The sequence below is a fragment of the Morchella importuna genome, assembly GCF_003444635.1.
Source record: "Morchella importuna strain M04M26 chromosome Unknown Morimp01GS006, whole genome shotgun sequence".
Taxonomy (NCBI): domain Eukaryota; kingdom Fungi; phylum Ascomycota; class Pezizomycetes; order Pezizales; family Morchellaceae; genus Morchella; species Morchella importuna.
Window position 1 is genome coordinate 751,981 of NW_025763403.1, and position 121,896 is coordinate 873,876.

General features: G+C 46.1%; 20 protein-coding genes across 20 annotated transcripts; 8 read left to right on the forward strand and 12 right to left on the reverse strand.

The window, feature by feature from the left end:
* Nucleotides 1–15,526: 15,526 nt before the first annotated feature.
* Nucleotides 15,527–15,935, reverse strand: LAJ45_03026 (uncharacterized protein; the record flags this gene model as incomplete). Its single annotated transcript, XM_046112616.1, has 2 exons — nt 15,527–15,589; nt 15,645–15,935. 2 exons carry the CDS (start codon nt 15,933–15,935, stop codon nt 15,527–15,529), a joined length of 354 nt encoding a protein of 117 aa, XP_045974105.1.
* Nucleotides 15,936–21,971: 6,036 nt separating this feature from the next.
* Nucleotides 21,972–22,391, forward strand: LAJ45_03027 (uncharacterized protein; the record flags this gene model as incomplete). The annotated part of the gene is made up of 1 exon (XM_046112617.1): nt 21,972–22,391. The coding sequence occupies one exon, from the start codon at nt 21,972–21,974 to the stop codon at nt 22,389–22,391; it is 420 nt and encodes a 139-aa protein (XP_045974106.1).
* A 7,665-nt stretch (nt 22,392–30,056) lies between these two features.
* Nucleotides 30,057–33,416, forward strand: LAJ45_03028 (uncharacterized protein; the record flags this gene model as incomplete). Its single annotated transcript, XM_046112618.1, has 6 exons — nt 30,057–30,138; nt 30,206–30,283; nt 30,355–31,427; nt 31,549–31,974; nt 32,048–33,200; nt 33,283–33,416. The coding sequence occupies 6 exons, from the start codon at nt 30,057–30,059 to the stop codon at nt 33,414–33,416; spliced, it is 2,946 nt and encodes a 981-aa protein (XP_045974107.1).
* Nucleotides 33,417–42,269: 8,853 nt separating this feature from the next.
* Nucleotides 42,270–45,711, forward strand: LAJ45_03029 (uncharacterized protein; the record flags this gene model as incomplete). The annotated part of the gene is made up of 3 exons (XM_046112619.1): nt 42,270–42,331; nt 42,407–44,046; nt 44,117–45,711. 3 exons carry the CDS (start codon nt 42,270–42,272, stop codon nt 45,709–45,711), a joined length of 3,297 nt encoding a protein of 1,098 aa, XP_045974108.1.
* A 6,236-nt stretch (nt 45,712–51,947) lies between these two features.
* LAJ45_03030 (uncharacterized protein) lies at nt 51,948–54,645 on the reverse strand (the record flags this gene model as incomplete). Its single annotated transcript, XM_046112620.1, has 5 exons — nt 51,948–52,109; nt 52,177–52,218; nt 52,274–54,147; nt 54,223–54,426; nt 54,480–54,645. The coding sequence occupies 5 exons, from the start codon at nt 54,643–54,645 to the stop codon at nt 51,948–51,950; spliced, it is 2,448 nt and encodes an 815-aa protein (XP_045974109.1).
* A 4,331-nt stretch (nt 54,646–58,976) lies between these two features.
* On the reverse strand, nt 58,977–59,651 carry LAJ45_03032 (uncharacterized protein; the record flags this gene model as incomplete). Its single annotated transcript, XM_046112621.1, has 1 exon — nt 58,977–59,651. One exon carries the CDS (start codon nt 59,649–59,651, stop codon nt 58,977–58,979), a length of 675 nt encoding a protein of 224 aa, XP_045974110.1.
* Nucleotides 59,652–63,508: 3,857 nt separating this feature from the next.
* LAJ45_03033 (uncharacterized protein) lies at nt 63,509–64,258 on the reverse strand (the record flags this gene model as incomplete). The annotated part of the gene is made up of 1 exon (XM_046112622.1): nt 63,509–64,258. One exon carries the CDS (start codon nt 64,256–64,258, stop codon nt 63,509–63,511), a length of 750 nt encoding a protein of 249 aa, XP_045974111.1.
* A 1,614-nt stretch (nt 64,259–65,872) lies between these two features.
* On the reverse strand, nt 65,873–66,529 carry LAJ45_03034 (uncharacterized protein; the record flags this gene model as incomplete). Its single annotated transcript, XM_046112623.1, has 1 exon — nt 65,873–66,529. The coding sequence occupies one exon, from the start codon at nt 66,527–66,529 to the stop codon at nt 65,873–65,875; it is 657 nt and encodes a 218-aa protein (XP_045974112.1).
* Nucleotides 66,530–72,413: 5,884 nt separating this feature from the next.
* On the reverse strand, nt 72,414–73,046 carry LAJ45_03035 (uncharacterized protein; the record flags this gene model as incomplete). Its single annotated transcript, XM_046112624.1, has 1 exon — nt 72,414–73,046. The coding sequence occupies one exon, from the start codon at nt 73,044–73,046 to the stop codon at nt 72,414–72,416; it is 633 nt and encodes a 210-aa protein (XP_045974113.1).
* Nucleotides 73,047–77,074: 4,028 nt separating this feature from the next.
* Nucleotides 77,075–77,353, forward strand: LAJ45_03036 (uncharacterized protein; the record flags this gene model as incomplete). The annotated part of the gene is made up of 1 exon (XM_046112625.1): nt 77,075–77,353. The coding sequence occupies one exon, from the start codon at nt 77,075–77,077 to the stop codon at nt 77,351–77,353; it is 279 nt and encodes a 92-aa protein (XP_045974114.1).
* A 5,772-nt stretch (nt 77,354–83,125) lies between these two features.
* On the reverse strand, nt 83,126–83,470 carry LAJ45_03037 (uncharacterized protein; the record flags this gene model as incomplete). Its single annotated transcript, XM_046112626.1, has 2 exons — nt 83,126–83,259; nt 83,332–83,470. The coding sequence occupies 2 exons, from the start codon at nt 83,468–83,470 to the stop codon at nt 83,126–83,128; spliced, it is 273 nt and encodes a 90-aa protein (XP_045974115.1).
* A 6,704-nt stretch (nt 83,471–90,174) lies between these two features.
* On the reverse strand, nt 90,175–90,933 carry LAJ45_03038 (uncharacterized protein; the record flags this gene model as incomplete). Its single annotated transcript, XM_046112627.1, has 2 exons — nt 90,175–90,434; nt 90,504–90,933. The coding sequence occupies 2 exons, from the start codon at nt 90,931–90,933 to the stop codon at nt 90,175–90,177; spliced, it is 690 nt and encodes a 229-aa protein (XP_045974116.1).
* A 4,474-nt stretch (nt 90,934–95,407) lies between these two features.
* On the reverse strand, nt 95,408–96,270 carry LAJ45_03039 (uncharacterized protein; the record flags this gene model as incomplete). The annotated part of the gene is made up of 3 exons (XM_046112628.1): nt 95,408–95,562; nt 95,629–96,048; nt 96,108–96,270. The coding sequence occupies 3 exons, from the start codon at nt 96,268–96,270 to the stop codon at nt 95,408–95,410; spliced, it is 738 nt and encodes a 245-aa protein (XP_045974117.1).
* A 297-nt stretch (nt 96,271–96,567) lies between these two features.
* On the reverse strand, nt 96,568–97,075 carry LAJ45_03040 (uncharacterized protein; the record flags this gene model as incomplete). Its single annotated transcript, XM_046112629.1, has 3 exons — nt 96,568–96,641; nt 96,816–96,840; nt 96,920–97,075. 3 exons carry the CDS (start codon nt 97,073–97,075, stop codon nt 96,568–96,570), a joined length of 255 nt encoding a protein of 84 aa, XP_045974118.1.
* Nucleotides 97,076–100,418: 3,343 nt separating this feature from the next.
* LAJ45_03041 (uncharacterized protein) lies at nt 100,419–100,784 on the forward strand (the record flags this gene model as incomplete). Its single annotated transcript, XM_046112630.1, has 1 exon — nt 100,419–100,784. The coding sequence occupies one exon, from the start codon at nt 100,419–100,421 to the stop codon at nt 100,782–100,784; it is 366 nt and encodes a 121-aa protein (XP_045974119.1).
* Nucleotides 100,785–105,195: 4,411 nt separating this feature from the next.
* On the forward strand, nt 105,196–107,670 carry LAJ45_03042 (uncharacterized protein; the record flags this gene model as incomplete). The annotated part of the gene is made up of 8 exons (XM_046112631.1): nt 105,196–105,460; nt 105,512–106,289; nt 106,342–106,408; nt 106,467–106,625; nt 106,682–106,783; nt 106,849–107,244; nt 107,301–107,573; nt 107,650–107,670. 8 exons carry the CDS (start codon nt 105,196–105,198, stop codon nt 107,668–107,670), a joined length of 2,061 nt encoding a protein of 686 aa, XP_045974120.1.
* Nucleotides 107,671–108,709: 1,039 nt separating this feature from the next.
* LAJ45_03043 (uncharacterized protein) lies at nt 108,710–111,583 on the reverse strand (the record flags this gene model as incomplete). Its single annotated transcript, XM_046112632.1, has 14 exons — nt 108,710–108,866; nt 108,933–109,093; nt 109,150–109,260; nt 109,321–109,652; nt 109,717–109,868; nt 109,932–110,295; nt 110,355–110,409; nt 110,466–110,663; nt 110,724–110,773; nt 110,848–110,849; nt 111,135–111,168; nt 111,247–111,294; nt 111,369–111,412; nt 111,579–111,583. The coding sequence occupies 14 exons, from the start codon at nt 111,581–111,583 to the stop codon at nt 108,710–108,712; spliced, it is 1,713 nt and encodes a 570-aa protein (XP_045974121.1).
* Nucleotides 111,584–115,635: 4,052 nt separating this feature from the next.
* Nucleotides 115,636–117,724, forward strand: LAJ45_03044 (uncharacterized protein; the record flags this gene model as incomplete). Its single annotated transcript, XM_046112633.1, has 6 exons — nt 115,636–115,815; nt 115,871–115,931; nt 116,005–116,324; nt 116,385–116,894; nt 117,001–117,468; nt 117,554–117,724. The coding sequence occupies 6 exons, from the start codon at nt 115,636–115,638 to the stop codon at nt 117,722–117,724; spliced, it is 1,710 nt and encodes a 569-aa protein (XP_045974122.1).
* A 279-nt stretch (nt 117,725–118,003) lies between these two features.
* On the reverse strand, nt 118,004–119,363 carry LAJ45_03045 (uncharacterized protein; the record flags this gene model as incomplete). The annotated part of the gene is made up of 2 exons (XM_046112634.1): nt 118,004–118,822; nt 118,917–119,363. The coding sequence occupies 2 exons, from the start codon at nt 119,361–119,363 to the stop codon at nt 118,004–118,006; spliced, it is 1,266 nt and encodes a 421-aa protein (XP_045974123.1).
* Nucleotides 119,364–120,371: 1,008 nt separating this feature from the next.
* On the forward strand, nt 120,372–121,141 carry LAJ45_03046 (uncharacterized protein; the record flags this gene model as incomplete). Its single annotated transcript, XM_046112635.1, has 3 exons — nt 120,372–120,730; nt 120,776–120,814; nt 120,880–121,141. 3 exons carry the CDS (start codon nt 120,372–120,374, stop codon nt 121,139–121,141), a joined length of 660 nt encoding a protein of 219 aa, XP_045974124.1.
* Nucleotides 121,142–121,896: the final 755 nt, after the last annotated feature.

The window sequence follows — 121,896 nt, forward strand, 5'->3', positions numbered from 1 at the left end:
TACCTCCACTACACAGGTTTCTTCGCAGAAGCAGGAACTACCATTACCTTCGAGGAACACGACCCCGAAATCCTCAACTACCCAGAACTCTTCCCAATCAAGATCACTCTCTCCCAACGGTCTGTCGGACTTGCTCATCCCGCCCCCTGGTTCATTGCTCAACCTTGGTGCAGAAGGCAACCACAGCTCAAACTCGAGCAACTTAGCAATGTCAAGGGCTCATCAGCAATGATCGGAGGAAGACTACAACATGGAGAGCTCAATCGCCTTGAGAGATCGAGGTATATTGGAAACCCAGGCGAAGAGACGCCACAGGAAAGATAGAGATGTGCCGATAGGCTCCCTCTTTGCATCGACGAGGCAGGAAGAATCATATGGGCAGGCGAGGAGGCGGCAGGCAGACCCCAGGGAGTACTCTCCATACGTCACCCCCATCAGAGAGAGATCCTCTACTCAGAGGCCCTCGGTGCCTCGGGTGATGGACGAAGACGAGGATACCAACATGGACGTGGAGGAGCAACGAATGGGGAACCTTTTCGGCGACCTCATTGGGCAAGAGGTCCAGCGACAAGGGGCTCCAGTAGTGCAGCAGCTCAGCCGAGGAATCGAGGAACTCAGCATGCACGTGCGAGATATCCCCATACTCCGGGAACTCACCCGCCAGCAGCAGGAGTACACCAACAAGATTGTCGAGGACCTCCATGCCAAGTTCGCTGGAGACAGGGCCGAGCGCGACAGCCAGCTCAACCAGGTCATGGCTCAGCTACGGGCAGAATCCACCGCCGCTACCAGCAATCTCGGACAAGTCCTTGGGCAGATCGTCGAAGCAACTAGGGCGCATCAGGAAAGGCAGGAACGACAGGATCAGCACATAAACGCGCTGACCAACTTTGTCCAGCAGCTCCCAAAAGATGGCCCAGTCCAACTACCCGCGGAAGTTACGGCTGCCCTGGAGAGGATGGAGCGGGATAGGCAAGCCGCAATGGAAGATCAGTTCGCAGGCACGAAAAAGAACCTGGAGGAAATTATTGAGCAAATGCGGGTAGCAGCTAATAGAACGGCAGCAGCCCCCGAAGGCTCAGGAGGCGGGGGCGTAGTACCCCCCCAACCTCCACAGAACCCCCCTAGCAATTCTGGAGAAAGACCGGAAGGATCAGGGGCCAACCCCCCGTACCCCCTCGCTCGGAGGCGAGAAGCCAGCGAAGCGAACAAGGCGGCAACGGAGGCAATGGCAATAATGGCAATGGCGGAAACCGCGGAAGGCCCCGAGACCCATCCCCCTCAGACTCATCCAGCTCCTCCGATTCAGAAGACGATCGTCGAGCACGGGAACGAAGGCAAAGAAGAGGGGAGGAGCGAAGGCGCCGTAACAGGCAGCAAGAGGTAGACCCCATGCACCCCCCTCGCGCCACCCTAGGAGACACACCAAAACAGGCAAAGATCCCCTTCTCCGGAAAAGCCGACGAAGACGTGCGACACTGGATCGACCAAATGGAAGTCTTAATTGAACTTCAGAGGAAAGTCCGGTGGGACGACCAGACCAAAATCTTGTGGGCATCCCTGGAACTTACGGGAAGTGCGGCAAAATTCTGGCGAAACTTCGTGGAACGACTATCGGTGGACCCCAGCATCGGGACATGGGAGAATTTCAAAAACGAATTACAGATTCAATATGGCAATCGAACGAGTCAAGAGCAAGCCAAGCAGAAGATGGATAGGCTCCGTCAAACTGGCATGATCGATGACTATATCAATGAGATGCAGAATCTGGAATGGGACGCAAGGGTCGGGCCCATCGTAATGAAATCCATGATCCTAACAGGAATAAACTCCTCGCTGGAACAACGACTCTCGAATGCGATCGAGGAACCAGAAGAGTTCGCGGAATGGCTAGCATGGGTAAGAAAGGTTGGAAGCAAGGATCACGAGGTGAAAGCGCGGAAGGAAATTTTACGTGCCAAGGATGTCGTGAAACCTCGGGAAGAAAAGTCGGAACGGCGAAAATCACGCAACCCCGCACCTCGGAAAACGTTCCCCGCGCCAGCGCACAACTCCAAGCCCTCGGATGACTTAGGTGTCACCAAGGACGAAAAGGAAAAGTGGCAAAAGGAAGGAAAATGTTTCCGCTGTGGTAGAGATTGTAACGGGGGCAGCCTAGCTATGTATCGCTAGAATCCAATAGAATAGATGCGGCCGTGCAAGATAGAAATCAGGTGCAGATTTATTCAAAGATACTATCGCTAGAACTCAATAATCTTTAAGGGCTCTGCTACCGATAATGGTCTGCTCGAAGATGAGGATCAGGTCAGTTGGGCGGGAATGATCCTGAGTAATTATACTCCAAAGGATTCTATTCTCTGCTCCTACTTCCTTACTAAGTTCCAGTGCTGCCTCCTAGTGGAAGGGAAGCAATACCATCGCTACCCCGCTTCTCTCTAAGCGTCAGCGAGTGCTTCCGATTCCGAAGGCAACCACCCTTAGTCAAAGCCTTTGTAACACCTGCAGCCTTTGTTGCCAAACAACTAGGGGCCTGCATGAATGAGCTGCCGCTCAGGTGTAAGCTTAATCATTGCTGTAGAGCTTCCGCTTATTGTAGACTTCCCAGGCATAGTCTCTTCCACTGGCGGACTTCCAATGCTCAGAGGATGTGGAGGATCGCTGAGCACTCAGAGCTTCACTCTGGCTAGCCTTCTAATCATTGGCGAGGCACAGACTCGTCAGTCATTGCTCCCATGAGTAGATCCTCTTCCTAGCGCTCAGAATGTAGTTACTCTGACAGTTGGTAGCTAACCACACTGCCGGTACTTGCATGTCACTGTGCAACTGGCTTCTAACAATAACTCTCAGCATGTAACCGGGCCCTGTGTGTACTCTGTTACGGGAACTACGGAGCACTGTTCTAAGAGGCTTAGGACAATGAGGAATACGAGTGACGGGTTGTGATGCAAGGACGGTCGGGTAACGAAAGGACAAGCATAGAAAGGTATCGGGTAGTGTGGGAGCACGCGGTGTTACCACACTAGTGTTATACTATTATGACGGCACGCTTACTATTGGGTGCCTCACCCGGAATAGAATAGGAAGCGGGGCTTACGGCTGTAGGCTGTTCTACTTAGGGAAGTAGGTCTAGGATAATAGTATGGTACAGCCCGATGACTGGCAATTGCAAGGTTCATGGTTACGTGTCGGAATTAGAATGGAGGACGGAACTATGCGGGGGCGCTTTTCTATCTGGGTTATCTTCGGGAGCATTATCTTATTCTATTATCGTTGTGTCAGTTAGTATTAGAAAGCGGGCCTTGGTATAGGTTCCAACATGTATAAATAGGGCTTGATTCTCCGAAGACTTGAGGGTATCATCAACCATCAAGTCAGGAATCCGAAAGGAATAGGGGACTACAGAACAGCGACTCGCTAAGACCTGTAGAGACCGCCGATTTCTGAGTAACATCCGTTTGATGAGTTGCAAGTTGGACCTGGCGGGTTTCTTAGCGAGGTATTTACTACCTACTCTACGCTATTGGAAACACTAGAGATCCTTGAAATACTTGAAGAGCAAAGCCAGATTTTATTTCTTAAGTACGCTTTACATAGTTACTGTTGTAATCGGCGGTAATTTTTTCAAATGTATGGCTTATAGGAATGAAACACTATATTGTACCTTATCCCTAACTGTACTCTTTACCTATCGCATACCCTACCAAAGTCTCGATAAGACAACTACTCGCTTAAACCAATACTCTGAGTATTTTGCTTAGTGGCGGATAGTCACCGTGCTCTCAGTAGAAGAATAAGCGCTTAGTCTATTAGAAAAGACCAAGGTACTATATGCACCCCCGAGTGGCAACAGCAGCCATCAACAACTACCTTTGTGCTACATCCTTCATCGTTCGAAGGGGAAGCGCCGAACATCTATACTGCGGATATCTCCACTACACAGGTTTCTTCGCAGAAGCAGGAACCACCGCTACCTTCGAGGAACACGACCCCGAAATCCTCAACTACCCGGAACTCTTCCCAATCAAAATCACTCTCGCGCAACGGTCGTTCGGACTTGCTCATCCAGCCCCCTGGTTCATTGCTCAACCCTGGTGCAGAAGGCATCCACAGCTCAAACTCGAGCAACTTAGCCATGTCAAGGGCTCATCAGCAACGGTCGGAGGAAGACTACAACATGGAGGTTTCAATCGCCTTGAGAGATCGAGGTATATTAGAGACCCAAGCGAAGAGGCGCCACAGGAAAGAGAGAGATGTGCCGATAGGCTCCCTCTTCACATCGACGAGGCAGGAAGAATCCTATGGGCAGGCGAGGAGGCGGCAGGTAGACCACCGGGAGTTCTCCCCATACGTCACCCCAATCAGAGAGAGATCCTCTACTCAGAGGCCCTCGGTGCCTCGGGTAATGGACGACGACGAGGATACCAACATGGACGTAGAGGAACGGCGGGTGGAGAACCCTTTCGGCGACCTTATTGGGCAAGAAGTCCAGCGACAAGGGGCCCCCGTGGTCCAGCAGCTCAGCCGCGGAATCGAAGAACTCAGCATGCACGTGCGGGATATTCCCATCCTCAGGGAACTCACCCGTCAGCAGCAGGAGTACACCAACAAGATCGTCGAGGACCTCCACGCCAAGTTCGCTGGGGACAGAGCCGAGCGGGATAACCAGCTCAACCAGGTCATGGCCCAGCTACGAGCGGAATCCACCGCCGCTACCAGCAACCTCGGTCAAGTCCTCGGGCAGATCGTCGAAGCAACTAGGGCGCATCAAGAAAGGCAGGAACGACAGGATCAGCACATAAACGCGCTGACCAACTTTGTCCAGCAGCTCCCAAAAGATGGCCCAGTCCAACTACCCGCGGAAGTTACGGCTGCCCTCGAGAGGATGGAACGGGACAGACAAGCTGCGATGGAAGACCAGTTCGCAGGTACGAAGAAGAACCTGGAGGAGATAATTGAGCAGATGCGGGTAGCAGCCAATAGAACGGCAGCAGCCCCCGAAGGCTCAGGAGGCGGAGGCGTAGTACCCCCCCAACCCCCTCAGAACCCCCCTAGCCAATCCGGAGAGAGACCGGAAGGATCAGGGAGCCAACCCCCCGTACCCCCTCGCTCCGAGGCAAGAAGCCAGGAAAGTGAACAAGGAGGCAGGGGAGGCAATGGCAATAACGGCAACGGTGGAAACCGCGCAAGACCACGAGGCCCATCCCCCTCAGACTCATCCAGCTCCTCCGATTCAGTGGACGATCGTCGAGCACGCGAACGAAGGCAGAGAAGACGGGAGGAGCGAAGACGCCGTAACAGGCAGCAAGAGGTAGACCTCATGCACCCCCCTCGCGCCACCCTGGGTGATACGCCAAAACAGGCAAAAATCCCCTTCTCCGGAAAAGCCGACGAAGACGTACGACACTGGATCGACCAAATGGAAGTCTTAATTGAACTTCAGAGGAAAGTCCGGTGGGACGACCAGACCAAGATCCTGTGGGCATCCCTGGAACTTACCGGGAGTGCGGCAAAATTCTGGCGAAACTTCGTGGAACGATTATCGGTTGATCCCAGCATCGGGACATGGGAAAATTTCAAAAACGAATTACGGATTCAATATGGCAATCGAACTAGTCAAGAGCAAGCCAAGCAGAAGATGGATAAGCTCCGTCAAACTGGCATGATCGATGACTACATCAATGAAATGCAGAATCTGGAATGGGACGCGAAGGTCGGACCCATCGTAATGAAATCCATGATCCTAACAGGAATAAACTCCTCGCTGGAACAACGTCTCTCGAACGCGATCGAGGAACCAGAGGACTTCGCGGAATGGCTAGCCTGGGTTAGGAAGGTCGGACGTAAGGATCACGAGGTGAAGGCCCGGAAAGAAATCTTACGTGGCAAGGATGTCGTGAAACCTCGTGAGGAAAAGTCGGAACGGCGAAAATCGCGCAACCCCGCATCTCGGAAAACTTTCCCCGCGCCAGCACACCACTCCAAGGCCTCGGATGACTTAGGTGTCACCAAGGACGAAAAGGAGAAGTGGCAAAAGGAAGGAAAGTGTTTCCGTTGTGGTAGAGATAACCACTTCGCGAAAGATTGCATGGCGACGAGTAAGGTCAGGTTAACCGACCTGAAGAGGAAACGGTATCCTTCCGGAGGAAAGGACCACGGAAGGGAGGGTGAAAAGAAGCGGAAATTGGGCCCCCAGAATGAGGCGTTTAGGGCAAGGATTACAACTCTGGAGGATCAAAATTGATTGGGTATTTCTATTTTTCGGTATCTCATGTTACGTTACGGGTTTCTTTCTACTTTGGGTTATGGAAACAAGGGTTTTATGTATTACGGTTATTTTATGGGTTGGCCACGAGATTTTCTATATTTGTTTTGTTATAAGCGCGGAATTTCAATTCTCTTTACACACACTCTGAGGATGGGGTTACACCCCGAAACGCCTGGTGCGTAAGTGTTGTACCATGATCTTCATCAAACACTCGAACTCTCTATATAAACCCCCTCACCCCGCGCTCAACGAAGAAAAAACCATCAAAAAACCCACACCTAGAACCAATACAAACCCTTTATCAGACCAACAAAATATGTCTTCCAACACACAAGAAACCCGCCTCGAGATCGAGATCTCTTGGGATCACCCCGCAACTAGTACCAAACATGTCGCAACAGTCAACGCACTCTTGGACAGTGGCACGGAGGACTGGATCATGTCCTGGGACTGCATCCACCGTGCGAAAATACCTACTCAACCTCGACCAAAGCCTCTCATCATCAGACAGGCCGACGGTACCCCTATGCCCAATTCCGGCACCCACATCACTCAACCCCTTACCCTCCGCATCGGCAACCATCTAGACAGGGCTATCACCTGTGAGGTTGGCTCGTTTGCAGGAGAAGACCTCGTTATACCACATCGATGGCTCAAGGAGCATCAACCAACCATCCAGTGGGGACGCAACAGTGTTAGCTTCCATAGCAACAACTGTATAGTCAATGGATGCTTCGTAGCAGTCGAGGACATATACGATCAAGACCCAGAAGAGCTGGTCATCAGACTGTTGAGGGCGTCACCCAAGAAGCAGATGACGATCGAGCAACACCCCTTTTGGGCAAGAGCATCGGTAAACGAGGCTCTCGTTAGTGCTATACCGGTGGAGTTTCAGGAATACGCCGACGTGTTCTCCAAGGAAGGAGCCGCTCGACTACCTGACCACTCTGAATGGGATCATACCATTCCTCTTATGGAAGGAAAGCAGCCGCCGTGGGGACCGATCTATTCGCTCTCCCCACCTGAAGACAAGGCACTCCGGGAATATTTGGACGAAAATCTGCCCTCCGGCAAAGTAGTCCCCTCCACCAGCCCAGCAGCGGCACCCGTCCTGTTCGTTCCGAAAGCTAATGGTAAGCTTCGGTTATGTGTCGACTTTCGTGGCTTGAATGGAATCACAATCAAGAACCGTTATCCACTGCCGCTCATGAACGAGCTGGCTGACGCAACGAAAGGAGCACTCTACTTCACGAAGATAGACCTGAAAAATGGCTATAATCTGATTAGGATTGCTAAGGGCGAAGAATGGAAAACCGCTTTCCGAACGAAATACGGCCTTTTCGAATATAGGGTAATGCCTTTCGGCTTGACCAATGCTCCTGCGTCGTTTCAGGTCATGGTCAATACCATATTCAAGGATCCTCTAGATCAAGGCGTAGTAGTCTACCTGGATGACATCTTAATGTATTCAAAGACTGGAGAAGAGCATACGACTCTTGTACGAGAGGTTTTGGAGCGACTGCGACGACACCATCTATACGGAAACCTCGAGAAAACGGAATGGGATCAACAGGAGGTAGAATTCCTGGGATTCATGCTATCGGGAAAAGGGAACCGAGTATCACCCAAGAAGGTTCAGGCGATCGAAGGCTGGTTAGCCCCAACCAAAGTCAAGGAACTTCAGTGCTTCCTCGGATTCGCCAATTTCCTAAGACGGTTCATCCACCGATACTCTGAGGTTTGCAGACCCATGACCGATCTCCTGAAGAAAGGTTCCGTATGGAAATGGGGCAGGGAACAGCAAGATGCGTTCGACGAGCTCAAGAGGAGATTTACGTCTGCTCCAATACTCCGACACTATGACGAGCACCGCGAAGCAATCGTGGAAACTGATGCGAGTGACTGGGCTGAGGCCGCAGTACTCTCTCAGATGTTCGAGGACGGTATCCTACATCCGGTAGCTTACCACTCTCGCAAGTTCAACGAGGCAGAGGTTAACTATGAGATCTACGACAAGGAGATGCTCGCAATAGTTTCTGCTCTCTTGACTTGGAGACATTGGCTGGAAGGGACGGACATCCCTATCCAGATACATTCGGATCACCAAAACCTGCAGTATTTCACAACGACCAAGAAGTTGTCGAGAAGACAAGCCAGATGGGCCGAGAAGATAGCACCTTTTCGCTTCAAGATCCATTACCGACCAGGCGAAAAGAACGGCAAGCCAGATGCACTTACAAGGCGTCCGGAGTTCGCAATGGAAGGGGGAGTAATGCGTGAGCAACCCGTAAAACAGCTACTCAGCGCAGAACAGTTTGTCAGAAAATCACGGACCAGCGTAGAAACTGGGTCCGAAGTGATTGGCAACCCCGAGGAAGAATGGAATCAGTTGGATCAGTGGTACAACATACCGAGCGTAGAGCTGCCTCAGCCACTACAGGGTTGGTATGAACAGGAAAGACGATGGGTTCGGAGGATGGTTCCGGATGAACACCTCCCTGACTCAAACCTTGAGATCTTCGGACCACCGGAGGCCGCTATCGTAAAGGTAGAGCCTGCCGCTGAATGGAGTCCCGATTCGAATGACCCCACCCACGATGGTCGATGGGTAGTACCGGGCTATGCAGTCAAGCAGGTCATTGAGGAACATCATGATCGACCCGTAGCGGGGCATCTAGGAAGGGATAAAACCCTCGAGTTGATTGATAGGAACTACTGGTGGCCAGGAATGTCCACGGATGTAGCCAACTTCGTCAAGACTTGCGATGTATGCCAGAGAGCCAAGCAACGTCAGAGACACTTGTCACTCCCTCAACCCCTAGAGTTAGCCACCACACCTTGGACTGATATCTCGATGGATTTCGTAGTAGAAATGCCTAAGGAGAAATCAGGATTCCGCAACGTATTGGTAGTCGTGGACCGTTTTACGAAGATGGCTCACTTCATTCCAATGACGGGAATCAACGCGGAACAAACCGCCAACGCATTCGTCAAAGACATCTGGCGTTTCCACGGACTTCCTAGGAGCATCGTCTCAGACAGAGGAACGCAGTTCGTGTCAGCATTTTGGGCGGCAATTACGGACAGACTGGGGATTCGTAGAAGACTCTCCACCTCCTTCCACCCCCAAACCGACGGCCAAACAGAGCGGACCAACCAACACATGGAAGGTTATATTCGGGCATATACGGCAGGAACAGGCAAGAAATGGAAGGACCTGTTACCTATCTGTGAATACGCCTACAACAATTCGAAGCATACGTCGACGGGACAATCGCCGTTCTACTGCAATTATGGCTTCCACCCTCGAACGGATTGGCCTACGGATGCAGAGATCGAACGATTAGACGCCAACGGGAACAACTACTTGGATGAGATCATCACGGCTCATGAGTTAGCGAGAGATACGCTACAGAAGACCTTCGACAGGATGGCGTCAAAGCCGGGACCGGCAGTACAGCGGTTCACTATCAATCAGAAAGTCTTGCTGGACACTCGGAACCTAGGAGGATACTCCAAGTGGTCGGAGAAGTTCACAGGGCCATTTACAGTTTCAGCAGTGGTGGGCAATCGGGCTTACCGTCTCGAACTTCCGGTAGAATGGAAGGTTCACGACGTCTTTCACGAGATGCTGCTGCGACCCTATCGTGAGGACCCGGATCCCACCAGAAAACAAAATACACGAAAGCGACTGGTAACACCCGAGCCACAGGAGGCATTGGCAGACGAGAATTTCCAGCCAACCTCGAACATACGACCCCATACGCGAAGTCGAGGTCCAGCGATCGATCATGACCGGGCTCATAAACGACAACGGAACAGGCGAGACTAAGCTCGATACCTTTCCCTACTCTATGACTTTTTACCATAGGGTTTTTATCATAGAAGGGTTTTAACGGTCGAGGGCGACGTCTAGGAAGGGGGAGTAGTGTTACGGGAACTACGGAGCACTGTTCTAAGAGGCTTAGGACAATGAGGAATACGAGTGACGGGTTGTGATGCAAGGACGGTCGGGTAACGAAAGGACAAGCATAGAAAGGTATCGGGTAGTGTGGGAGCACGCGGTGTTACCACACTAGTGTTATACTATTATGACGGCACGCTTACTATTGGGTGCCTCACCCGGAATAGAATAGGAAGCGGGGCTTACGGCTGTAGGCTGTTCTACTTAGGGAAGTAGGTCTAGGATAATAGTATGGTACAGCCCGATGACTGGCAATTGCAAGGTTCATGGTTACGTGTCGGAATTAGAATGGAGGACGGAACTATGCGGGGGCGCTTTTCTATCTGGGTTATCTTCGGGAGCATTATCTTATTCTATTATCGTTGTGTCAGTTAGTATTAGAAAGCGGGCCTTGGTATAGGTTCCAACATGTATAAATAGGGCTTGATTCTCCGAAGACTTGAGGGTATCATCAACCATCAAGTCAAGGGAATCCGGTTTACAATATCATCAGTTTAAACGCTACAGAATTATCGCTTAGCACTAGCCACTTCCCTAAACATACTCATACACCAGACAGTTGAAATGGCTCCGTTACAGAGATAACCATTTTGCGAAAGATTGCGTGGCGACGAGTAAGGTCAGGTTAACCGACTTAAAGAGGAAACGAAATCCTTCCGGAGGAAAGGACCACGGAAGGGAGGGTGAAAAGAAGCGGAAATTGGGCCCCCAGAATGAGGCATTTAGGGCACGTATTACAACTTTGGAGGATCAAAATTGATTGGGTATTTCTATTTTTCGGTATCTCATGTTGCGATTTTTCTTTCTATGTTGGGTCACAAAGAAAAAAAAACAAAAAAAAACAAGGATTTATGTATTACGGTTATTTTTTATCGGTTGGTTATGGGCTTCTCTATATTTGTTTCGTTACACGCGCGGAATTCAATTCTCTTTACACACACTCTGAGGATGGGGTTACACCCCGAAACGCCTGGTGCGTAAGTGTTGTACCATGATCTTCATCAAACACTCGAACTCTCTATATAAACCCCCTCACCCCGCGCTCAACAAAGAAATCATCGAACCAACCCACATCCAAAACCAATACAAAAACCAACACACCCACATGTCTCCCAACACACAAGAAACTCGCCTTGAGATCGAAATCTCTTGGGACCACCCCGCAACTAGTACCAAACATGTCGCAACAGTCAATGCACTCCTAGACAGTGGCACTGAGGACTGGATCATGTCCTGGGACTGTATCCACCGTGCGAAAATACCCACCCAACCTCGACCAAAACCTCTTATCATCAGACAGGCCGATGGTACCCCTATGCCCAATTCCGGCACTCACCTCACCCAACCTCTCACCCTCCGCATCGGCAACCATCTAGACAGGGCTATCACCTGTGAGGTTGGCTCGTTTGCAGGAGAAGACCTCGTTATACCACATCGATGGCTCAAGGAGCATCAACCAACCATCCAGTGGGGACGCAACAGTGTTAGCTTCCATAGCAACAACTGTATAGTCAATGGATGCTTCGTAGCAGTCGAGGACATATACGATCAAGACCCAGAAGAGCTGGTCATCAGGCTGTTGAGGGCGTCACCCAAGAAGCAGATGACGATCGAGCAACACCCCTTTTGGGCAAGAGAATCGGTAAACGAGGCTCTCGTTAGTGCTATACCGATGGAGTTTCAGGAATATGCCAACGTGTTCTCCAAGGAAGGAGCCGCTCGACTACCTGACCACTCTGAATGGGATCATACCATTCCTCTTATGGAAGGAAAGCAGCCTCCGTGGGGACCGATCTATTCGCTCTCCCCACCCGAAGATAAGTCACTCCGGGAGTATTTGGACGAAAATCTGCCCTCTGGCAAAGTAGTCCCCTCCACTAGCCCAGCAGCGGCACCCGTCCTGTTCGTTCCGAAAGCTAATGGTAAGCTTCGGTTATGTGTCGACTTTCGCGGCTTGAATGGAATCACGATCAAGAACCGCTATCCACTACCACTCATGAATGAGCTGGCCGACGCAACGAAAGGAGCACTCTACTTCACGAAGATAGACCTGAAAAATGGCTATAACCTGATTAGGATTGCTAAGGGCGAGGAATGGAAAACCGCTTTCCGAACAAAATACGGCCTCTTCGAATATAGGGTAATGTCTTTCGGCTTGACCAATGCCCCTGCGTCGTTTCAGGTTATGGTCAATACCATATTCAAGGATCTTCTAGATCAAGGGGTAGTAGTCTACCTGGATGACATCTTAATGTATTCAACGAGTAGAGAAGAGCATACGACGCTGGTACGAGAAGTTTTGGAGCGACTGCGACGACACCATCTATACGGAAACCTCGAGAAAACGGAATGGTATCAACAGGAAGTAGAATTCCTGGGATTCATACTATCAGGAAAAGGGAATCGTGTATCACCAAAGAAAGTCCAAGCGATCGAGGGATGGTTAGCTCCAACCAAGGTCAAGGAACTTCAGTGCTTCCTCGGTTTCGCTAATTTCCTAAGACGGTTTATCCACAGATACTCTGAGGTCTGCAGACCTATGACCGATCTCCTGAAGAAAGGTGCCGTATGGAAATGGGGCAGGGAACAGCACGGCGCGTTCGACGAGCTCAAAAGGAGATTTACGTCCGCTCCAATACTCCGACACTATGACGAACACCGCGAAGCAATCGTGGAGACTGATGCGAGTGACTGGGCCGAGGCCGCAGTACTCTCTCAGGTGTTCGAGGACGGTATTCTACATCCGATAGCTTACCACTCTCGCAAGTTCAACGAGGCAGAGGTCAACTATGAGATCTATGACAAGGAGATGCTCGCAATAGTTTCTGCTCTCTTGACTTGGAGACATTGGCTGGAAGGGACGGACATCCCTATCCAGATACATTCGGATCACCAAAACCTGCAGTATTTCACAACGACCAAGAAGTTGTCGAGAAGACAAGCCAGATGGGCCGAGAAGATAGCACCTTTTCGCTTCAAGATCCATTACCGACCAGGCGAAAAGAACGGCAAGCCAGATGCACTCACAAGGCGTCCGGAGTTCGCGATGGAAGGGGGAGTAATGCCTGAGCAGCCCGTAAAACAGCTACTCAACGCAGAACAGTTCGTCAGAAAATCACGGACCAGCGTAGAAACTGGGTCTGAGGTGATTGGCAATCCCGAAGAGGAATGGAATCAGTTGGATCAGTGGTACGACATACCAAGCGTAGAGCTGCCTCAGTTACTACAGGGTTGGTATGAACAGGAAAGACGATGGGTTCGGAGGATGGTTCCGGATGAACACCTCCCTGACTCAAACCTTGAGATCTTCGGACCACCGGAGGCTGCTATCGGAAAGGTAGAGCCTGCCGCTGAATGGAGTCCAGATTCGAATGACCCCACCCACGATGGTCGATGGGTAGTACCGGGCTACGCGGTCAAGCAGGTCATTGAGGAACATCATGATCGACCCGTAGCGGGGCATCTAGGAAGGGATAAAACCCTTGAGTTGATCGATAGGAACTACTGGTGGCCAGGAATGTCCACGGATGTAGCCAACTTCGTCAAGACTTGCGATGTATGCCAGAGAGCCAAGCAACGTCGGAGACACTTGTCACTCCCTCAACCCCTAGAGTTAGCCACCACACCTTGGACTGATATCTCAATGGATTTCGTAGTAGAAATGCGAAAGGAGAAGTCAGGATTCCGTAACGTATTGGTAGTTGTGGACCGTTTTACGAAAATGGCTCACTTCATTCCAATGACGGGAATCAACGCGGCGCAGACCGCTAACGCATTTGTCAAAAACATCTGGCGTTTCCACGGACTTCCTAGGAGCATCGTCTCTGATAGAGAAACACAGTTCGTATCAGCATTCTGGACGGCCATCACGGAAAGCTTGGGAATTCGTAGAAGGCTCTCAACATCATTCCACCCGCAGACCGATGGCCAGACAGAACGGACCAAACAGCACATGGAAGGTTATATCCGGGCATATACAGCAGGAACAGGCAAGAAATGGAAGGACCTGTTACCTATCTGCGAATACGCATACAACAATGCGAAGCATACGTCGACGGGACAATCACCGTTCTATTGCAATTATGGCTTCCACCCTCGAACGGACTGGCCTACGGATGCAGAGATCGAACGACTAGATGCTACGGGGAACAACTACTTGTATGAGATCATCACGGCTCACGAGTTAGCGAGAGATACGCTACAGAAGACTTCCGACAGGATGGCGTCAAAGCCAGGACCAGCAGTACAGCGGTTCACCATCGGTCAGAAGGTATTACTGGATACTCGGAACCTAGGAGGATACTCCAAGTGGTCAGATAAATTTACAGGACCCTTCACGATCTCAGCGGTGATAGGCAATCGGGCTTACCGCCTCGAACTTCCGGTAGAATGGAAGATTCACGACGTCTTTCACGAGATTCTGCTGCGACCCTATCGCGAGGACCCAGATCCCACCAGACAACAGAATACACGAAAGCGACTGGCAACACCCGAGCCACAGGAGGCATTGGCAGATGAGAATTTCCAGCCAACCTCGAACATACGACCCCATACGCGAAGTCGAGGCCCAGCGATTGATAATGACCGGGCTCACAAACGACAACGGAATAGGCGGGACTAAGCTCGATACCTTTCCCTACTCTATGACTTTTCCCACAGGGTTTTTATCATAGAAGGGTTTTAACGGTCGAGGGCGACGTCTAGGAAGGGGGAGTAGTGTTACAGGAATTACGGAACACTGTTCTAAAGGCTTAGGACAGTGAGGAATACGAGTGACGGGTTGTGATGCGAGGACGGTCGGGTAACGGAAGGACAAGCATAGAAAGGTATCGGGTAGTGTGGGGGCACGCGGTGTTACCACACTAGCATTATACTATTGTGACGGCACGCTTACTATTGGGTGTCTCACCCGAAATAGAATAGGAGGCGGGGCTTACGGCTGCAGGCTGTTCTACTTAGGGAAGTAGGTCTAGGACAATAGTACGATACAACCCGATGACTGGCAATTGCAAGGTTCATGGTTACGTGTCAGATTTAGAATGGAGGACGGAACTATGCGGGGGCGCTTTTCTATCTGGGTTATCTTCGGAGGCGTTATCATATTCTATTATCGTTGTATCAGTTAGTATTAGAAAGCGGGCCTTGGCATAGGTTCCAACATGTATAAATAGGGCAGGATTTTCCGAAGACTTGAGGGTATCAACCATCAAGTTAAGGGAATCCGGTTTACAATATCATCAGTTTAAACGCTACAGAATTATCGCTTAGGACTGGCCATTTCCCCAAACACTTGATCCTCATCTGTTGCTTGAATAGGTGTAGTCTTTCTCGATCGCGATCTCCCCTAAACACTTCAGGGTCTGGGAGTTTTTCCGACCGTTGGGTAACTACTGGAACAGGTGGAACTGGAGGTACCGGTGGGGCATTATCTTCTCCGATTGGTTCTTCATCAGGGGCAACCACTTCAACAGCAACTCGGTGGGCCCTGGCAGCGGCTAGATCTCGTTCAAACATTTCCCTTGCATTTCCAGCCTCCCTCTCCACCTCCTGTAAGTCCGTTGCATACTGAGCAAGGCCATGTTGTGTCCGTTGAAGAAGTGCATAGGCTTCTATTCCAACACTGCCATCCACCTCTGGATGTTCTTGAAAAAAGGTCTGAAGGTCATTGCTTAGCTGCTGATAATCAATAGGGAGATGTGCCGCCATGGTAGACTATGGTGTTGTATTGGTTGACAATAGAAGACGGAACCTAGTGTAACGGGTGTCTATGGACGTAGGGACTAGGGTGCCAAGGAATACAACCGAGGCGAGAACGTGGCAATAGGTATTCAAGGCTATGGGCTATGGAGCGGCTCTACCTAGTATGACAACTAGTTGAACCCTATGATGAGACGTAGAACAAAAGTAATATTCGTGGAGTAGACACAAGAGGTTCCGTGAGAAGAAGAGGAAAGGAAGGAAAACATCAAAAGGCACGAGACAACGCCCCCTTATATATCCAACTCCTAGTCCATTAATGACTAATGCCCCGCATAATGGAAACCGAAAGAACATAACAGAAACCCCATTACAAATCATAGTTCAACCGCGCAATACCTCCTCTTCCCAATCCAATCTATCACCTTAGCCGAAATGCAATATTGCCGTTACAATAAATAAAAATAATTTGAGATTTAATATTTTGTGTACGAACCCCTTGCCTTTATAACAGCCTCAATTCTCCTATGCATACTTTCAACCAACATACCAAATAACTCATCAGGTAACAGTTCCCAACAATGAATAAAAACTTCCTCCATGAGGGGCTTAATTACTTGAGGTGATCTAGTATCATATACTAAATGGGGCTAGTACTGATGGTAGAGTCTCTTGAAGTGTACCCAAACATGGTCAATGGGGTTTAAATCAGGTGAATAGGCAGGCCAGTCCTCAAGAACTTCAACCCCATGCTGCTCCAACCATTGAGTTGTAAGGCTGGCGGTATGTACGCTAGCATTATCATGTATGAAGATTGGTCTGATACCCTTCTCCTGTAGCTCTGCCAAAAAATCCAGGAGACAGAACTCAAGAGTACTGACATATGCCTCTGCATCTGTCCTCTCCCCTTCTCCCACCATAACTCCATTACAGGTCCCCTTCAATTCCCCGGCATATCATGCACACATCATTTTAGATACCCTTCCTGACTTTCTAGCACCATTAATACACTCAGGAAGCCATTTTTCCTTTGCAGTTCTGAATGCCCAAGAGATATATGGATTTGCATATTTCTCAACACTGCACTCATCACTCCACACCACTCTCCTGCATCTTCTTATATCCCAATTCCTGTGTCTAATACACCACCGCAGTATCCTTTTTGCATCATATGGGGTCAATTTGGGTCTCTCAGCCATAATGTGCTTGTGGACCCCAAATGTATCTAGCCTCCTCCTGATTGTTCTGGCCGAGAGTTTGACTGCGAATTCCTGTCGGAGTTGTTGATATGAGATTTCTCTCTCATGTTTACTGGAGATGAGAAGCTGTCTATCATCTCTAACAGTAGTTATTTTGTGTCCCTCATGCCTGGTTGTGGATTTAACCTGACCAGTCTTCTTATACCTTGCCATTGCATTGGCAAGGGTTGACTTGCGCAGTTTGAGGATTTTGGCAATTGTGGAATAGGGAGCCCCAATACGCTTCATTCCAATTCCCTGCTATAGTGCCCCCTCTGGCCACTCCCCTCTAGCTGATTTGCGAGGTTTGCTCAGCACTGGCTGTTGCGCAATATCGTCGTCATGATGGAATTTGGTTGCGCGCACGCGTTGCATTGCAAACCTGACGATCACGACTGACGACACGCTGTATATATATAGTACTCGGACAAAAGTTTTGGTAAGTGGTGAAGATTTGGGGATGGCAACCAACATCGACACCTCAACTCACCTATATGATCCCAACCAAAAGTGATAACAAAGACTTCAAATATGAGTTGGAGGTACTTTAGATAGAAAATATAAATTATGTTGAATTACATCTTCGTTCATATGCATGATTGCCATCTAATATTTGGTATACCACTCTTCTACCTCAATTACAGCCTGTACTCTATCTACCATTGAGTATGAAAGCCGTTGAAGGAAATCAAGCTCTATTTCCTCCCAAACTAAAGGAAGGACTTCTGATAGTCTCACCCTCACTGCCTCAGGCCTGCATATTGTATTTGGAATATCTGGGTATAGGGAATGCAGTTTACTCGTATTTTTCAGCCTTTTCCATAAATGTTCGATAGGATTCATGTCAGGTGAATATAATGGCCATTCCTCATATTCAATGTTCTTGACCTCCAACCAAATCATACATCAGCAAGCTCAACAAACTCTGTAAAGTGTCTCTTGTGTCTCCAGAGAATTAAAATCCGTTTTGAGGTCTTAGGGGAACCCCAGAAGACCCAAGAGACTGTTGGGAGACATATGAAAATGTACAATCTTGCTGATGTAGGGGTGTATGCTTTATGTACTGGGGAATTATTTTGGACAAAAACTGTGTCTCCAATGATTTGCTGTACCCGTCTATACTAGACAGGTCCAAAGAATGTCTCCAACAGGTGAGTGTACACAAATTGATTGCTAATTTTGATGCCGATAGGAACAAATGTGCCACGGTTTCTCCCCCAAAAACAACCCCACACCATCAATTTCACCTCACTACTTTTCGAGTCGGGGCTAATACAATCTTTTGTCCATCTTTACCATCAAGAACGAAACATCCATATAACCCTAGGATCTTTGCTCTTTTCTACTGAACATTCATCACTCCCTACTATGATGGCACTCCAGTCTTCAGCAGTCCAATATCTGTACTCGATAGCCCAGGCCAGTCATCTGGCTGCTCTCCACTTCCTAACTCCTCGGGAGTGTAGATGACGCTTTACCATACGAATTGACACCTCAGGTGCCAGATCATCCATTAACTCTCGAAAAGACTTGGATCTATTTTCTGTTGCAGTGGTAAAAAGTCTGTTGCAGTTCCGGCCATTCATTTTCTTAGGTCTGCCGGTAACTGGAGCATTTTTGGTTGAATTACGAAGGAAATATCGATGGATGAAATTATGGACAGTTGTGTATGTGTGGGGGTGTCTGAGGCGAGGAAGAATTTTTCCGACACTTTTGAACTCATCCCAAAGGGCAGTTATCTGACCCTTTTCAAAATCAGATAACCTACCCTCTCCGTCAACCTTTTCTGTTCTGGCCCTGGCATCGTTGAGTGGTAACATGTTGGAGCGGGGTAGAGAATCCTCAAAATCATGAGGCGATGCCGTTGCCGAGTGATATTACCAAAACTTCTGTACCCCGACTGTACATATATCTCGAGAACTCAATTATATTATACATATGGGTTCGAACACTATGATTCCAGTAGGGACCCAATGTCTTCGCGAGCTAGGCATCTGCAGGATGATTATCGGCGTAGGCACATCTAATAAGCCTCCCTTGGAGCAGACCGACCCCTATCCCTTGGGCGGTCAGCCCCAATCGAAATAGTGACCGAACCAGATATAGTAGCCATTCTCTGCCTAACGCAGTTCTCGTTTGTTCTATACTCGAGGTTAATTTCTTATAAAACGCTAGAGAGCTCCGCCCTCCCAGGGAGAGAATGGACAGTAACTGCTTTCAGCTGAGCATACATAACCATATCTAGTTCTGTCACTATTTCTATTGGGACTGACCACTTAGGGATAAGCTAATTAACTGCTATCGTTCACTATCCAGGACCGGCTCACCCTATTGCGAGTTGCCAAAATTAACCGGACGCTCTGCGCAGCTGTTACAACCACCCAATCGAATAGGCCACAATGACTAAGCGCTCAAATACCTGCGATTGAGTCCATATTAAAACCTGAGATAGTACAAGCATAGAGAATCATAGATATAACACCTCTTGACTTTTTCATCTGTGGTTGTGTTGCAAGGCGATTAACCCGCGGTGTAGGCGACATTGGTCGTTGAAGGAAGGGGACTTTTGGCCAATGATAGAAGACAAACTAGGCTTAGATATCATCCGGTGAATTACAGTACATTTTTTTCGCATTTGGAATCACCCATTTATGATCTGTGATTCTCCGCGTTTTATAGGTTCCAAGGCTTGCTCAAGGTAGTTTTCTCTGAAACTGGCCTTACTAACAATAGATATTAATTTGTAACTAGGCTTCGCTGCGGGGTAAAACCTAGTCATAGACGACGAAATCAGTAGGCTGTAATCGTAGACAGGAGTGCAGAATACATGCACGCAACTTCCCCGCCTTTCCCGACATGTTCATCAAGCGATATATAAGTGATCGATCGCAAATCAGTGAGTGTCCGCTTGGGAAGAGTCCCCTGTTATAAATCTATCTCATGGGAGCCGCTTTTACCTATTTTAGTCTCTTAAGTAGATAGGGCCAGGCACAAGTTGAGATGGTCGAGTAATCTTATAGGTAAAATAATTGGTATATCATAAAGTAGACTTTTTTGCTAAGTTGGAAGCGTTATTATTAACTGAGTCATCAGTTATAAATAGAATAACTAGTAGGTTGGTAGAGATTGAAAGCCTAGGGCACAAACGGGAAGCAAGGTAATTTTTAAGTTGATACAGGTATTATACGTCTATGCCTATATGTTTGCATTCGCTCAGCGCGCAGTTGATAATTCCGATGATGAAAGAGATGCCGGTTTAGGTGCCGAATTACTTCGAGTGGCTCGATAGATGAGGGGAAAGCTTTCAATTGAGTCCATCGTGAGTTTTCGATCCATTCGAAAGAGATCGATCCATCTCATGAAGTGGGTGTGAGGGAGAAGGATCTCAAGGTGTCACTCAGCCTAAGTTCTATATATATATGCGCATGTGGCTATGTGTTAATATCCTTTTGGTTGTATCTTACAGTACAAACGCACCCAGGGCGGCGCCTTCCTGCTAAAAATCTAAACTTGACAACTGCAGTTGAAATTGACGGTTGGGAAATACTCTCTAATACATACATGTACTTGTAATCTGAGCCCAATATTCTACTTGGCGCCATGGCGCTAGTGTCTTCGGAACTACATACACATATGTCCGTGTATTTATCACATCCTGCTTGTCTCAAGGTGCTAGCTGGCTCGTTATATACCAATATATACAGTGATTATTATTGTTATACTATAGGTATTGCATATCATTAATTCTAATTTACAATGACTGGTAACCATTTTAAAAAGACTCACCCACAGAAATATATAAGTCATGTATGCCGGCTGCTTGATACTTGTAACCTTATAACCGTAGGCTATGATGAGAGGATTTAAGAAGCTATATTTCATTTGTGCAGTACAGATACTCTCTGAATACTAAAAAATTATTCTTGAGATCAAACCATTCAACTATCACCTCCACTACATGCAGCAAAGCACTACAAAACTCCAAAATACAAACCACTCACTAGCTGTCTAGGCCAAGCTAGTAGTAGCCCCGCCTCAAATGGAAGCCGTATGCCCCGTTTTGTTCAGTCTGGCGGTATTTAAGAAACCCTTCGTTGAAGAAACGTTAGCCTTCCACACATATATGCATGAAGCAGCGAAGAACTTACCCGTTATAGCCAAGTTCTAGTAACAAGTCTCCATTGTTGTTAAATATGGCATTCTTGAAAAGGAAATTATCTGCGCCCAGCAAGATGAATTTGGCGGTTCCCCCAAGTGCGCTCTGTAGTTGTTTCTTCATATCCTCCAAGTCCATCTTCCAAACATGCGCTTTCAGCGATTCACATAATTACTTGCCTCATTCTTATGACCACTCCAAGGCATACTAGCCTGATATTCATTGAAGGTAAACATTTCGCTCTTGCCAGGCGGTAGTCTGAGATCTATCTCCAAGCCACCCTTATTGACGGAGACAAGGATCATATGTATTTCCCATGATACAGTGGCGACCGCTCTGTTACAGAATTCATAAGAAGGTGCCCATATCTTATTATGTAAAAATAAAAGGGGGGTGGGGCGAGCGGGGTGGAGTGATAAAATACGTACTCATAACCCTGGCCCGCACCAATGACATGGGTGTTTACCTTCTCCTTAACACTGGTATAACCAGATATTTTCACCACCTCGGTGCCTGGAGTGACACTTATCGTATTGTTTGTATCACCTAATAAATAATTGTAGGTATAGTTACCTTTCGTCAGATTATCCATTGCTCCCAATTATTCAGCATTGGAAACATCAGATAATATATGCACTTACACCACACCTCATGGGTAACGTCAGAGAAAAATTTCACGCCGGTTACCTCACTCTTATTGTTTTTCTTCGACCAAGTCCACCGCAACGTCCCATCATTGGAATCCTGTTTGACCCAGGCGATCTCAAACTTGATCAAGGCTACAAAGCGTTTGCTTTCGACGTTGCACAGGATGTTGATTCCACACTCTACATCATCTTAGCTACACAAACTCCAGGGTCTGGATCCGATCTACTTGTTCTTAAACCCTTTAAGCCGGTGGAGTACGATATGGCGAAGAATACAACAGATATGAGCCATCTCAAGATGAAGAAGAACGGGAAACCGACAATGCCAATTGTCAAGTCCATACACATGGTATGTGTTACAAGAACTTCGGAACACTGTTCTAGAGAGTTTAGGATAGTGAGGAATAAGAGTGACGGGTTGTGATGCGAGGATTGTCGGGTAACGGAAGGACAAGCATAGAAAGGTATCGGGTAGTGTGGGGCCAGCGTGTTACCATACCAGTATTATACTATTGTGCCGGCACGCTTACTATTGGGTGTCTCATCCGAAATAGAATTGGAAGCGGGGCTTACGGCTGCAGGCGGTTCTTGTAACGGCAGCTATGTAGTTCGGTTAGGTAATATATTGGAATAGGAACAGGAGGTATTGCGTAGCGGGATTAGGATTTGTAATGGGGATTTCTATTATGTTCTTTTAGTTTCTATTACGCGAAAGTATGAGTCATCATCAAACAGGGGTATTGGATATATAAAGAGGTTTTGTCTCGTGCCATTTCTTGTTTCCTTTCCGTTCTTCTTCTTCTCACGCAACCTCTTGTATTTTACCCTCGCAACACCAAAACTTTCGATCAAACAATACTTTTGGCCTGCACTCTCGTTAAAACTTTTACTCGAACACGATCCTGTATGTCAATAGACCGCGTAATCTATTGGTATCTTATCGCATATCTGTTCGTACGCGAAGTTATTCACGCTCTAGTTCCTAAGTTGTGAACTCCTCACCCCTCACCAAAAATACCTGCTACGCGAGAACAAACAAACTTGCGACAACAACAACAAACTGGCATCGCCAACAAACTCTCAACCAACTACCCCCCCAAACCTTGCCGGCAGAAAGAGAATCCTCTCAGAGGTCTCCCCCGTCCCAAACCGCTCCGGGACATCAGTAATGTCCCAACAAGCTTCACTCAGCTCATGGTTCGTGGGGGCACCCCCCCTGGGCACCCCAGCACCTCCCCACTTCGCTGACACCCAGACCCAACCCACCCAACACCCGCAACAAACCCAATCCACCACCATTGAACAAACCCAGATCATGAACAATGAGCCCTTCTCTATTTTTGCAGAACACGCGCAATATACGGAACCGTACGCCCCCAGATTTGACTACATCCACCCAATCATTGTCCCAGAAGAAACCCACGCCAGAATGGACCTGAAATATATCCTTTGGGTTGTCAGAAATGCACTAACCGTCGCAATCGAACCACTCAAACACTCAATCGACCAAACCAATAACAAAATCAACAGCAGCCACGAACTCTTAATCCAACAAAACGAGGCTCTGAAACATACTGTCGATATCTTGGGAAAACAGCTATTCAAAATGACAAAGAACTAAGACAAACAATCCGAAAAGCTACACAGGATGCAACACCAAACCTCCCTCCTCCTCAAACGCCCCGGCCCCGCACAAGTAACCATACGCGTTCCGCCACCCGCTCTCCCCCAAACCCGCCAAGTTCCCCCCCCAGAGAATAGGACACCAGCCAGAGCCAACCCGGTCAACCCGCCCAACCTACCCAACCCAGTCAACCTATCAGCACAGAAATCCTACGCTGCTGCCGCTACAAATTCCTCGAACTCGGAATTCACTATGGTCACCAAGAAAAGGAACACCAAACCCAAAGCAGACCTCCTGTTCAAACCTGAAATCACTAAACTCAACTGGGAGATCGTAGTTGAGACAAACAAGGAACTGACAGTCACCCCATCGGATATTAGAGCCAAGATTAATGCAAAAATCTAGGACCCTGACTGCCAACTAATTGCCGCCCAGAAAACAACCAAAAACAACATCATACTGGAAACAAAATTTGCAACCCCAGCCACGAAGGTTCTGGAATACAAAAAAGAAATTGAAACCACACTCAACGAACTGAAAATACCCTTCGTCGACATCCGGATAAACTCTAGGTGGTCAAAGTTCATCCTCCATGTCATCCCCACCTCCATAGGTGAAGCCTTCGACGCAGGACAACTACTAGCCTCGGAAATCAGAAATAACTACGGAAACACCGTCGAATTGGCAGATATCCCTAGATGGCTATCCAAACCAGAAGCCAGGATCGGAGAGTCCCACTCCTCAATGATCATTGCCCTCCCCGGACAATTCACCAAAGATAACCTCGGACTCCGATACCTCACCCTCTTTGATAGGAACTGCAAAATCGACAACTATCTCCCAGCAAACTCAGAAACCCAATGCTCCAAGTGCCTCGAGTATGGCCACAGACAAGAACGATGCTCCCACCCCAACGGAAGATGCGGACACTGTGCCGAAGAACACCAAACCAAAGACCACCCATGCACAGAATACACCGGAGGCCTCAGATGCTAACACACACCCATTTGATGTTATCACTGCAAGGCCCCCCACAAAGCAACAGATAACAACTGCCCAGAACGAACCAAAGTCCGAATCACAAACAAACTTGCACCAAACACAAACCCGAACCCACTACCAGTACCAATAGTAATCTCAGGAGAAGCCCACCCACATAAAGATGCAGCCATGGATAACTCCCAATGAGTTACAACAAAAGAACCACGGCTATCGCACAGCAACTGAACTGCGCGAAAAATGAGCTAACAACAAAGTCAGTAGTGGAGGAAGCAGAACAGGACCACAATATACTCTTTCTTTTGTTACAAGAACCATGGAACAACAAAGACGGCCACCCACCGGAATCCCCCCTTTTCTACCTATTCACAGCCAGCAACAAAGGCACCAAAGCCGCTACATACATCAGGAAACAAGCCAACCTGAAACCAAAACATCACTACACCCACAACAACTTCATCATCTCCGTCACGGTGGAAATCCAAAGCCAAAAAACACAAATCCTCAACATATACTCAACAGGGCGAAGCGAACCCTTCGCAGAAATCTCCCGACAAATAACTACCATCCAAAATTGCCTTGACATGGGAGACTTCAACTGCCACCACCAACTCTGGTACGGACACAGATCCTACGACTACACCAACACGATTAGAGCAGATTAATCTGGATCCAAAAAGCTGACAAGATGGATCGACCGACAAAGGTTATCCATACTCAACCAAGCAGGCGAATTCACACACTTCACCAGGAACAACAACAGACCGACCATTATTGACCTCCCAGAACGAACTAAGGTGCGCATCACAAACAAACTTGGACCAGACACAAATCCGAACCCACTACCAGTACCCATAGTCATCTCAGCAGAAAACCCCCCACAAGAAGATACAGCCATGGATAACTCCCAATGAGTTACAACAAAAGAACCACAGCTATCGCACAGCAACTAAACTGCGCGAAAAATGAGCTCACAACAAAGTCAGTAGTGGAGGAAGCAGAACAGGACCATAACATACTCTTTCTTTTGTTACAAGAACCATGGACAACAAAGACGGCCAACCACCGGAATCCCCCATCTTCTACCTATTCACAGCCAGGAACAAGGGCACCAAAGCTGCCACATACATCAGGAAACATGCCAACCTAAAACATAAACACCATTACACCCACATCAATTTCATCCTCTCCGTCACGGTGGAAATCCAGAGCCAAAAAACACAAATGCTCAACATATATTCACCGGGATGAAGCGGACCCTTCACGGAAATCTCCCGACAAATAACTACCATCCAAAACTGCCTCGTCATGGGAGACTTCAACAGCCACCACCAACTCTGGTATGGACACAGATCCCACGATTACACCAGTACGATCAGAGCTGACAAATCTGTTTCCAAGAAATTAAACGGATGGATCGACCGACAGAAGCTATCCCTACTCAACGAACCAGGCGAATTCACCCCCTTTCCCAGAAACAACAGACGGACCATCATCGACCTGACAATAGTCAAAGGACCAATCCTTGACTACGACGTCTGCTGGAACATCGACCGCCATGTGGCAGGCTCCGACCACAGAAAAACCATAATACAACTACGAATAAAAAATCCCCCCATACCCGCAGAAGGCTATGGCACCGAACAAACTGAGAGAAACTGGAAGAAAACATCTCAGGCCTCCACCTCCACGCCGAAGCATGGGAATCCCAAAACCATACAAAGCAATCAGTCGACTTTATATTTGAACATATAGACAAGTTAATAGATCAAGTCACTCCATGGAGCCAAGGACATATCAAATCGAAGAAATGGTGGACCCCGGAGCTAAAAAGGCTCAAAACAATCCTCAATATAATGAAAAGGAAAGCCAGAAACACCTAAAAAAACGAGGACAGAGAAGCCTTCAGGAAAACAAGCAGGAAATGGACCTCGACGATCCGCAAAGACAAAGCAGAACAGAGGGAGAAAGAACTCATGGAGGCCAAAGGAAGTGCCATCTGGAAACTAGTCAATGCAGGAAGGAGAAGGGACATGTAACGGGGGTCTATGGGCGTAGGGACTATAGTGCCAAGGAATACAACCGAGGCGAAGAAGTAGCAATAGGTATTCTTGACTATGGACTATGGGGTGGTTCTACCTGGTATGACAAACCAGTTGAACCCTATGATGAGACGTAGGACAAACGTAGTATTCGTGGAGTAAATACAAAGGTTCCGTGAAGAGAAAAGGAAAGGAAAGGAAACATGAAAAGGCACGAGGCAACGCCCTCTTATATACCCAACTCCTAGTCCGTTGATGACTAATACCCCGTGTAACGGAAACCGAAAGAACATAACAGAACCCTCATTACAAATCCTACTTCAACTACGCAATACCTTCTCTTCACGATCCAATCTATCGCCTTAGCCGGAATATGGTATTGCCATTACAGGACATCACGATCCCAACCATACAAGGTGAAGAAACGTTTGCGGGGAAGTACCAAGCTCTAAAAGCCCAACTCTTCCCCACAAATTGGACGTCCCCAACAACCCCCCGCTCCAAATCAGGCTCCCCTCCTTTGACCTTAGTGACACCTTTCAGGAAGTAACACCAGAAGTAATCACGTCCGCAATCAAATCATTCCCGATACACTCACCCACTAGCCCCGAAAGCATCCCATAGCCATTCATACAAGCGACAATAAAAGCAAACACCCAACTCTTCCAAGACATGTTTTCAGCCATGCTCCGCTATAGAGTCCAACCAGACCGATGGAAAGTGGCAAAATGTGTCCCAATCCCAAAACCAGGAAAACCCGACTACTCATCGGCGAAAGCCTACCGACCAATCTCCCTACTGCAATACTTCAGCAAAGTATTGGAAAAAATAGTGGCAACAAGACTATGTACGGCCGGATCCATCTTGGAGACACTCACCAAAGACCAATTCGGAGGAAGACCAACTATCTCAGTGATCGATGCCCTACTACGTACCCTAACACCTATACAACAAAACCTCCTACTCAAACGAATCACAGGAACCACCCCAGACAGATCAGCCCTCCTCACAAACGACATACAAGGAGCCTTCAACTACGTCGACCACCTCCTACTCGTGGAAATCATGACCCAACAAAAATTCCCGACTTACCTAACCAATTGGTGGAAAGAAATCAACTCCAACCAAACACTCCAATTCCAGTTCAATCACGGACTAGAAACCCCACAACCATACAACTCAGGACTGCCCCAAGGATCTCCCCTATCCCCAGTCCTATTTATGATATATGCAGGAGTCATAACAGACCCCAGCAACCCCAGCAAAGAACTCAACACCACTTACATAGACGATGACGCACTCGTCCAAATTGTGAAAACACCCCTCTTCGCTACTAAAAGACTCAACGAAAGGATGGCCGAAAGAGTCAAAAAGGCAACACCCCTCAACATCAAATACGAACCACAGAAGTCCGAACTTATCTCCTTCAAACCCACAACATCAAAAATCCACACACCAAGACACCCAGTCACAATCGCAAACGAGGAAATCTACCCCAAAGATAGACTCAAATACGTTGGAGTCTGGCTGGACTCAAACCTCTCCTTCCGACCACACATCGAAGAAACCATCGCCAAAGGCCTCCGTGTACTAGGGCAAATTAGAAACATAGCATACCTCCCTGGAGCAACAGTAAAATCCACACACCATTTTGTTGTATAAGGTCTTCTCCCCAGAATCCTATGGGGATCGGAAGCATGGTGGACAGGAGCAAACCACACTCTCAGATCACTTTCCCCACTCTATAACGAAGCAGCCAGGGTTATAACTGGGCTGCCCCGTTGGACAAAAACCGAGAAGCTACTAAAAGAGGCAGCACTCCCCCCACTAGAACACCTCCTCACCCATAAAATACAAAAATATGGTACACGGATCCTTTGCTATCTGGCCGACCACCCCCTCAACGAAGAACTCATCCAACTCCTTCCCACCAAAACAAAGAACACCAAAGGCACGGGACTGCACCGAGTCGCAACACTCATGCTTCCCTTCCAGGAACCAGGGAACCGTAGAGAACGGTGGATACAAAACGATCTCATCACCAAACGCATGCTGGAAGAATGGAACTCCACCCCGATCATCAACTACCATGAACCCGGAACCCTCAAAATTAACCCCAAACGAGCAAAACTCCCAATCTCGAAGGCAAAACTGATACACCGCTTACGATGTCAGGTCACCAGACTAGACAGACACGCAGTATATACGCACCTGATCCCTGTCAATGCGGCTCTGCACAATCCTCCAAACACACCATGATCGAATGCCCCCGATGGACACAAATCCGAAGGCCAGTGATGGATAACATCACAGGACCACCCACCTGGGAAGATTGGCTCTTCACGAACCTCAACGTAAATCTTATATTACAATTTGCTGCCAAAACAAATCTACTTGACTGGTATGAGATGGACGAGGAGGACCCGGAGGACTAAAAGCTTTTCCTACCTTCTTCTGTACTCGTTTTTTCGTATCTCCTTGCTCGATTCTTCTTTCCTTCGTCTTTTTCTCTTTCTTTCCTTTCCTTTGTTTACTGACGGAGTGTGATGGCGTACGATAAGTCTTGTACTTCAAAGCAATATAAATTATCTATCTATCTGTACCTTATACTACGAATATAACTTTGTCCTATGCTACCTCATAGGGTTTACCTTGATCCTCGATCAGGTCAAACCATTCCATAGTCCACAGCTCTGAATACTTATACACCTCGTCCTTGTCTTGGTTGTATTCCTTGGCACCATAGTCCATCTTCCCATAGCCCCGTGATAGTTCTACTCAGGGAAGAAGGTCTAGGACAATAGTATGACACAACCCGATGACTGGCAATTACAAGGTTCATAGTTACGTATCGGAATTAGAATGAAGGGTGGGAACTATGCCGGGGCACTTTTCTATCTGGGTTACCTTCGGGAGTATTATCTTATTCTATTATCGTGTATCAGTTAGTATTAGGAAGTGGGCCTTGGCATAGGTTCCAACATGTATAAATAGGGCTGGATTCTGCGACGATTTGAGGGAATCATCAACCATCAAGTCAAGGGAATCCGGTTTACAATATCATCAGTTTAAACGCTACAGAATTATCGCTTAGCACTGGCCATTTCCCCAAACAGTATGTCTTCAGTAATTAGTTTTCCATCTCTGTTTTCTTAAGTCTACTCGGTTTAAAGTCTATTTATAATTTATAAAATACGCCGCATATTTTCTTAATATTGGCGTTACACTGCTAACATAATTTATTGCAAATTAAAAGACAAATTGCACCAGAGATCCTGGGCAGCTGTATCCGCCAGTCATAGTTTCATTCCAGCCGCTTGACCGTGTCTCTAAAGCCGAGGACGTAGCCCGACTTGTTACTCATGAGTCGACCAATACTTGGGATATCGAACACGATCTTAGTCTACCGGAGAATGCCTTCGAGATGCTTGCGCTCCAGCCCGTCAATTTACGTCTGAAATTCGAGGGCTCTTTACCAGGATTCGTAGCAATTTACAAAATTCAAGGTCAGTGATAGCGATAAAAAGTGCTGGTATTTCACGGAATTTAACTTTGCTTTCATGTTCATCTCAGGTGACCTGCAGTTGGTCTTTGTAGCAACAAGAAAGATGAACGGTGTTTATACTAAAGCTGCTCTGAAATGTCCTCCTGGTATGTATGGGTCTTGGGAATCTCCTATCCGCTTATATTCCGAGGAGATTCATCTGCTAATCCTCGAACAGAAGCGAAAACATTGTCTTCATTCGTGAACCACGATGGGTACACTGATCTTCTTGTTGGAGGGAAAGGGCTTTACCACTTCACATCTACGGAGATCAAGAAAAAGGATGCCGGTGGGCGCTTGGTCAGCAGCAGCGGAGTGTTCTCATCAGTCCAACAACTCCATATCACTCAAACCACTAATGGTGTCTCGGTATGGGCCGCTAACTCAGAGAACGGCATCGGCTATCTCACCGCTCAATCCACGATGGACGCTCCATCAACACCTATTCAGGTCATTCCTGACACACAGGGTGGTAGATTCTCGCCATTCCGCTCAAGCAACAACCACCCGGAACAGTTCATCGTCTCAGACAAGGATGGAACGCTCACTCTACTCCAGTACGGCAGTGTCCAGCACCTCTGGGATAATACCCCTTTCTTTACCCCCGCGCTCTCCACTACTATCGAGTTCCAATCATATACCACACTCATCACTCTGACGGGTGTCGACAAACGCCCATTAAGAAACACTGTGGTTCTCCTAAAGAGCTCCGGTTTGACAAGGATTATTGCTAATGGTTCTTCGGTCATCACCGGACCTGATCATACTGTACCAGTCTCCACAGATATGTCAGGACATATCACCCTCATTAGCCCGGCTAATGGAGTATCCTCATATATATACAATATTATTGGGGTGACCAAGGGACCTTTGGAGGGAAAGTCTTGGGTAGTCGATCCGACAGAGAAAGCCAATAAGATTCTGGATGGCATTCATAGTGGCAGTGACCTAATGAATGCCACCTTAAATTCTGGGGAAAAATTGATGGATGGTACAAAGCTTACCCAGGACCAGATTTGCCAGGCTGCCAAAGCCATCGAGGCCATAAAAACCTCCCGAAAGGATATTTTAAACAAGAGTCGGTCTAACGGATCCTTACACTTTGAGAGTTTGGTGCAATACTCCGCCTGTGATCTATCTTCCAGATCTCTAGACCCAGTTGCAGATCCTATCTCCAGTTCGGACAACAAGGAGAATGCTGTTGAGCAACCACAATTTTCCGGTAAAGGCGGCTTCGTGGACATGCTTTGGGTACGTAGATTGATAAGTCACACCCTATATTCTTTTAAGACACATACACATTTTCCCGCGCTGACACTCTCAGGACGGCTGGTACTGGTTCCAAAGCATGGCATCAAAAGTAGTATTCTAGACAATCCACAAGTTGGAGGAAGGTGCTGCATTTATCGTAGAGATCGGCAATAAATTCTACCGATGGGTACTAGACGGCGTGACTCAAGTCGGTAAGGTCTTATCCTGGGTATTGGAGAAGGTTCTAGGACTCGCCGAGAAATTGAGGGAATGGCTTGGCTTCCTATTCGACTGGGAATCTATTAAGACCACCAAGAACTCCATCGTTCATCTCACAAACAGTGCAATCGACTGCGGAGTCGGTTATATAGGCACACTTCAAGACAAGGTGGACAACTTCTTCACTGAAATCGTAGCCAACTTGAAAGATATTTCTGGAAAAGAACATCCGGAGGGAATCACAAATATCACCACAAAGGATGGCCCAGAAACCGAGAAGTCAGATGAGATTACTGCCAGTGCAAAAGCCAATTGGTCGCAGTATCAGGTAAGCTTCATCTATCGTCGGGGATTTTCTGAGAAACATATGATCTGACTTGAAACCTCGCGTGAATGGCCAGTTGGTGCATGGGGGCGGTCTAACCGCATCTGTTATTCATGACGAAAAACCTAGAGAGAAGGCTACATCCCTCGAAATACTATGGTCAGACGTTATTATTCCTGCCGGAGAAACCCTTCAAAGCCTGGTCTTAGATCTTGCGTCTCTTATCTGCCAGATATTTTCGGAGAATAGCGAGTCGATATCAGTCGAGCAGATCCTGAAGCAGTTAACAGGCGATGTCCTTGCGAATTTTGTTGAAGGGATCCGCAAAGTAGTCGTCGGGATTGTGGGGGTTATAAAGACCCTTGTCGAGGAATTTAAAGATCTTATCAATGCTAAGATCACGATCCCAGTCTTTTCTGGCATTTATAAGACATTCCTCAGCGGAAAGGATCTCTCAGTACTTGACGCTATCGCGTTGATTCTCGCTATTCCCATCACAGTATTACACAAACTCATAACCGGACAAGCGCCTCCGGATATGAAAGATTTACAATACGCTAAGATTGTCGACTCCTCTCTCAAGGATGAACAACAACTTCTTAACTTCAATCACTTCTGTAATACTTCTGGCCTTGTGAGCGGGGGGATCATCGCCCTTCTGAACAGATCTTCAATATTTGTTGACTCCGACGCTATCGATGCAGTAAATATTCCTTCAGCTGCTGGCCCCGGAGGTCTCGATGCACTATCCGTCTCTAGTATTAGTGCAGTAGATGCCTCCTTGAGCAGTTCAGTTTCAGGCCTTAGTGGATTGGGCGACCCCTTCAATAGTTCAATGTCAGCCTCGGGTGTTGCAAGCACGGGTAGCTCTAGTAAGTCAGGTGGGGGCGAATTTGGGGGAAGGTTTATGGAAATTGCGGGGCTCCTCTATGGCGTTTTGAGCATTCCCGATTCTAGACTCCCGGCTTACACGCTCCGCTGGATATCCTGGGCGCTATCTATCGTGAACACGCTCATAAAGATGGTGGTTAAGCGTATTACATCAGCAGCCAAGTTCTTTTTAAAGAAGGTTCTGGCAGTTATTGAAGCTGTTCTATCCAGCATCAACTTTGGTCTTCTTCTCGCTATCAAGATAATAGAGTTTAATACTGATAGCTTCCCCGGAAAAAACAACGTACACCAAGGTTTCAAGCTCCTTAGTAGTGCATGCGATCTAGGGGCCACCCTGGGTAATAATTTTGGTATTTTGGCAGTAGGCATGTTCTCCCTCCTATCACACTTTAAAAATTATCGATATTAACTCTCGCGCAGATCCCGCACTAAAGACCAAAGCCCTAGCCGCATCCACATTCGCAACGGCGCTGTGGTATAGTATTGAGGGTGGTTTGGTGGTCAGTAAACTGGCTCACGGGGAGTATAACGAGATAATTGCGAAAATCCAATGAAAATGGACCTAAAGGTTGTTGCAAGTAGATGGATGGTTATTTGGTTTGAGGCACACGGTATTGCTTGGGAAGGACAACTAAGCACTTTTCATATTATTTCACTAGGGATGGAAGACAACTGGTAGAATGAATTGAAATGATAAACGAATTTATTACGATATTGAATATTATGTATCTCCTTTCAAATCATTCAAATCTTAGAATACAGCTTATGCTCAACGACATGTTCAAGGTACTGGCCAACCGGGAAGGGTGTTTTTCGGGGTTTACGCCATCCGTATGACTAGCAAAAAAAGACAACTGACTATATGGAGCGTGAGTTGAGTTATAAAACACATGTTGGTGCGCCCACTCTTAAAGATAACCCAAAGTGACGGAAAGTCAATCGCTTATAACTTCACCACCAAAAATGATATCAAAAAAGTGGAAAAATAGAAGTATAGTAATAGTAATGAATTTTCGTTCTATTTTTCCAGAATTTTAATATATGTCTGGGTTGTAAAGCCTTAAGAAGTTGAAATTGCGTATTTTTGTATGTAAAATACGCCAAGACTAAACAAAGTGGAACAGTATTATACCCATTTATACCCCCAGAAAAGCAAACCTGACTGATCCGTGGCAGTAATGCAGCAGAATGGCTAGAAATGGGCCCTCTTATTGGCCTATGAGGCCCTATTGTAGCCACAATTGTTCCACTTCCGTATGCCGCTATATCACCTTTAAGAGTGTGCGCACCATAGCTATCAAATAACTCCTGCCCACAATTGCCATAGCTTTAAGGCCGCATGAAACTAATGAATTAAAGCAGGGGGAAGGGGAAAAAAAAAAAAAACCTGCCCACAAGCTGCTGGCGTGGATCACTGAATTAAACAAAAAAAAAAAAAGCTGCTTGGCGTTTCTTAACATCGAGTGATCAATCATGAACGAGTCATCTCATGTGATCGAGTGGTAGATGTTCGAGTGATCGTCTATGATTGGCGGCTCATTTATTGATGGAATGATTGATTAATTCATTCGTATATGCGACCCGGAGGTTACGACCCTTACTAGTCTCCGCCTCCAGCCTAAACCAATACAAAAAAAATTTCTCCCCATATTAACGCCCCTCCATCCACCGGCATCTCAACAGTAGGAAAATTATTTGTAACATGCAAACTTAGCTCTTTCCCTTGTCCCGTTCTCCTTCCTCCCTTCATAAATGAACCCTTTGTAACGATAGATTCGTCTAGATCCTCAAATACGTCCTTTGGGATCTCAATGGCGCCTGTCCTATCTCTGATTGTTATTCCTGTACGTCCGGCCTCACTCGTACCGGGCCTATCGAGGAATACAATCACAAATGCCATATTTTCACTATACTTGAGCCAAGCCTACCTCGTCATCGTGTACTGTTCCCTGTATGATTAGCGGCGCACGCCAGAGAGTATGGGGCGGTAAATGTCTCAAAAGTAATTTTAGCAACGGTAGTAAATTGTTTACCACTGGTGGTATAATTACTTTTGACACATTTAATTACCGCCCCATATTAAGAGAGACAAATGCAAAATAGCATCAGTTTTGGAATTTAGGACCATGCATCGATGACCTGCGGGTTGGTGGTCCGAGACCGCGTAGGGGAGTGTATGAAAATCTGGTCTCTTGGGGAGCTTGACTTATGATATTATAGGGTATTATTTGAGGTAGGCTACTCTAGGGGCCGTGGAAATGTGTACCTAGAAAATTCAGTAAAGTCGTCGGGAAAGTCGTTTCTCGGGTTTTAGTTTTCGCTGGGAAATGTCGATATTTTGGTGAGGGGAAAGTAGATTTAAGGGAAATTGGGCGACTTTACAGATGACTTTACTGACGACTTTACTGACGACTTTACTGACACCTTTACCTGTCACGCTTCTGTCACTCATGTTGGATGTATTACCAAGGGGGATATATAAGATTTGGCCACCGGTGATGCTTCACATGATTGATCAAAGCCATCGCCAATGAAACGAATCACCAAAGAGCATCCTACCATTATACCTGAAGCATCAAGTCAGAATACCCTACATGTATATGCCAAACAATGGATCCACCAAAATAAAATTGTATTCCCCAACTGTTACAGGCTCATTGATGCTAGATACCATTTGATGACCCCACCGAAATATTCTATTTGGGGACTCAACTATCTCGAGATCTAGAGGAGAGGCTTCATTGGAAAACATTGATTTTCCGGCGGAAAACAGGAAACCCTGGAAACAGTCAGTAAAGTCGTATTTTATTGCTCTTAACATGCCTTAAACATGCCTTTAACGGGCAATGTCGTCAGTAAAGTCGTATCTGATTGCGTTTAACATGCCTTTATGCATCAGTAAAGGTGTCGGTAAGGCGTCGGTAATGGGACAGGATTGCCTTTAACACAAAATAATGCGGTTATTGCATCAAATAATGTGTATCTCGCAAATTTCTGTATGGGAAACGTCAATATTGATGCATTTCCACGGCTACTAGAGCTACGGATCTTGATCGAGTGGAGTTCCTCTTTAATTTCGTTATTGTAAGGTATTTATATTTAGAGTGCACATGTGTTCTCATCCATACTCCGGTCCAACCCTTTATGTACAGCGACAGGTAATAAGTGATGGAACGCCCTGAGAGTACAAACACCAAATGTTGGTGGCGTTTTACCAAAACAGGTATCGCTGTGTTTCATCACTTATTACATATATACCGCTGTACAGTGGTAGGTATTAAATGATGGAACGCCCTGAGATACAGTTATACCTGCAAACACCTAGTCTCGTGCCCAGCCCGTTACTTGCAGCAAGCTGCCCACAGAAGTAGTTAGGGACGAGCCTAGCAAACACCGTATGTTGGTGGCATTTTACACAAAAAAGGTATCACTGTGAATCACGCCGTTCCATCACTTATTACCTACCGCTGTACAGCGAGAGGTAGAATTATTGCAGAAACCAGGGTCTAAAAACAGGGTTTAAGTGGCTGACCCGGCCAATAGGACTCTTCCCATACTTCTGCGGTAGTTTTACCACACGCTGTAATAAACCATCGGGCATATCTGGGCTCTTTCCTAACTCCTTAGAAAGCGTAATTCTGGGCTCTCTTCACGGATCTAGCTCGCTAAATCTTCTGCTCCCGTATACCTGAAAATTGAAACACGCATTCCATTTAAACATCAACTGAAGGTCACCTTGTCAGAAATTGAAACTACAAGTGGTTTCACCGGCCACATATCTGGGGGTATTGCTATCGAATAAAGAATTTTGCGGCGACTACATACTCCATGAAATTAATACCAAATCACTAAACCATCGATAGCTAGGCTCTGGTGAATAGTTTTCAATCACTTCTGACTGATCCGTTCGGGCTCTCTATATATGCCACCCCCACCAATACATGTCCCATCATATTTGTCCTTTTGCACATCGCACCGAGGATTCCGGCCCCATAAAAGCATCTTCTAAATGATGGGCACTTTGAGAAATAAATGCCATGCGAAGCTCGTGCGGCCGCCAGCCGTAGCTCTGACGCGGACCTTAGACGCTGTAGTAGGCTCGGTAATATAATAACGCGAAGGTTCCGGTAGTTAGTTATATAAGAGTTGAGGAACAGAAGGTTTATTGAGACACGTTAATGAGGTTTATTTAATAAGTCTATTTCCATTTCAGCCTTCTTACTAATACTTTATTGAAGACCTGGTACTGAATGTAAAATATAGAGGGCAACAGCTAGATGAGGGGAGTTACATGTATACTGACATTTTCTTCCTTTTACAATAGATGAGAGGGAAGCAACCCTTAAGAACGAGTGAATCTTACATTTCAAAATTGATCGCGTCTACTCTGGTACATACCTACAACCAGGAATGTCGGTTCAGGGCTTAGGGGAAGAGGTATATATGAGTATACTTCTGGCGCTGTTGGAAACGGAGATAGCGAGAGAGAGCAAGGTACTTGTGAGGAAAACTGTACAGGGATTATTAAGTTTGATAATACTTTACATACAGGATATAGCATATCAATATATCACAGTGCCAGATATCATCAGGAACCGTAGAGGAAGATCATGAATGGATCGAGGAGAGGACAAGAACAAAGAAACTGGTGGGTTTGATTGGAAATCATTCGAAGTAGGCCTAAGTGTTAGGCCGCCACAAGCTGATAGCCAATGTACAATTAACTAGGGCCCTAGAAGAAACCCCCACAATGACCTCCCGGTATAGATTAGAACGCCGGACAAAGAATCTGCGATATATAACCGTTCCCTATGAAGGAGCTACATAAATCTTGTTAGAAGTAAACACCAAGTATAAAAGTCCGGATCCGTTTAAAAGCAACGTACTGAGAGGTCCTTCACCTTCATTTCTCGTGCACTGAAGCAAGCTCTTCAGGATTTGAATTTGACCTAGCCGTCATAGGGAACCTAATTCCGAAGGGTGTAAACTTCAACCAGTTCTACTATGGAGAAGATGGTTAGATGTCACTCAAATAAGTAACAAAGATGGGGGCGAATTGATGATTAAGCTGCTGTTTGATGGTAGGGCTGATCCCAACTTTGGGAGCAAAGTGGTGCCGATGATCACCTCCCTGCAGTGGCGAGGCATTTGATTAAAGGAGATCTGAATAAGCGCCATACCGGGTGGACTCACTACAAAGAGATGTGGAAATACCGCCAAAACTCGAAAAATTGGCTATCTCCGTCCAGGGATTACCACTTGAGTGATTGGTTGAATGGCATCGATCTGCTTTAGAAATTTCCCATACAAGAAATTTTGGCCTAGCCAATTTTTCCGAGTTATGGCGGTAGGGTTTGGATCGATGGTGCAGATGCTCATTGCATTGATATAGTAGCCGTAAGTTACTCGAATCTAGATATTACAAAGCTACTAATTGAGAATAGGACAGATCTAAATAAGCTCTGCAAAGATATATGGACGCCTCTACAGGGAAGCTCATATTTGATTGGAAGCAATGGTAGAGATGCTAATTGAGGGGAGCTAGCGAGCCTGGACCTTGAAGGTTCGAGTGACCGGATGTCGTTATCGAGGGTGGTCATGTCAATTCCCGCTATGTTTCAATATCGAAGCTATTAATTGAAATAGGAGCCAATAACGATCTACACCATACAAACAAATGGGCACACCGCCGCATGCAGGGTATGCAGTATCAGATGCAATCGTTATAATATGCTCCTCGAGAGGGGGGCCGATCCAGACTATGAAAGCTCAATGCATTAATGGATACCACTCCTACGTGCGATATTTCCAACTTACGTCCTTCAGGCCTAAACGTTTATACATTCGTCATGCCTAAATTATAAAGCGAAGCTTCATCATATCCCCGTCAAAGCACAGACACGGAGCGCGTACAATATAGCGCCGCCTGCATAGTCCATGGTTGATGCATGTTCATTAAGATATGTCGCGAAACACAACCCCGAGTCGACAAATGCCATACAATCTCACGCAAAAAGCCTACTTCAGTCTCTAAACGTTAGATATTTCATGCATCTTGCTGTTTCCATACACGCCTAGAGGAATTATATTTCAGAGATGGGGGGATTTGGATTAGAACGTCGAGGATGACGTGGGGGCATATGGGCAGCCCATTTCATTAAAGCATTGTACCTACATTTTTTGTCTGCTGGCAGCGTAAGATAGATATATATATATGTGGAAGGACATCCCTTCGGAGCTGCTGCGTGCCCAGTCTTCTTCTGATTGGTAGGATCAGGGATGTAGAGTATATGTAGGTAGAGTAAATCTCTCAAACATATGTATTCTACAGTACTCGGAGGGAGGTCTGCACCTAGTCGCCAAGTACTTTCCATGGCGATTATATATTACTCATGATTTGCCCCACATATCTAAATCTTCAGACCCACTGGTCGAATCCGGAACTCAGAGACTCTGAAACTGATACCTCAAGCCACAGCTCCCCGGTGTGCCCCTGTAGTGATACGTCCTATGTAGAGTATCTCAAAGGTTTTGACCGTGTAGAATGTTGTAACGCAGGGGCGCAGCGGGGAAGACATATCAAAACCATAGTGTTCAAGATGGCTGGACGTAACCCCTAACCCTGCTCACGCGATAGACCAACAACTTCTAACCACGACGTCTTATATTCGAAGCTTGCCCAGCCCTCTAAAGGATGTGGTTTGGCCGGGCTGAGATACAACTGCCTACATGCATATGCGTACGTTCTTGGAGTGAGTTGTGGCTAGGGATTACATCTCCGACATGTTTCCCAATGTAAATGTCGATCGCATGGTTTAAATCTCGATTATGTATACCTATATATACCCATTATCATTTTCTGCTACAGTAACAAAATTAGCTACTACAGCTTTAGATACTAAAATAAGCATACGGCCATGCATGCGATCTGCACCACACAGAAACCCCGACGTATGGAACATTCCGATAGCGATATGTATCTATCAAGGGGCTGGAGCCGGATCACTCATAATCTAATGAGTATATACGGCCTTGCATAGATGCTGTCATCGCGATGATCTCTGTGTGTTGTGTACGCGTCTCCCGGTCACGTGTTCCTCACTGCGCTACTTTTGATTGATTGTTTTCCGAGTGATATTCCCTGATGCCGAGACAGCTGTAGGTAATACAAATTTCTTCCTGATAAGTAAGCAGGAATATAGAATATTATAAATCCTCATCTAATTTCTCTATTGAGGTAAACTGGCCCTCTCATAGGGTGAGCAAACGCCTAGTCAAGCTAGGTGGGAGCGAGGAACTAGCTAGCTGCGCGCGGAAGATCGAAATTAAACATCTCTACCGCGTAAAAAGGTAAGTGAGGCTACGAACCTATTGTACTCTACGTACAGGGCCTACAATTTTGAAGGTTCTCTAGGTTCCTTAATTCGGTTCTGACGTTGGCCTAGGTATCCTTGTTCGTCCGCCGGTGGTATCGGCGTCGAGCGACGGTAAGCAACTGTATATATACACATGTATGTATGTACCTACTACATGCCTCCACTAATGTTTGCTGGAGTTTTTTACTCTAGAACTGAGATTAGTGTTTCGTGAGAGTTGACACTCACTTCTTGCGCCTCGTCTAATACATGAATTAATTCAACTTCTAGCGCTTAAAATTCAAAGTTATCATCGTAAGGTTCTGGATTAGTATTGACATGTACACTGTATTATTTACCTTCCTTGTGGATCATCTGTCATGTCTGTTGCGAGTTGTACTGTTGATAACTTAATTAATCCTAAAGTCGAGGTTATGATTGCGATCAGCTTTCAAGTTCTAGGTAGAGGTCTGCTGAACGAATTCTTTGCACTCCTGGGCATGCATTAACAAAGCACAATTGTAGGTACAAATGAGCCAGACTATAAAGTGCTCTACTCATGATACTTAATTCAATTACGAGAAGGAAAGGCTACTTCACATGTAACCGCAGCGTTTGCACACTCCATTTTACTGCACTTCTTGTGGCACCTTTCTTTCGAAATTTCGTGCTCTGATCATGATATATGAGCATGAGCTGAGGGTTAGTGTTACAATGTGACTGTAGGATAGTTCTCATTATATATTGTGCATATCAGACGATCCAGTCGCTGATCAGGGCATTTCAGATTGATATCGGTCTTTATGAATGCCTGCATTTATAATTTTCTATCTAGCCCTGAACTTAAAATATCTAGAGATAATTCACTGCATATCTACAAAATACCATGTAAGTATGCAAATTAATGGGGTTCAGTCATCCTGAAACAGGTGGCTTTGAGGCTGAGCTCGAGCCAGTCGCACAATTCAACGATGCAGAATGGTATGTCACATTAGCCCTATTCGAAATCCTTGGCAAGGCAGCGCAGCATAGCCTGATTATTTGTCCCGAGATTAGTTCAGAGTAACGTTTAACGCAGTCCTTGCGACCGACATAATAGCAACCGGTGGATCGCCGGATTCGGTTCTTGTTGTGAGATTGATACTTGCAAACTTGGAGTGAACGGAATTAAATGCACTTAGGCTACTTGGCTTTTGAGTCAGTTTAAAAGAAACTACATGTATACATGTACGTATGGATTAGGTCTAACAGTCATGATGATATCTGTGGAATGTAACAAGCCTCGATCACTGCCAGGTCTGTGTGCCCCTGTAGTTGTTCTAGGGAACAAAGATTACTGGCTCAAACCCATGCTCCCACATCCCTCCCCACATAATTATCCGTCAGTGGCACCAGTGGGCGCAACTACATATGCGGCGTGATTCTTATCCAAGTGGTGTCTGGCATGGCAATAACTACTCATGTCAGCCCTATCTGCGGCTCAAGAGAACACCATCTTAACGAGTGTAGTGTACCTACTTCTCTATTCTTTGCCCTCTTCCTATTCCTTGAAACTCACAGTCTTACTTCTACTATCCTCCCCAGTTTGTTGATCCCCCTCCCCTCGGGGAACTCTCTACCAGTGCGGTCATCGTATCACTCATGATGAAGAGATCTATTAACCCAAAAAGCTTATATTACCGCTACTTCCCCATCCCATCAACCCCCGCCTCAGCTATCGGTCTAGAGACACCACCCGCTACCTTCAAATATTCCACCTGGCGTCCCGCCCCGATCCGCACCCCGTTTTTAATATTCTTCATTGGACTCTGTGGCCTTCTTATCATACTTCTCTCACTGATAACCCGATCTTGTGTTCCACATGGTTGTTACATCTTCGGCCCCCATAGCGACACGGCTATCCCCTCCGCTACATCCTTCGTTTACAACCAACTACCAACCATAGTCTCTTTATGTCTTTCCCTCGTTTGGGCGTTACCACACCATGACATTCTCCGTTTGGAGCCCTATTTTCAACTCAGTAAACCTGGAGGCGTCACTGCTAGGGAGAGCATGGCTATCGAGTATCCGTACACCTTTGCACTGCTAGTTCCTCTGGACGCGTGGCGACGGCGGTGAGTGTCAAACCATGAAATTGTTGTGAACTCATGTCTTGACCTATACAAGATGGGCTAAGTGAAAGGATATAGCCACTGGGCAGTTGTGCTCTCTTCGTCGGTGTTGCTCATCACGAATCTTGTCGTCGTCCCACTAATATCAGGTATATTCGAAGAGAAGGTTCTGGAAGAATCGCTTCAAGGGACGGCAGTTCGGTATGGGATTACAAACAACATCGATACTACATTGAGCACCAAATTCACCTATTCCGCCTTTGACGCAGCATGGATGAGTGGCTCCCTCCCTCCGTTTACGACAAACGAGTATGCATTGGCTCCAATAGGACAAACCCATGGGCGTGGAAGGTGGGGGAAGGAGTTATGGATCGTCAATACTGAGCTTTACGAAGCGACTCTGGAGTGTGAGGCTGCCGGAAGAGTGAGGATAGGGTATACCGGGGACAGGAACGTTGGCGTGAATATCACTAGTGCGGACGGAAAAGAAGTTGTGAGATTCTGTGACCTGGACTCTTGGTTTGATGGAAGGTTGAAAGATTATGAGATGACATATTGCGATGAATACACCGAATTCATAACGCCATGGACCAGTATAGCATATCAGCTCCGCCTTGGTCGTTATATGTTTGCGTGGGCACGCGGTGGAGGACTTCCTAAAGGCTTGAGTACTAGCAACTCAACAAGGTACACGCTGCCACAGGAGATAAACGCGGTCTTTTGCAACACAAAATACTGGCGGCAGGACGTCGTAGCGAATATTACAATGCCTTCGGGGCATATTGAGGGTACCACTAAAAAGGGCGAACGGAAAGAAATCCCGATGTTTGGGAGCTTTGAGAGAAGCTTAAATGGGACAGTGGATGCACCCTCCAGCGCACGATTCAGAGAACCCGTAAAAGCGGATCTCGTGGGGTTTGGTTACAAACCGGTGCAGCCACCAGACGTCGATAATCAACTGAAGCAGAGATTTGGATCTAGACCAGACGGGTGGGATACATACTACGTGAGGTCCAATGGGAGCAGTAGCAGCGTTTATATGAAAAATAAGTATTCCCTTTCAGGGTTTTCGTTATACTCGGAGAAGGATAACAAAACGTTGGATAAGATGCTGGACAAAGAAACGTTGATAGAGACTTATGAAGGTGCGCTCAAGATGTTATTTTCAGTTGCGGTTAGTACTGAATTGGTACTTCAAAACGACACGGTAAATATACCGGTGACAAGGAGAGTAGCCACAAGGGGGTTTGGGGTGAACAAGGCATGGGCACAGGGCACACTTGCGGGGCTCGCTTTTACGATGGTACTGGTAGCAATGTTGACGGTAGTCTTAAGGCGAAGACCTTGTAACCTCGATGGCGAACCAAACAGCATTGCAGCAGCACTCAGGCTTTTGTATCACAGCCCCGAGCTGTGTAGGAAGATGGAAAATTCAGAGTTTCATTCACCAAGAAAGATACAAGAGGTTCTGGATGGTGGTGATGAGAGATATAAGCTTGAGCTTGTTCCTGGAGAGGGTCCTCGAATAAGAGTTTTCGGGGGTGATGGGGGGTCCACTAAGAGGTTACTTTCTCCGCCTGAAGAAACATACTACCCTTCTGCTTATAACCAAAAACCCTGGGCGTTGCGCATGGTCCCTGGTGTTTCGTTCCTCACTTGCTTTATTCTGGTTACATTAATTCTCATTGCCACGTTCTCCTACGCTCGAACTCATGATGGTAAAACGAACTCCTTTGAGGGAACCTTCTATTACTCAAGAATTAACGAGTGTACGCCTATGAACTCTAGGTATCCCCATGCCCGGCTCGATCAACTCCTTCGCGTACAAGTTTTTGTTCAGTTATCTCCCTCTTGCGGTTGGTATGGCTATAGAGCCGGTCCTCGTTACTCTAGGTGCCTCCCACGCAATGATCGCTCCATACCGTGCACTCACACGCGGAAGAGCCTATGCATCTCGATCAGTCACAATTGACTATGACAAATCCCCACCTCACTTCCAACTTATACGCTCTCTACGCTCCGGAAATTACATCCTTGCCTCTCTGACCCTTTCAATACTCCTCAGTAATGTACTGGCGGTTGCTCTTGTGGGTCTCTATTACGCCTCCGCAGCAAGCGTGGTCACGCCATATTCCCTGAAGGTTATTGGTGACTTCAACGCTACCGGAAACGAAATGTATTATCTGTTCGATAAGAACCTCGGAGGCTCACTCAGGCAAACATGGACAACAAACGAGTACTATGTTGTCCTTCCTCCGTTTGCGCGGGGCGCAAATGGTATGCAAGAAGAGTACCCAACACAAGCTATAGGCGTGTCGGTATCCTGCTCTCATGTCCCTGCTGACAGAATATCCTATTCTTGTGTACCTTCCGGGCTCAACATGTCCTACGAGGAACCTCAATGTAGTACCATGGATTTGGGCGACTGGAATCATGTCTATATCCACGATCCATGCGGGGCCTCTACAGATCACTCTCTCCGCTACGCATGGAATAATCCGACGGGTGACTCAATAGTTCGTACGACAAACTGCTCAGACTACTTTTTCCCCATCTGGGTAGAGAGGCCGATGGATCCAGAACCAAAAAATAGAACTGTTCCATGGGTCAATGATTTTAGATCGGTGGTGATGAACTGCAGCGCAGTGGAGGAAGTAAAAAATGTTACCGTTACAGTGAAAGATGGCCAAATACTCAAGCTAAATCCTGTCCATGATTATAATCAGGACCAGATAAAGGAATTATATACCAGAGGCACTGTGGGCCTCAGTAACAGTTTCACAACAATAATCGAAGCTGCCATTAATAATACGAGAACCAACAACTATATCGCTTGGTTCAGTTACCTCATGTTATCAATCTCCCCGGACCTTGCCTCCCCAACCCTTTCGCACCTTCCGAACTCGACGTTTGCCCCAGCGGCTTTTTCGAAAGTCTACTCGCGGCTCTTTGCTATCAATCTTCGCCTCTACGATTCCAGTCTCATATCCACCTCTGGAACTAAGGACATGGGGATGGTTGATAGAGTATATGTGAGCACACACTGGTTCATCGTGTCTATTATTATTCTCGCATGGGCGGTGGTAACAATGGCACTACTATATGGGAAGGAGAGGGGGGTTAAAGGGCAGATGCCTAGTAAGCTAGTTGGAGTGTGGGCTCATTTATATCGGAGCAATGCGAAGGAAGAGTGTGCCGATGTACAGGGCGCAAATCCAAGTGAGAGGGGGCGCGAGCTCAGGAAAAGGGGGAATCGATATGGATATGGACCCTTTGAGGGTGGGAAGCATGTGGGCGTATATCGAGATGAGGGGTTGGAAGTGGGTGGGGGTATTGAAATGGATAGGTGGAGAAGTTGGACGAGTACATTGGATGAGCGATAATAAAGAAAAATCCTGTATCAAGAGGAGAGCCTCATTTTCGATTATATAATAGCGGTTTATATAGATTGTTAGCGAGTTTTTTATGTAAAAGGTGTTTCGGCAAAATTTAAATTGGGTCCAATCAAAAGCATGTCATGGTAATCACCTTTAACGAAAGGAGGTACTGCCCAGTTAATACGTCTTCGTGCATATTGATTGTTCATATATTTATTGGCATCTCTGGGGGTTTCGTGTACTTCAGGTATACTGATGATTCTATATCATGGCATGTTGATTCATGATATAAACCTTTTAGCAGCGAAACTTTAAGAATATATAGAATATTACATATCTAGAAGATCTTTAACATCATAAATACCAAGATGCCTTAATATTATGATGATATTTCATAAGCTTCTCATGCTCTGACAGACGGAGTATCACTCCCAGACTCGCAATTATATGGTACTTCAGCGGAAAGCAAATCATTGATCCAAATGAATTACCATGTCAATCAATCAATCAAATCAGATTGTCATAGACTACGGTCTGCATACAATTAATGAATTAAACAAAAAAAAAAAAAAAAAACAGATCTTCAACATTGATACGAGTGATTTGTCATGATTGAGATATTTATTTCTCTAAGCGTACCTCCAAAGCGCCCACCCTAAGCTAGTGAAAATGTTAGCTGAATTAACTCTGGAATAGAATCGACAGAATATAATTGAGACTGATAAATAGTACTAGGCAGTACATGATGCCTAGTGCACGCAGGTGATTGGTCCGGCTACCGGTATCGTACCAGTGGTATTGTCATATCCGCCCCAAGTAGGGATTATTTGCACTCCAACCAAGAATGTACGCCTTTTGGTTAATTAAGATCCAATGAGTAGCACTATAATCAAATATCTTCTACCGCCTCACATGTACTCACATGTAACTACCTACTCATATGTACACCACTTTTGGTCACCTTTAAGAGTGGCCGAACTATATATGCGACATGTTGTGGTGTAGGAAACATTGTAGCCGGGTTCTGTAGGTGATCCTGCCTCTTTGTGGCGCACTTACTTGAGAACCATGAGGATACAGCTCACGGCGAACGGAATTTATATATATATACGGAAAGTGAAAGCTAGTAATATTATGTAGTTCTCATTTAAAACTCAACGATAATAACATCAATGTTTCATTTGCAATGTTTGTTTTACCCGAGCCCTTCAATCAACTGTTACGACTCACAATACCAACCAATCCTTGCTCACACGAGCATGCAGGTATTAGGTACTCGCGACAACCTGAAGTGCCCGAAAATCCAGCTGCAAGGCTTTGGCGTATTTTTGATTTCTACTCCAATGGCAATTGCAGATGAGGGCGTGCATTTTCGGGTGCTAGCTAACTAACTGCTGTGAGTACATAAATTTGATAAAAAGATGAAGATCGATCCATATCGGAGACTAAAACAAAATCAAATCCGATGATGACAGCTTATCAAGATGAGTTGAGATGGATAGTTGTATATTTTATGTAATCCGAGTGGGATCGATCGATTGAACTTGAAAAGTATCTAGACGTTGTTTTGCACAAGAGCATAATGTGATGAGTACATGCTCATATAGTTAGACACATAGTGATAAGATGGTTGCTTTTTTCAGAACCTATCTGAAACACGCGCAAACTATAATTCTTAATAATGCACGGTGGTTTCTGTAAGTCCGTGGACCTTGCCTTATTCGCCAGACGGTAGCTGACCACGCATGATATATATCCACGGGATACAGCTGCGCATTGCGATGGATCAATGCACTAGTGCCAGGCTGCCCAGCGTAGTTCTGAGGATAGCAGCTTGATCAATTGGTTAGTGCTCCATGACTATCATATGGGCTAGGTAGGCGAGCTTAGGCGGCTAGAGTTGTGCCTACATGTCTTCGGCACAAGGTTTTTCGGGGTGAAATGTGTGACTGTCGGTGAGTAATAATTACCCGCGTTGTTAGATTGAAGGCCCAGCTAAGACAAAAGCAGCGTAACTAATCCAAAGATTACAAAAAGCTTAACTAAAGGTTCACTATTTGATTATTGGGCATGAGATAGCTATCCTTGGACGAATGAGTCCCTCTCATGTATAAATATCATATGACTTCTATATTTTAGTGAGAAAACGTCTGGGCATGCAGGCAGTTCGCCGCCTTACACAGTCTTTATGTTAGTATATATGCCACAAACCTCACAGGTCGCTGCCTCATGCAATCTGTCAGTCGCTTCCTGAATAGGTCACGCTAATGCATGAGAAGCCTTTTGCTGTTATATACATTTGTATTGGAAGATGAAGTCCTAGACATATTGCATAGCCCTTAGCCTCCATTTCTATGGCTGTATGAAAATAGAACATGTCCAGAAGGAGTAGAACGGTTAATTATACATACTGATCTGCTTAGAGCTGCTTCATACTTGCAACGTTAGACTTTGCCAGATCAGAGAATGAAAACCGGAGATGAAGCACAATATTCTAAGGTACAAGAGTGTATGCTTACACAATGCACTCCGCTGAGTGGGATTATTTGTTTTTTTTCATCGGTATGATCATTGACAGGAGGTCAAGGTGAGACATGCATGGCCAGCTTGATATTGTACACATAAGTTTTAATTCCCCGCGAAATATTGGGGCCGGAGTAAGACATGGAGAGATCAAGCCCATTTCCCGATTCTGACCTTCTAACTGAGGGTAACATCTAGGTATGTAGCTGCAGCAAGAACCTAGTTGTACATACTCTGCGCAAATGCGCAGTTAATTGTCCCCAAAATCAACCTAATTTTCAGCATTTAAATAAATAATATTAAAATATTAAAAAACTTTGACTTCGCTCCTATATAGCACAAATACCGGCCACAATATCGATAGAGAAATCATTTCACTATCACACAACCAACCTCTGAACATTTTTCCTCGACAAGAAACAAGCTTCCCTAAAAGCTATGTATCAGCAGATACTGTCTCAATTGCCTCGTTACGTCCCATTACTTATTTTCATATTATTTTCTATCCCGGTGGTAGCCATCGTTTTCCCTTCGGCACCAAATGCTTTTCACCCTCAAAATGAAAAGCGAGAAAATCCTGGATCTCTCTATACCAGAGCTACATGCGGCTTTAAAGGCGACAACGATACATACGGACTTGGTATTCGCATCAGTATATACATAAACTAGATCACTTATTCCATCGCCTGCTTTATGCAACCAGAACAAATTCACTCGATGCGCACCGTGACAATTTCTTTCCAACTCGCCATGTTTATCGCTCTCGTATTCCTTACCCTCAAGCTTGGAAACGAATTCTACGCAATCGAGGCCTATATAATAATCATGTTTTGCCTCGGTAATACTCTTACTGATGACTTCATTCCTAATATACCCGAAAAGAAACCCAAAGTTACCCCGGCAATTGGCAATACCCTCACTGACGGCCCCATTCCTAATGTCCCCGAATACAAATTCAAAGTTGTCACGGCAATTGGACTTCTGGTCGAAACATCCGTGTCTTTTGCACTATGCGTTTATCAGGTCTGGTTCTACTTTACGGGCATGGATAGAATGAAATATGATGCGTGTAGTATACATGCGTATTTTTTCTCGTCGGTCAATCTTTATGGATGGTATCGCACGCTTATGAAGGTTTCCTCTGTGAATATGTTGATATTTTTTTCCATTTTACCCATTCTAGAGGTGGTGGTATTCGTCAATAAAAGACTCAAGAAACGGATCAGAAAATTTATGGTTGATCATACGGAGGGCTGGGATCACAAAGTCTTAAACCACCTACATGGGACCTTGACGCTCTGCGGGCGCATCCAACCGATATTGGCGGTCGAGCTTACGATCAGATGGAATAACATCGAGGGTATTTCAAGCTTAGGATCTACGGGGCAGCTGTTGCCGCTCGTAATCTCCGTAGCTGGGCTAATAGCAGTGGTATGCTCGAAGTATTTTTCTAAAGAAATGGATTCGGGAGAGAGTTTGGGAGTACCCGCGAATCAAGAGTTTTCGGCAGGTAATGGTGAGCAAAAGGTCATGCACCACTCGGATATAGAGATACATACATGAGGGTAAAGAGATATGAGGTAAACTAGGTCAAAGTAGCAATCTATTATATGATAGTTCAGTAGACATGAGAGTATAAGTATTCAAGCGAATTATTGTTGGGGGATCTGGGTAGTTGGCTGGGTGTAAATCGATTCTGCAAAATAAATTCTTTTCGTTGATTATTCTTACAGCCACTCAGCAAAAGTGCTCGTGATATAGTTTTAATGTCAGTGCGCAGTGTGGCGCACCCGTAATACTTATGTTATTAAAGTTGAGATTCAAAACAGCGAAAAAATATATAATATAGTTTGTGACTATATATAAAAAGAAGATAGGTCATTGATCTTATTCTTCATTAATTTAGGCGCCATTGGTCACTGGGAAAGTCTTCTCTTGGGGGGTTCTCGGTGGTCCGCCACGGTTACATATGGACTCCGAAATCGGAATCACGAACACTTTTGCAGAGTGGCTGGGGGGTCGATCGCTGATAACTTTATGACCATGATAGATATCAAAAATTCGGAACGATAGGAGTATAGTAATAGTGATGAACTTTAGTTCTATTGTTCAGAATTTTTGATATCTATCATGATCATAAAGTTATCAGCGATTGAAAATGGCTGTTTTTGTATGTAAAAAGCGCCAAGACTAAAAAAAGTGGAACAGTATTATCCCATAATCCGGTGCTTAGATGCTGTCTATTTGACAGAATATTATAATTACTAAAAGAGGAAGGGTGGCAGCCGAATATGTGTGTGATCCAGACACAAGCCACAGCTGAAAATACGCCGCCCGAATCAATAGGCAGCTTTAACAGACTATTTATACCCCCCGAAAAGCAATCCTGATCGAGCTGTGGCGGTGATACAGGAAGATGGCTAGAAATGAGCCCTCTGGTTGGCCCATGAGTCCATATTGCAGCCACAATTGTTCCACATCCATTTGCCGGCTTGTCACCTTTAAGATTGTGCGCACCATATCTATGCATACCGTCTAGCTCACAATATTCAGCACCAAGATAGCGCCTACATAACTTCAGAATATCCACTGGGATTATTGACAATATTCTCTAGGGCTCAAGATGATCTAGCCTTGGCATGCTACAACGCTCTCTGTTTTGCCACACTCAAGCTGCAAGGCTCCGTCCAATTCTAGGTAGATTTCGGTTCAGTGATGGATCAAGGACCAAGTGCGAGATGGAATGTGTCTCCAAGAGGGGATAGTCTTGGATACATGTAGTTTTCTCCGCTATAGCTCGACACGAGACTAGGCGGCGGCTTGTCACCCGTCCATAGAAAGGCTTGGCGAAATCGATCGAGTGACTCGCTGTGAGCCAACTCGAAGACTCCAAAAAAAAAAAAAAAACGAAAAACGCTGCCAAGCGATGTCATTATCTCTAATGTAATTCCCGCACTCGAAGGCGGTGTTCAAATTCGATGCCCAACCATCCCACGTCACAAGTTATCACTCGTCCAAAATTTCACGCAAGCGACATTAACAAAGATGAGGAAACGAAGATCGATAACGAACCAAAATTTTTTATTATTTATCTACATAGACATAGTGGAAACAAATACAAAAAAAATATTGATAAAAAGAAAAGGACGTACAACATAAGGAAGCCCTAACCCACCACCAATAAGCCCAACCGCAGCTTCGTCTTGCAACAGATTGAGAAGGGGAAACCGACAAACGGCCCACGGTTTCTAATTGAAAAAGACTCAGTTGTTCGGAGATCAGAGAGCTCGCAAGGGGATGGCAATAAGAAGTTAAAAGTGATGGAAGGCTTGTAACCCATAGTGATCACAACCTGTGCCAAGGCCCGTTGAGCGTGAAGTTTAGGATAAGCCGGACGGGCACTAGAGTGAGAGTTAATAACGATTTTTTCACTTGAATATTGTATATATATAATCGTCATATTGCATTCACAAGATCGTATACATAGCTCAAACAAAACACAAAGCAGAACAATCACAACAAATCACTCGCAACGACAAAAAAAAGCAAGCGCGAAATCAAAAAAAAATAGAACCAAGCTAGTGAGATAAGGAAATCCGTCACAAAACATAGGAAAACCCGCCAACCAGAGCACTTAGTGCCTAAAATAGACACACGTACGCCTCGATCGCTTCCGCTAGATACATTGGTACCAAGTATCCAAACACCTGTCAACATCCTCACGGCTCAACGTTGACATAGAAGATCGCGCTTTGTTCTCTGTAGAACTCGTCCACAAACGTGAAAGCGACCCTGTCGAAGCCAGGCGTTCGGGCGCACAGTTCAAACGTGTAGATATTTGACACACCGCTTGGCTTCTCGACACCCACCACAACGACGTTCTAAGGTAAAATGTCAGCATATCTCAAACTAGGTAAACCTCCCATAGGACCATGTTCTAATGCTTACCCCGTAACCATAGGACCATTTGAATTCGACCGCCCTCTCCACCTGTGAAGATAGTTAGCAAACAGTAACCTTACTACTCAATGATGCGAGTACAAACATTTACTCCAACTTTCATTGTTTTTCCAACCTTGAGGTCCTTCTGTTGTTCTTTGTTAAATACTGGTTCCCCCACCGATACCTTTGTTTTCTCAGAAGAATCATTCTTCTCCAAAAACTTTTGAAGACCCTCCACCACATTCACGAAGGCGTCGTGACCAAGACCTTTGGGTGCGGAGAGATTAACGCACAGGGTTCCGTAGACCCAGTAAGCACGAAGGAGAGCACCCTCTTCAAGTTGATACTTGACACGACTTTTTGTTTCCTTCACTTCCCCATTACAGGGGTTGTTACTCAACCTCATAAACCTCCTCAATGCCAGTCGGGAAGTAAACGTGCGCGTGGACATAAAGATATCGAGGTTAACGGGATGCGTTTTATTCTTTGTATCTTTGAAGTCCAACTTCCAGCAGACATGATGGCCCCCATCCTTGAACTCGTTGATTTGCTGATGGTAGAGTTGACCATCAATCTTGAAAGAACCCTTGAAAGTACTCTGCATTTCTTCCATAAGTTTATTGACGTTAAAATATACGATCAAATCGTCGCCTTTAGTGTCCTTTGGCCGGTTCTTATCACCGGTAACCGCCTCAATCACCTCCTCGATGGCCGGATCGGTCTCCTCAAAATTTGCATCTCCATCGTTCTCCCTCGAGATTTGATTGAAATCATTGCTTCCGCCTTGGTCCGCCATGCTCGAATGGATAAAAATGCTGCTGAAGGTTCCAGGGCCATTCTTATACCAGTCAAGATCTTTACCTAAGCCTTCGGTGTGGTCAATGGCCTTTGCAATGTATTCGTTGAGTGTTAAGGTGCCTGTTCTGGGCCCACACGTGGCATCAAGAACCTTCCCATTATATGTGATGAATATATGCCTCTTGAAGCTCGTGCGTTTGGGGTCTTTCCGATCCACTTTCATGAGGGCTTTGTTTCCTTGAAAAAATGGGCTGTTGACCTGTCCCCAACCAACAAGATCGCCTTCCACAAATCCAAACGGGAACATCTCGAACCACCGTAGTCCTTGTGATCTATCTTCATAATTATCAGGAAAGAAGAAGCCCAGACAGATCCCCACTATAGCCGCTAGGTCGTAGCAGTTCACATGGCAATCCTTCTCTGATGTTATTTTCTGGTTTTTGAGCCACTTGGCTAGCTGGAAAGACCCCGGGCGGGTGAGATCGCCGCTGGCCATCAACGATGCATATGAGGTGCCCCCAAGTGTAGTCTCATATTTGAAGCCAGATTCCCCGTGGATGCGCTTCACGACATACTCCACATAGTTTGTGACTCCTCCGGCGCCCGCTTTCGGCCAGTTCCGGGTTGGCAAGACAATAAAGCGAAGGAGATCGAGCGGGATCCCTTCGACCGCGAGGAATCTATGCAGTGCACGGGAGACGGCATAGATTTCAATTGGGGAAGTTGTGACTGGGATAAACTTTCCAGTATTCTTGACAAGTACCTTCCAGCTGATGGTTCCCCGGAAGCCCCAAGGAATACCCGGGTGAGTGTTGTTGAGAGCGAGAGGAACCAGAACTTTGTAGTTGCCAGTGTTCTGGTCCACCGGGAGATCGAATTCAATAGACGTGGCAGGGCTGCTATGGCCGTTGTCGGTGCATTCTCCAATCATTTTTAATTTGAATTGTCGAATTTTGAGGTCGACATTTCCGACCAGTTTGATCTTTGGCGTCGAGTTCATGCACGTTGTGGCGGCGATTGCCTTTCCCGCTTCCGCTGCAGACCACAGGGGATGGTCGATGGCAAAATTGGGACAAAGGCCATCCTCCATCAGGACGGGGAAAAGAGGACCAGGAAGAGTGATTTTTTTGAGATTGACTTTGAGGGGTATGTTTTCCCTATAGCGGATCGTGTAAAATGCTACAAGAGACACCCCAATCAATATTGCTCACATGTTGTACCTTCGCTAATATCCACTGTAATAAGGAAGCTTACCGGTGATGGGGTAAGCATTAGTCCGTGGAGGATGCCCCTGCTCAATATCCAATACTTCCTGCGCATCACATTGAATATCCACCCAGCTTATAGACGGATAGCCTTCAGTGGCATTATAGGGTAATCTCATGCCAAACACGATATTGCATGGAGGATGATGAGGCCATTTCACTGCGTAGGCGATGGTGCCCTCGGAACCGTCGACTAGAGCCTGTTATCAGCATTATCTTGGAATTTGAATAGAAGAGAAAACGTACACCCAAAGTCGTCCTTTAACGTGATTGTGACTTCGGTATTAGGGTAGATAACACCAGGAATCGTGTCATCTAACCAATGACCCTTAACAGGTTTATTTTTCCACAAAAGCTCCAATGGCGCGTCGGTATAGTTCTTGATTCGGAAGTAGGAAGAGTAGTCTGGCATGATGAAGTAAAGTGTTGAAGGATGAGAAGCTGGCTTGTTTTGTTGTTGTTATAGTAGGAGTTGTAGTACTGTCTGTGTTTGTGATTCTCAGATAAAGGATATATCGACCATTATATATTCTTCAACCTCCACAGTTGCCCTGATATTGCAAGATCACGCCCTTAGTTGTGTACATCATAGCTTCGCTTCGGTGCTGCCTACTGATTCAGATCGTTCGGAGGTCCCGAGCTGATGGAAATTGTGGCTTGCATCCTCAGCTTGAGCGCTCGCAAGTACCAGGGCGATACATCGTGAGATTTTCAGTAGGTGTTGTGGTTTAGTGGGTGTTGATGTTTAAGATTCCCTCTTTCGGTATCTTTAGTTTCATTCGTGGCTTGATTCTCAGCGGTTCTAGAGTGCGGTCCCCGTGGCTTGGGCTGGGCCCATTTGGCCTAATGCAGGCAACATTTACATACATGTAGTACAAATCGATTACTCTGTCCGAGTACATTAAACTCACCAATCTGCCTTGTAATTGTGTACATATGGCGCGAGAAGGCATAGGGGGTGGGTGTGTCAACTTCAGAGGAACTTTTTTTGTATGGGAATTAGAGAAAATTCCACCGTTAGGCTAGGCACTAGTACCATTATGAGAGTAGATCTCCCAATTTCTATAGATTGATTGGTTGCAAACGCCGAAGTTTACACACCTACCCACCATAGCTTCTCGAGCCATACATCCTTGACCTGGCGTGGATCTAGATGGCGTAAGACTACATGTACCTACGTGCATGAGAAGCAACTGCACTTTAAAGCGGCTCGCCTGATTCAACGCTAATACCTTAGTAAAAACAGCGAATGTTGTTTACCTTCGGGTTTGCTTTGTACAGCGGTAGGTATATGTAACAATACTAGTAGTCTCGCGTACGCAACTACACCTAGGGCCTATACCCTAATTGCCCAATTAACGCCAAAGCTGATAGAACTGCCTAATTCTGTCAGCATCTGAGTTTATCGAGACTAATGTAACAAGTGATGGAACGCCCCGAGATACATGTACAGTTATACCTGCAAACGCCGTATGTTAGTGGCATTTAACCAAAACAGGCGTCACTGCGCCTCAGGCCGTTCCATCACTTATTACATGTACCTACTAGTGCTGGACTACATGTACTTGTAGCGCCTTCACACAATCTATATAAACATGTATAATGTACGTATGTACATGATGTGGCTTCTCTCTAAAATAAATGAATACATGTACCATAGCAAGTGCACAAGTACATAGATCAACCTACTTAAATACATGTACATATATGTATTCCTGCTCACTCTACTTAATTCTGTAGATACACAGGGAAACATACATACATGTACCGGTTGGAATTATGGGTATGTACATGTCAAGTAGTGAAGGTTCTTGCAAGCGTTTCCGCAGTCACCGAGTGCTAGCGCGTGATGGTTGAACCCCAGACATGCACCTCGGAAACGTCTCAGATCGTGATTCGGCTAGGGTTCCGCGTACGGAAGCTTGCCCAACTCAACCCCACATCACCTCAATCTCGCCAGATATAACAAGCCTCCTAGATGATATGGATAGAAGAAGCGAAGTTGTTTCGAATAGGCATGTAGAGTATGTAAATACCTACATAGTAACTAGGCGAGTACCAGCTGACTTGTATCGTGCCCTAACTACGTATATATTCCTTTGGTTAGTTATCGGATTACCGCGCGGTGCGATAGCTATAGGGCACCTCACCTCAGCCCCGCCAAACAAAACAAGCCTTCTAGAGGATATGTATGGATAGAAGAAGCGAAACTGCTTCGAATAGGCATGTGGAGTACCTACTCTGGGTAAGTACGTACTACATTATACATGTATTTACATACCAAATTAACCAATTTGCATATCGTGCCCTACTCTAGCCGTTATCTTGTTACCCTGAATCACGGGAAAAGAACATTCCGCGAGGGCTGAAGTGCAAAAGATCACAAGATATGTAGGGCACCTCCACAGCTATCGACAGCAGGGCTGGCCGGCCGCGTGCAGGGTTGGCGAGCTGAAGGGCAAGCCACCTCGCTTAATAAACGTTGCGGTGGGTTAGGTTAGGTTACATATACCTCGCCTCAGCCGTAGGGCTCTCGCGACGTTTCGCCGGTGATTATTAAACGTTGAAGGTGGCGAAAAAAAAACATATGTGTGTAGCCCTAGCTAGATATGGCTTTGAGTCAGGGACAGTTTCTGTTTCCGCATCATAAAATGTCACTCGTGTTATGAATTCTTGGCGCCAAGACGTACGTCAATGTTGAATGAACCTGTTAATTCAAACTGATTAATTGTCCATGTATAGTCAGCTCTTGGAGCGCTGGTATCCATCATCTTATGCTGGTTTTGATGCTCTCTCCAACTCTACAGTAAATTAATTTCTCTAGTTGGAAAATACCTGTACAGTACTTCCCAGCGGACATCCAACCCGCCTCTATGCCGATTCCCCAAGTTTTGTCCTCCAGAAAGCTTCGTTACGTATAATACTACCGCACATTTTCCTTTCCGGTATATACCTGCACCCGGCGCCCCCGCTCACCAACAGGTGTTCCTCCACTCCTGGGGGAAGTGTACTGTATCTACCCTCTGAGCACAAAACCACATCGAACCACGCCTACCGCAAAGCCCAACGACCCGATTTCACCGAGATCCTGATTACCCCAATCGTTTCCAGGCTAGGTCACTCCACTATGTATGGGTCTCGGGCCGGGGCGGACCGACCCGGAGCTAGCGCTCGCCGGCCGGCATCACGGGACCGTGACAGCCCAGCTGATCATGGCTCGCAGCGCATACAAATCCAACGTCTTTGAGGTGCCAGGATAGCACTAGCTGGCCATGGGTCTATCGACTACGCACACCAGGACGACGATAGCGGAGCCTACTTGAAAGGTGTGTGCGAAGACATATTTGAGAGGCTATCTAGACGGCCCGAGATTGATAACATTTGGTACCATGTTCGGATGTGCTAAGCTATAAGATCTATGTGCTAGTTATAAACTTTGCGAGTCAATCCTCTGTGGATATGTGTACGTAATTTCACAGTTTGAGGGTTTTAAATGCATATTACTGCATGTAAACATCCAAACACGTCCTTCCACTCTTAGGTTTTTCCCAGCATGTATCCCCCCACCTAAATTCTTCCCAGCATCTATCTCTCCTCCTAAACCTTCTATTTCATCCAAAACGGAGGCACTGGACAAAAGGTCAGCGGAGGAGCGGGTAGGGGAAGAAGACACATATACCTATGTTTCTATATCATTGGCTATCTCTTCTACCCAAGGGGGCCCTAACCTCAAATTGTTAGATCTATAATCTTTTGTGACCTTATATTTACTTAGCGACCAGAATATTAGGTGAAACAATAGGCTTCTCACTAGCATCGTCGAATCCTGGAATGATTGGATCTGCTTCTGTCATTATATCAAGTCAGGCCTGCTCATATCTTTTGAGCGCTTGAGAAAGAGTTTCGATTTCGCGCGCATGAGAAAGAATTTTTATTTCGCGATCACGGACAGGGTTTTGATGTGGTCTCGTCAGCTCGTGTCCCTGAAAGAGTGTTCCTAAACCTAGCTGGTTGGGGTCCTCTTGTGCTCCTAGAGCTGCTTAGTAGTCTACGATATTTAGGGAGAATCATAGATATCTTACTCGTACTATAGGTAGCATACGTATGACATTCTCTACGTAGCTCGGCTATGGCGCTCTTGACGCCCAGTGCTCACCCGAAAAAAAGAGTGTTTCACGAGAAGTCCTTAGGCTCACCTTCTCTTTTATTTGTTTAAAGGCTATTCATAGTCTCAACTGATTAGCAGAATCCACTTGTGCCCTAGAGGGGCTTAGTGCTCTGGAATAGCGCACGAAAATCAAAGATGTCTTACATGTAGAAAGATGAGGTTCTCCCTCCGCACTACAGTATGACGAGCCGAATATAGGGCCCCTATAAGGCACCCGGACCCCACCCATCTTGCTTGCTGCGCACCAACTTAATTCGTCTTGAAAGGCCGCCCCTATTCTCAACTGATTAGTAGAATCCTCCTATGCTCCTAGAGCTACATGTACATAGTGCTCTAGGGTATTAGAGGAAAGTGGTAGATGTCTTAATTAACCCCAGCATCCGCAGAATCTGCACAACATTCTGCACGTAGCGCGGCTAAGTCCACCCTATTTTTGCTCGCCACAACGAAATAGTTTTGAGTTCCCTAACACGAACAATCCTTCGTTCTACCCTCTCTCTCAATTGTTTCTGAAAGTCTGTTACTAGTCTCAAGTGATCAGAACTCTTCTTCTTTCCTTGGCGTACTTTGTGTTGCTAAATACTGGGGGTAAATAATGGTGGATTTTTCAACAAGACCCTCTGGAATTCTGTCCCAACTTTTTCAAGTTGTTTAATGATCTCCGTCAACACTGCCCGCCCCTTATAAGAGGCCGGTGACCAGTCCACTGGGGACGTCGTCCCTACGCCCCCAAATGGTGACCCACCCACATGGGACGTCGACCCTACGCCCGCAAGTTTACAACAGTAGTCCGGGTCGCATCGCATGATCGCCAATTGCTCCCTTAATCTTTCCAAGATAGTAAGAAGATACTTCGATCCACCATGACCAAGTATAAGCTCTATCATCTCTATAGCTGGCTGCGAGTGCAAGAGGTCAGTAGTTAAGTGTAGAGGGGTCATCCCTCCTATGCCTTCTGCATTAGCGTCAGCCCCAGCACGAAGCAGCAATAACGCGATTTCTTTTAGTCTATGGGAAACTGCAATACGCAATGGCGTCACTACGCCTAGCACGATTGATACCGTTGTTGCGCCCTTCTTGAGTAGAAGCTTTGCCGTATCTTCATGCTTTTTGACTAATGCCAAGGCAAGCGGCGTCCGTCCATATTTATCAGGAGAATTAATGTCTTGTCCAAGCTCCAGAAAAAACTCGATGATATTATCGTGACCCATGAACGCTGCATGATGCAGCGCTGTCATACCATCATCCATTGCAGAGAGGTTGCAATATCCATCCTCCTCAAGAAGCGCCTTGACCGAGCTTAGATGCCCTAAGAAGTAAAGGGGGCATCATACGTTCATGGGCATATACACGACAAAGACGAAACATCGTGTCATTGGTTGTAAACAAATTATTCGGCGTTTTGACCTCGCCCGAGTCAGGTAGCCACATAGTAAGCCCCTGGTAATAGGATAATGCATTCTTATTCCTCAGAAGCTTTAGGTATATCTCTGTTGATGACTTTTCACCACAAGCTTTGAGATGCCAATGAAAATAATTCAACAAGTACCGCTCGGGAAAGTTAGAGCTAGGAAGATCAGGGTCTGTGTGATAGCGGTAGTGATGGTAATAGTACTGAGAATGTAATTTGCGGGATGTTATAAACTATACTCGGTAGGGTTCATGGTGGTCGAAACAGAGATAAGTTACGAAGAAATCTACAATAATAAGATGCGGCTATAAAGTGAAGGAATGATGGAGGAGATATTCTTGAACAGAGTAATGGGCAAGTCTAACAGTGGCCGTGATTTCGTCTATAATCACAAGTCCACCGCAAACCTCGAGGATCATCGTATTATCTGGCATGTCACCCTCGCTCGGTTGGTTTCGATCATTGGGGCCCGTGGCTACGGCCATACGTAGCTCTTCAGATGTTAAGACTTCTGCCGCTGCTACAAGCCAGGATAAAATCCTTTTCGCAAGTCCCATCCGACTTCGATGTTGCCTCTGGATTATGTTTCCTACTACCCTGTCATACATCTCATGCAAAGGGTTTTCTGCTGGCGTAATTGTGTGCAACATTTTCAGTGCGTCATCAACTTCTCGTGCAGTCGTGTATTGGCAAAGATCATTGATGTGAAAATGAACCAAAAGAAACCTTGATAAAGGTACGATTAACAAAACCTCGGCTTAACTTAGAGTTGGGACTGCTATATATATACATACATCCCTTTGCATAAATCCACAAGTTTCAAGATGATATGCTCTCGGAGATCCCCTTGAATCAACGCCTTTGCATGGGAATTTTCATCAATAGTTTCTCCAATAAATTTTTTTATATCTTCTTCGTTAGCCGAAATCTCGATTTTTGCGGCATTTAGTTTCGTCAGACATTCGTGGATATCGCGAGGATATGGTCGACTAGTCACGAAAAGGCTAATATGCTTCATTTTTGCAAGACCATCAAAGAATGGAAGAAGCTCCTTTCGTTGAATTTCTCGTCGCATTCATCTAGTGCATCAAAGACGAGGAATACACGAGTAAAACTTTGTGATATGGAAGATAGGACCTGCTGTAGATTCTGAAAAGGTGGCTGCTTTTTTTCTGATATGAACTCGTCATACAGCTTTTCCGCTTCTGCAGGGAGTTTGGATCCTTTAACCTGGGTTAGAAGTTGTTTTATTAGACTCGATAGAGCTTGTATAGGATGTTGTTGCTCTTGTTCCTTGAAGTTGAAGTAGATGTATGCAACCCCATAATTTTCCACGGATGCACGTGACCCAAGTTCATCAATCACAAGAGAACTATCAAATGTCGAGAGTCAGCTGATCAGACAATTGTCACACGCGTGCGCAGTCAGGAATTACATACGCTATGAATGTCTTTCCTGCTCCCGCTTGTAGAAGCTATCGTGCTAGTATTTCAAAACGAAAAATATGATATTAATATTAATACGTACGTATGCCATGGCCCCACAATATTTGTGATTTCAACCTCTTGTCCACCCAAGCTTGGAAATATGGGTGCCGAGAAAACCATTTGCCCGTATATTTGTGGCGTCTTCCGCTTATCTCAGCATGTCTCCGATCCGTAGTAGGTGGGTATATTCCACCTTCTTTTCTCTCCTTATAGTCCCAATATTAATTCTTGGTAATATAATCTGGAAGTATATGGTCGAATGGATGTCGATAGGTTACAATATAAGTAAACTGAACCACCCAGCTTGAACGTACCTATACGAGATAACTCCTCCTGTTGTCTAGCACGCCTGATATCGACAAATTCCTTTTTCAAAGATTCCATGATATTGCCAACAGCTGTATTCGTATTCTCCGAGAATACCTTTATGGCGTGCGATAAACAGCTGTAATATCAATCTTAACAACTGGTAGCGTGATTGGAGATATTATATCGCTGCGCCTACTCACTATTGGTCTGCAGTCAAAGCAAGGTTGAATAGATTTTTATGTCTCTCGATCTGCAGGATCGCCTGGGTGGTCTCTTTTTCCATCAGTGGCCATTTCAGGCGGCGACGTAAAAGGCTGAAAGATTTCTTTTTCGTGTCCAGCTTTCCTAGAAGAGCACTCATCTCCCCCGAGCATACTCGGAAGCGACCATCAAGGGCCGAATAAGAGTTGGATGCGAGATATTCGGGACTTTCTTTTAGTTTCCGTGGGACAACTTCCAGAGATTTAATCTCGTCCCCAAGCTTCTTTGCCTCGCATTGGGCATTTTTTTACCGAACCAACATATCCATATGCCGCGCTTGCAACGAGTCCAGTGATCTGTACGAGGGCTGCTATGCGGATACAGCACCTATAATCTCGGCCATATCTTTCCGGGGGATTTGAAAAAAGAGTTACTTCTTCTGTGTTGTACTGACCCTTGATAACGGTCGTAGCTACTTGTAGGGACAGGCGAGCACAAGAGACGTACATACGAGGAAAGGCGTGGTTGCAATACCGCCAAAACTCGAGAAATTGGCTATGCATGCAAGATCAAAATTACTACTAATGCACACTTCTGAGGCTGATCTATTTAACCAATCGTTAAAGAGATAATCCCTGGCCGGAGATCAAGTTTTTGCGGTATGGAAATTCCACACACGAGCCACACGAAACCGGGAGGTTCGACCCGGACGTGGCTTGTTAAAATTTAGTATTGAACAAATGAATTTAGAAATCAATACTTTTGCTGACCCCTATTGTCTGGGTCCTTTTAAAACTAATCCTGCGAAAAGACTCCAACTCAAAATCCTACATAATTATCTTACCGGAAAATTGACAAAGGCTCAATCACATGTGTATGAATGTCTTGGCAATCACTGCATATCACTCAATATCCCGCTAAACCTGCTAAGCTTGGTTACTGATAATTTTTGATCGAGCAAGTTCTCCACTTGGCTTAGAGTACACCTTGATAGAATCAATATATATAGCAAGGCGGAGAACAGACTCTAGCTTTGGCCAAAATGGGCAACTTAGCTTCCTAACCTTCAGTTATTTGACAATTACCACAGAAATTTTAGGATAGGGGGATACACTATAGAATAGCATATATTTCAAGACGTAGGTCTGTTCAACAAGCTAGTTATATATGTAGCTTACAAATCCTGGGATTTGGCCGAATTTTGCCAAGACCCCATACAATTCGCGGTCTTGGCGCATTTTCTGACAACAACCGAACAGATACGTTCTCTGCTGACATCAGCTCTACAATTAATTATTTTTGAAATTTAAGACTGTCAAGTGATTCTCCTAAGAATCAAGTTGTATTCAACTAATCAAAAGTTATATCTTAAAACGGCGGATACTGGAGCTATCAGAAAAGTGCCAATTTCAGCGTTTTTTGGTATCGTTTTGCTTCGGGACGATGATATATATGTCACCTTATATACTAGTAGTGTGTCTCTACAAGGATAATAACGTCCATGTCGATATTTGGAAGAGGGCGGGGTTGACTGCGGATTATATTGAAGTAATATTTAAGAAAGTGGCTACACATTGTTCGAAAAATCATGTCTCAAACCCTAGTTAGAACGGGCATTTCAAAACCAAACACACCAAAGAAAATAGTAGACATTGGATTCACATATATATAGCTTATCCTGATCCAGTCTCTTAGGACCCTACTGCTCAATCCCAACCATCATACAATTCGCTAACAGCGTTTCATTCCTTGTAAAAACCGGCTCCGCCTCCTCCATCCACCACGCCTCCCCTTTCTCTTTCCTCAACCTTGCCGATGCCTCAGCCAGACACTGTGCACCAGCAATACTATCCGCCGAGATCTCCCACGTCCCCATCTGCCCATAGAACCTCAATATCGCGCCGACGTCGCGAGTCCCCGCCGCATTACCCATTGCCTTCAATGACTCCTCGAACTGCTTGTTATTCTCACAGAGCGCCACGGTCAGCACTTCCCACCCGCACCCACCATCCTTCTTATCACGCGCTAGGCTATTATTGTAGCCAAGAATCTCATTGACACTATCGTGTGCATGCGGCTTGATCATCTCAATCATTTCCTCCCTCGGGAGCGCAGCCTCCTCTTCATAGTTCTCCGAGATTGGAGGGAGAGCCGGGAGAGCGAGGTCCTGGCTATACGCCGCTTGCTCCAGCTTGTTGCAGAGCTCGCGGGTGACTGTGTACATAGTACGGAGAGCCTTGTCGCGCAGGGTGGCTTCGGTGGGCGGGAGCATGGCTGCGAGCTGGGCGAGATAGTTACACCCACCGCGGGTGGAAATGTAGTTGTTGAGTAGCCAGGTTGGGGGAAGGCGGTTGTCGATTGTGGGCTTTGAAGCTTCGGGGAGTGGGTTGGTTTGCGGGGATGCCACGGGTATGGTATGGTTTGAGGCGTTGAGAAGAGAGGTAGCCATTTTGTATGAGGTTTTTAGGGTGAGTGTTCTGGATATGTATGCTATAGGTGAGGATATCTATAATGATAGCTTAAGCCGAAGGGTAAGAGTTTCATTTATGGGAGTAGCCTTTTATACTCCCTCAGGTCGTTCTCTATGACAAGTTGATGTGCATCCGGAGGATTACAGGGTAATTCTCTTTGAACCGGCGTGCAAATTCCAAAAGCCCACAAAATACCGAGATCTCAAGTCGTTGTTAGAATCGTAAGTTCTTTCATTGCAAAGCTGAAGATAATCTAGCCACTAACCTGAACATCGAGCACCGGCCGTACCGGCGCCATTCGAACGAAGGCCAGTTCGTATAAAAACAAAAGAAAGACTCGCTGGCAGTAATCTCGAGATTTTGCGGGAATCGGATTTCAGTGTTTACTAATCTTGTGCCTTCAACTAAGATGTGAAGTTGGGCGCCGGGCGACTACCAATTATATTAGGTGGTGTGGTTATCATATTATTTAGTCGGTTGGCTGGGTGGGGAACATTGCTTGATGTGCAATTCGTGCTTTGAAATCAAGAGTTGCTGTTATAAATTTGCACATTTCTACATATGAATGTGTCGTAAAACATATATGTATCTGTGTCTCTATCACATTTATGATGAGTGCAACGCGGGGGAGATTTATAATCTTGCTAAAATTCACTAGGGCGTACAATCACTGGTGAAAAGATAAAGCTTTGAGCTTTAGGGTGCCTGGGATTTACCTGGGTGAGTTTTGAATCGTACTGGAGCTTCCATGGATTCCCCGCTTTTTCTTTTCTTTCCATGTAGATTCACACATACTTGTGTAACAAAACCGCATATATTTGCGAGGTCTCAATCTTTGTTGGAGCAGAAGTTTGGACCGCCCAATTTTCCTTTTCTGAATTGAGCAAGCATTTCGAGTATCTCGTGCTAGAATTTGATATTGCGATCTGTAGTTGAGCATGCAAGTCTTGTAATCCGTTCAATGAGACCTGAAAGTGATCGGTTTTAGATACTATTTTATTCAAACTGTAGTCTGTTTTGAAGGGTTTAACTAATCTTGCCCCCATACCGCAAAATCTCAGGAATAACGAATCGAACTGGACTGGAATATTGTGCTTCGGATTGGTCAAATGCTTGTTGAGCCTCAATCCGACAGACCTAAAGCGTAACTTTTGGTCGTTTTGACCAATGGGTAAGTGGTATTCCAGCCCAGTTCGATTCGTTATTCCTGAGATTCTGCGGTATCTGATCAATGGTGTTATTTACTTTTTCTCGTCATTGGCAAAATCCGAGCGTTAACGCCTATCTCTGTTCTGTTCTTGTTTCTGATGTCACAACTGCACTTTCGTTAACTTCCGTCATATTTTGCAACCAACAATTGAGAAGTAGCGGATAGTATTCTATTAAAATCCACCTACTCATGTGAACAAAAGGAAACCAGCCGCAAGGTGGCGAGGATCCTGGTGTACACACGAGAGGAATAGATATGTAGATTTAACGGATGATTACAAGAAAGAGTGAGTGAAGAACTCAAAAACAAGAAAGCCATTAGAACCCGGAATTGGCCACGAAAATGCTCTACGTGCTCGCCATATCCAATCAAAGGTTCGTGCTCATGTGACTGGAGAATTCCTCCAGTTAAGGATGTCAGTCGCGCCCACAGCATTCAGTCCAGATCCGGGGCCCTCCAAAAGCCCTCCGGTACATGCAGAAATAAGGTAATCCCCGGTGTATAAAGATTCTATCCTGGCGCGCAGTCTAAACTCTTCAGGTGTATAGGACCCGTAACCAAATTGACTAACAGACCCAGTACTATTGATGTTCCAAGGGCCACAGACACACCCCTCCTCGTGTCCGTTGAGGTCACCATACACGAAGTTCAAGGAGGGTGCAGCCTGTCGGGCAGCTTGCAAAGCTTTCAACATATTCACCCGCTGATCCTCAAGCTCCACCCTCGCCCTCCAGACAAATGTCATGGCCCCCAGTCTCCTCGAAAGGGCCTCCTTCATTCTCGATTTTCTATCTAACCAGTACCCTATATCACACGCCATATTGGCCCTCTCCTCCGTTGATAATCTCCTCTTCCAAGGCGGCCATGAGGATGGCTCGCAGGAAGGTGCATGAATGCGAAGATCACGATGCGCGATTGATCGCTGCACAGCAGTGAGCCTGTTCCGAATATTCACGCAGATATGAAGTAGTTGTGGGTCTGTGCCGTCGGGATCTATGACTATGTGGCTTGGGGTGCTATGGTATAGCTCGAGAGTCATTTTGTCGAGCTGAAGTACCAGTTTCCTGGTCTTGATTGCCCCCTGAATCTCCTCTTCTGGTATTAGTGTATAGATAGACGGACCAGGAACTGTTTTTTTGAAGAATCTTGGCCGATGTAAAAGAAATGGTGTTAGACTTCAAACGACGATAGCATGATATGCCGTGACTTGTACATACCGGTACCCCATTGGTGATTGTGTCGGTCTTCGAATTCTAGTATATACCGTAATTGAGTGGTTGAAACGAACGGCGTGTGCGGCGTCGATAGAAGGCGGTGAGCAGTAGGTTGGTGAATATAGGAGACCCTTAAGGTGGTGGGATCGTGTATTTGAAGTATAGTAATATGTAACGACTGTAGGTCCTAGAATTCGTATGTGTAGAAACGAAAGTATGAAAGTAAAGACTGACTTACATGTAGTTGTAATTGCTTGATTGACTGCAGAGAGAGTGCCAAAAGGATGGTATATATACCGAATCGGTTGATTAGACTCAGCGTGTGGTTTATGTATAATGACTGAGTACGTAACCAGAATATGACGTTATACTGACGAACATATACATCTAAATCTGTACAAATACTCTAGCTAGATCTCCTTGGCCAACTCTCATGATCCACGGAAAAGCCACATGTACACCCCACGTCCTACGATATAGATCCAGGAGAACAAGGAGCCAGCTCAGTATAAATATACACAAGATAATCCGCAGTCAGGGCTCGTCCTGCAGCACCGAAATTTAAGATCATGATATTCAACTCTATTTTTTTTGTGTGCTAGTGTTCTAGCAACCACTTTCAGTACTATTTGAGCTCTGGTAAAACTCCTAATATCATGGCCGCGATGCACAAAATTTAAGTTTACTGACGCAGGTTTTCGGGCTACCACAGAGTAATGATTACACGGTGTTGCGATCACCATATACTACGCAACGCCGTAAAATCTCATTTTCCTAATAAATTTGCCAAACATTACACAATATGCCACGATTTTCTCGGGAAAGATCCGGAACAGAGAATTTTTTATGTAACCGACCCCGCCATCTTGCAGGATTGCGATATCAGAACAACATATTTGCGAAACGCATTCTATATAGCTCCTATTATAATTTAATGCGACGACCGGCACTAAGATACTGAAAACATTACTGCTCCATTTATGATTACTATACTCGCAGTACTATAGGGCCTACAATGCTCAAACTGCAATCATTTGGCCTAGCTTAGATGCTATGCCACAGAACTAATATGCAAGCACTGAGTGATATTTCATGACGCAATCGCGCTGCTGTTTCTGTTGGCGCTTACATCGCAGAAAAGCGATAATGAGCAGGCAAATAGCCATCATAGGGCTTAGGAGCTACATACGAGTTTGCATTTATATAGTTTTTCTATCTAAGCTCCGCATCCGATTAATTGAGCAAAACGATCGAGATTAAGGCTGACACGGCATAAGGGATAATTGGTGGAGTTGTGTTAAACACCGGCTTAATCCCGATTATTTAGATGTTTGCACACTGAGCCCTATATCTCGGAGTACTCTGTTAACCAGACCACGATCCCCGCGAGCCGTACCTCCTATTGTCTTCCTAAAACAGAAAAAAAAAATTGGTTTCCATTTATTGTGGTGGCGTATCTATGTCGTCTACGCAAATGCCGCTACGCTATTATCTAAATACAATCAACTACGGCACTGTATGATTCAGAGATTCCCCTACTACAGTACCGAACTCGGTGTGGGATATCAAACTGGATCAACAATCAGCAAAACCAAGGCGGCCCGGCATGCGGCGCGAATCTTTTCGGAAACCGAAAGTCGATAAAGTTGTCTACAAATAGATATTTAGATATCGCTAAGCTCAACTAGCTGCTATATAAATTTATAGGTAGTAGCTATAGCTCTAGATCTGCTAGCTTATATACATTATAGCTACAGCTACGGCTCAGCTAGCTTATATCGCTATAGCTATAGCTCAGCTCAGCTACATGTAGCTAACTGATATCGGAAGTCTTTCTTCAATACTTCAGATATGAAAAGTATCAGACAATCCCCGCAATGACTTCTTCCCTAGGGGTGATTTATTAATGTTAGTCACTGTCGTTTATTCCTTTTCACGTACCTTTTTAGAAAATGGTATCTAATGTAACTTATAAGTGTAAAAAGACTAAAAGTAAAAGGGGAAATGTCGTATAAGTATTATTCAGCAGATCTATCAGTTGGGAGGCTACCTCCAAAACATATAAGAGTAGAAAAGAGATGTATCTATAGCGCTCGATTATTGGTTTGAGTCGTAGTAGAGATACTCTCTAGACATTAGGATTCATAACCCTAGCCCTGTTTTATTTTGAGCTTCGCCAAGAATATGGCTGATCGGTCTTAGCTCCGGGCCCACCTTTGAATGATTCTTCTCTTCTTATCTAGTAATGTGCAATCCTTGTCTATGCCGGTGAGAGAGCCCCTGTCTTTCGTACAGCCACTCTGCAAAAGCGATTTCGGAGTGAGACATTTCTCCATTATATATAACCGTGGCCGCGGTCACCAAAAATCCCCCACTTTCTCACTGACCAACTAATGGCGTTCGGAATTAATGAAGAATAAAGATTAATGGCTTATCTTTACTTATATATAATTTGAATATTAATATCAACATTACGGGTGCCACAGACTGCGCATTGACATTAAAACCAAATCACGAATACTTTTGTAGAGTGGCTGTACTAAGTAGCTTTTGCTGTACAGGCAAGGTTTCCAGTGGTAGAAACTGGTTGTGATAGAACACAAAATCGCACCGACTACTAGATCAAGGGACTCAACCTGTACTAACTGTACCCCCTATTTATCTTGACAGTTTGAACCGGTTTAACTGCTTGAACAGCGGTTCTATGTCTTGGCATACTCACTATGATAACTGTGCTAAAAACAGCTATTCACGCTCTCAAACGGGGTGTTCGAGCTTCGGAGTGACGTGTTCGAGCTCACGAACTGCGGTGTTCGAGCTCACGAACATGAGGTGTATAAACCGTTTAAACCGTTGGTATAACTGGTTTTGCAGATTTCTAAACTGTTCAAACTATTTATTGAGGGCGACAAGAACTGCACCAACTGTTAAGTTAAACGGTTCAGTTAAACCGGTTTGAACCATATAACCTGTAAACCACTAGAAACCTTATATACAGGTTTAAGGATTATCATGCAAAAAAAAGGTTCCGAAGATAGATAAGAAGTAGTTGGATCAGAAACATAACCTAGCCAGAGCGTATTAAGATCGATCTCTTTCAATATGGATATTAAGTCGATGAGTTGCGGGATTGCGACATGAAATATCACTCGAAAGGATAGTTCCCGCGCCTTTTTCTTTTTTGTTTAATTCATTAGTTCCTGCGCCTTGATGGCTAATAGTCTCATGAATCGCGCGCGCATACCAGTGATGATACTTGTTTAGTAACTTCTCTCTAGTTGCGCATTTGTGCTTCAAGGAATTCCTCGAGTACAAGAGTGCTCACGCCGCAAGACAACTAACACAGCATGTATTTTTCTAGGTGGGCCATGCACACTTATAGGCGCCGGGTTGATGAGTTCTAGCCTGTGTGTACACGTGCGAGAATTACATTTTTTCAGCTGAGGAAGGCCAAAATTTTAATATGGGAGATTTAGATGCAATATACGTATAGGTCACTGACATATATCCATGCAAGAGATCCCGTCGTACTCGCAAAGCCGGCGCCTTGGAATCCCTCCTTGTCGGTTTCCAGTGTCTCAGCGCCCCGGTATTTCCTGCGCGGAGATCATTACCCTCTCTGCCTATTTTGATGTCTCGGTTGATAACTTGTTGATTATCTCGATAGCTAGATTACCGGCTGCAGGCGTAGGGTAGACTCGACAAGCACTATAATAATGCCACCGACGGAAGACTCCATTAAGCGGAAGGTTTTGGATGTAGGCCCCGTGTTCGGAAAAGAAAATCTAGCCCTGCCATAAGGTACCGCAGGATTACTATATCCCTAAGTTATATATATTACCTCACATATGATTTCAGGCCGTTTAGGAAACAGTGACCGTAACCGATCTTATATTGATCTGCACTTATATTGGGCCATGGCCCAAAAGAATGCCACCGGAAGAGAACTTCCGGAAAAAGCTATATGAACTCTGGTATATAGTAGCGTCGTACTAAGTATTGTATAATCAATAGTACAACTATACATGTATACTTGAGTCAATGATCCTGCGTACTCAAAGCCTCATAAGATATTTGAGAAACGGTGGTGTTCTGTATGTATAGATAGAGGCGTTCTCGGCATCTGTATGACGCCTAGGCCCATCTACACTGTCTCTACCTACTTGGCAAACTCACGGCATTTCACTGTACCCTAGTCATGATCAGCTAGTAAATTCTGTTTCACACTCCTTATCCAAAGAATATCTGTAGTATGAGAACATATATACCGAATTCTTTTAATTTATCATCGATGATTGCTGGCATTAGATATCGTTCTAAGTTTTTGTTGGTGTATTTCCTGGACATCTAATGAATTCAATTAAAACCCACACGCTCACTATACAAAGTGGATCATCGAGATCTTTCTGTTCTACTCGCGACAGGCCTGAAGTACCCGAATATGCAGCCGCAAGTTTTTGGTGTATTTTTGACTTCTATACCAATGGAAATTGCAGATTAGGACGTACATTTCCGGGTACTTATTACCTACTGCGAGTATTTCTCTTAGGACCGTCTGCATGTAATATGTTAAAAGGGCTGTATCGTGGTAGCATATGCATTAGTCGTTAGTTCCTCCCTCGATTGAGCTCATACTAATCATGCGAGAGCCATACCTACCTCACCGGTATATCAACTTACAGATAGCAAAAAACATTTCCATATTGGTACTAGGTCTTATTTGAGTTTTCCACGGCGGACGATAGGATTGGAAATGTAAATCGGTGGGACCCATACCAGCAGAAACTTTCCCACGTGGCCGCCAAGATCCCATCTTACCAGTCAATTGAAGCACACATGTCGAATCAGTCCTTTTGGCCACATATCGTGTCTAAAATATCAACATTCAATATCAGAAGTGTTGGCATGTGTGGCGTGAGTTGTTTATCCAGCCAGTGCGGTACTTTAGTTGGTCTCAGGAGGTCAATGTTTCAACCAGTTACATATGTAGTTATACCTCTTGGCCTCAGAAGCTCCTGGTGGACGCTGGTTGGCATGGCGACGCCTATTCGCACCCCGCCGGCCGGCTATGCCATCGCCGTACGTATCCACCGCAATTGACACATCACCACAAACCATATCAAATCAGTATTGAGATTCTAAGCATAATGTGCCCTACATATAATCTTTCCCCTGGGATGAAACGGCGTCACCTCGTTAAGCTTTAGCGTAACCGCAGCGGCAAAGAGTTCAAGTAGGCAGAAAGAGCTAGAGATGTAGTCTAGGATTGGCGGCTAGATACTCTGTCCTGGGTACCCCAGTAAAACTCCAGGCAGCTATCTGGAGTTAGACACCTTTGCGTAGATATCCAATTTATGTCCGCCGGTGCACCTCGCGTAGCGAAAATTACAGCGGCAGCTAGCTGGGAACCCCCCGTAAGATATCATTGACAGGGGAGATATCAAAATTCCAAATATTGCCAGGTGTGGCTCAATTTTGAACTAGTCCAATCCTCTAATAATGAAGGTAAATCATCGTCTTTAGCGCTCCTGCGGTCAATCGAGAGCAGTCAGAACTTTGGTAGAATGGGTATCATTGAAATGTGAAAATTGGTACTCATGCGGATTCTCCAAAAACAGGAATCCGAAGATAAAGATGATATCTGCAATTTCCACTCAGCACACTAGCACATTGATTGTGCAGTAGGTTATAATTATGTACTTGCTAGACCTAATCAGCTGCCGGTATCCTCGTCTCGTCGCTACCAACTTTCCCGGTTGCATAGCCGCTCCCGCTTCCACGCACCTGGGCTTCATCTAGATATCGAAAGAACCATTCCCGCGCCCGGGTCCCAATCACACCCCTCACTTTCTTCTCTTCAGCTCCGATCTCCACCATTTTCTCCCACTCCTCCTCAATCACGTCGTTCTCTATCCACCTGACAAATTGCATTGTGCTACCCTTTCCTTGCTCCAGGAGCTCCATCTCACTCAGATACTCAATCCCCTGTTCAAACCGTGCCTCCGTGATCGCATGATCGACAAACACACTTGCAAGCTTCAATGCATCGGGGTCTTTCGGTGGGGTCGGCTTAATTCTGCTAACTACCTCAAACCTTTCTCCCTTTGTCTTGAAGTTCCACAACATGGTCCTATTTAGCGGCCAATCCTCGCCCTCGAATAGAATCATCGTCCACACCAGACCTTCGCCAGTTCCTGATATCTTTTTCCCCGCCGAGTCTATAAATGATGCGGCAAAGGGGCACTCATTCTCAACTTCTGCCGTGACCTCGTAAAGCCACTCGGAAACAGCTTTCGTGTCCTCGAAGAAATCAACCACCACATCCCATATCTTCCAATTCATAATGTTAAAGATACGCTCCTCCGGTAGACATACATCGGCGTATCGGCGCATATCAACCCACACCCCATCAATCCTGATATTAAATATGCAAAAGAACCTTGGAATCCTGTTTATTGCCACATTTCGGTAGATATCACGCCCGGCAACCTCCCCTGCAATCATAATTTCTGAAAACGGGGTATCGGCAGGCAAGGATGCTGACGAAGTGTAGATCCTCATAGCAGCCTCGACGAGAAAGTGGAGTGGACGATTCGAGAGCTGAGACGGTATGGGGCCTTTGTCTTGAGAGGTTACGACCCTGTTCCTGGATTGGAAGGTCGGGTTGTGTGTATCATTCTGCCTGAATATCTAGAGATAAATGTCAATTAATGCTAATTTTCCTGGCCTCTGTGTAGATAACAGGTGCTATCTGCATCCTACCGGGGCAAGAGCGGAAGTTTTACTCACGATTGTGGCGTTATAACCATGCAGTTTCAAGGTGCCCATAAAGCGTGCTCTAGAAGGAAACGGCAGTGGCTCGCCTTTTCGAGCTGCGTCTTTCAATGCCGGTACATGACGTTTTACAAAGTTCTCAAATGTTAGGGTGTGGGGATAAGGTGTATGAGCTGTTTGAGCACCACTTTTCTCACTTGTAGCTTGCTGGGTATTTGTAGTTTGCAGGGCGTGAGTTGTCATATCTACAGTGAATTTTTACAGCTGATATTATAGTTATATTCAATGATCCTAACTAGGATACAGCGAGAAACCTTGATATCTTTAATAATCATATCCATATGTTAGAATACTTCATGAAGAAATAGCAGTTCAAAATATACCTGATTTCTAACTTCAGACAAGCCCTAACCTCAGTAACTGGACTACCAGGCGCGTCTTAATTGATTGAGATATTGGTTAGTTAGGAGATTTGTTTCGATCTTTGAACTTGCAGGAATTTCGCCCAGGGAGGATCAATATTGTCGGGACCTAATATATTGTTATGACGTGACTCACCACTCTACTCTCTACCTCGTTCAATACGAGTACAGTACCTACTGTACCTACTTTGAGCCCGTTGTCTGAATTCCCGTAATATGACTCTTTTGAATCGGCTATGGAGTACAATCTGGGAAGAAAGTGCAGAACGAACAATCCCTGTCACTCCGCTAACTACGTGAAGTCAACAGAATCGTAATCGAAGATCTTCTCAGCCAGTAGAAAGCGAGCACATCGTCAAAAATCCAGGTGCTCCTCCAAAGAATATGCAAGCATCATCCCTCTAATGTTATTTAGTACCTTGCTAGTATGTACTGTGCGGCTCTGTTAAAGTGGCTGGTGTTTATGCCTAAGCGTCGTGAGTTGTGGTGGGGGTACATAACTTCTGCCATGTACCACCACTCTCTCTCGTCAGTTATGCACTCAGTCCCTTTCCCTAGAATACAGTACCTACCACTGTAATTAATCCAGGTCGGACCTTCCTGTGGGGGAACACCTGCAGAAATCGGAACAAGATCTAGATGTTTCACGGCGGGAAATTCCGGGGTTGCACGTAAAAAAGCGGCCTAGCTGATCGGATGTTACACACCAACGTTAGAGGTACACTACATGTAGTTCTCATACTTGCCGTGAATCTCAAATTCCATTTCTTTAATTCCCCGCGACTCAACCCCGTCATTCCGAACCCTAACTTCACTTTATATCAGTGTGCGGTAGTAATCTGAAAAAGTCCAAAACGGAGTAACTTTCCTATGGGCCGGCCCGTTTGAAACCGGTGGGGTGAATATTGCCAACCGAGCTCCATTGTAGGTCTTGTCCGAAGCTGGGCCATGGAGCCTTGAACAATTTTGCGGCCAGATCTATTTAACATCAAGTGATAAGAATATATGAATGAGTTGCTCCTGACCGACGGCACGCTGATTATCTATTATCTCCTCGCTTGTTATCTCTTCCTTCTTTGTTTTATGGTAGCTTTTGTGTTGCGCCTCTGATGAGCAGCACCCTATCGGTCGAGAAAATCGAGAGAGGAAGTTGAATGACAGATGAAGCGGCTCTACGTCCAACACAGTCTTATCTGTAGAAATATTTTTGAGAATTGAAAATCTGACGCCTTCTACCTGCTCTAAAGACTCAAAAAAGGCAGAAAAAGCGCACGGCCATTGAAATCGTGACAGGGTTGTATTTTTCCGCTCCCTGTCCCTTATATCGAATTGTCCTGCATGTTAGGCGTTACAACCTTCGGATCCCATGTGAAAAGTTGTCTTGAATAATTGCCATGAAACCGAGATAATGAGAAGGCCCATGATCATGATAGCCTGAGATCAAAGACAGCACTCAATGCTAAGTGATTCTCCCAGCCTTGAGAGAGAGTGCTCCCGGTTGAATTAGACTGACGTACTGATGGTGTACCTCCGATATTGAATGTACAAGTAAAATCTTCCGGCTCGTACACGCCATGAGCCGGTTATGCTGAGGGCTTTTACCATGTATATCAGTCGATATATCTACATGTATGTGTGTGTTATTTTTACTTCAAAGGAAATAAGAAAAAGCTTGAGTCTGCAATTGAGCCTATATCGGATCTCTCACTCGCTCAAAACTTTGTATGTGCACGGGCGAGTTGCCTACCATGGATTGGTTAGATTTTATGTACACGGAAAGGCGGATGGATTGAGCCAATATCTAATGTCTTGTTATGTGGATCTACCTCATATAGTGCCCTATAGAAAAAGACCAGACGAACACCTCTCGGCAGTGTAATATTGAGGCCAAGAAATGCATGTTGAATATGCTCAGTGGGTCTTTGCATAGGATGCTGACTAATTAACTTGACCAATTGACGGCCTCGCAGCTAGAATTATCCTAAAGTCTTAGGTGCCGACGATCCTTTTTAAAGATATATTCCAGGAAAGAGCCTCATCACTATAGTTTAGATCTTAGAAAGTTAAGCCCGCATTTAGAAACAGGTGCTATTGCTATCTCTATTAATACCGTTAATATATTACGTTTCGATTCCTCTAACGCAATCGTGTCTAACTGCAGCATTGCCAGCTTACCTAGGTACTGCTCTACCAGTATATGTCTCCATGTGGTTGATACAACGTAAATTATAGGAGGTGGTGGTTAGAGTAGATATGGGAGGGTGTCGTGGGGGTTTATCCGCACCGACGAACGCTAATCCTAGTGCAGTTGCGCTCTCTTGCACAACATTAACACTACCTTACCACTGTTAACCCTCAGGTCTAAAGTTTTTCCGTGACAGCTTTCTTTTTCTTTTCCAGGCCTCGGAAGTTCGGCGTTATTCTTTCACTTCTATGCATATGCCGTGCTATACCATGCCATTGATACAAGGTGAGGCGAGCAAAGAAAGACCCCTTGCAGACAGGTTCATTTCGAAATGTCCGCAGCAAGCCGTCACTCCGCCATGTATGTCGTCCATAGCATCGTAAGTTAGACACGGGAGGAAATCATATCAAATGAGGATTTCCTGGTTACCGTTTTGAGACTTAAGCGGAAGGCGGATATACGGGCCGTTAATCCCGCTCTTGCACGGTGCTACCTAGATCACTCTGGGCTATCGATGTGGCATTCGAAAGCTAAGTCAGTAATTATTATTATTTTTTGCGTCCTTATACCTAAGCTACTAGATATCTTGAAACGGTAACGTAACTATTTTGAGGTGGTCTCAGCTTTGAGCTTGCATTGGGTTTACTCTAGGATGAGCTGATTTAGCTTGAACCCGGACCCTTGGTGCTATGTTTTGTTTTTTGTAAAGATGTCGGTTTATAAATACTGTGTTTCTCGCTCTTTTCTGTCTATCTCAAAAATCATCCCATTAGCTATCATTCAATAAGTACTATTCTCAAAGTATCACGTCAGATCGACCAACATACAAGTTATTACCATTACTCTCCTTCTCGCATTCAATATCAATTGATTATCATTTAGGTAGATAATAGCCTTCAAAGTACACTTCATAGGTGATTTTACTTACCTTTCAATATAGATATCACACTCGGATTCTAAGCCCCGAACAAATTCATTTGTCCATCGAGATGTCTGTTCAAGGCGATGCCCAGCACTCCGAACGTCGCATGGAAGGCAATCGTCAACTTAATCTCCAGCTCGCCGCCGCTCGGGCCGGCACTGCCATTCCCCCAATTGATGCCTCTATCGTTCGAGAAGAAGCTTTCATCCAAGACAATTCCACCCCGGGCCCTGCGAATCCTATGGAGCGATATTTGCAGTTGGAACCCCAACAGGATGCATATGTTATCTATACAAGAACTGCTACACAGAATGAGTTGAAAGCACGTGGGATCTTTAGGAATTGACGATTTGTGCAAAAATGAGAGGGTTGTAAATACGTTTTGTGGAGGATGTTTAACTGTTTTTCGGTGTAAAGGGAAACGGAGTTCTTACATTTGTTTTTTCTTTCATTTTCTTTAGATTATCTGTGTTTCGAAACTTGTATGGGAAATGAAGTAGGGAGGATACTGTTACTCCATGCTAGGCCGTATCTTTACATCTACCAATTATTCTCGCAGCATGTTCATTCTAGTTTGTTCAAAGTCCTGATTCTCAAATGACGTAACTGAGTCAACAGAGTATCCTCCAATATGCGCATTTCTTGTAAGATATTTCCACAAGGTCCGCCTCTCGGATAAGCAATCGTAACCACTACGTTCGGATACACCACCTCAATTCAACCGGTATCGCGTATAGAAGGCCTTGTGGATTTTTGAACTATTGTCTGATGGAGCCCAATCCGTAGAATCACCGTACTAGGCGTTGTTATAGGCTGTACGACAACGGCAATACCTCTTGTGGAAGATCGGTGGAAAAAAGAAGAAAAAAAGGGATCGCTGGTTCGAGGGTAAAAATAGGAATTTCGGAAGGAGTTTATGGGCCGTTGTACCCTCGGCTTGAGTCGAAGTTACCATTGACAGGCTGCATCTGATATCGCTCCGGGAGACGTGGTCCAATCTCCCATATTTGAGGGACGGAGTAGCACTTCAATGCCTTAGGTATATGTAGCAACCCTAGATGATTATCGTATGAGCCATGGTGCTGGAAAGACGGGAAGTAGATTGAAGTAAGAACACTAAGCTCTTATCACTAGATTTATGCATGAATACGAAGGAATGTCGGGAAACATACGCTGTATAGAAGGCGAAATGTTTCCATGCCAAACAAAAAGGGAGCAAGGTTTAGGGTGTGTACGCTGAGAAAATGGCGATCAGGGGCTATCGCCGGAAAATAAAAATTAGCCTGCTTCAGAAATACATCCAGGGATCATCTGTCGGCCGGCGGGTAGGCGGGCGCAACTGGGGGCCAAAGATTAATAGCATCGGGATCTATATGCGCTTTTAGTATCGAATAATAGGGGTTTGATACTAAGAATTTCTTTGAGACCTGCAAATAAGCATCAATATGGACCTCTTGTTCAATCTATCCGGTAATTTTCGTACGTGACCGCCCGACTTTTTGCGACCAAAAACTAAGTGTACATAGCATGGAGCCATTCTTACATAAAATCAGGAGCGTCCCAGGTCTCAAGACATAATGCACGAGATTTTCATATCCCATTTTATCGTTACGCTAGTTAGGCTAACCTAAGAATTTTAGGATACCGTGTCCAGTACGTATATATTCTCATCATCTTGTATATAGCTCCTGCTATAGTATTGATAATCCTATTTCTAGGACACGTTTTTTTGAATACGTTAGACCGTTCGAGGATAAGAACTTAATGATTTTCATTATACGCGAGGCGCTTCTATATGTGTATACGTAATATGTATACAACTCGGTCAAAAGGGATCCCCAGATATATCATACTTCAAATGAAATTATTTTTTCGTTTCAGGGTAATTGGAGGATTTGGAGATTCGTCATCGCCAGTGCATGCGGAAAACAAATAACTCCATGAAAATGTACTATAATGCCGAACCGTGCGACACCGACGTAAGACAGTGATATATAATATGAACGGCCGTTTTCGTTAATAACACCATTCGCACGATACTCATGAGGTATCACTCGGGTGCCTAGTTCGCGGTGCCAACGATGCTTCAAGTGGTAAGCCTCAAATAGGAGATAGGCTTAAATTATGGGCCGGTCTAACACCCAAGTATATTTGGTTGTTGAAGAATTGCGCCAAGCCTAGTTCTCTATTCTGAATGAGATAACGACCGCTTCATTCGGCATCATTTGGTATCGTGACTTTCTCACTGTTTGTTTTCTTTTTCTTCTTCTTGTGACACTTGGATGTTGCACGTAGCATCTCGGAATTGTAGCCGAAGCAGTATTTGCTTTTTGTTATCGGGGTGTGTCGGAATTAGCGAGAATGCCAAGAATTAGTGGATTTAACAAATCCGGAGTGAAATATGACATTGATGCTTTGATATAATTGAATGTAGCCAAAATTTTGATATATTGAGAGGTAAAAATCTCTCCATAACTTTGGAGAATCGAACCCGTTGAGCTTGGGTAAATTAGTCGGATGACCAATTGTGTAGATAGCTCTTGTTACTTATGCTAAACGCTGCCCACCGTGTATATCGATATCATGTAGGCTTGCTCGACGTGTTTGTATTTCCAGCCTCACATTAGCTGCCATTTTCCAATACCACGCGTCACACAACCCCGCGATTTAAACAATGATGTCTAGTAAGCTCCCTACCTCTAATATTTCAGCCCCTGCTCTGTTCATCGATCCCGTGCGCAGGGCTAGCTACCGTAGCCCTACAGCCCAGGCGGCTTTTCGGTCCGGTAGAACGGCCCCAATCCATTGACACAAGTTATCCTAGTAGTGTTTGTGCGGCTAACCCAGGAAATTCTGTTTTGAAGTTGATGCGATCCCAAAACCCCCTTGGATGTCTCAGAAGGTGGCCGGGAATGTGGCCTCGGAATTTGGGTATGGCCATATGTTTGGGGTGAGGTTGGGATAGTAGTGGAGCAACTGCTGCAAGCACTTGATCAGTTAGAGAAAAACCTTTTTCTAGACGGCAGTTTTCAATTGGTTGAAACATTGAGGCGATTGTGATCGATCAAACCTTCATGATCAGTCATCGAAGGTTCTAGACTCACACCACACCCCCAACCGCCGGATGGGAGCAAGGACTGTCATCAGTATTTTGGCCTGTTCGAGGGATGGAAGAGGAGTCTTGGTCTTGGGGTGCATAGTAAGTTGTTTAGTGCCAAGTGTAGAAAGACATCAATGTTAGCTGAGGCTTGTGATGTTATGGGGCACTGACGCGATGGGTTATGCAAGAACACGCCGTAACCCCCCAACACTACATGTATAAAAAAGCCAAGAGTCGCAAACAACCCCTGTTCAGCCCTACGGACCGGCCCCCAAAGCGCAATTTATCCTCTCCGGTCGAGGACACCTGCACCCCAACCTCAACATCTCAACATTCACAACACACAAAATAATTTGGGCTCTAGAGCTCGAGTTTCCTCTTGTTTCTACAATTGCACGTAAGTAGGACCAGATTGTTCTCATCTTTCCTGGTTGCACGAAAATTCTTAGATGGAGATCGCTGACTATTAACTGAGAGTTAAGAGTCAAGATATCACTGCTGATTAACATAGGTGACTTGTGCCTTAACATATCCATTAATGGTATATTATTATTGGTCGGAAGTTTTGCTCCGTTTACAGGCTTCCCTTACCATATGCACACCAAAGGCGTATCTTTTCTTTCATATACAGCTGTATACTAACTCCAGAAACATACTTCTTCTGTATCAGCATTAGTGTTACTAAACCAGGAGGTGGGGGGGATCTCTCTGCAACTCCGAGTGCTTCAAGAGAGTAAGCAACACTGGCAGGCTACACTCGATCTTTGTTGGGAAGAGAGCATTGTCGAGACCGAAATATTCCCCCTTGAATAACAGGAACCACTATGTTAATCAATACACATGTGCCTTGAAGTTCGACCCTTGCCTCACTTGACACACAAAAGGTGGCCTAACTTCAAGAACTCGAAAGCCAGGAGATGCGAAGGGCAACTAAATGTGAAGAATAACCTCCCTTTTAATTACCGGCAGCGCAATCTTCCGATTCATGAGCACCATTCAAGGTGACCAGGCCTCGGACTCCAGCCCTACCAACCCTCCTCCGAGCACCACCGAACAGCTATAGATATCACAATAACAAACGCTCCGGTATTTCCCAATCTTATCACCTCTAGCTATCTGTCAGGTGTACGATACTTAAACAGATAAACAAACTACATGTGGGTATTAAAATACTAACACATATCCAATCGGGCTTCTCGTCAGCTCTCTTATGTCCTCTCCTTAGAGCCCTGATAGTCTTAGCACAGTTGAGATTTCAAAAATGGATAAAGCAAATAGTGTATGGTACGAGCTGTTCGAGACGAGTCTGACCCGGAGCTCGAGCTGGATCGGACTGTGCGAACGAAGACTTGGGATGTTCAAACTCTGGAGCTCTCATTAAAATAGCTAAAAAAAAAAAAAGAAAATGGTCATCGCGATATACTTCTCACTTTTAAGGACGAACTCAGAGGATCTATTTTCGTTATATTATTCAATTTTGCCATCATCAATCCATTACCAATAGTCCAAAAGCACAGGCCTAAGCTCGAGTCCTCAATACCAGCTCAAGCTGGCTTGGGCTCGTGAGAAGGGGGTTTGAGGTGTTCGAGTCCAAAGCTCGAGCCCAAAATTCGAGCCAGCTCGTCTCATGCCCAATACTAAAAGCAATTCTGTCTTAAATGACACCCCCCTCGCTGTCAACCACCGCATAATGGCGCCTTTTTTTGTTGGCTGTGGTTACCGTTAACTACACAGGCATGGAGTTAAGTGATTTTGAAACGAAACAATATGTTCTGATCTGGATAGTAAAGCCACGCGCTCTAGAAGAAAAGCCTCCCCGATAAATCTCTACATATCCTACTTAGCGATCCACAGAAGTCGCTACCTTCATGGATGTTTGTATAGCGTCGAATACATACAAGCTGGAGGCTCTAAATTGTGTATATATATCAAATATAAGATTTTACCCCCTTAACAATCAATACGCCCCGTCCACCGGCACTATTCTGTAATCTACGTTCGACCTTATTGAAGAGAATGTATTTATACTATAAGACTTCCAATGAGCGCGTAGAAGCAGTATCATATTTTGAATGAAGCCGTGGGACATCGCGCCGGGCACCAAGAAGAGAATCCAGGAACACTGTCTCTACATATAGCGGAGGAGCTATAATTCGTTATATTTACAAACCTGAACTCGGAAAATCAATGATAACAATAGATTAGTACAAGTGCAGTGCGACGCTGTAGTCAGGGAATGGAATACCTATTCCGACTTGAATATCTGTTTGTCCACATAGATTAGCTAAAGCTTAGGAAAGGAATAGAAATATTGTCTAATCTATTTACGTTAATCGTTAAAATCTCTGGCATGAGTATGTAACTGTAGCTGTATTATACTAGTTCCTATTTCTAAATAAAGTACTCACATTCCGAGAGTTCGAAGCTGATATATGAGTGTATATAGCAGTTAATTCTAGGTGTGAGTGTTTGTCCATCCATGTTAGCTCCCTTCCCGGAATTTCTTTATCTCGGGAGTAATTCTTTGTCTAAACGGTATGTAGCTCTAACTAATAGAAAGCTTCGTGATTACAATGAGGAAGCTTAGTATTTAGATATCGATAGTAGAAGTACATGTAAGACAGACCCCCGGGGCCCCACATATAGGCAGTACGTAAGACAAACACAATTCCCAATGACCGCTATTATTACTCCCCTCCCTATACCTAATCTCCAACTCCAAGTTTCACCAAGAAAGAGCGCCACAAAACGCCACACACAATCCCCCCTCAGGGAAGCATCACTCGGTTGTGGCGGTGCATCCCGAGTGACACATTATGACATACAAGCCCAACACGCAAGAAACCGCCGCAGCACCAGTAGTACATGTAGTAAACTCAGGCCTCTCTACATCATCAAGGTTTTAGAAACATTTCGCTCAAACATTTCACTCCCACATTGGCCACTCTATCAAACATATCACCTTTCCCCGCTCCCCCCAGATTTTACCCCTCCCTCCCCTAGATCGACCACTCTTCCCTATGTGGTCTTCTCATACTCCAGTTCCCTCAAGTACACCCTCTTCCGCGCCGCATACCTCGCCTCAGCACGCTCCGCCTCCACAATGGCCGCCACATACTCCTTCCCGTTGACCTTGACGTTGCGGGTACGAGCTGTCCATCCATCTCCATGTTAGCTTACTTCCTTCTTCTCGCTATATGAGAGGGGTGTGGGGGGCGAATTACTGGCAATTTCCAGCAGGAGGCGAACGTAGGGGCTTGGACCGCGGGGGGCTGTGGGCGCGGAGTTGCCCGCCTGCTGTGCGAGGGAGAGGAGCTTGTCGAATGATGCGGCAGAGTCGGTGGTGGGGGTGGAAGTGTCCATTTTTTCTTTCGGAGGGGGGGGTTAGAAGTGGGGGTTAGTCGTTGGAGAGATTATCGGGAGATACACTGATGTTTAGGAAGAGGGGAGGGGGGGATAGTACCGTTGTTTATGAAGTTTTGTATCTTGTGTGTATTAGAGATTCAATGACAGGAACTTTGATGAGAAGAAGAAGAGTGTTGGGTGGCTAAAAAGAGAAAGTAAAGAAGAAAAAAGGGAAAAAAAAACCCGTGTTACTCAGTGCCGTGGGGAAAACGTGTTTCCCCACGCACATGTGGCGTAAGTCACAACCGTTTGAAATAAAGCCACGCAGCTTACCAAGTGGAAAACCTAACATACATGCCCTCATAGCTTTCACGCTCCCTGAACTTCCCTCCCTTTGCTTGAAAATGCCAGGAGAGAGTTAAGGTGCCCCGTCATTGAATATCACTCGGACGAGTGATATATCATGATGGCACCTTGATTTTTTTCTTTTCTTTTTTTCTTTTTTTGAATGATGGCGCCTTGGGACCGTATTATCTAGATGAAGGGGACTATAGAAGAGATTTAGAGGGCGGATATTGTGTAGCATATGAAGAACACACCGCATACAAGTGTGCTCGTTGGGCGTCGAGTCGTGCCTGACCGCTCATTGGGGGTGTCCTTCACTTCGACTTCAAGAACTCACGCGATACGAAAATCTACATCGGTCTTTGTTTATCTAAATCCGGACACTTAGGCGAGCGCTATGTGTGGAGATTGATTGGTTGGTTGATGGTGGTGGGGCACTTAGAGATCTATTGGGATTTATTTCTGCTTCGCTAATTACAAGCTTCATCGTCTGGGTTGGATGATCAGCGATCCTACGGTGGAGACAACCAACAAGACTTGATACCGCTAGAGGCTATCCTATAAGATTTCCAAAGCTTCAGGTATCTCATTCTCTGGGCTCTGCATGTAATTCATAGGGTTTTCGTGCTCGACGATCCGAGGCGTGGCACAGAGCCCCCCCTCCCCCAACCTCGCGGTGGCAGCAAAAAAAAAAAAAAATGGGAGAGGAGAGCGAGGACTCGAACCCCGGACCACCCGATGCAGTGGACGCACAGAGCTCCTATTTGTATACGATAGGGCCTGATTATTGTTGGCACTGAACCGAGCTCCTAGCCATTAGGACATCTCCTCTCGATGGTAAAAGTTCCTTTCTCGCTTTTAACGGCCGGCTGAGCAGGAAGCATAGTAGCCGCTACGCCCGATGAGGCAGCGCGTGATAGGCAAGCCGGAAGTACTCCTTTGAGTCTTCCGCTTGCCTATCCCCCCCTCTCCTTCCTCCCCCCCCCCCCCATAGTGCCCCGCCCAATCCTCCCCACCAACTCGTACGCGGCTGAGGGAGCCAACCCAGCACGAGGCACATGGTGCTATGAGCTGAGGAGAGCAGATCTTGAAGACACGGCTCTGCAACACCCAGCCCTCAGCATTTTTGCATCTCAACTCTCATCTCTGGCACAGTCCGGATTGGCCCATCCTCCTACGCAGCTCATCCCGGGAGGAGGAGAAGGAGGGATGATAAAGGAGTAGATGATTGAAAGATGGTACCACCCCAACCCATGAGACCGGAGGCAAAGCTGACCATCTATCCCAGTCTTTAAGAATGTCGATGCGGTCTTCTTCTCTCCGCAAGTGCGCAGTCCGGAGATATAACAGAGAAAAGTCCCCTCTCCCGGCTGCGGTACGACTCGCGTCACGAGTACTGAGCCTAGGCTCGTTCCCCGGCGACGGACCTAAACTCCTGTATCACATAGTGCAGGAGAGGCTATGCACGTTATGATCCCTCCGACCAGTCATGAAGTATGCTTTCTCAAGTTTAGGATACCCTTCCTTCGTTCCCGCAGCTAATAAAGTGGATAGAGTAACCCCCAAATAATCAACGATTGAAGTCGGCAGCGGATTCGCATGGAAATTCACATACTCCATAAAAAACATCCATCTTTTAATGATCGTTCATAACACGCCACAACAAACGCATGCAACAGATTACCGGTGGCAGTGAGTATCGGTCACTCGTGGTTCACCTGAGCACCGGCTCCCGCTCGGTCGATAAGTCGAGGCCGTACCGCTGGGGGCGGGCATCTCTGCCACCCCAGACATTGAAACGACGTTCGGTGTCGTCTGTCAGCGGCTCGATCCTACTATGACGCTGCCATCGAGGGATATCGCCCATGGGCACGCAGGAAGCCGGGCCCGTTGGTCCATCTCTCCATCGAGTCGTGATACTGCAAAGAAACGCTGCGCGATGTTGATGCCACTGTAATGGCTGTGCAGCGATGATAAGAAGGAGAAGAAGAAGAAGAAGATGATGTTGGAGGAGGAGATGAGGTTGGGATCGGGAGAGATTTAAGACTGAGGTCACTCTTAGGCACGTGACAGGCTTTGTGGCGCTGGGCATACGCGGCAAGTGTGCCTGCCGCCTTACCTATTTCTGCCCAGCGTGGTCCCGCCGCTTACCTGTTTTGGCATTTGTTACAATTCGTACTAATATTACGTTATCTTCTTAGGCTTTTTAAATAATTGACATACGCTCGGGCCGGTTACAGCAAGTATACGGGCTATACGCGCGGTGGGCCGGGCTTTGGATATTCAGGGTCAACGAGAGTAATATGTGGGCCAGTTTTGATTAAACCGTGGAATGCCGATGTTTGTGAGTACAATATACGTACATTATCTCCATCCATTTTCTAAAAAGGTAGAACTAAATCGGCTACATTATATTTACCTCTTGCGACATTAATGGATGCTTTTAGAGAGCCCGTATATTACACTACTTCGGTTGGTTGGATCAACCGGGCAGGGCCCACACTTCTTTCATGGGGCGGGCCAGGCCGGGCCATGGACAAAGGTCTACTCTGCAGGTTCTGCAACAGATACCGCCTCTGCTCCCAAAACGCGCCGGCATCGCCACTGCTGCTCTCAGATTACTGGGCGTCTCGCATCACCCTGGACGACCGCATCACCACCATTTACCTTGGGGATGGTGGTTTGGATGGAGGAGAAAGTTGGGCAAATATCGACCAGTGTGGCCTATTAAAAGGCTTTATTGGCCCCGAAAACGATACTAATATTAGGTTAACTTGCGCTTCGAGGGTGAGCTTTAATGACGTTCGACAACAGTCCACATATAGATGGTGAAGGAACAGCGGGTTCGGAGAAGAGAAAGGCTATCTAGTCTGCTTTGAATGTCTTTAATTCTGTCGTTCTCTCGCTACAAGTTTTATCCTACAGATAAACATGATGATTCCATATTGTAATAATTTAAGGTTCATGACATTATATTATGCTTTTGCTATTTGTAGTACTATTTGTAAAGCTTCAAGTACAACAATTAACAAAGCCCAAAGCCGCAGTCCGTATAGACAAACAAACATACAAACCAACATAGACACACATGTAATATCAAAGACCGACCCGCATGCACATAACGCCTTTACAATAGTATAAGCCTTACCAAAAAAAGAAAGGAAAAAAAGAGAGGAAAAAACGTGAAACTCAAAAGCAGAAGAAAACAAGACCGCAAGGTAGAAAAATTGAAGAAAAGAAAGTAAAAAAAAGATTTATTTACTCAGAGACGAAAGGGAAAGAAAAGAGAAATGACCGTCTAGTCAAATTGCTCCGTGAACCTGCTGACCCGCTCGAAAACTTGACCCATGGGATTGTAGCGGTAGGCAAAAGTGCAAAAAAACAGAAAGACGGGATCAAGAACTACATGTATGGAGAGGGTGGATTCGGTTAGCGACTCTTGATTGTAATTGCAAGTATGATTCCAATAAAAAATCTCTATGTAGAATGAGGAGAAGGAGGACTTACCAGCGGCACCCATGATTATCAACGCGACTCGTGCGAACTCTATATCATCAAAACCGTGTTAGCAATCGTAATCCAATAAACACAAACCCATCTCAAAGTTGCGCTGCAGTACCCCATCGTGAGAACAACTACATGTACGTACCTTGATCGCCTGCCAAATAGTTAGTTGAAAAGTGACTTTCCCACGAAGTGACACTCAAAAATGTCAGATATGTGTGTTGACCCACAATTGCTCAGAGGGCGTGTGGGGGTCTCCAACACCGGGGTCTGGCGGGCCTTGGGCTTCGATAGGAACTTCTTGAAGGGTTTTTTGATGAAGTCTTTTGTACTCTTAAGCAGTGAGACTAGCTTTGTCGAGAGCCGTTTCTTCGTAAAGACGTTAGATGCGAGGCCAGCTAGATAGGATGATGTAGTTTGTGCAACATACGGGAAGGGGCTAAGAGACGGGAAGGTGCGAGCGGGTATGTGTGTGATGTTGATCAATCGCAAGGGTATGGACAGGATTGCTTACTCTTTCTTCTTTAAGGAATTTCATTTTGTCGATCGAGTTGGGATTGATGATACTGGGGTTTTCTTTTTTGTAGATTAATGGTGAGTTGATGAGAGAAGGGGGAGAAAGAAGAAAGAAAAAAATCTACGGGTTTTTATAGGTGGAGTCACTGCAATCATGTGCTGTGGCTGGCTGCGTGCGCCCTTTCTAAAAATGAAAATGAAAAAAAAAAAAAAAAAAAAAACCGCTCCCCAATTGCGAGCCACCACCCACATTTTCAAACAGAAAAGCCGCCACCCCATCAAAAGAGCAGCACACCCCATTAGATCATCAAATCCAAGCCTTTTTATCTTCCATTTCCTCTTCAATCCTGGGATAAAAGAAAGTACAGACATACTTTCCCTTCCGACACAGGCGGTCACTCGGACATCGCACGAGGCTCTGTGACGCAGATCTGATGCAGCTTGACTATCAATAGACATATGGGCTATACTAGAGAGGCTGTTGGGTATACAGTCATATATATACAGATCCATGATTACGAGGCAAGGGAGACTATTACTAATTCTGGTGATGTAGAATCTAGACACCTGTCCGACATAGAGATGACACGATGGTCGTACACCCGCGAATGAACGCCTTGAACTGGCCTCTACTGGCCACTGAACTTGAAAGATGGCTTCACGCTGCGATTTCTCCTTCAACGGGGTGGCATGATCAACGATTACCACCATGATGTTTACATTGAGAGATCGCGCGCGGCGGGCCCCAAGAGAGACCTAGAAGCGGGCAGCGCCGAAGACAGGCCGAGAGTATAGAGGGGAGTATAGAGGAATGAACGGAGATGACTGGATTCTGTTTTCTCTCGTTTCTTACTGGGGCTCAAGGCCAGTGACGAGGGATATCGTTGCCAACACGCTACTCTGCTTGTTGAAAGCGAAGGAACAGAAAGAAATCTTCATGCATCTACGTGAGTACACCTAGTGTCATATTTCGACAAGCACACAAACTAATTTGACTTTAGCTACACCTTACGCACGCTGTTTAGCACGAGAGATGGGACCCTAGAGCAACATCCGACTATGTTCTATGCGTAAAAGATAGTCGTGGATAAACATGATGTATCGAAGGCACATTTTGTGCACCGACTGTCTAGTCTCTATGAACAAGAGACAAAGAGGCCTAGGAGTTTGACCAATCCTTTGGTGAGTACATCACCATGCAAAGAATTTCATTCGTAAACTAATTACAATTTCTGAATCGTTACAGATTAGGATCACACGCGTCAGGGGAGATTCGGTGTTGGTGCGGCCCGTAGGGTGTTGGAACCTCGTGTTTGAAGATTTTCGATGCGGAGAATGATTTTGCCCCCCTTAGCCCCCTACGCGGAGTGGCTTAAGCAAGAAGAGTTGGAGGGAGATAATGGAGAATGAGAAGAACGGGAAAAGACGGAGGGGAGAGGATATGCCGAAGGGCTCAGCACAACATCCACTCTTTCCCTGGGCAGTAGCCACCGATGGTACATGGTATTAAAGGTGAATCATGGCCCACAAGGCTCTGATTTTACGGGCCCGAAGTCCCTCGAACTCCAGGAATGTTCACGGACACAGCAAAGAATCCCCACAGGTAGTTGAACCTCTTGTGCCATCGGTATGAAAGACATAACTATTGCTCCGTGAGTACAAATATTGCACCACCTCACAAATACCCAAGCACTACTAACTTTGCTAAAGCCTTAGATGCACCAGATGGGGGGAAATGGGTTTATACTCTCGAGGAAGAGATGGAATTCGGGGGAGCGGAATTCAGGGATGGCTCCTAGGCTTGATGTTGGTGCGGTGATAAGGAGTTCTACAGGAGAAAACGTGGGGAGGAAAATTTGGGATATTTTCAAAGTTGACGTGCGCTATTTTTTTTTCTTTGTGAGTATCTGACAGTCCGAAAGTTTAAAACGATAAAGGCTAACACAGTTTAATTGCTCAATTTTAGCAGCTACAAAGTTTTCTCGGCAGACAAGACAAGGTTCGGCTTTCTAAAGAAGCAGATTTTTTCTCGAACTACAAATAAAACGGAACCTACCGTTAAGAAAATATTTTCTTTTAGTTTGGGTGACTGGTGGTTCACATCACAGGTTATCACTCTCAAGGATTCAAGCGTCAAATTCATAACAAAACATTCTCCAATCCAGAACATGCGGACACATCAAATTTACCGGTATTCAACTTTTTTAATTCATCTTCGGAGATTCCAGCTCCATAAATACATAAAATCATCCAGAAATAACCAACACTCGCAACTCATAGTTTTCTCCCCAACTCTGCAACTACGTTCATTGCTCATATGCATACCGCTCTCACCGGTACCCGCATTAACATCGGCTCTAGTTGCCGATCTTGCCCAAGACAAAGTCCACAGCCTCACTACCGTACTTGGTGACGTACGCCAGATGGATGAGCGTGCTTGTTCCACTAGCGCAGAAGAGATCGCCAATGTCGCAGTACGAGTGAATCTTGCTGGAAAAGGATTCGAGGGATTGGTCGGTACCGCGTGGAAAGAGACCTTTCAAGTAAGTTGCAGTCCCCTCTTGGAAGCTTTCGCTGGCAACATGGCGGGGGTCTCCCATGAGAACAACCGCCACAACTACATTACAGAAGGTTAGCAAGAGTCATTCACTCAAATCTCTGCGCGGTAGATTATGTTTATGCTAACCTTTGCCAGAGATACTAGTCGCAACCGGATCAGTCTTTGCACCCAACAGGACAGTCGGTCCTCCACCACCGCCCAAAGTATCTCCAATGATATGTGCACCCTGGGAGTAGCCCATAAGCACGATCTTCTGGTTGGGGCAGGCCGCGACCTGGTTCGTAAGCATTGTCTTCAACGCTGCAGTTCCAGAAGCAGAAGATGCTGCGTAGTCGGTCAAGGTGGCAGGGTAGTCGACGGATGCAGTGGTGATTGTCTGAGAACTCTGACTGACAACATCATCCATGACATCGCCAATGATACCAGCTCCGGCGGCTTCAGTGGAGGCACGCGCAGCGATGATGTGAACGGGGGCACAGTCGGCGCGTGTCTCGAGGAGGGGAGTAGCACTGGTAAAGGCAGCGAGTGCAAGGGCGATCAGAGTTGACTGCTTCATGTTTTCGAAGGATGGATTGAGGCCGGTGATGCTTTGAGTGAGGTGATCGAGTTGTTGCTGTTGGTTGGATGAGAATAGCCAGATGGGAGAAGCCCTTTTATGGATCTCTGGAAGCTCTTTACTAACTAGCTATCATTTATCCCCTTCCCTCAAATTTACACATAAGAATTAATTCCAACGTTGTCTCTAGCTCTATCTCTACAGCTCCACTCTCAAAAAAGCCGAGGCAGAAACCCCCCTTCGGCACCAAAGACAGAGACAGCTTCCAGGCAACATGCATGTACCAGGAGGCTGGAATACATCGCAAGCCCACCATGGTGTTTAGCTATGTATGCACATATATCGCGGTGTTTTGCAATACCAACGATATCCCAGCTCCAGTTATCCGAATCCCCGCTGCAGTAATATAGACTCTCGGATTAAGGTTAGCGAGACAGGGGTACCTGGTCTGTAGATCCTGTTGTTGAGGCAGACGATGTTTCAGCCGAGGGATGAATCTGCGTACCAGAGTTTCAAACGGAGCTCCGAGGTAACTAGAAGAGGTATGGAATGAAAATCTTGGAATGGTCTCTGTGTTCAGTGCGTACGGGGTGCTGTTGAAACTACCCGGGGGGACGGCCCTGTTCTAGGGATGTTTACTGCTCATGTATGGACTAATTCGACTATTCTCCCTCGGTCGTTTGGTCTTTGGATGGATGTGCATTCTTAAAGTTCTAGTTTTACCGAGGCTGGTTCTATAATTGGAGTTGCTCTGCGTTGACTCCATCGGCCAGTATCCTGGGAGGAGGGGTAGGCTGGCAGGATAAGCTTCTGGGTTGCGGTGGTAATATACACATTGCAGCAGTGGAGGTTCATGGTATTGGGATTTGGAATAGGGTTACAGTTGACCTGAGGGGTTTGTTAGGGCTACTTAGAAGTATTGCCATGTATCCGAGATTAAGCCAGTGAGTGAGTATTCCTAATCCAACAGAATTGTCAACTAAAACTCATCTAACCTCTCCCGTTTAGAAATATTGCCACCAACACAAGAAAAAGCATGCATCGAATCATCACCAATAATACCAAAACAGCCTCCTCACAACCTATCCTCACGATCAATCAAGTCCAATCCCTTGTGCCAGACCCTCAATAACGGTATTCTCCGTCAAATTATAGCTAGCTACGTAGATCATCCGCTCAATGATGCACGCCGACCGGAAACCCCACAATTTGTTCCGACAGATCTGTGCCAAGCAGCCTCGGTATGTTTTTTATCTCGGAGCTTTTTCTTTCTCCCTAGACATTAGCACATGTAGAATAGATGGATGTTTTGGTGAGGAAGTTGTGTGGTCCTTGCTGGGATGTTGTTTTAGGCGGAATTAATTAATTGCGGGGTAATTGGTGTGTGTGATCAGTGCTTGGGGGTTTGTGTGCCCTTGGGGATACTGGATGTATTTGAAGTATCTACATATGTGAGTTTTATGTTCTTTGAGTGTCTAAGGCGCTGGTACGGTTGCGGGAGCTATATTGTGGGGTGCATACTTCTTCCTTTTCTTCATGCACTCAACGAATGGAGATGTGAGTAATTTGATACGACCGGATATATTCTAGCCCACTGCTGATGGGCAAGAGGGTAAAATTAGCACGCATCAAATCAGCTCGGGCTCCAGTAGCTTGGTTATAATCTATGTAGTTGATGTTTTATTCTGCCTGTCGATGTATCGAGATTCCGAGTGATTACCCATGATTCCGTACCACAACTTCTCTATGGTGGAGTTGCGTGCAGTGTTGTTCCGGCCCGCCACCCCGTATGGCTGTTAGATATCTAGACGTGACTAGATCTAAGAGGTATCTTTGGATTGAAGATGTATCTTGACTCCATGAGGTGGTGACTGTGGCCATACATACATCCGAACCCTCCACAGACCGTAGGGCATTACTCATGAGTTCATCTGCAATCACAGCTCAAAAATATTAGAGAACAGTCGACATAGCAGCCCATGATATGCGGCGGCTCGGACTCCCCCTAGCTAATCCTCCAAAACGATGGTCCAGGCGGAGACGCGCACAAGAACGGAAGGAAGGAGAATGAGACACAGAAAGATCAGCATCGCTGGGCTTGGCGCACGGTTTCTCACTCGATGTCTCGTGTCTCCGGATCTGGCGGTAATTAAAGACAATATTGGGGCGGTGGGCCTGGGGTAACACTGGTTGGGTCGTGGGTGTTGGTGGAGCTCGAGAAGGCCTGTAGGGTTAGGTGTGCGTCCTGCCTGACCCCACTGACTTGCACGACCGTGACATCCATCTCCTCCCCCCCCAAACCCCCTAAGCGCCAATATGTATTCTCCCAAATTTAATCTCGGCCATTTCGGCCCACTCATTAGTTTGACCGAAGGAAAATAAAATCGGGGGCAAACAAAATTTTTAAGTAAGGCTCTAACTCGGTCGTACTGAGTTTCTGTTCGAGTATGTACCTCTGTGCCGATGGGGGCCTGCAAGGTTGTGTGTGGGCTTTGGAGGTGTTAGTGATGGATTATCATTGTAGAGCCTCGATCCCCAACAAACGCAATTATCTCAAGCATTTCAAGGACTCTCTTTGATGGTACGTATGGGTCCCTCTCGTAACCATCACTGTTCACTTACAATACATGCCCAATCTCAGCAAGCTAGACGACAGACTCGGAACTTCACGGCCCATCAGCACCTAATCAACGTCGAAAGCTCCACCCCAGATAACAGAGACGACAATCTGGCACCACCATTCGCAGCCCGCGCAGCATAACAAAAAACTCCACATCCTACCCCATCCAATTCTCTGATATCGGCGATCGACCTCGGAGCCACGACAATTCCAAAACCCAGAATACGCCTCTCAATTCCGATTCCAAAGAGCGGTAATGTCCAATGTCCAGCTACGAGACTACCTCTCCTGCCAATCGGGAATGCGATCGACCTCCGCCGGATAGATACCTACGAAAGAAAAGAAGGGCGCTGCTCTGTCGGCGGGCCGGGCGACTCTGAATACTGGTGCCGGTTGGGAAGGCGGCCGGGATAGCAGACGCTATAGCCCTGGCAAAGGGAGCGCATACTTTCAGTCTCGACGTATACTACGAGGGACAGTAACACTCGGGAGATGGGGGCCATACATATACTGCGGGTTTTATACGTGGCTGGCCAGTGGCGGGCCCGACCGACCGCTTTATTTGTAGGTGGAGGAAAACCACACACCCCACTCCTCTCCCCCGCATCAGAATAACAAAAGCAACAAAGCATAACTAACTATCATTCCCTCCAAGCAATCCACACACACCGACAATAAAGAAAAAAACAATCCACCGCCGGTGGTTAGTTGCATCTGCTGCATCTGCTCTGCTCCATCCGCTACTATCTCATACTAGGGAACCCAGTTTCTCTGGTAAGCCCTGGCGCCATAACAACAGGAAACGCAGACAAAGGCAGCAGCGGGTAAAAGAGCTGGCGGGGTATGGCTATTAGAAAACTTCCAAAAACGCAATCCGTGTCCCAGAGCTGTCGGTTTAAAACACCGAGTGATATTTCGTGATTAAACATGTGCTGGGCTGCTTAGTCACCTCCTGTTCGGTGAGCCAATTACAGGAACCTACTACGTGATTTACGTTTGGCTTTGATCCTAGTAAGGTGCGTGAAAGGCTATTTTCGTGAGGCGATTCCCGGCTGCGGAGTCTGAGGATGCTTGGGGGCGGGTTAAGTGGTTGTGCGGTCTGTTCTAATGTATTTGCAGGTAAACGGACAAGCACCGCCAACGACACTCATTTTCGTACCTTTACAAGACCCATCAATCGACTCGCCGTCCCCCAACCCCGCTGAATGACACAAAATACGGTTGATGTCACGCTGAAACAGTAACCCGAGACGCCCCAACATGCGAGCCCGGCTTGACTAGAGAGGTATGTTCTCCTATGCTGTCGTCACAGGAGGAACCACAGGGCTGGTTTATTCGGGATTTTGTGGCTGTATTGGGTTGGGCTATGGTGTCGACTCCCCGCGGCGCAGCATGTCGTGGGCGGTGAGCCTGGAGGTGGATGATGGTACTCCTCTGACGAGCCCCGAGCTCCTTGTTAAGTTGCGAGGGTTGAAGCTTAGGATATAATGGGTTTCGGTCTTATATGACTACATACATCCCTATTCTTACAAGCAGGCCTTTGATCAACCGCCGCGAATCCCTACCGGCAGACGGTTCTCCTCATATCAACCGATAAATCAACCCACAAAAACTGCAATCGATCCATGAAAAAGGGCTAAAGATTTTATGGTATGCCGGCCGGCAGATAATATATATTAAGACAAAGAAATTAAATTACAGTAGCCCGTACTTTTTCCACCCCACCCCCCCCCCCCCCCAAACAGATTATGCACACCAGGGCAACTTCTATACACCCGCCAACACTCATCCCCCCCAATTCCCCAATCAACCTTTCCATATATCCCCCCTAAGCAAGCAGGTAGGCGAGCAAGCTTAGATAGAAGTGACATCCGAGGCGGAGTACAAGCAGACCTTGGAGTCAGGGCCGCTTCCGAGCTCCTTGGGCTCGGCGCCGGAAGAGTTGCCAGTGTATCTAGCACAGATCTTCTTGACGTTTGAGACCTTGGTGGACTTGATAGTGATGGTATCTGCATCAATGAGTCAGTATCAAGTAAACCCTCAAATGATCTGATATTGCAATTTCAGCTACTCACCACCATAGTTCTCGTTGCCACCAGCAAGCAACTTTCCGTTCTTGGCCACAACACCCGACATCTCAACCTGGCGCTTGGTCTGTCCAGACTTGCAGTTACCGCACGACCTCCACAATTTGCCAAAGTCCTGAACGTAGAAGTCCTTGATGACGACCTTTCCACCACCGTTGTGCTGGATGACCTTGTCGTCGGCGTTCTTGGCGCCTCCTCCGGTGACGTACGAGGTGCCGGAGCTCTGCTTGATGGTCAAAGCATCCTCGCAGACATCTTCCCACCAGACGTTCTGGATGGTGCAGCTTCCGAGACAGTGGACACCCTCAATCTGGTCCTTGCCGATGATGACGTTCTTAAGAGTGGCGCCAGCTTCGAGGATGAAGACGGCGTCCTTGTTGCCACCTTCGGCCTGGCCAGAGCAGGAGACTGGTGGGTTTGTTAGTATCATGATACAGTGTCGAAGAGAGGAGGGATATAAGACTCACCACCACGGCCGAAGCGCTTCATACCACCATCGAAAGTGCCAGTGATGGTCTTGGCGGCGGAGAGAGTGGTGCTGCTGGCAGCAGAGGGGAAAGTGGTGGTTGCGGCGGCAGAGACAGAGACGGCGCCGAGGAGAGCAGAAACGAGGACTGAAGTGAGCTGCATGTTGATTTTTATTTCGGGTTGGTGGTTTGATAGCGAGTTTTGCTGAAGTTGATTATAAGAAAGAGTGAATGAGTGAAGCTGCTATCAAAGCGAGCGAGTGAATTGAAATAAAAGTGAAGGTAGTGAAGGTGAATGATTGTGTGAGTGAGTGAGGAGAGAAGGAAGTATTGGAGGTGGGAATATGAAGCTCTTTATAATGCATTCATCGTGGGCTGTTGTGGGGAACACGGACCTCTGTTGGACGTTTAGATTATTGATATCCCTGGAGCCCGTATAGGTACTGTATTCCTTTGGGTTCTACCCACTATCGGAGAACTGAAGTGGCGGGACCTCTCCACTCGGGTCATTATGCACCGGCGGTACGGTAAGATCTAGACAAGAGAATTGAAATTCACTATCCACTTGTGCGCTCAACTCTCCGTTTCAGCTAATGTAGAGTGATAGAGTAACAGTGAACTCGAAGCGGATTAAGGTTCTTGGCTAATATATTTTGAAGCACGGTCCTTGAGGTAAATTTTCCGGAAACTCGGGTTACACCGACGTACTTTGTTGGTTGCGCGAGTGAGCCACCTGGACAAAATTAAATCTGATTTGTTGAGAATTGGAATCTGTAGCTTTTCTAGACTAAAAGATCAGACGGAGCACATACGAAAGTATGAATCGAATAGTAGTAAAATTCCCACAGGCAAGACCTCATCGCAATCCAGAACTGAAGTGTGGTCAGATTTGAGCTTCCGCAGCCCTGGGAATAATGTTGGACCCTTGCGCAGATAAACCGTGAATCCAGATTCTTAGAAGCAAACATATCTCAATTAAGGTATAGTACTTGACCAGGATCCAAACCCAAAGCTGACTTATGTGTCGTGTATATTAGTAGTTGGGCGCCTTAATAATATAGTGGTAGTCCCACCGCACACAACATCGGACGTTTACCATTTCAATCTTGGCGCTTGGGTTGGAGCGTACTAGCGCTCTCGATTCCACATATTCGGACGAATGGTTGGATCTCATTGTACGGAACATGAAAGTAAATTCCTCCGATACATGGATGCGGAGAATGTTCTTAAACTCTAAATTTGGATGAATAGAGTAATTTTGTTCCAGATCTTTCCGACGCGAGAATTTAAGTATCCTAGACCCCTGTTCAGATCTATTGTGCTCGTGGGAGATAGATTGACGTGAGACCAACGGCGGTTGTACCGAGCATGATCGTGAAGATTTGGAGCAGTTTAGCACCAACGGCTACTTGGCTTTGTTAAGGAGTTCTGTGGCTTGCATGCTGCAAGCGAGCTTGTAACAGCCACGAATTGGGTCATACGAATACGAAGTAGCTGGAGATTTTTGCGTACAATCGTGAGGCACTCCGGCCCGTCAGTATTTAGCATCGGCGCGAATATCGCCGAGTGACCTTGTGTGCAAATGAGAAAAGCAGTTGGATGAGGGCAACTGTTGCAATTGTCTAATAGGGGGCGTCCGCCAAGAATAATATACCGCGGTTATATAGTATTCATGCTATCCCAGAGGGGAGTAATACATGTAAACAGATCATAGCGACACTTCTTATGGGAAATTTCCGTAAAGAATATATTAGAAGGCAATACTGGAACTCCGCCCGTAACTAAGGAGTTCACGCCGTTGATAATATGGTGGAGGAGTGAACCTTCCAACCTCGGCTATAGGAACTCTCCGTGTATATAGTGCCAAGCCTAAGCTTTGTTTATATGATCCCTGCTTTTAGGCGGATAATGCTCCTTTGGTGAATTCTCTGTTGGGCGAATGGAGCGACATCGTGTAAAGAGGAGGTTGGACTAAAGTAGTTCAGACGGACGTTGTAACCTGGTTTTGGAAGGAATTCATACAGGGGCTACTCTAATGGAATCCCAGTAAAACCTAGCACCTAAGTTTAACTGCAGTCATTAGTTGGCATCGTGATCACTAGTGACGATTAAAGGCGTTCGCATGAACATGAGGTGCTGAGACGTGACGAGGAGAAGAAAGGGGAATAACTCCCTCATGATCTCGCTTGTAACCCGTTCAGCTACAATCAATAGCCACCATCAGGGTGTGGATGTTCCTTGTATGTAGAGCTGGTTTGGGAAGATTTTTTATTTTGCGCGTGGTCCGGATTGGATATCCCAATATTAACAGAGATGAAGGCAAAAGGGGAGTCTTCGATGATGATGTTCTGATGACACCGCTTTAGCGGAGGACAGAAAATTTAAAATGTTATTGTTAAAGGTAACGGTGTACATAATCGAACCTACCCGAGAGAACCATAGAATAAAGTTTAGAAACCTTGCGCAATCTCGTGGAATTTCGAGTGATACCCCATGACCAACTGAGTGAACCGGTACTAACACCTTCGCTCTGAGATTATGAAATCATGGGAGGCAAGGCCTAGCGGTCCTACCTTCAAAATATTTGGGAATTATAAATCCCTATCAGATTACGATGTCATCAGTCAGCGTTGATCCCCGCTTCGCGAATTCAGCCGACAAAGTTCATCCCAATTCCCTATTTCGAAGGAAGCGAGTCATACCTAGCTCTTGAGATCTCGTTGACGGATCACACATCGTGTATGGTCGAATGATACCGCAAATTGAGATAGGGACAGTCGGGGGAGCATAAACATCGGTTTCATAAGTCTTGGCGCACGGCATGTTCCATCGGTCACTTCCGGTGGGACTATTTTAGAACACTATCTGGTGATGCTTTTCATAATTGCAATAGGGGTCCAATCTTATTCATATAAACGAAGGGTTTCAACGGTATGTATACATGTTGGAGTGTCTTCAGTTGCGTGTGGTTGTTAGGGTTTGGTTCTAGGCTTCAACACTCTAGTATACCCGCTCTTGCTCACGACTAAGCTTCGCGGGCCGATCAGAGTCACCTCAATTCATTGACCTTCACTCACTCTCATGACCTCACAGACCATATTACATGTAAATTCAAACTTCAATCGACGCAGCGCAGTTCTAACTTGATGGCCAATTGGCGCAAGTTTCAAAACACACGACTAAGCACACGACTGATTACTATCCAGATCCCGAACTCTGTGTACTTGCCCTCTCCGCTGATAACCTTGGGCTTTTCAATCACTCCCCCCTTCTCTTCTGTTTTTATCTGGCTTTTTTTTTAAAACTCCTTAATTTGGCTTAATAACCTTGCATGATTCCGGCTCTAGTTTCGATTCTGAGTATATCATGTGGTCAAAATGTCGAGCCGGTGTAAGCTCTTTCTAGTGTCCAACTTCTGGTGATCATGCTCTGGTATTTCTTTATATCTTAAATTGTCGTCCGGAGCATCATTGAAGCCAGAGAGTAACTTGGGCTGGCCCGGGTCAAATGTAGGTAGGACCAGCCTGCCCGCAAAATATTGGCTAGGGCCCTTCATTCCGTCCTGGCCCGACCGAATCGTCCTCAGATTGAAGCTGCAGCAATTTCATCCCTATTATCAAGGTGGTGGTAAGCTATATATTTTATTATTCTCTAAGATCAAAGGCTAAATGTTGAATTCTGGGAATATTGCTGAATTTTGTAAGTTTGATACTCTTTAACTAGAGGTTTTGTATGTAGACACCTTCCTAGTCCCCCAACTCGATATTGTGTTTACCTTTCCGGTGCTCATCTCTCCGGTGTTCGCTGGCTTCCAGCCTGACCTCAGATCTTTCGAAATTTTACAGCTGGCGGCCGTAGGCCAGATTTTAATAACTACATGTAATATCAATATCCCCATCTTTTGCAAATACCTTCCCCGTAACATGATGCAATTGAGAACTCTATCATAAGGTACATCTATGTATTTAACCTGTCAAATTCTATTATCATGAAAACTCGCTCGGTTCTCACGAGACATGACTCGTTAGGTTTCGCATGAGAAGTTACCCCATCTGTCATGAAACTCGCTCGGACTCTCATGAAGACCTATTCTTCGTTACTTCCTAGTATTTCTGCGGAAAGTGAGTAGAGACCAGAATTCAAGAGTTTCGATTCGCGTAGGTAATGGGGGCTCAACGCTAAGCCCCCCTCGGGTTCCTGCCCCACCATCATACCATAGAATTTACTGGCAACGTAGAAATATTTCACCTGGTGATCCTGAAACAACACTCTCATCTCGATAACAAGAAAATATCCAAATTCAAGGGCACAATGGATTCATGTCTATCCGTAACTAGCACTATTCCAAATCCGCAGCACGATACCACCGAGACCAAACTCACTTTCCCTTATAATCAAGTTAAACTAGACCCCTCAATTGCAGAGTCCGAGCTTGAGAAAGTCTTTAAAGACTTGTATCTGGGAATTCAAGTCGAAACAACTCTCGGATGGACGGCCGCTGATCCATCGAAATTGACAGATGCTATAAGGGCGAACGCTCTTTTCGTCAAGAGATTTGAAGATAGAGGTAGTATTTTCATGTCTGCGATTGCTACATCTGAACTTGCAAGGGCATATGAAGTGTTGAGTAAGTTTTACCACTCATCTTGTTTGATCACAATGCTGCCTAATTACTAAATGCGGGGAGAATATGTTATACAATAGCTGGTACATTCTGGTTAGCCTCTATTTCTGGAGGAGACCTCCCACAGGCCTTCAGATCCGGTAGTGGAATTATAGTACCAAGTGAACCCGTGTCATGCTTGATTACGAGCTACAGCCGCTACCTCTCCTGTGTGAGCTCCGTTGGGTGGGCATGTTTCACCCTCCTCACCCTCTCTGCCGCATTCCGGTCCGCCGCCAAACACCTCCATCCGGACCAGTGGGAGGATTTCAGCCGATTAATTGGAGAAAATAAGGGCTCATTCGAGCTCATTTCTAGGACCGTACGACCGAAATACGGCGTTCTTATTGAAAAAATGCTGCAAGAGCCGGCCTATAACCGCCGGAAATTTAGTAGTGACATTTCCCTCTATAGCGTGTGTGACGCTTACAATAGGTGGATCAACAACTGTACCTCCCTTCTGAACCTTCAACAGAACCCGGGTGATGTTTTTGATGTAAATTCAGCGAGATACCAGCTGCATCCACACCGGTGGTGTGTGTCGCTAGACAAAAAAGACGCCCACCATATACTCACTCGTCCATACGTGCCAATTGAGCATTCAATACTTGGCCGAGATTTTAAGCCGGAAACGGACCCCCGAGTATACGGCGATCCAGACCCGAAGGCAACCGATCCTTTGAAGGATATTAGGAAGGCGAGATGCGACATGTGTATCGCCACTGGCATGAAAACCTGTAATGCCACGCCCCAATATACGCAACCCCTTATAGAACTGTTTGAGACCCAGGGCAAAGGAATTGGAGTTCGTAGTTTACAGGTATTTTGTTGCTTCTGCTTATATTCAGTTTTTTTTTCTTCTTTTTTGCTAACAGTCCTCTCCTAGAGAATCAGGGGCGATATAACCCTGGCAGAATATGCCGGATCTATCACAAAGGATGTCTTTTTCCCTGACCCATTCGTCCTCCATGGTCCCCATACGGAAAATGATAGCAGATTTTATTGTACCACTAGTAGATATATGGGTTTGTACTCTTTTGAACCCTTATTTACCACGGCATAGCCCAAGCTCTCGTTATGCCATGTAACTAATTCACGATGTCCTATATATATCAAACTCTATTAGGCAATTGGACTCGTTTCATCAACCATTCCTGTAAGCCTAATAGCGCCTTAACTTGTCTATTTTTTCCAAATAAGGAAATACAGTTTGTGATTTCCCTGAGGGAAATCAAGCTTTTCGAGGAGATCACTGTAAATTACGGCCGCGGCTTTTTCACCCAAAGGGGAATGAGCTGTCTCTGTGGCACTCCGGAGTGTATGTCAAATGTTAAGTGTTGATTGGGGGCGAGATATTCGAATCAGGTGTAATGTGGGCTTTTGGTATATATATCAATGGCTGAAAAGAAATATATCGGCTTATCATGATAGCCGCCAAGTCCAGCGGGCCTTGGCACACTCTCTGGTTTCTATAATTCGCGATTTTCCTCCCATCATAGCGGCGCTGAGGGCTAATCGCCAGCTAAGCAACCCCCAACAGCACCACCCATCTTAATAGAGTCCCGGGCCTGCGTTGCTCCCAGAATTACTTGCCAGTTTCTCCGTCTCAACCCTTTTGGCACGGGGGCCGGCGAAGCTACGGCTGGAGCAAGACACGCTGGATTAGGGTTTCTTCCCCCCTTTTTTTCTCTCTTTATTGTATATCGAATAGTACGTATGTGAGAGAGTAATTAAAGAACGACATTTCACTTTCTTTTTTTACTGTACTAACTGAAATGCATTCTTTCAAGCTCTCAACTAAAAATGATAAAAAGAAAACAAAGGGGCGAAAAATGATGGATCATAAATTCTCACTTGGGCGAGGTACGTACCAGCTTTAGTTGCAAAGAGATAAATTATAAATCAAGAGCCGTACAAGTATTTCCTGAAGATCTCCGCAACTTATCCGTGGCCCCCCACTCCTCGTCCCACTCCAGTCCTCAAACACTCTCTAGCCCATCTATGTCATTGGTTTGAAGCGGATGATATTGCTTCCTGTCTGCAAATTCTAAACCCTAATCTTGCGTCTATATTTGAGTACAGTTAACTACCTAAATGAACTTCATCAAAGAGCTCATGTGGGGACAAATGTGAGATTAGCCACGTAGATGTATTGGAAAAGGGTCATAAGAGAAGCTACGACAGTCGAAGCTACGATGATCTAAGCCACGATTATGGGCCGAAGAGATCGACATCATACCTAACCCACGAAGAGGGCTAATTAGGAGACCACAATAAGCTTTAGAGGATGGGAATAAGTTTTAAGTTGGGAGAGCGGAGCTGAGTATTTCTGGCGGGGGAATATATTTTCGGTGTTCCTCCACGATGAGTCGTCTACCCCTAGACCAACTCGCCAACATAAGTTTCAGTGGCCTGAAAGTAATACCAAGGCCTAAGAGCGTGCAGGTAGGATAGGCGAGCTAGTTGGAATACCTAACCCTACCATGGTAATCTACTACGATGAAGTGTATTATTACCTACCAACCTCGTGTTATGGATGGAAGACATATATGATGGAGGTGCAGATACAAAGATGACGGGAACAGTGAGCCAAAAGCCGTGAGATACCTGGAATAGTTCGCTTGTCGACAAAGTTCCAACCTTCCCCCCACCCCTCTTTCTTCACGCATTCCTAGAAGTACCACTAGCGCTTTTGATGGTCTTTGTTATGAGAGTAATTGAAAGACGTGTGGGTAAAGAAGACAGAACAGCTAAGTTAAGCCAACTCCGTATCTCTTCAATACCTCTACTTACATACTTTGATACTAACAGAACGCTGGCCACAATTTCAACAGTCATCATACATCACGTGCACCCGAGGCGTCATTGATCTCTCTTTGCTCGAGGAGAGCAGAGAATAATCTCTATCGGCCATTTTTTTAACGGATTACTTGCATCTATCTGCAGCATACCCTCCATCGCTCAAAGGGTACTTCCTGTGCCTTCTTGATCTTTTCTTATATTCTCTTCCGAGTCCGGCCACCTTCGGATGGTTACACGCTTGAATCTATCTATTTACACCTGCCCCATAAGTGCTTTCGGTCATGCATCTAATCTCTTCAGTCCATTATAGATCCACCTCAGTAGGCTGTGTCCGAGTCTTAACTTTTCGAGTATATGCAGTCTCACCGGCAGAAAGAAAAGTCTTATAGATCTGGCTATACGAAAAATTTAAGGAGATGCAAATCGATAACTATTCTATCACCATTCTAACTACTTTTTCATGTTTAGTTTGTTTACTCGCCAAAACAAGGTTCTCCGATCCCCTATAACCCAGGACACTATGGATTAACTTTATGGTTGATGGAGACTTGCGGTACTACAATAAATGAAACTTCTTCTAAAAACGGGAACCTCCTGCATTTCGCTTCGCGGGCCGCAACGAGCAGAATTAGGACTTTTACGAAACTCGTCTCCAGTATCCTGTGTTCATGAGGCTAGTTAAAGAGGCACGGGCGTACTCTACCGTGGTATTCCAGCGGGTTACTCAGCCCAGGCGCAATGGTTTCGAGGTGATAGACATATTCTTTTCAGGATTTTAGAAGACATGGATTTGAACCCTATAGGATGTAATTAATCCCTCCTCCCGTACCAGGTTCCACGACCTTTTACCCCTGGGAAAGCGCTGTGATCACCACGGTTACCGTGATTTATAATGTGGCAGGGCCAGAAAAGAATTATCGGTTTGAACGTGTGGGTGACAAAATATTTGTGTGACTACAAGCTTTAAAAAAGAACAAAGCTCATAAAGTTATATGAGAAGTGTTCAATAATCCACAATATATATACATGCAAGGAAGGGAATGGTGCACAAGATGAATTGCCCGATTGCGACCGGCAGCTTAGGCTCAGGGTCTCTTGAGAGGATATTGTTTTGCAGGCATAACGCTTAGGAATCAGTTCTAGAATAGGTCACTTAGAGCGACTATCCTATTCTTGCACGATTTTCAGAGGCGTTTCCGGCACGTATCTCTCGGTGAGCACTCTCTACTTAGTCACTTGTCACCCCAAACAACCATTACACCCGTGATCCCTGCTTTTAGCTGACATAACCACCCAGATGCAGGTGCTGTTACTTCTTTGGTACGAGCATCTTACCCTGAATCCCGCCCTAGGGCTTGTATCTTACTAGGTTGGGCATTGCCAGTTCAACAGATACTCTCCGGTCCTGTCACAGACAGTGCTTTGGATCAGAATTGGCAAGAATTACCCGGTGCAAGTTACACTATATGTGTAGGAGTTCATAGAACGAATAAAAGTTTCAATTTCCCGCCCAGAAAAGACTTCCTCTACATTTCACACCTCAGGTAGGACTTTCGCTTGCGACAGGCTTTGCATTCTTTATTTCTATTCTATTGTAATTACTCCTATGGTCTGAGACCAAGAATGCTCTCCACGAATTTCTTTCTCACCTTGGCGACTTTTATCAGTTTCTTAACCCTGCGCACAAATGCAAGAACAATATATCCTCGTGAAGTGCCAAGTAACAATAATGGCGGAAATCTCCCAACTACAACCTATGAACTTCGACCTATCCGAATAGACCCGCTGATGCATGGTCTCAACCGACGGTCTGAAGTCCCACCACTTCAAGACTTTTCGAGGCTGGTTCCATCTGATCAGGAATTAATGATGTATGGCATCCCGCTTGGTACGTACCATCCATACACTCCGGCATGACCCCCGATTCTGACCTCGACAGACGATGGAACCTTTTTCGTCGCAAACCTAACCCTCAGTGCACCTGAAAATTCCCGAATCCTCTTGATGGAGAAATTTGAAGGCCTTACCTCGAATGTCGACTGTTCCACAATTGGCGACCACAAGCTCTCTGTCACCTTGGTGGACGAGGAAGTGTTCTCGTATATCCAGATTTGGAGCTGGATCAACGAACGCGAAGATAATCAGTTTGTTATGATCACGAACCATGAAGGTTGTGGCCCTGCAGCACAGCGTGCTGTGTTCTGGGTGCGGAAGGTGGACTATGTGGAAGAGGCGCTAAGGGTAGACTTCTATGCCGTTCAGACAGACTGGGCAGAAGTTGCGGGGACGTATTCCATGGATTTCGGGACGATGCAGCTGGAATACGGCAATGAGGAAAATGATGAAAATAGGGTTTATGGACCGCTAGAGAAACGATTTGATCTCTTTGGAAAGATCAAGAACGCTTTTGATGATGCAGGGAAAGCGATCAAGAAAACAGTGACAAATGTCGGCAAAGATATCAAAAAGACCGCGGAAAACGTTGGAAAGGGTGTTACGAACATTGTTGACAAGGCAAAGAATACGTTTAATAAGGTTAAGGATAAGGTAGTGAGTGTGGTAGATAAGGCAAAGCAGAAACTTGGTCAGGCTGTTAAAGCAGTTGAGAAGGGGGTTGGCAAAATAGGGACTGGAAAGATTGGGAAAGATAATCTGAGTCTCAACATTGCGGTTGGGAAGGCAAACGTAGCGAAGAATATCTACACGGGGAACCAGGGGTAAATATTTCAATCTATCATTACTCAACTCTTGCTAATAACCTTCAAATAGAGCGCAAATCGTCGACTGTCTCAACTGCTACGTCACTGGTAAAATCTTAATGTCTGGTAATATGCAGGTATGGCTCCCAATTATATCCTAGCGCCGAAATTTGCTAACGTGTTAATCACGTGCAGTTTGTGCAATTTGTCCCCAAATCAGCTATATTTGAAGTAAGGCCAAGGGACATTGGTACAACGATGAAGTTCAGGGTTTTTCTCCAGAAGAATGATGCCACGAATCCAGCATTCCAGTTCGAGAAGGATGTGTACTCAATGAATCTCCCTGCCATTAATGTAAGATACACCGCCGTGGAACAAAATAGCTCCTATTAATAAGCTCCATGTATCAGATTCCGGGAGTCTTTGGCCTTGGACCCAAAGCGGAATTGACTGTTAGCTTTCAATCGAACGTCCGTACCGATGCCGACTTTTCTTTCGGCGTCACAGGATCTGTACGCCTCTTCTCCGTTCCCCTCTGGTCTCTCGTCCAACTAACATTTCTCCCCCTTTTTATTAGGTCCCAAACAACGCCCTGTTCCGCAAAGACCTTCTTAACAAAAACACCCCTGGCCAATCTGGAAAATGGAAGGGTGTCAAAATCACTCCTCTTCCCTTTGAACTTAACGGAGGCGCTATCGACATGAAGTTCGATACCGGCACCAATCTCGTTTTTGGTGTCGGGGTCTTCGCTATAGGTGTGGGTTCCTATGACGCGGGATTTAGACTAAGGCTACCGCGCATTGGGATTGATCTTAAAACGGTCACAAATAAAAATGGAAAGCCAGCTTGTGCAGGGAACGCGAATAAAAGTCCAACCGGGGTTACAATGAAGAGTGATGCGAACATTGAGTTGGTGGCGGTGGCGGGGAAAGATACAATGACTGTAGGAAGCTTTTCAGAGAAGATGCTTTGGGTGAGATACACATAGCATCCCCGCAATGACCTGGGTCGAAACTGACAGCGTTCTAGGGAATAAAATTCCCGCTCCCTTCAAAGTGTTTTCCTATCAAAGACAGCAGAGGGAAAACGGCGCCAGCTTTCGCACAAACCAAAACAAAAAGCACACTTTCCAAGGGCGTCGGTCTGCTGAAGCAGGTGAATTCTCTCAAGAACACCTTCTCAAACAAGAATAAGAAGGGAAAAGCCGCGCCGAAGAAGACAGCACAACCTGCAAAAAAGAAGACAGCGCGGCCTGCTGCGCGCAAGACGGCTCAGCCTGTTGCGAATAAGAAGACAGCTGCAGTATGTATTGAATAACCTTTGTTTTCGCTGGTTTGATTAGCCAAAAGAATTTCTGAACTAACACCCGACGCAACAGAAAAAAACTAAAAAATATTAAAAATGGCGAATAAGACCTTAAAGGTAGTGGGCCAATCTAATAATCTTAGGTCTAGGTTTGCTAGAGGCATGGCGTAATTTCTCCTTGGTGTTATTATTTTTGGGGGGTTTAGGCTTTGGGTTGGGTTTTAGGTATCGGGTTATATAGACATTAGGATCTGGTGCATTTTTAGAGAGAGGTTCAGGGCGTTTTTGGGTATTTAATAGGCTAACACGTTAATATTCTAAATAAATGAATATAGACACTCTTTGATGTAGCAGTAACCTGATGAACTCTTTGCCACCGAGTTCCGTTGCGAGTGATAACTGATGACCAACTACCGAAACAACGAAACAAATCTCGTGCATGTTGCCCATCGTCATTAACTCCAACCCAAAGTCTTGACACAAGTCTAGCACTGCATAAGATCGCGGCGTATCTTGAGACTCAAAATCCTCCCAGCTGCCAACCATGTAGATTGGTGGAGCTAGTACATACCATACACTGCCCATAATTTACATGTATGCATTAAGTATCCCTGCCCGTGATCAACTACTGACCGCACCGGTATGTGCAGAAACGATATTTATGCGAGCGCGGCGCACATGGAATAGAGTGACATACTTACAATCGGGTATCCCGGATGCATGTGTGCGGGCGAGCGGCGTGACGGTTTGGTGGGACAATGATCTTACATGGGGACTACATGGATGCATATGACGGCTCATGCCTTACTCTCCGCACGTCTGCAGCCTAGACCAAGCAATCACGAGTGGGCCAATGACGCCTCGAATGCTTATTCTTCGTATAACAATATTCATTGCATCTCATAGGAAACGATAACCGAGAAGAAAGAAAGACAAAAAAGAACCTTTGAGGTGTAAAAGCTGAAAAACTAATATATTTACAGTAGAATTAACCCTAACCCATAATAACTAAGCACCCCCACCCCCCACACATAGCCAAACCAGCTGGAAAGTATCTGGATACATGCAACTGTGCCCCAAATGGGAAATAAGAATAACGCCGCAGAAAGAAAATCACCGTGTATGGATTACCTTTAATCCTGTCTTGACCGAACCTTACAGGCGAAGCTCTCTCCTCTCAAAATAGGCATCCAGTGGTCTGAGAAAGTCATGTGGTCGTGGCCAACAGCGTCCAGCTCGAATCTTCTGAAGATTCCGGCGAAGGCCAGGTACAACTCGCAGTAAGCAAGGCTGCATTCATGGGTTAGTATATTAACAGTTTCATACCTAGATATAACTTGATTATGGTGGACTTACTTGACGCCTAGACACTGTCTGCTACCAGCACCGAAAGCAATAACGTATTTCTCCTTTGTCTTTGATTCGGGTGAAAGCCAACGCTCCGGGGAAAATGTATATGAGTCTGGAAAGATCTCTTCGTCATGGGAAACGGAGTAGTGATCAATCTCAATCACGGACTGGCCACGATATTAGCTTGGTACAGAATTTTATAAATTATCTTGGGATGACATACATCACTAGGGAGATGATAACCACCGATCACAGCTCCCTCACGAGGCACTAATCTGGGGCTTGCGGAAACAATGCCATATCCAAGCCTCAAAGCTTCTTTAACAACACCCCGCTGCGGCAAGGAATTAGTAACGCCAAGAGGAGATGATATTCGAGTGCACGTGGGCCATACCAAGTAAGGCAGGTTTTCAAGTTGTTCATATGGTAAATTATCGTTGATGTTTGGGATCGCTGTCTTCAATTCCTCGTACAATTTCCACGCGATTTCAGGATTTCTCGCTACCTCCAAAGCACCAACACAAAGAATCCAGCGGGTGGTGTGCATTCCTGCACCTACTACACTCACAGCTTCGTGGACTAGATCCTGTGGGTTTGGGTTGTGGTAGCCTTCCAGCATCTCTAAAAAGACAGTTCTGTGGCCAGTCTTGACTTCTCCGTTTCTGGTTTTTTCGAGAACAGTTTTCAGTTGTGCTTCAGCATCAACCTCTAGCTCTCTGAATCCAGCTGCATAATAATTGAGATATCATCAGCTGATTGTATGCATGAAGATGGATTCGCTGGTCCTTACCTCCGTCTGGGAAAACCTTCATTAGTAGCCAGGGAGGCAGGCTCTGGAAAACCTTTGCAATGATTGGAAAGCTCTTCAAGACCATGAAAGCTTCCTGTTGAGCGTCAAATGCAGACGAGACTTTCGACACAAATCCTTCGTTTAATAGGGTACTGTATGTGAAAGCCAATCAGCATTGAGGGAGTAATCGGTGGGAAGTCAACTCATATCCTTACTTGTAAGACTTGGCATAGGCATATTCGGTAACAATATCGATCGTAAGTGCTACAAATGCGTTGTGGAAACTGACTTTAGAGTCGGCTTGCTCAAGCTCCCTAATCTTGTAGCATAGAAGGTCGCATTTCTCCTGGACTACGTTCTCGAAGCCCAAGATGCTACGCCGAGAGAACATTGGGTCTAGAATGCGGCGCTGTTTCCTGTGGATAATAGGGTTGATTGTACTGAAAGTAGAGTTTGCGAGACCAAAAAGGCTGTAGAAGCCGGGGTCTTTGATAAGAGGAGACCCGACTTTATGGAGCTCATGAAAAGCGCTCGAGTCCCGTAGGCGAACTTTATTCGGGGAAATCCTGACAATGGGTCCTAAGTTCTGTACGTTAGCATTACTTGGCATGTCGAGCGACTTTACTCATTATACTCACCATATTTCCTGTGCAACTCGTCCATGTGGAACGTCATATCTCCCTTCTTAACTATCTAAATTCAAAGCCTTCAGTATAACCAGCTAGACCGAAGGCGTAATATACACTCACATCATGGTACATTTCATACACAGAACTCGCTGCTGCCAGCCTAGGCCCAGGGTATTTCGAGAGCGGGTGAAGGAATAATCTGTATGTGTAAACCCCAATCCTGTAGACAGTCCATAAGGTGGTTAAGATTATGAAAGCTTCGAGCTTTGAGAGTGATAAGAGCCATGTCTTTGCTATTGAAGCCCACTCGGCATATTGCTTGATGATAATATGAGTATCCATTGCGCTGAGTGTTGCTACGGACATAGAAGACAGTACTCTGACCAAAATTATATTTCTCAGAGGTGGGGCATTTGCCTTTCTTATACCTGCTCATCGAGAGGAAAAAAAATTAGCATGCCGTATGCTTTTTCACAAATAACTAGCCCCAAAAATAACCTACCACTATCTTATTTTGCGTCATCAATGGCAGGACGGGTGTGAGCACAATATGCGCGATACACGTCCCCCCCTCCCCCACAATATGTGGGCCCAGTATTCTGGCTCAAAATCGGGAGCGTGGCGAATCAGGTATTCTGAGCTCTCCCGTGGACCAGGGACTGCTCTAAGTAATATGCACCATCTAAAATCCCCGCATATCTACTTTACTCGGAGCACTCTAGAGTAAAGTATCGCGGCCAGGGCTATCACTATAATGTGTGTTGTCAAAACGCTAAAACGCCGGTCTACCAAATCGCAAGAAGTATTACTATCACGCTTTGCACTAGGTAAAGTCGTAAGCAAACTAATCTCCTCTAGAACAAGTTGCGGGGTATGGGATTAAAACCCGCTGTTCGGGTACCAATTGTGAAGCTAGAGCAGAGGCCTCTATCTGAAGAAATGCTCATCGCTTAATCGCGTTAAGCTTACAGTCCAGCGATCCTCGATACATCTGAACTTTCCCATTCTTAGAACCTGGCGCACATTTTCTCAAGTACCATGCCTGGTGTATACGATCCGCAGCTGCACTGGAGAGCCTGATATTAGCGCCACGTGGTCCAAAAAAAATGATAGCCGACGAGTTGACTCAAATTGGCGTTAATTAAGTCCTGAGAATTCTTGGTAGCAACGACCTCACAAGACTTAACTAACGCGCGAGTAAATATAATTTTGAATTATCCCTCGGGATTGTACCTCATCCTTAGCGTTAGTGTGGGTATATTTACCATAATTCGCCAGAGGATTCTGAAGAAATCGTTGTGGAGCAGATATCATTGTCGTCACATTTTGGGATACCCGAAGATTCGAGTACTCCCTAGAGTACATAAAGTGCATATGCATAGATTCTCCAGTCCGGGCATTTTTTACCCATCCCGTTTATATTTGTAGTGGCGTATCCAACCAGGAATTCCCCGTGTGTGCATGTCTGACCCTGCAATCTAGATGATAATCTACTATCTGAGTAGAGTCACTGTATAATTAGCCATTATCATGATGATAAGGTTGAAGCCAGGATTTCTTTGTGGAACTTATTTATGATATGAAAGGCATGTAAGTACGCTCTGCCTATCACCGTCTTATGATAAGAAAATGAAAGAGGGTTCGTACTGACCCCGTACGCAAAGATCGACTCTTAAGGGTCCCACTCGGCCACTCGGCGAAACTAGAGGGTCTCCAAAGTCTATTTCGTCCTTGTGACAAACTTAAGTCATCACCTTTGAGTATTTTGAGGAGGGTGAGATGTTGATAATTGGACTATCCCGGTCTAGAAACACTTACTACTCCTTTTCACAGCGTTTGTGAACACAACCGGCATTACATACAAAAAATAGCCAAGACAACCTTTTTGTATAGCATGCAATAGCGGTGGTGTTCACAAACGCTGAGTACAGCTCAGTAATCCAGAAACAACTCTTTGCATGACTTCCAGCTATCCGAGACATTCAGCTTGCGGTCCCGCGACGACACAAGGTAGCCGACGGCCGTTGACCCTACCGGCGTGTTGGTCATATCTTCTCACTCGCAGGATATCGAAAGTCTGACTATCCGTGCGGGGAACTGAGACTTTTGTGACCTCTCTGTTTTGATCGGCCTAGGCCTGTGGTATAGGCGAGAGGTGGTGCAGCTGCGGCGCAGTATTCCATGCCTCTGCAGTTGCTGCATGAGAGTGGCAGCTGAAGCCACGCCCTTCTCACGTTGTAAAACTAAAGTGCGTTACGTACAGCCACTCAGCAAAAGTGTTCGTGATATAGTTTTAATGTCAGTGTGCAGTGTGGCGCACCCGTAATACTGATGTTATTAAAGTTGAGATTCAAAACAACGAAAAATATATAATATAGTTTGTGACTATATATAAAAAGAAGATAGGTCATTGATCTTATTCTTCATTAATTTGGGCGCCATTGGTCACTGGAAAAGTCTTCTCTTGGGGGTTCTTGATGGTCCGCCGCGGTTACATATGGAGAAATGTCTCACTCCAAAATCAGAATCACGAACACTTTTGAATGTATCAGGTAGTTGCTGAGTACAAGTTTGTACCTGCACTAGCCTATCACTTGTGCGGCCAAGGTAATTACGAATTATAGATTTATCAACAATTCAATCCTCCTGAACTATGGTGTTTCCATTACCGAATGAGACGCTTCGAAATTTATTCAGTGGTTGTAAACCACGTAGCGGGGGCCAGGGTAGATGATGATTCTGATTCAGATTCAAAAGGGCCAACTTCTCACTTTTCATCACATCTTTTATAAACTGTTGCAGAATTTATCCGGTATATCATACATGTATGCTTTGGCCCGCCAATAGATAGATCCATTCGTCTCAGAATCCTATGGCTTTGCGAGCTTCCCCGCAAGAGAGGATAGTCAGAGATCCGAGATAACGTGAATTACTTTCATATGGTATGTAACTTTCCAATGTTTCCAACAAGGGGACTTTCTAAATTTAAAGGATCTAGCAACAATGGCACCATGGTACCAGGCATTGACTACCACGGTATGTATTTACCAAGGTACACTCACTCACGGGGTGAAGGCGGATCCTGTCTGATGGCGGTCAGGGATTTGAGACCAATAACAGAGTTAGGGTATGGACGCCAAGGGCAAATTACTGCAAACAGAACCATCAGACAGAATCCGCCGTCAGTACTCTAGGTGAGCGACTGTACTACTCTATCATCCCGTGTGATCCTCGGCCCGGGGTTGATTGGGAATTACGGTCAATACACGCACTACAAATACATTGTAATGGGCTTGGAACTCGGACTACTCGATGCCGGTGATATTCCCGAGGATTCTAGTTAAGCTTTCTGTCAGGTTATTCCCTGGAGAGTCCGCTTGTCGGAATCATTGCGATGCCAGTTATCCCTGAAGCTACTGGTTCTCGAAGAATGCACACTTGAGAGATCTATTTTACGAATACTGGAGCTCCAATATAACTATTTGCATTGGGCAAAACACCAAAGTTTGTTATCAGCTTTCTTCTATTCTCACCGAAACCTCGTTTATTTCTGCCACGGTAGCATAATTGCGGTCGTGTAGAGAGATGTCTGACTGACTTGTCCCCTTAGTAGCTACTGTAGGGAAACGGATAGCTTAGGCAGGGTACTGTATCGCTTACAACTCCCGCTAAAGGGAAACCCTGATGATCGACATCCAGGGACGACGTCCCTCTAATTAATACATATCCCTGGTAGAAGAACGTTCTCTTAAATCTCGCCACGGGCTCGGATCTAGGGTCGTCGCAGAGTGAAAGATCTCATTTTCGAATAATTTCTACATACTCTGTGGCCAATTGGTGTATCTGTGGCTGCATAGAATGAAGCGGATTGGTAGAGAGACCTGCAAATTTTTTTCCACCTGCAACTAGGTAGTAGAGTACGACGATACTTGACAGGCCTATTTTAAAGTTGTCCACTTGTCTAATACCCAGAGCTGCAATCACACGGCTATTACTCTTATTCACCGCTTGGTACCCACCCTTCTGTTCTTATTACGGGTTTAAAGTTAATTACTCATAGGAATACATATCCTCAAGCGAAGTCTCCGCTACAGATGTGATTACAATATTGAATACCTATTAAGGCCGCCAAACACTCGCCAGTCTGATGTCCTTTTTTCGACGGATGTTAGAGTAGAAAGGCAATCAAAAACGTGTTGTTTCGACGGATCCGACGGGATTATCATGATGAGCTTTCCGGGTCCAGTCCGGTCTATAAAGGCCTGACGAACATGGATATTGATTGATCGATATTAGGGATGAGTTTCGCTGTTGTAACACCGCCAATTCGCATTTAATCACATTGAGACTGCGTTTATCTTCAGCAGCCCTGATTGAGAGAGATAGTCTTCTTAAACGTCGGGATAACTTGTATGTATCATCCTTTTCCTTTTCTCTTGAATATCCGTAAAATAAACGAATCGGTTCCCAAGATCAACTACGTATAGCGCTGTACCTGTTATAATTAGGTACGCAATATTCGCGATGCCGAGGCCACCAACACGTACGACATCATTGCAACTTCGCCAATATCCATGCACAACGGTTATGTCGAGCGCACAGACCGCTTGGGTTTGTTCCTGGTTATGAGGGCGACATGGAAATCCCCTTGGGAATAAACGTTCATGTGGGCACTAGGATGGCGAAGAGCGGGGGATCTACTCTAGTAGAATACAGTTCCTAGCACCATGGATCCGAATCATAGCCAGACGAGAGAGGATTCTTCTCACAAGGGAAATCGCTTAAACAAGATCAAGATACCCGGGCCTAGTGTTTCAAGACCTGCATAAGTACCTGTGATACATGTGGATAACTTGAACAAGGACCCCCGACAGAGGAGAAAACAAACATTGAGACTCTTTTATGAGATTGAAGCCTTCCCTCATGCGGGTAATCAGGTCGGTAGTGCGCTCTATTGAGCTAGAGTAGCCATTGGTATAACATAAAGTACTCCTGCAGGTTTGCACATGCATCATGATATTCATCCAGCCTTGCGTTTCAGCATGACGATTTTTCAAAAATACCCGGAAGAACATCCCTGGAGAAGGTACCAATAAGAGAAGTGGCAGCCACTATCAGGACGATTGATAGACGACATGTAGTTTTTTCTTAACAACTGAAAAAAATGAAAAGAAATTAGAAAATGAACTTAGCCACCTCTTATACCCACCCACTACATACTTAACCACCACTGCTCCCCTCCATCGCTTGTCGACAACAACAAGAACCGCCGCATACGAATCAATTCAAGATGGGAATGTGGATCTTGGAACCGAAGCCTTTGAGGCATGTGCCGGGTACTACTCAATTATACGAGGACGCAAGGTCCGAAGAGTCGCCAAATCAGAGAATCAATCTCAAGCGTGCAACTGGGAGAGATAGCAACATGTTACTTGTTCCCCAACCTTCAGACTCTCCCAACGACCCGCTGGTATGAGCTCAAACGATGAATGAAGACTTCCATATCATGCTAACGGCAAGTTTAGAACTGGCCCCTGTGGAAACGTGATCTCACGCTGGTTATTCTATGTCTCGCTGCAGCGGTTGGTAAGTCATTGACCCCCCCAGCGACGTACAACATTGACCTGGCCCCAATACATTTACTAACATTTGATTCTAGCTGGAGTCCTTGGTCCTGCCGTAGCCCCAATTAATGCGGTTTTAGTTAAAGAATTTAATACAACCTATCACGTTGTGGCTAGATTCGCTGGTTGGCAGTTTTGGCCGGCCGCTGTTGCTGGGCTCATAGGTTCTGCATTTGCCCGCGTTTGGGGAAAGCGTCCGGTCTACCTGTTTTCTATCATTCTTCTTTTCATCGGGGGGATCTGGAATGCACTCGCGACGAGCGCGGATAGCTTCTTGGGTGCAAGGGTACTTCAGGGTCTTGGACTTGGGGCGTTTGAAACAATCGTTCCTTCGTCAATTGGGGATATGTATTTTGTAAGTTCACAAGTAAAGCTATATCGATGTCAATGAATAAGAAACTAACACGAGATATAGGTCCATCAAAGAGGCAAGAGAATTGCTTTCTACAACTTGAGCTTTCTGGGAAGTACATACTTCATGCCAGTCCTCGGAGGATACATCTCCATGCACCACGGCTGGAGAGCGCAATTCCAGATAATCAGCGCCTTCTTAGGCCCTATCGTGTTCTTGATCTTCTTCCTGGTCCCGGAACATGCATACAACAGACCGGCCATCTTCAACACCGACTATGCCTCCGAGGACAACCTGAGTGATCTGGATGAGCATCTTGGACAGGCCAATGCTGCAGTTCCTGATGCCGCGGCGAAGGAAGCCAATACTGATGCTTCAGAGGCACCCGCGGAACCAGTATCTTCGGGCAATACTAGTGCGGAAGTAAAGAAGACATTCTTGCAGGAATTAAAGCTGTACAACGGGAGGTTTTCGGACGAGAACTTCTTCAAGCTCCTACTCGCCCCACTGGCCCTCTTCCTCTATCCCGCCACCATCTGGGGCTTCCTCTTTCAGGGCTCTTTCATAACCTGGGTACGTATCTCCATACCCATCCTCATATCCATATCCCCCCCCCCCCCCACATCCATCTCTCCCAATTGCAATTAACCCACAAACTAACCCCCACCACCACCACCAGGGCATCGCCGTCTCCGTCGTCCTCGCCCAAATGTTCGCCGGCCCGCCCACAAACTTCACCCCGGAGCAACTCGGCTACATGTACGCCGCGCCCTTCCTCGGCGCCGTAATCGCCTACTTCGCCGGCAGCCTCCTCTCCGACTACCTCGCCAAAACGCTCGCCCGGCGCAACAACAACGTCTACGAGCCCGAGTTCCGCATCATCCTCGTCATCCCCGTCGCCATGTTTGGCCTGCCCGGTCTCTACGCATACGGCCATGTCGCAGAGATGCATCTGCACTGGATTGTCCCCTCGGTGCTGTACGGCTTCCTGACGTTCGCCGTGGTCATGAGCTGCACGGCGACGTTTGCGTATATCCTGGATGCGCATCGGGATGTGAGTGTGGAGATGTTGGTGTCGGTGTTGTTGCTCAAGAACTTTTTTGCGTTTGGGGCGACGTATTTTTTGGTGGGCTGGGTTGCTACGGATGTGAGTTGACCACCGTTCTATGAAGCTCTTGTGATTTTGTGATGGTGAGGTGGTGTTGATGCTGACTGTGGAATCATTGATGTAGGGTCCGGCGAGGGTGTTTGACATTATGGGAGCGATCCAGACGGCAATCTGCTTCTTGTCCATCTTTATATACTTCTTTGGAAAGGTGCAGAGGGACTTTATGAACCGCCATAACCTGCTCAAGTGGCTTGGGTTGTATCCAAAGTCGGTCAGCACTATTGCTGTTGCCTGATTATGAGTTTTTTGATATAAAAGTTTTCAATTTTCCTTGGTTCTTAAAAGGTGTATAGAATACCCTAGATGAGTAATGACTATAATAAAAAAAAGTTTCACAATAATCTTTGTGTGGTGGCTGTGATTGCTGTACTCTGGTGTATGGGGGTGTGTGGTTACAAAACGGGCTTGTATAAGAAATGATTTATTTATAAGTAGAGTTCCATTCTCTGATGTCGAGATTCTTCACCCTTCCCATGATTAGTTCTTCCCCCAAGTACTCCTCCACACTCCACCATCACTCCCGCAGCATCTCGCCATACTTCTTCACAAACCTCTCCACCGCGCCCACAAACGCATCCACATGGCTCCTCTCATGCACAATACTCAACGACATGAACCCGCGATACGCAATATACAGCCCCTCCCCCAACAGATGAAAAAACATCAACTCCCTCACCAGCCCCGTCTCCACCTCGTCCCTCCCCGAATACTTGAAAGCCATCAAGCTCCCCATCCCACTGATGCCCACCTTCCCGCCCGTCTTGCCCTCCAGCACACCTTCAACTTTCACCCGCATCTCATCACCAAGCACATTCATGGCATCCAGAATCTGCGCCGTCAACAGCCCCGCGGCAACCCCGCCCGCCATGCTGAGGACATTGTTGTTGAACGTCCCCGCGTGCGTCAACCGGCCGCTAAACAGCTCCATGATCTCCCCGCGCCCGCCAAACGCGCCAAAGCTCATTCCGCCAGCGAGATACTTTCCCAGCACTGTCATGTCCGGCTTGATGTCTAGCTTCTTCTGCAGCCCGCCCCAGTGCAGCCGCGATGTCATCGCCTCGTCAAAGATTAGCACCGCCCCGAGCTCTGTCGCGGCCGTCCGGAGGTATTGTAGGAACTCGATGGAGGCCGGGATGCACCCACCAGAGCCGAGCATGGGCTCCACTAGCACTGCGGCGAGTGTGTCTGGCGGGAGCTGCGAGAGCTGTGCGGCAGTGCGGGGGATGTCGTCGTATGGTGCGATTACATATTCGTGCGGAATGTTGTGTGGTGCTGAGACGCCGCCTGCAAAGCCCAGTGGGCCGCCGTGGTAGCCGCCGGAGAAAACAAGAATCTACAATGCCATGTGCAAAACAAGCAAAACCGATCATTACCCTCCGCCTCGAAACTATGAAAGAGAAGAAACGGGGAAATGACCACAACCACACCTTTTTCCGCCCGGTATATACCTTCGCCACCGCCAGCGCCATGATGCTCGCCTCCGTCGCCGAATTGGTGAAGCGGATCTTGTCCACTTCGAAGCGGGCGCGCAGGGCCGCCGCGAGCTCGCCCTCGAGCTCGTTCACGGCGCCAAAGTTGACGCCATTGTCGAGTGCATTGCGGAGCGCGGCTAGAATCACGGGGTGCGAGTGACCAAAGAGGCCGGCGCTATATTCGCAAAGGAAGTCGGTGTAGGCGGCGCCGTCGACGGAGGTGATGGTTGCGCCGGCGGCGGAGCGGACACAGAGCGGGAATGGCGGGTAGGAGAGGAGGGAGCGGGTATTGCCGGCGGGAAGATGGGAGAGGCGGGAGTTGTGTTGGGCGTGCGAGATGGGGTTGGAGGTGGTGTAGTGGGTTTTGAGAGCTTCTACGGCAGTGGAGAGTGCGGTGAACATGGTGGGCTGGGTCTTGTGAGGTGTGAAACTTGCTTCTGGAGCTCTATGGTGATATGGGGGAGTAGCTTTATATACTCGTCGTGGCCAGCTCAACATGGCGACAATGCATCTGAGAACCAGGCCGAGGAGCGGGGTATGATAAGTCCTCGGATTATTGCTATACTTGTTGCAGAAGGTCCATAAGCACTGCATCGTGATCATCGTCCGTTCGAGTCATCATTTCGGCATGCCGCAACCACGGCATCGTATCCACCGGGGAATTCGACAAGCATTTCGCCAATCAGCTCTATCAGAAATATTTCATCGCCGTTAGCTCCTACGCAATTTTTAGAAGGATCTACTACTCAAGACATGGAACGTAATATTATACTTGAGTAATCCCGACTCGGGCCGGGGTGGCAGGTCAATCGGTATCCCGAGCTTCGTTTCCCAGTCAAGGATTCTGAGAGCTCTTGCATGATACAGACGAAGCATATCCTTTTGCAGTAACGCATGGCCAAATTGTTTAATTAAGATGTTGGGGAGACTACAGGAGCTTCTGTGGTTATATACACCATGCTTGAGGACAGACTCACACCACCTATTCCTCACAGTTCTACGTGGCAATACTCGAGTTCTAGGGCATGTTTGCCACAATGCGACAAACAAAATATCAATGTCAGTTCAATTTCAAACTCCCGCACAAAGTCTGTGCTAGTTCATGGAGAAAAGCCCATGTGTAGGTTCACTTTGACTCACAGCTATATTCCACCGAATTGGCCAATAGAGATATATCCACTCGTTAACAAGCCTTACCACTGCTACATCTCAGTGCTTGAGCTTATCAAAAAACGGGTCCGATTTCACTTTGCACTTCCCGTGCGGTGCCTGAAACGTGTTTCGCCAAGAAACGCGGTGATACGATCATTGAGGCTACCTATCGACACCGACCCCACATCTCCCCCACATCTCCCCCACATCTCCAACCTCACCTCCTCACCACTTCTGCAAACACTCCCCCCATCCAAAATGACGACCCAGCGCCCCACCCCCTCCTCCGACGCCGCCACCAAGCAGCGCATAATCACCCACATGAACACGGACCACTCCTCCTCCCTCAGCGACTTCCTCCAGCACTACTCCCGCCTGCCCCCGTCCCTCGCCGCCACCGCAGAACTCGTCGACATCTCCCTCACGCAGCTGACAATCTCCTCACGCTCCTCGCCCACCGCCACAACAACAACCTACATCCCCATCCGCCCCACGCCCATGGAGACCTACACCGACGCGCGCGACAGAATGGTCTACATGCACCACGAGGCCCTCGAGGGGCTCGGAAAGAGCCCCATTGTCATCGACTTCTATGTTCCCCCGCGCACGCTCGTGCAGTGGGTCACGTTCTTGGGAGTGTGTTTGGGGTATTATGGGTTTAGCTTTCGGAGCAATTTTGAGCCGGGGGCGGCGATTCATGAGTATGCCCTTATCTCCCCCACCCCTCCATTCCGCTTCCCTTAGGATGCAACTAACGCCGCGGCAGCTATCTATTCTTCGCCCTCCCCACGCTCGCAGCGCTGTTTGCGCGCTTCCACTACGAGTGTCTGTTCCTGATGGTGCTGGTGCATGTCGCGGAGACGGTGCATATGGTGCGGAGCCGGCTGTGGAGGCACCAGACGCCGAGGTTTGAGCGCGCGTGGTGGATGTGGGTGCTGGGGACGTATCTGGAGGGCTTTGGAAGCTTCTTGAGGTTTGATGAGGCGGTGGAGGGGGTTAGGGCGAAGAGGGCAAAGGCGACGCATTAAGTGTTGGTGTGGGAGGGGTGGGAGGGGTGACTGGGAGGGGGAGGGGGCGGGGGTATATAGACTTTAATGAAGTGAGGATTTTATGATTGGATTTGAATTGTAGAGGGTAGGAATGTGCTCCATTTGCAGATCTTGGTATTGCACAAGAACAAGAAAGCATTATGACTCCAACAATTTGAGAAAAACACAAACCAACTGGCACTACTATAGCTGTCCAGATCAGCAGAAGGTTCCACACTACCTATATCTTTCCAACACCAGTAGAGTACATATGTACTTAATAACTATCACCCAAACCCCATACATTACCTACCTCCCAAGGACCAAGCCAGGACCGAGCTCGAAACCAATCTAACCATACCACACAACCAATACAAAATGAAAGCTTTAATTTTTCCGAACTTCATTTTGAGATCCGCAGATATCAAACCGGATTTATCCATCCGGTCGGTCAACGTGCAACCACAACCTCCACGTACTCTCTCTTGATCTTGATCTTCACTTTGAGCGCTGTTCTACTCTCTATTTAAATACTGCATGAGACCTCAAATACAACATGACTACATGTATGCACTAAAAGTAGGCGCCAACAGTAAGTATGTAGTTCTTATATGTAGGCATATTTGGAAAAAAGGGTAATATAATATTTGTAAATTAAAGGCATTATTTGAAAAAGACATTAATACGAACAATCAGTATCCTGACAAACAGGACTCCAATTGTCGATTATATTATTAGTACATATGCATATTATG